Below are 144,179 nucleotides of genomic sequence, written 5' to 3' on the forward strand. Positions count from 1 at the left end.
CCTAGGGCAGAGACCCTGGATCCAGCAGGTAAGGGCTGAGAAAGGGCCGGGCCCGTCTCAAGCCCCGCTACTAGGTCCATCTGCGAACCCTAAGATGAAAGTCGACGCTGAGCCTCAGCAGCAGCGGGACCCGCACCCTGGGTAATGCGAACTGAACCGTCCTCCTCAAAGAACGATCGGCGGGAGTGGAGCGTCTTTATAGATAGACTCATACAATGCTCACAATCAGCCCCCTCGAGGACTGACTGGGCATGCTCCACTCCCAAACAAGCAGCACAAAGCTGATGCGTGTCCCCACCCATGATATAGCGAGGGCATGGAACAACACACCGTCTATAATCTTGCTTGCTCGCCATTTTATGATAGATATATGAATATATATTGGGCTTGACAGACAACAATAAATAGACAAGGACAGATGTACAGAGAGCGCTTGCTGAAGGTACAGAAGCAATCGCGGCGTGGTCTGATTTCAGGGCTGCTTTATAGTTTCCTGGTCTATGACGTCACCTGTGTCGTAGCGGGATTCCATTGGACTGATTTTACACGTGCTTCACGACGTAATCACGCACGTAATCACCGCGTCTCAAATGCAGCTCGAGTTCCCTTGAAAGGGAACCATCCACGTCATCAGAGTGCTTGGGTTGAATTCATGGCAGCTGCTGGAGAATTGAGTTGTGTATATTCCGCTATCGCGTGTGTTTTAGAAGATATAGACAGCACATTAATTTTAGAAGAGGAACAGAGAAACGCGATCAAGGCATTTGCCGATGGGAAAGATGTTTTTGCCGTCCTTCCAATACTCTAAAAAATAAGCTGTCATACGAACTTAATTAAATTAAGGAAAGCTTTTCCACGAAAATGAATTAGATTTTTCCAACAAAATCTAATCTGTTTGAAATTATTTGTTGTAATCTTGTTGTATGAACTTAAATTAATTTAGTCATTCCTGCTAGATAAAGTTTTGTCAGGTTGACCATATTTAATTTTTGCCCAGCCTAAAGTCGCCAACATTATAATTTTGGCTACTTTGACTCTACAGTTATTTCCAATTGTGAATGCCCACAGCCCTAAACTAAACACAGTCACCACTCTTCTGCATAATGGTAACCACAAAATTCTAAAACATTACAGAAAGTCTTCGAAGTTTCTAACATTACTGAATATTAAACATTAACATTAACTAACAACATCTTTCCATTTACAGAAAAACACATAAAATAACACTTTAATCCCTAAATTTACCCTCCTAATGCAGTCCCTTGCAAAGCATGCTGGGAACGTCTCAGGTTACGTATGTAACCCTGGTTCCCTGATAGGGAACGAGACGCTGCGTTTGAGACGCGATGGGAACGCTCTGCGTGATTACGTCGTGAAGCACGTGTAAAATCAGTCCAATGGAAGCCCGCTACGACATAGGTGACGTCATAGACCAGGAAACTATAAAGCAACCCTGAAATCAGACCGCGATAGCTTCTGAAAAACCTGAAGCAAGTCGATCAGGGCATGCAGGAAGTATGGCAGGCAAACGCAGCGTCTCGTTCCCTATCAGGGAACCAGGGTTACATACGTAACCTGAGACGTTCCCTTTCAAGGGAACTCGAGCTGCGTTTGAGACGCGGTGGGAACCCTATACCCACTACGCCATAATGACAAATGCCCGTTCTGGGTGAGGTCCTGCACACACTAAGAAGCAAGCAACCTCGCCCCAGGAGTGGAGAGGTCAAGGTCATAAAACCTGACAAATGTATGCGGAGAGGACCATCCTGCCGCATTACATACGTCAAGAAGGGAAACTCCCGAAATTAAGGCCATAGAGGCCGCCATACTCCGAGTGGAATGGGCCCGCACAGCCATAGGTGAAGGCTGTCCGGCCGCTTCATAAGCCAATGAAATAGCCTCGACTATCCATTTACTCATAACCTGCTTAGATGCAGGGCATCCTCTCTTGAGTGACCCAAAACAAACAAATAGTTGCTCAGATTTACGCCACAGGGCAGCTCTGTGAACATAGGCATCTAAAGCCCGGACTGGACATAACAGGTTAAGCTGTTCCTGGTCAGGGGTATTAAAGGGTGGAGGATAAAAGGCCTGCAGCACTATTGGGCCCCCAACATTCAGTGGGACCTTAGGAATATAACCCGGCCTGGGGTAGAGAAATGCCTTCACCATACCAGGTGCAAATTCCAGACATGAAGGAGCAACCGACAAAGCATGTAAATCACCAATTCTCTTGATAGATGAGATAGCAAGGAGAAATAAAGTCTTTAGAGTGAGGAACTTTTCAGAAACCTCCTCGATGGGCTCAAAGGGAGCTAAAGCCAGACCCTCGAGTACAATGGCCAAGTCCCAAGCCGGTGCTCTAGAGTGCAGTGCAGGTCTCAACCTCAATGTACCACGGAGAAAGCGAGTAATTAGAGGGTTTCTCCCAATAGAAGTACCCCCCAGAGGGGTGTGGTAGGCAGATATAGCCGCCACGTAAACCTTTAGGGTGGAAGGAGATAACCTGGCCGAGAAACGGTCTTGCAGAAAATCAAGAACTGAACCAACAGGGCAGTTAACAGGATCTAACTGACGTTCAACACACCACGTGGTGAAAAGTTTCCATTTTAGCGCATACAGCCTTCTCGTGGAAGGAGCTCTGGATTGAAGAATGGTTTCTACAACATCGGTCGAAAGACCGGTCTTTCTGAGCCTGGCCCCCTCAGAGGCCAGTCCTACAGTTTCGACAACTCCGGCCGAGGGTGAAATATCGTGCCCCCGGCCTGAGAAAGGAGGTCCACCCTGATTGGGATCTCCAAGGGGGAGCCGTCCAGAAGAGACACCAAGTCCGAGAACCAAACTCGGGTCGGCCAATAAGGGGCTACTAGTAGCAGACGAGCCCCTTCTCGGCGAACCCTCTCCAGAACCCCCGGAAGCAAAGATATCGGGGGAAAGGCGTACAGGTGCAGCCTCGGCCACACCTGCACCATAGCATCCAGACCGAGAGGAGCTGGGTGCGTTAGAGAGAACCACATGGGACAATGGGTTGAATCTGATGATGCGAAAAGGTCTACCTGAGCACGACCGAACTTTTCCCACAGGAACTCCACCACTTCTGGGTGAAGTCTCCGCTCCCCGGGCCTCAGCCCCTGTCTCGACAGAATATCTGCTCCCACATTCTGACGTCCCGGAATATATACCGCCTTGAGCGACAGTAACTTCCCCTGGGCCCATAGGAGGATCTGATGGGCCAATTTGCAAAGGTGACGTGACCTCAGACCCCCCTGATGGTTGATATAGGAGACCACCGAAGTGTTGTCTGTTTGGACCAACACGTGATGACCTCTCAGGTCTGGCAGGAAATATTTGAGTGCTCGAAATACCGCCATCAACTCTAAACGATTTATGTGCCAGGAACATTGATGGTCCTGCCACAGACCTTGCGGCGAGCGGCCACTCATGACCGCCCCCCATCCCGTGAGGGAAGCATCCGTCGAAAGCGTGACGCGTCGACAAGGAGCCCCCAACACTGGGCCCTGGGCGAGGAACCAAGGTTTCTTCCACAAGGCCAAGGCACGAAGGCATAGCCGCGTGACCTTGATCTTGCGGAACGGATTTCCCCTCGGAGAAAACCCCTTGGTCCTGAGCCACCACTGCAGGGGTCTCATGTACAGAAGGCCAAAAGTAATAACGTTGGACGCAGCTGCCATGAGACCCAACAGTCTCTGAAACTGTTTCACAGTGAGTGACTGGCCTAGTTTCACATTCTTTGCGGCTGTGAGAATCGCAGAAATACGAGCAGGAGACAGGCGAGCCTGCATTGTGGTCGAATCCCAAATTACACCTAGAAAAGTGGTCCTCTGAGCAGGGAGGAGCACACTCTTTTTGGTGTTTAGCCGCAACCCCAAACTCTTTATGTGGGACAGAACAGCATCTCGATGCTGAACTGCCACCTGCTCTGACTGAGCTAAAATCAACCAATCGTCGATGTAATTTAATAAGCGGATGCCCTGGAGTCTCAATGGAGCCAGGGCTGCATCCACGCATTTTGTAAAAGTGCGGGGAGATAAACCTAGGCCAAATGGAAGAACCCGATATTGGTATGCTTTGCCCCCGAAAGCGAACCTCAGGAACCTCCTGTGATGAGGATGGATAGATACATGGAAGTACGCGTCCTTCAAGTCTATTGTGACAAACCAGTCCTCGGACTGAACCTGTGATACAATCTGTTTGAGTGTAAGCATTCTGAACTTGAGTTTCTGAACCCTGCTGTTTAACTGGCGCAGGTCTAGAATAGGACGCAGCCCTCCATCCTTCTTTGGAACAATGAAAAAGGCTGTAAAACCCTGACTCTCTGCTGGGAGGAGAAACCCTTTCTATAGCTCGCTTTCGAAGAAGTGTCAGTACTTCTTGCTCCATTACCAGAGCCTGCTGTGAGTCCACCACCGTGGGGAGGACTCCTTGAAATCTGGGCGGACGAGAACCGAACTGAATTCTGTAACCCTTTTCTATTATGTGCAGGACCCATAGAGAAATATTTGGCAGAAGTTTCCATGCTGCCAGAAATTCCGATAAGGGAACCAGTCTCTCGAGACTGGCCTCTGGATTTGATTGATCAATCATTTCGGCGCCCTGAAGCGGCGAATCGGCAGGTAACAACCGAACTGACCGTTCTACAACCCTCCTCAGAGGATTGCACGGGGACGCTGACACCTCGGTGCCCTGAAGCGGCGAACCGGCAGGGAACAACCGAAGTGGCAGCGCTGCGGCTCTCCTCGGAGAGTCGCCCCCCGGAGGGTGCCAAGGAGGGACGGTTCCTCGGAACCGTTCCTCCCTGGAGGGGACCACCCTCAGAAGCCTGATAGCCTTGGCGTCAGGACTTCTTCTTAGCCCAAGCTCTCCTAGAGATAACAGTCCTCAGATCTTGTCTACCCCTAACAGGTCTGGGCTGCGAGCGCCACTCAGGAACCGTAGATTGAGGAGGTGCCCGAGCGGCGACGCTCTGTTTTTGTTGAACTCTGTGAGCGGAGCTCGTAGACGGATGAGGCTGCTCAGCCTTTATACTACGAGCAGCCTCGGGGACAATAGACCGGCGAGGAAGAAACCTCTGAAACGCAGCCGCTTGTTTCTTATTTTCTTGAAACCTATCGACGACACAATTTATAGCGTCGCCGAACAGACTTGTAGGTGACAGCGGTGCGTCCAGAAGAACAGATCTATCTTTATCTTTTATTTCTGATAAATTTAACCATAAATGGCGTTCCGTGGCCACCAAGCCTGCCATAGAGCGGCCCACAGACTTGGCCGTCTCCTTGGTGGCTCGGAGAGATAAATCTGTCGTGCGACGCAATTCTCGAATTGCGTCAGCACTAACTTCCTCACTATCGTCTATGTCCTTCAGCAGGTCAGCCTGGTACGCTTGGAGAATCGACATAGTGTGCAAACATGTTGCGACCTGACCTGCTGCCTGACCTGCTGCCGAATACGCTTTACCCACCAACAAAGATGTATTTTTTAATGGTTTGGTGGGTAACGTCGGGGCTTTCAGAGAAGAAGAAGACTCAGGGGAGAGATAGCTCGCTAGTGTGTCTTCAGCACGAGGCATAGTCAAATAACCATAATGATCAATCCCTTGAACTTTACTATAATTCTTAGTTTGTGGGTTATGCACTCTGAAAGACGCCGGTTTAATCCACGATCTCGAAGATCGGGAAAAAACGGGAGTTCCCGACGAGGAGGTCGTGATCTAGATGGTAAATAACGTTCATCTAAAAGACTCTTTCTAGATTCAACATCGAAATCATCGGCTGGCCACTCAATATTTAATTTAGTAACAGCACGAGATAAAACCTCCATAAGCTCCTCATCAGCAGGGGTATGAGCTGGCGAACACTCAATATCCCCCATACTACCGACATCCAGATCCTCAGAACTGGATAGCCGTAATATTGGTGCCTCAGCCTGGGAAGGAGAAGGCGCAGAGCGGGCTCCTTCCTGGGCAAAGACACCGAATTCAGTAGGTAAGGGCTGAGAAAGGGCGGGGCCCGTCTCAAACCCCGCTACTAGATCCATCTGTGAACCCCAAGATGAAATTCGACGCTGTGCCTCGGCAGCAGCGGGACCCGCACCTCGGGGAGCGCGAACCGAACCGTCCTCCTCAAAGAACGCCCGGCGAGAGCGGAGAGTTTTCATAGACAAACTCAAGCAATGCTCACAGTCAGCCCCCTCGAGGACTGACTGGGCATGCTCCACTCCCAAACAAGCAATACACATAGGATGTGTGTCCCCACCCGTGATATAACGAGGGCAGGGCACAACACAAGGTTTATAACTTTGCTTGCTCGCCATAGTGATATATATATATATATATATATATATATATATATATATATATATATATATATATATATAAGGGGCTTGACAGACAACAATAAATAGAAAAGGACAGATATACAGAGAGCGCTTGCTGAAGGTGCAGAAGCTATCGCGGTCTGATTTCAGGGTTGCTTTATAGTTTCCTGGTCTATGACGTCACCTATGTCGTAGCGGGCTTCCATTGGACTGATTTTACATGTGCTTCACGACGTAATCACGCAAAGTGTTCCCACCGCGTCTCAAACGCAGCTCGAGTTCCCTTGAAAGGGAACTACAGATCCACTGCCCAGTTAGTTGTCAACAAAAATGATTCATGTAGTTCTGTCACAAATGAATTAAGTAAACTTCAGTTTTAAATATATTAGGTTGATGAACACAATTAAATTAAGTTGTGACAAAATATTAAACAATTGTGTTACTCTTGCTTATTTTAATTAATTAAATTTAACAAGAGGCAAAATTACATTTTTTGAGTGAACGGGATTCGGAAAAAGTTTAATCTATCAACTTTAATCTATCTCTCAACATACGCAACTTACTCCGTTGCTCTGATTGGTTCTAGGTCTATCCAATTGAGTGCAGAGGCCTTTTATTTCCTGGTTCGGTTGACACACGCCCCATAATCACAGCCCAATGGACCAGTTTCAGACTCACATTCTGACTAGAATCTGAGTATGACGACGTCAAACTAGGTAGGGATATGTTTAGGGGAAAGAATATGGTTAGGATTAAATTTTCGAACAGGAATGTTGTTCCAGGGTCAACAAAATATGTTGACCTAAGAATGCGTCTTACTCTGCAAAATCAGGACATGACACTTTAGAATAATAGTCCATTAGAATAATTAATCCATGCATGAAGTAATACAGGTCAAATGAGTAGCACTATATTAACACGTCAGCTACTACTATTAACTTATATGAAAAATACGACCGATGGACCAACGACGAGGTTCAGGCTTTATTAAGCCTATATGCATAGGACGAAATCCAGCAGGAACAGCAAAGTCACTCGCAGTCCTATAGTCACTGGACTAATTTGACTAATCTTACTTTAGACCGTGATGGAAATGCAGACATCAACAGGTCTGAGGGAAATTAAATCCTGGAACAAATTGTTCCTGGTAATTTAGGTGGAAACGCAGCTTAGGTAGCTCTTAAGGAATGACCACGTTGAGAGTAAAAAAGACAGTTGTTCACATCTCAGACATGCTAATGTTGTGAATAGTAATTAATGGGTAATTCTTTATAATTTTTCATAGTTAGTTATTAGTTCTTAATAAGGCCAGTCTCGTTCAGTTATTATTGATTACCTAAGGAGTCCTAAATTTGCTTTTACTTAGTGATTAGTTTATCTTGTTAACTCCATTGCTGATTCGAATAGCAAACAACTCTTACTGCACACACCTCAACAGGAAAAAAATGGTGGTTAAAATAAAATGCTGCATGTAGTCAACCAATACAAATGCTGTGTGAACTCAACCAATTAGCATGTTCAGCGCTGGAGTCCATCCCCAAAAGTTCCTGAACTTTGAAAAAGTACTGCCTCGTGAGCAGGGACTTTCTGGGGGATTTTTACCGCAAACTTTATTTAGACAACACACATGGCTCTAGTCACTCTCATAGAACTACTAGTGGTCTGGACCGTCATTTTAAAGTGAAAAAAAAAAGTTTTAGTGACTAGGTAACACTCAAGTAATTAGTGGTGCATTTTATGACCGTGTTAAGAATAAAAAAGACAATCAAGAACTAGTGATCTGGGTCCATAGGTTCCTGACCGTTGACAGACCGTTATTCTAAAGTGTTGCCAGTTAGATTCTTAGAAATATTTTTAGGGATAACCATATTCCAGCTATTTTTTGATTAAGCTGAACAAGATTTTGCTTTCATCAAAGGTTTCAATCTGTCATGTAATGTGCTACAATATTTATGCTAGTCTGTTTCTGCTCTTCCTGGTGTCCATCCGCCCTCTCTCAGCTCTCAGGTAGATTAGTATTATACTCATTGGCATTACATTGATCATGAAAAATGGATCGTACTATCAAAGATTGCAAAGAGAGAGAGAGGAGGGGAGATGGGGGTGAGGGGGGAGGGGGTGACATCTAACCATCTCTTCCATCTTAAGTTAATATCATTGCACAATAAACCGCTTAGCTTGCACATTTGGAAATGGATGAAATAAAACCACTGACTAATATATATATATATATATATATGTGTGTGTGTGTGTGTGTGTGTGTGTGTGTGTGTGTGTGTGTGTGTGTGTGTGTGTGTGTGTGTGTGTGTGTGTGTGTGTGTGTGTGTGTGTGTGTGTGTGGCTCTTCAGTGTCTGTGTTGGAATGTGTTCACCTCACCGCTCTCTTTGTTGTCAGATGAAGATATGCATTCAATATTTTTTTTAATGATTTTGAAAAAAAAAGTTTCTTATGCTCATCAAGGCTACAAATAAAGATAAACAAAATTAATTAAAACATTAATATTGTGAAGTATTATTACAATTTAAAATAACTATTTTGTATTTTTAACATATTTTAAAATTACATTTATTTCTGTGATTGTAAAGCTGAATTTTCAGCAGGCATTACTCCGATATTCAGTCAGTGCTCATTCCGAAATCATTCAAATAGACTTATTGAGTGCTGAAGAAACATGTTATGCAAATATTTTTTCATTATACAATACATGAAACAGAAACCAATACTTTATGGCGATTTAGTAATAGCCATGAAAAGATGGAATGAAATACAATGAGCTGGATAGTTGTCTAAATTTAATGACCAGCTGACTGTACATACAGTAAGATCTTGTTTAGTATGTATAATACAAATAATCTAAGAACTGTTAAGGGCTTTGTACTGGAAGAGAGTGTTGTATTACTGTGGTATAATTCATACTAATGTCATTTCATACTACACAGACAAGGATTCTGGTAAATACTAACTGGGCTCTGGCTCATAAAGCCATCTAGCACTCAATTCTTGGCATTTGGTCAATACCTAATTTGATCAGCTGTGGCTGGTCTTGGGGATGTTGTGCTCCCTTTGTTCTTTGTTTGTCTGTGAGGAGACTTAGTTGACTCTAAGCTGACCCAACTTCCACAGAGGCAGAGATGTGAAATGGCTTGTGGTTGATTGTGCGCCCTCGTCTTATCATTAACAGCGCCTGAGCTCTTGAAATGGGGTAGGTACTGTGGTGAAGAGCCTCTGACCAGAACCCATTGATTTTCTACATACGGCACTAGCAAAAGAGGTTTTGCCTTCTATCTGATTCTCTGCAGGAGCACTAGCCTCGAAGTGCTTTCATATTTCTCTACTGCTGTATAATTCATCAGCTTGACATCCAGAGCTGAGTTGTTGATGTTAATGGCTGTTTAGTCAGAGGACTGACCACAGCTCTGAGCACTTGTGTTGTTCTCTTGCAAAGTTTGCAAAGTAACTTTTCCTCTAGCAGTATTTAATTTAAAAAAAATATCAGTAGTACACAAAAACTAAAAACTATATCCAAGTATACCCAGACCTATATCTAATACGGATGGATCTCTATTTATCGTGATAATATAAAACTCTCTTGATATTATATTATAGTAACATTTACAGAAGAATAAAATAAAGCATATTTTGTTAGTTTTTGAAACTTGGAATGGTTCAGTTTGAGCAGTTGTTTTATACCATCATCACTGACAGAGATCATTTCTCAGTACATTCAGCATCTAGCTCATATTAGCCATCTCAAACATATTCTCAAAACTATCATTTTCAATATTTTGATCGCTGACAGCTTCTTCACCAGATCCACCATCAAGTTACAGTGACACTAATATTTGTTTGCAATTAGTACTTTGCTGATGATACTCCCTATTCTTTGTTTTCTGCATTTGATGACTTTGAGTGAAACATCAGTTCATCATAGTGTATCAGACACTGATGAACAGACAGGTGAATTGCACTTATTCAGCCATCAAAGATAACAGTTTTGTTGTGCAGAAAAAAAATATACTTACACTTTTACACACCTCTGTTAACGATCCTATACAATTTGTACAAAACAAAAATAGTATATGGGAAAACAGGCATTATTTTATATGTATTTTTTTGTTACATTGTTTATAATGAATTGATTGAGGAATACTAATAAGGTTGATATCTAATTTTAAAAACTGAACGAGGAGGAGGGTAGTGGATGACGTCCCAGGTCACTAAAGACCCGTGGCATGCGTTACAGGGATATATGATTCTTTCCCCTTGTTGTTTATTACCCACCATCAATGTCTATCATCATTTGGTCATGTCCATCTAATTTTCATCAAGGTTGCTTTAATTAGAATTGTCAATGCATCAAACATATCTGCATTTCTGATGAATATGCATGAAAGTGCCTTGCGGACCAGTAATGTTATTTTGCCACTTTAAATCGTCATTCACTTTTGACCTCGATAATTGTCCAAGATCCAGCAAGAGTTACTGTGAACTTGCTATCACAAAGTAGAGTGTATATAAAAAAAAAAAAAACTAAAAAAAAAAAAAAAAAATATATATATATATATATATATATATATATATATATATATATATATATATATATTGCATAAATATGTTAAAAATATGAAGGAACTGTTTTATACAAACCAGGACACTTGAAGTGTTGCGGAGTCATATCCAAGGTCTCCCAAATGAAACCATGTCTGTGGGAGGATGGAGATGAACACAGAGAAAAAGCTGCTTCAGTCCAAGAAAGATGCAAACAGAGAGAGAATTATGGAATTTTTTCTTTTCATGTCTGGATCTGGAAATAAATAGAACAGCTGCCAAACACACAGCCCTTTTTAGAAATGTATACCGGATACATCAGAAGAAGCAGACAAACTTTAAGTTTAAGTTTTTTTTGGGATTAGAAGTAATGGTAGAAAAATGAAATAATATATGATTACAATTATATAATATTCGTGAAAATCATTATCTCAACTTATGAAATGAATAAAAAGTAAAGTTTGTCAAGTGCTTACTTAAAGACTTTAATCTTGACAAGTTTGGTCACAGAAACAAATCCTGTAATATAGGGTTAGGTTTTGGTTTAGGCTTATTTGCATGCAACTATTTATAATTTATTTTAGTTTTTAGTGTCCTTTTTTACATGTTATATGTAGTTACTATAGTGATAACAAATAAATCATGCATAATTACATGCAAATAATCCTAAACCTAAACCTAACCCTATAGTAAGTACATGTAGTTTATTAATATTACTCAGTGCTTAAATGTATAGATACATTGCAACAAGGTCACCTTAAAATAAAGTGTAACCCTTTTTTTTTGTTCTCACATTTTCTGATATTACATGCACTTTTGAAACTTTTACCATCAAGCACTAGCTTGGATCAGCACATGGCACAAAGACATTTGCTGTAGGATCAGAGAATAAATCCTCTGGCATATCAGAAGTTTGAAAGTTGTCAACAATATTAATACACGTGTCAGGGTGGTCATATGGCGCCTGTGTATTTCCACTGCTTCAGTGATCTGTGGGAGAGGCAGAGTAATGGCCTGTTCCAACTCGCTTGACTTCTATAAAGATGTCCTTTTAATGGGGACATATGCCATTTTCCAATTTATTACCTAGTCTGCATGGAAAATGCCAATGATGAATATAGAGAGAGTACATCTGAAGTCATACAGTATTACCCACTTAAATTAAATGATTTTTAATTGACCAGCCTGCTTCTCATGCATAGAACAGAAAATAGAGCAGAATTAAAACTTGAATGTGTGGACAGTGTTTTTTCTCTTCGTTTTGTCTTTACTTGTCTCTAACTTAGTTTCTAACCTACATTTATCATAAATGAAACTCAAACATGGCTTTCTAACAATTCAAGATTTTTACCGCATACTCTCTCTCTCTCTCTCTCTCTCTCTCTCTCTCTCTCTCTCTCTCTCTCTCTCTCTCTCTCTCTCTCTCTCTCTCTCTCTCTCTCTCTCTCTCTCTCTCTCTCTCTCTCTCTCTCTCTCTCTCTCTCTCTCTCTCTCTCTCTCTCTCCCTCCCTCCCTCCCTCCCTCCCTCCCTCCCTCCCTCCTTGGCTAATTCTAATTTGGCAGATGCTTTTTTTTTTTCCCCAGAGAAATATACAGCACACTACCAGTAAGATAGATCAAGAGATAGTGCACCTGGAACAGCCTGAGGTTCAGTGCCATGCTCAAGGGTGCAACAGTTAAAGCCACATATTATTTTATTCTTTTGATTCATTTTGATTTTAAAACTCGTGCACCAAAACATTGTTTATCTTTTCTGTATTTCATCAGTTTTGCCTGAACCTACTTAAGGACATTGTACAACTACAGCAACAATCTAATGTTAAGTTTGATGTTATAATTCTAACCTGGGGCATAAAAGTAAAATACTAATAAAAAATAAACCTAAAAAAAATAATCATTGCGTACAAGTAGGGGTACGTATCAGTTGAGATTGTGCACAGTAATCTTGTAGGGATTGTTTTGTTGTTTTTAGTTTCAGTGTAACAAATGACAAATCCACTCAAGCACAGTAATTGACAAGATCATGAGATTTTGTTATTTCATGAAAACAAAATGTAATAATATCAAATAGGTTAGAGGATAAATTCAAATCTTTCAAAAGGAACAAGAGAGATGGAAGCAGATTATGACTCATAAGCCTCCACTTTGTTGGAAAACACTGTGGGGGATAGATCTTTAAAATCTATCAGCATCTCTCATAAAAGGAATTCATTGTAGAAATTATTTTATGAGAATTCAATGAACAGCAATTATTTGCAAGTATCTGTTAAATTGCTTTAATTTATTAAAGCATTTATCAAATATAAATATTTTGTAATGTTAAAAATGTCCTGACTGTCACTTTTGATCAATTTAATGTATCCTTGATAAGTAAACATATTGAAGTATTCATCTCTCTCTCTCGCTCGCTTTAAAAAAAAAAAAAACCTTACCACAAATGTTTGAACGGTTTCATTGTTTCCACAAAAATTTTAAGCAGCAAAAACTATTTTCAACATTGATAAAAATAAGAAGAAATGTTTCTTGAGCTGAAAATTCAGCTTTGCCATCACAGGAATAAATTATTTTTTAAATGTATTAATACAGAAAACAATTATTACAATTAAATTAAATAATATTTCTGATTAATTCTATTTTTGATCAAATAAATACAGCCTTGATGAGAAATAAGACTTCTTTCAAAAGCATTAATATATTGTAATGTTCCCAAACTTTTGACTGGTACTGTAAAGTAAGGAAACTGGAGGTTCACTTACGAGAGATTCTCTCGTATTGCGTAAGTTTAGCTTACGCTACGGGAAAGATTCATCTTCTCGAGATATTGAAGCCAAAAAATTATCCTAAATTTTGTATTCATTGTCAACACAGTGCAGCAGCTAGCATACCTAGAGCAGGCCATCTCGCGTGCTCATTGGCTGCCCTGCTGGCAACTGCTGCAGCCTACCAGTGAGCCCAGCGTGACGTCACGCACAATGAAGGGCGCCCGCGCCTTCATAGCGTCACAGCCCGCCAGAATGGGCGTGGCTTAGCATATAAACATGTAGGCTGACTTCCCTGATTTTTCATCTCTTCAGCGAGCTCTTCGCATGGCTGGATCTGAGAGAATCCACCGCTGCCGTCGAACAGCGAACAGCCAGCTTAGGACGGCGAGCTACGATATCCGGCGACGTATCCTTTACCTTGCTAAAACCTAATCTAAAAGAGCAGCGAGTGTCTTTTTTAAGACGCCTCGCACTTCCGGGGCAGCGAGCTCTGTGAAGCGCTTCCGCTGTCGACCCTGCGGCTCGACTCGAAGCCTTCAACACCCCCCGCCCCTCCTCACCGACGCGCAGCAGCCGCTCACGAGCCTCACTGCCGTCGCATCTGAGGATGAGGCCAAGGGACACGTACGAGCATGCGGCTAGCTCTCTTTACGTTACAAGAGAGCTACCCCCGTCCCCGTTCGCGCGTCATGCAGAGCCCTCTCGAGCTCTCCTCATGACCCGGACGGGCATCATCTGTGTTATATGTAGGTCCCGTGCCCCCTACTCGTGCGCGCGCCCTCGTACAAACACTGTTCCAGTTCTGCTCGATCACAGAGCACCCAGCTAGCTCTCTTTACGTTACAAGAGAGCTACCCCGCCCTTGCGTCCCCGTTCGTGTCATGCAGCAGCAGAGCCCTCTCGAGCTATCTGCATGACCCGGACGGGCTTGCGCGCACGTCGAAATGTCTCGCCCTGTCAGTCCCCTTAGATAAGGCTACTGCAGCAGTGTATTTGGCAGCCAACGAGCCGGTAATGCAACCCACTCGCCTGCACACCCCAGAGAAATCTCAAGTGAGTAGCAGTATAATGTCAGGTTAAGAATTTAAGTTGCGTGCCCTCTCACGAGCGCTCACGCTTACTAACAGACACATCGCCTCCGAAAAGACGCGCGTGCCCCGCTGCGGCCGGACCGCCGTCAAAGTTTATTCCCTGTCAGTCCCCTTCAAAAAGGCTACTGAAGTGGTTCAATTAGCAGCCAACAAGCTGGTTTGTTTACCCTCTCGCCTGCACACAAACGCCGTTTTCACGGCGACCCAGAAAAATCTCAAAAAGAGTATAATGTCTGGTCCGGCTCATGCCGTCGGTATAAGTGTAGTGAAAGTGCCCACACCCCAGTGTTCACCCCTACACATAACCACTCCGAATCTCGCAGAGCACACTCTCATAAAGCGCAGAAAAGTCGCTCGAGTGTTGAATGTAAGAAATGTGTCCACAAGTCTGTGCCCACTGTCTGCCCGCTCTGTTACACGATCAAGAAAGCAGGTTATGAATGTAAGTCTCGTGCCTGCCAGAGTGCGTTCACGCTTGCTAACACAAACCTCCCCCCGGGCTCCGCCCGCGCGTTTAAGTGTTATCACAAAACGCAAGGCATTGATAAAACGCTCCCCATCCATTATGATCGGGGCGTCAAATACACTTGTAAGTCTAGTGCCCGCGCACACGCGCTCACGCTCACAGGAAGCTTCTCCGCCCGGAGCGCTGCTCGCGCGTCAAAAAGTGAAAAAAGAATGTTCCCCATCCCTTATGATTGGGACATCTCACATAAATCAGCCGTTTTCGGCTTTCAGCGAGCAGCCATTGCCCAGAACCGAGAGCGCGCGACGCGCTTTCGGCTCCGGGTCAGTTTCACAAAAGAAAGCAGGTTATGAATGTAAGTCTCGTGCCCGCCAGAGTGCGTTCACGCTTGCTAACACAAACCTCCCACGGGGCTCCGCCCGCGCGTTTAAGTGTTATCACAAAACGCAGGGCATTAATAAAACGCTCCCCATCCATTGCGATCCGGGCGTCAAATACACTTGTAAGTCTAGTGCCCGCGCTCACGCTTACAGGAAGCTTTTCCGCCCGGAGTGCTGCTCGCGCGTCAAAAAGTAAAAAAAAAAAAAAAGTTCCCCATCCCTTATGATTGGGACATCTCACATAAATCAGCCGGTCTCGGCTTTCAGCGAGCAGCCATTGCCCAGAACCGAGAGCGCGCGCGCCGCGCTTTCGGCTCCGGGTCAGTTTCACAAAAGAAAGTAGGTTATGAATGTAAGTCTCGTGCCCGCCAGAGTGCGTTCACGCTTACTAACACTAACCTCCCCCCGGGCTCCGCCTGGGCGTTTAAGTGTTATCACAAAACGCAGGGCATTAATAAAACGCTCCCCATCCATTATGATCGGGGCATCAAATACACTTGTAAGTCTCGTGCCCGCGCACACGCGCTCACACTTACAGGAAGCTTTTCGGCCCGGAGCGCTGCTCGCGCGTCAAAAGTGACAAAAGAATGTTCCCCATCCCTTATGATTGGGACATCTCACATAAATCAGCCGGTTTCAGCGAGCAGCCATTGCCCAGAACCGAGAGCGCGCGCGCCGCACTTTCGGCTCCGGTTCAGTTTCACAAGCCCGCAAATGGCGGCAATCTGAACCCGGAGGACATTCGCCCACTAGCGGCTCACATAGCTGCGTGGGAAACTATCCCAGGGATTTCAGAATGAGTGCTGAGCACAATAAAGCAGGGCTATACACTTAAATTCATTCGCTGTCCCCCGCGCTTTCAAGCCCGGACCGCGACGATCGTGAATGTGGAAGTAGCACACCTACTTCACGCAGAAATAGCAAAGCTGCTGTGCAAAGGGGCGATAGAAAAGGTGCCGCCTTCTCTGAGCGAGTCAGGCTTTTACAGCCGATATTTTTATCGTACCCAAGAAGGACGGAGCCTTCAGACCTATCCTAGATCTGAGACATTTGAACAAAGTGCTTGCGAAAAGGCCGTTCAAAATGCGTGCGACTAGGAAAATTCTCGCGCACGTTCGCCCGAGGGACTGGTTTATTTCTCTAGATCTGAAGGATGCCTATTTTCAGATTCAGATAATAACCTGTCACAGGCAATTGTTGAGATTCGCCTTCGACGGTCAGATATATCAATACACCATCCTGCCGTTCGGCCTGTTCCTAGCACCCCATACATTTACGAAGTGCATGGACGCGGCGCTCGCCCCCCTGAGAAGTTAGGGGCTGCGAATAATGAACTATCTGGACAATTGGCTGATATTGGCACAGTCAGAGACAGAACTGCTGTCTCACACAACAGTGCTTCCCAGTCACCTGGAAAGCTTGGGTCTCACGGTCAACTGGACCAAGAGCTCATTACTGCCCAGCCAGTCAATTTCCTTTTTAGGAATAGAACTGGACTCGGTGACCATGACGGCTCGTTTATCGACACAGTGCGCGCGCCGTGTTCGTCACCAAGCCGCATTTTTCTAGAAGGGCAGCTTTCTCCCTTTGAAAACATTTCAAAGGATGTTGAGCTCTATGGCATCAGCTTCAGTGGTGCTTTCAGCTGGGCCTACTACACATGAGCTGTTGGACAAGGGGAGGTCCCCATCAACGCTCAAAGTATACGTGGTGGTGGCAGCGTTCGCAGAATCGACGCACGGCCAGTCACTGGGAAGACATGAGTTGGTCATCCGCTTCCTTAGAGGAGCTAGAAGGATGAACCGGCCGCGCCACCCGTCGGTTCCTATGTGGGATTTTTCATTGGTCCTCGGGGCCCTGAAAGCCTTTCCATTTGAACCACTAGACACCGTGGGGTTGAAATATCTATCACTGAAAACCGTCTTTCTGACTGCACTGTCGTCAGTAAAACGTGTGGGGGACCTGCACACGCTGTCTGTTAGCGCGTCGTGTCTTGAGTTCAGGCCAAATGACTCTAAAGTCATCCTCAGACCTAGACATGGCTATGTTCCTAAAATGAAGGGCACTCCATTCAGAGCGCAAGTTATTTCGCTGTCAGCTCTGCCAGCATCTGACAGCGAAAGTGATGTGAATCTCCTTTGTCCTGTCAGGGCACTGATATTTTACATTACGCGCTCCGCCTCCTTCAGGCGTTCAGAACAGCTTTTTTGTTTCGTTTGGTGGGCGCACCAAGGGTCTCGCCTCCTCGAAACAGAGCCTGTCCAGATGGATAGTGGACGCTATAGCGCCCGCTTACGCGTCAAAAAGTCTGCAATGCCCTCTGGGCATCAGGGCTCATTCCACGAGAGGATTGGCCTCGTCGTTGGCATGGTCCAGTGGGATTTCTATCCATGACATATGTGTAGCGGCGGGCTGGAGCTCCCCGTCTACCTTTGTCAGGTTTTATAACCTAGAAGTTCCTGCCTTGCAGGCTAAACTGTTGTCAGTGTGAAGGAGAGGTGTATTCTGCCAAGATCATCCTGCGCAGATCACTCTCACGTGATTCTGCTCTTCTGGTTGAGCTGCACTAGTAGGGTATGTGCCATGTGCCTATACAGACCGACACGCCGCTCAGTATTCCCTATGTGTGCTTATGTACAAGTACAAACTTATTTTTCCACTTATGGGGTTCCCCTGAACGTTCGGGGTCTCATGGTGGATGCTTGGCGCGCACGGCGTTGACAAAGTGTTCCCGTAGTGTAAGCTAGACTTACGCAATACGAGAGCACCTCTCGTAAGAGAACGATACTCAGTTACTGACGTAACCTCGGTTCTCTCTAGAGAGGGAACGAGTATTGCATAACCGGCCGTGCTCGCGCCACGAGCGACTTCGCTTCAGTCGACAAAAAACCAGGGAAGTCAGCCTACAGCCCTATGTTTATACGCTAAGCCACGCCCATTCTGGCGGGCTGTGACGCTAAGAAGGCGCGGGCGCCCTTCATTGGGCGTGACATCACGCCGGGCACACTGGTAGGCTGCAGCAGTTGCCCGCAGGGCAGCCAATGAGCACGCGAGATGGCCTGCTCTAGGTATGCTAGCTGCTGCACTGCGCTGACAATGAATACAAAATTAAGGATCATTTTTTGGCTTCAATATCTCGAGAAGATTAATCTTTCCCGTAGCGTTAGCTAAACTTATGCAATACTCGTTCACTCTCTAGAGAGAACCGAGGTTACGTCAGTAACCGAGTATCGTTTGATCAAGTATGAAGTACAAAAGGGAATGAATGCATAAATTCTTAGCAAAATATTCCTAACCATAGTAAACACTTTATCTCATTTGTTTTCAATGTAGGGCTGTCAATTTAACATATTCATTTTATACAATGTATTATTTATAAAATAGATGTACCAAACCACACTTGACGCAGACAGGACAAAATGAGTGAGAAGCCGGTCACACAGGACGTGCTGTTTGTCTTAGGAAACAGCTAAATGGAGTGCAAATGAAAGAAACACCCAGACCTGAAGTTTTTAACTTGATGCAATCTCTTAAAAAACAAGCAGCTCATGGCATGAGAAGCTGAAAACACCATCAAAACTGGCCAAATAAGTCCTTCTAATGCATGTCTTCATAGACCAACTATTACAAAATAATAAAGATGTAAAATATATCCTGAACAGATTTATAAGGGACACGACTGACAAACTCAACTGCATAATGGATTACCGCTAGCTGTTGGCCAGTGATGGGTTTTCTAAATACAACAAACAACATTGACTTCTAAAGTCGCTTTTTTTTTTTTTTATGTCTATTCAATGCTTTGGTTGTCTGCAAAAAAATAAATAAAAATAAAATAATAATTTGCAGAAAAAATTGGTAGATGCGATTCATTTGATTTATAACCATCTCATGTAATCAATTTAGTTTCAATTATTAATCAACTGCCCTAGTTTTATGCTAAATGGGAGAATCATTTTAATGAAAACATAAAAGCAAGAAAGAGATCTGGTGTACAGGTCTCAGGACCGGTGACATACTTGGCTTAAGAAACGTTACACCCACAAGTATTTATAAAAATATATTTCACAAAGTAGGAAACAATTCATGGATATCTTAGATTACAATACAGAGATTAGCTAATTAAACATACAAGTGTATGAGCATTAAAGCACAGTAGAAAATATGATTTGCATGAAAGACTATTTTATATATACTGTCCGTCCAAGAGAATCGCATCGATACAAACAGAGTATGCACGCAGCTCCAGTGCCAGATCCCAATGTGCAATAGCTAACGTGCATAGACAAAACCTATCACTTCAAAGAAAAGCTAAGAGAATCAGCAATGACTCTATGTACATATTTTTTCTTTTTGCTCTAATATCATACAGTGCAGCACATTACGCATGTCTGTGTCTGTATTTCATACTCAGCGGTTTCTGACTTTTGATTTCAAAAATGGCAGGGGTCAAATATAAACATGAACTAGATGATTTCAGCTATTGTGCTTAGAATGATCACTGATATCACTGTATATAGTATGTGAATATACACATGCATACACACACACACACACACACACATATATATATATATATATATATATATATATATATATATATATATATATATACACACACACACACACACACACACAGTATCAATAAACTATTGAATTGTCTTTCCTGGTCAAGAACAAATCCTCTGTGGATTTCACAGTTCAGTGTAGTTAACGAATCTCACTATGTGTATTTCAGTACAGAAATTCAGTTCGGCTTTTAAAAAACAGTGATGCAGCAGAATGAAACAAAGCTGAAGAGGAAAAGCTGGAAACTTTAAATTAAAAAGTTAATAAAAATAACAATTTCACTTATAAATAAAATAAAATAAAAAATACAAATATACTCAAACCTGTAGCACAAAATAGACGACTGGCGATGAATATTTATATATTTATATAAAACATACACAAGAATGAAGAAACTGCTCAATGTCCCAAAAAACATTGGAATACGACTGTATTTAATGCTTGCTTTTGTAAAACGAAGGCCTCATTGTTCCCACAATTCTCTTGTTGTCCTCAACTCAAGTCTTACACACTCTAATCATCTTTGAGTGTGAATCACACTTAAAGCATATGGATACAAAGGGTTGTATAAAGCAAGCCTCAAGGCTTTTCCAGTTTACTCAAGAAATCTGGCCAAGTAGTATCAAAGGGTCGAATCTTATCTCAGCAGGCAGATCCTAAAGCCAGTGTGAAGTATTTTCATTGCGCTCGCATTTGTTAAATCACAAATACATTCATAAGTAATGTAGACAATATATTGCTATTTAGTTTACCTTCTTTTTAAAAGTTCCTTTTTCTGATTGGCTAAATGACGTCAAGAGATCTGTTGTCGCTGGGGAGCAGTGTCATGTTGAGGCCTCTGAGTCCTGTTTCTCCTGCCACAGTGGGCTACAGGGTGTCCAAATTGTCCTCTTTCCATCAAGTCTTTTCAAGCGACTACCAAGAATCAAAGTTCTGATACCTCTGGTGGTCACAGTGAACAACAAATACCCAAAATACTGCTAGACACTCAGTGACGTTAATCTAAACTCACACTCCACAAGAATCATTGACCTCCTACTATAGACACTGTTAAGTTCTGACGTTACGATGCACGCTGATGTGGTAGATGACTAATGCTATTAGGTCTCGCTAAGAAGTTTTTTTTTTAAAGCCCTACATAAGCCCCCCCCCCCCCCCCCCCCCTTTTTAACAGCAGTGTCTAACATCCCCGTAGCATAATACACAGGTTATGTTGATGAAAGCGAAAAGTCCGTAGTACTTGGAGGTCAAGTCTCTTTGTCACTCTCGCCCACGGAATAGAGCTCGCCCAGTCTTCTGAAGCGCGGCCCCCACTCTCTAAGGTAGTCATAGTTTTGGTCCGAGTCCGAAGAGGCCGTTTCGAGGGAACTCAGGGAGCCCGCAATAGAGCCCCTGCCCTCATAGCCGTAGATTTGAATGGAGTCATATGGTGGAGCCGTGGGATCGTTGTCTGCCTCGTGAAGCCGTACGTTGATGAATTCATCTACGTCTACTCCGTTCGGACCCGAGTGCTGACCTTGTCTGGGCATGAACTGTAGGTCAGGCTTGATGTCCTTCCTGGGCAGATAGCCGTTGATGCCATCTGGGTTTTGCAGGGTGGCAATGTCAAAGGCCTCCGTGTCCTCCTCCCCGCCTCCCTCGTCATCATAACGGATGATGTTCTCCCTCACGTCCTCGTCGTCTTTGATGATTAGAGGCTCGTTCTTGTGTCTCCTCAATGTCACAAACAAGACCACGATAACTGAAAGGGACAAGAACATCCACTTAGTGATCTCTACCTTTGCCTTGTGCAGTTATTATTTTACCAAGAGCTTCAGATTTTACGTGCAAACCACAAAGTGAATTTTTAAATTAAAAAATAAGTAAGGAATAAAAGAGGCAGCTGAAATGACCTACCGAGAAGTAGAATTATACAAGCTAGAATAGCAATCAGAGCTCCCATGCTGAGACCAATGGGTAGAACAAAAGCCTCGACGTTACACGACTGCACAATGCCTTCCCTGCTGCAGCCGCACACCCGGATAGTTAAAGTGTTCGTGCTGCTCATTGGAGGCTCTCCGTCGTCAGACACGATGATGGGCAGGAGGTACGTCTCCTGTTTTTGACGCCGAAAGGAATCGTGCTTGGCAAGAACGCTGATTGAGTTATCTAGGGAGAGATAAAGTTTGGCTGTGATGTATGAAATCAAAGACAATCCATGGAAGTAAATGGTAGGGAAATGACAGACTATTAAATTTACAAGACAAGGTCAATTCTAGAAATAAATAAACAGATGGATATAAATAGCTTAATATCTGCTGTCAACCTATTGCAAAGGCTAGGGGAGCAGTGAAAGTGTATCAGGAAGGCAGACAAAGAAACCGAGCAAAGTACTGGAGCCTGGGCTGGTGCTTCTTTTCTGAAGTTGTAACTTCATTATCTGCCCCCTCATACCTCAGCGCATATGTTGAAGCTCTCCAGTGTCTCAAGGAGCTCCTTCAGTTGATACTGTACAACATCTATGTAAAAGCCTTCAGTTTTTATTTCAAGAAAGAAAAGAAAATCAGCTACTGAGTGAAAGGTTTAGATAATAGCTCAGACGGATACAACACAATAACCAAGTTATGGAAAAAGCTTTATCATTTAATAGAGTCTTGGGAGCAACCAAGGCAATGTTAATGTATGTATTTATTTATTGCTTCTCATGAGGGTGAACAACTGGAAGTTCATCATTTAAAACTACAGAATGAAAGGACATCAAGTAACTCACTGGAACAAATATTGATAAACTGAACAGGGTCGGAATTTAATTTCCGCTCATAAACATGCTAATGAAAAATGTAAATATGGCTTTCTTTTTGTTTCCCTGAGATCACAAAGCAATTATCTGCAAATGCTGTGAGATGATTTATCAATGTAATTAAAGTTCCATATTTTTTTTTTGTCATTATTTGTGAAGAACATTGTCCTGAACTAATGTATTTTATTTCTCTATAGAATATTCACTGATATGCAGTCCTTCCTTATTAATTGCTATTATTATCTGACTATATTTTAACGTGCCTACGCAGTTATGGTCAAATTAAATCTTCTTAGGTTTAAGTAGATTCAAGCATTTCATACTAGTCAAATTTATAGCAAAATGAAGACTAATGTAATATTCTGACAGTATATGGGCACTATTAAGTTGTGCTCGAGTCTTCAATCTCTTTTTTCAGGGCACAATAACCTGAAGCACAAATTTTAAGGTCACGATAACTACTGGTAGTTCCCAGCTCACATCGGCCTCTCCATGTCACCATCCACTGCAATTACAGTTATCATCACAAACAAACCTCCTCAGCTCAGCTCCTGAGGTCTGCTTCAGACAACCTGCCTGGTGTGTGCAGGTGGGAACCATCAAAGACCGCATGTGTGCCTCTGTGATGAGCATATCTAGATCATTGCACACGATCTTTGAGACGAGACTTCAGGATGGATAATCATGCAATTAACTGCTACTGAAAAAAAAATTACCCATAATTGTATGGTAAGTTCCCTGTACACAGGGAAAATATGATTTATAATGTTATGACTAAAAGAGAATGTGACTTAATTCAAGTGTGTAAAGTCCAGACTTTACCTCAGAAGGTATGTAGAGCATAGCTAGAAAAATAAATGTAAATGTACAGTATCTAAAAACCTTATGTATGTACAGTATTTTTGGCAACAAGGAAGAGATATCGTGGGAAAAAATAGTGTCTATTTTTTTTTTATTTAAATTTCATTCTTCAAAATGTCTTCTTTTGTGTTCCACATAAAAAAGAAAGGCATACAGGTTTGGAATGACAGTGAGTGAGTAAATTATGACAATATTTTTATTTTTGAGTGAACTTTCCTTTTAAGGGACTCTAACAATACACAAAGTTGTGCTTTTTAATCATGAATCGAAAGTAACAACATATACTGTGATGAAAAGAAACAGGATACAGCACGAATTTGGACATGTTGTCAAATTGCTGCACAAGTTTTGATGCCAAGTGCGATCAAACACACATGCACACTCATACACTCACATTCGCGCACAGAAAAAGAGATGAGAAAGCGGCCTTAGTGCACCAGACGCCTCGGGCTGTGCATCAAAGCCTGGTGTCCTTACAGAGCTTTCTCCTGTCTCTGTGATGGAGTGGCCATCTTTAACCTGAACTCACTCAGGCTGACTCATAATACATGCTGCCTCTCAAGATATCACTGAGATTGTCACTAATGACATTCCGCCTGTCTGCTTCATCTTACAATTCTCAAGGTCTGTCTTTGTCTTAGTCCATTGTTCAACGCTTTTCCTATCATTGGTTTCATCTTTGTTTTTTTTTTCTTTTTTGCTTGTAACATTTATATTACAGTTGTTTTCTGTGGATTCCTTGTTCATTCTAATAACAGACATAACATATTTACTACAATTTATTATAATAAATTATAATTTTAACATTACAATGTCATATTTATTAAGCGTTACTTAAATTATTATTATTAATAATAATAATGTTTATTTCATATCAGTCTATTCTTAAAACGATGTTGTCTATATACATTGTATCATTGCACATAAATAAACAGCAGAATATATATATATATATATATATATATATATATATATATATATATATATATATATATATATATATATATATATATATATATATATTCTGCTGTTTATTTATGTGCAATGATACAATCATTGCACATAAATAAATGTGACCGGCCAAATATATATATATGTTAACATAAAATTATTGGCTTTGTATATTAATGTACGTATAATAAATCACAATTTCCATAACAAAATTGAAATAGAAAATGAGCCTAGTGCTAATAGCTGTGTTGTTCTTAAAATTCTTAAATTTCGATTTTAAACCCCTTTCCTTTGAAAAACAACCAGAAACCATAGTTTTAAGTATAAAATTGTTTAAAATTAATTTTTAAACTTTTTTTCTCGAGGTGTTTTTTGTACAATTGACTATATGTATAATAATAATAATAATAATAATAATAATAATAATAATAATAATAATAATAATAATAATAATAATAATAATAATAATAATAATTTGATTTCTTTACATTCACATTTATCTATGTCTATGTATTTATCTACATACACTATGGAGATCCACAGTATATTTTCTTTTGACACTCTTTCTTACTTTCATATTAACTCAAAACATGACTGTCCCTTGGAAGGCAAAGCTCTTTTGATGTAACGTCTGATCTGTCTGGTTCAAAAATATCACGTTTTCTCTTTTTGGTGAGCAGCCAAAACAACAGCTCCTTCAACGGTCAGCCATAAGACCACATGCCAAATGGAACTAGATCAATACAGTTCTCTCTTAAGTCTTCGAAAGCATAGTGCAATACTAGGTTGTGCCGTGAGAACAGCAGGAGCACAGTGTGAAAAGGAAGGTCGGATAGGTTATACAATAAAGAAAGAAAAAAATCAATGTATTTAGCAAACAAATTTAGAACCATCTGCTGCACAGCCTCAACTTTGAGTAAGTCACCCTACATCGAGTTGCATCGCCAAACCTCGGCTTGGATTCCGTTCATTTGCTTTCTTTCAAAATGCACTGGGGAGTACAAAATAGCTGATGTCCAGACAATTGTACATCTGCTAACTTTTGGGTACACTAATTCCACCAGATTTCCCCTTCAAACGCACGCCTCCGGACTGCACTTGACACACAATGTTTGCTCTTGCAGATGTCTCTCTCTCTGAGAAAAAAAAAAAAAAATTAATTGTGGCTTTTAAAGGAGTCTGGTAAAATTTAAATGTCAGTTTAAATCGCAGCTCAGCATGGAAACGGTCATTTAAAGAAACATTGCTCCTTGTCAGTCTGACCTCTCAGACCACCAATGCCCCCCCCCCCCCCCCTCATAATTATTATTATTTCCCCACCCCGCTCTCTTTCAAATCAAGTAAAGTCAAGTCACCTTTATTTATATAGCACTTTATACAATACAAATTATACACATATAATAAACACATAATAATAAACACTAAAATAATAGAATCAATGATGCAATATTCTCCAAAAATTAGACAAATATAAATCCACAAAGACAACAGTGTCATTATTCAGCTCAAGTCAGTTCAGTGTTAATTCTAACTCAGGCTCAATGGTAAAACATGCCTGTGGCGACATTTGTGAAAAAAAATGTGGCACATTCGCAAAACCTCAAAAGTGAAAAGTCCAGTGATTGGAATTTTATCCCAAACAGATGAACGAGATTATGTTGGTTAATGTACCTATCGTGGCAATTTGGGAATGAAATGTCCGTTGAGTGCAGTTAATGCTCCATTGCATTTAAAAAAAAATATTTGCCACCTTCACTAAATCTGACCAATAGCGTTAAAGGAAATGTGAGATAAAAAACACATTTGGTGAAACACCCATGCCATTTTACCCAGTGGTGGACAGTAACAAAGTTTTTGTAAATTTTTATTTAGGGATACTTTTACTTATACTTCATTACATTCCAAAGTATGATATTGTCCTTTTTACTCCACTAAATTTCATTAAAAAAACGGGGTAGGTTTTAGATCAAAACTAAAAATAACAATAAAATAACGCAAATTAATGGCCATACATCTTCCCTTCTACTATAGCAGTTTCAAATGATGAACACTTGTATGTTTGCAACGCGTGCTTCTTAAAATGCTAGTACATTTTGCCCTATGTGACGTCTGATTTTATAATTTATATTGATATTTCTCAACACAATGATGGGGATTTTCCTCAAATGTTTTAGTTTGAAACCATTTGTTCACCATTATGGTGATCAGTGTTCCATTTGGTTGGGCACTTGGAACTTAATTTATATTATTGTAATTATCTTTATTAATGATGCAGCAATTGCAACAATAAATCAGCTGTTTGGTTTCAAAGGAAAGGAAGTAATACATAGGTGACCTACAGCTTCTAACGAAATCAGTCTAGTCTATTTTTCATGTGAAAAAAGATAAACACATTGTGAAACTTTAATTGGGTTGATACAATCTCTCTATACTTCTGACAATATCATGTAATTGACCAATGTTGAGTCACACACAGACTTCAACATTCAGCATGCAAAACACAACAATTGTAACAATTACATTTTATTTATAATTATTTAGTTACTAGAACTCTCATGTAAGTGAACTATTACCAATCATTTGTCAGTACAACATATTATTCCTATTTCACTTTACTTTGTTTTTTTAACCCTTCGGAGTCTTGGGCTATTTTGGCCGTTTTTGAGTACTTTTATTTTTTTAAAATTTTGCAACATAAAAAAATGTTTACCATACCAATGTTTGGTATAATTTTTTTCAGCACAACATCACCTATATGATCAGACAATTAGTTTTTCACTTTGATGTACTCTATCAACATACTGGACCCAAAATCACACAAAAAACACAAAATCCGAATAGAAAAATTATAGCTTTTCTACTACAAAAAACACATACATGCTCAATGAAGCATTTTAAAAGGTTTAAAATGTAAACACAAGTTGTAAATGTCAACATATACAGGTACAATTCAGATATAATCAACCTATATACAAAAAAAATATGATTTACAAAAAAAAAGCGTGTGTAGCCATAGGCTTTTTTTCTTTCTTTTTAGCTCAGCCACTTTTTAAAAAATGTTGTGCACACAATTATTCAGAGAGCTATATTTAAGGCCTTGCATTCCCAGAGTATGAGGGTTCGCAAATAGTGCAAATACAACATAAAAAATTTAAAATTGAGATAAAATTAAACTATATGCAGCAAAAAGCAGGTGTGGCAATAGGCGTTTTTCTTTTCTTTTTTGCTTAGAAACTCTACAAAACAATTCATGTACAATTACACAGATATCTACATTACAGGGATTTCATTCCTTGAGTAAGAGGGGTTCCTCAATAGTACAAATATACCATACAATAGGTAAAATGAACATAAAATCAAATTATACATACAACTATTTGCAGCAAATATCAGGTGTTTTTTATTTTTATTTTTTATCTGTGCCTCTCCTCAAAACAGTTTAGCTAAATCTACTCCTAAACTACTCCTAAACTACCTAAACTATCTACACTACTCCTAAACTACTCTCAAAATCTACTCAAACTCTTCCAAAAACTAGCAATAATCTCTCTCTATATATATAACGTATATATGTCTATCTTTATCAACTCCGTAAATCCTCTGCCTTTCAATTTTGCGTCTTAGCTCAGTTGGCTCCTCCTCCATTCCCTAAAATGTGCAGCCTGAATAGCAGAGTCAGCAGATTCACAAATTTTTCTCCGTTTTGTTTTATGACAAAAACCGACGAAGTTATTAGAATAAATGCAACGCCTGTCGCATCCCATCTTGCGTTCTTTTACGAACGCGTCAGTATTTTTTTATATAAAGTTTAAATGATCATATCTCCGTTTTTACTTGGTCCATCAACACAAAACAAAAAGTAAAATAGAATTTCAAGCCAGCACTTTCGACAGAAGTGGACGGCAGCGCTCAACGTGACTTTGTTTTTATGCTTCGACGTCTTAAACTGGTCATGTAACTTGATCACGCCGGCGTGATCGGCGACCCCGAAGAGTTAAGGCAATCGGTTTGCATGCTTTTTTTAAGTCTAACTAATTAGATTGTACAGTGTACAGAAGACAACTGTGCCATTAGTTTGAGTTAGTTCAATATCGATATTTCACAATTCATCAATTACAGTCATATATTGTCTTACCTAAATTGTTTTTGATGGTGAAATTGGGATTGTTAAGCACCTCTAGGCGGTAGTGGAAAGTGTGTCCCTGGGAAGGATTGTCTTTGTCCACAGCGCTGATGGTCTGAATCACCTGTGGACACAGACACGCAGAGAGCGACCGGCCATCCATTACTCCACTTTTGACACACATTTGGGGCCAGACATTGACAGCAGACAACACAGATGAAAAATCAGTCTCATTCACTCATAAAAGTAGAGACCCTAAGCTTAGGGGCGCGGCTTTGGCAGCCCACTTTTCTGTGCCAAGTCCATCTATATATCTGCCACCCCGTTCAAGACAAGTTATTTTTCTTCATGATCAACAGCTCCCTGAAAAGCAGGACCCCGCCGTCATCATTCCGGTCATTCTTTTCCGCACATGGATGGAGAATGTTCTCACGGTGAGTGTGTTAGAAGGCGGAGGATGAGGAAGTACATACTAATACTGTTAGTTACAGACACTGCATGTCGGCTAGAGCGATGCAGGCTCTGACTGGCCCTGAATGGATCTGATTGTTTTCGTTTTCTGCAGTGGGAGAGAGTAGCTAAAAAGGGCCACCCAGGTGTCACTTACTTCTCTCTCTTAAATCAATAGGCTATAATTTACCGTGGCTGACCGTTATGTAGGAGCTTTTGAGAGGGAGGCTCTTACCTGTCCAGGTTTGCCATTCTCACAGAGAAAGGCTTCGTACTCGGTGGCGAACTCAGGGGCGTTGTCATTTATGTCCAGCACTTTGATTGCCACTATGGCTCTGGAAATCTGGCTGTGGTTTCCTAATACAAAAAGAGATAAGCTATTAAAGCAATGAAAACAGAAGTACAGTGGCCAAATATAGAAGGGAGCTATTGCAAATCCCAGGTAAATAAAATGACCCATTTACTGCATTTCCATTCTCTTTCTGCCTCACACCAATTTCTTTCTCTCTCTATCTCCCCCCCTCTCAGCCCCCCCCCCCCCCCCCCATCCTCTGGGTTGATGGGGAGACAGATGAGACGCATCATCCGTTTGAGCTTTAGACATTATCAAGTATGCAAAACAGGATTACGATGGAGAAAAAAAAACACATTCAAAGTGCTTTTGAAATCCCCTGTACAGGTGCATGTTTTATACATGAAGGTTAAAAAAATGAATATTAATAAAACGGTGGCAGATGAAGTCTAGAAGACAATAAAGGGCAATTTAATTAGATTAACTTTTCATTGGAATTATTCATTGGCAGTAATTTACAGTCCCTTTTGAGGACCCATGTAAATGATTGTATTTAATTAGGGTTGCAACCACTGACTTTTAAAGCAATTATCTATTCGTTTGGCTTTAGCACATGGCAATTCAGGGCATACTGCTGTAATGTGTGACACTTAGAACAGCACACAGCATTTGAAATGCATTTGAGCTGTCCATTAATTTCCCTCATTGATTGCCCTTTAAGAAAAAAAAATTGAGCCTAGAACAGACGTTTCAACATAATGCAATAGCGCAGACTCATATTCATAGCCATGCTGTGTGGATATTTCTGTTCAATTATGTTTCACCATGCAAAGGCATCAGCCAAAAAAAAAATCCAGATTTGTTGGTCATCGTGTTAAAACATCGAAAAAGACAAACATTTTTCAAACAGCCCTTAAATAATTCAGTTTATTCTACTCTTTGAGCTCTTAGACATCTTAAGTTAATTGTATATGACAACATCAGTATTTTTTTCCTCCTCCAGGGGAAATTTTTTGGCTCCTATATCCAAATAATGTAGCTGTACATGCCAATCAAATTGAATCTCGAGGTTTATGGATGGCTTGTGCAGTGTTTATTTCTGGTCCACAGCTTGTGTTTAATAAGTTCTTTATCCAGTCAACAGATGTTCTTTTATCTGTTATGTACAGCAAACAGCTCTGGCATGAGTAGAAATTACTCATTAGATGTCCATGAATTGACTGCTGTGCTGTTTAATTCAGTAAAATCTCAATATCTTCAGCTTTTGAGAGGGAACTTTTACACCTTAAAATCTGTTGATGGTAAATTAATACCTGAGGTGTTAGGAAAAGCTTTATTTTACATTGGCTCTTATGGTTCATTTAAAGTTAGAATCCAGGTTTTGGTCTTTTGATCTTAGTGCCTTTTGAGATGTTGAATATATACAAGCATGTGTTTCTCTATTGTAAATCTTATGACATAATAAAAAAAAGGTGTTAATTGTGATGTGAAATGTCTCTTTTCTCTTTGATGTGATGATCTCTTTGCACATTACTGTAATGATCTCTTTGATATTGTTATACAGGCATTCTGAAACACAAAACATTTATTGTTTCAATCAAGAAGATAAAAACAGGGAAAATTAACTTACGAACTTCAGCGGCTGTCACGGTGATATTGTGCCACATATCCGTCTCTCTATCCAGAGGTTTAGCTAATGTGATCTTCCCATCATCAACATTAATGTTAAATTGCCTCTCTAAATCTGTGTGTCTATCGATAAAATACCTGTAGAAGGAAAACAGAGAGAGAACAAAACAACATCTCTTAGTATATGAGGTAAAATGACCCCAATATTTTGGTAAAATCATTTAATTAAATATTAAAGTCAGGGGCAAACAAACCAATACAAATGCACACAAATGATGATATTAAAATACATTTTAGCATCATGTTTTTAAAATGTCATGAATATCACAAATCAATTTATTGTTTTCTGAAGATATGTCTTTTTGTCATGCTTACAAAAAAATAAATAAAAACAATTCTGAGATTTCACTCAGAAATGTATGGCATATTCACTGTCAACCCTGTTCATATGCACCTACAATTTACTAATCTCTGAATCATCTAGGGGATGTCTATTTGGGCATTTTCTCAAAAACAGACAACGTGGGGTATAACTGTCAAGAAAGCCCTAGTGGATGAAGAAAGGGTTGTAAAATAAATAAATAGAAATAATTCATTGGTCTGGATAGTGAACGTGAGGAAAATGTTCAGCCGTGGTAAAGATCCAGAGACTGAGGGTGAAAGTCCAGGAGGAGTGCTCTACTGCTGTGCAGGCAGCCAGACAGGATTCCCACCTGGGATCAGTCTCCAGGAGGCTGAGTGGATTTCAGTCAGGCTCTGACAGCTCCACGTACCACTGAGAGACAGACCCTGAAATGTTCTGCTAGGTGTCAATCAAACTGACAAAGTTGCTGTGGGGGATGGAGTGAAAAAAAAAATTTAAATCTGTAATTAATTCTTCCTTGGATTTTTTTTAGGGCATAAAGAAAAAAAATAAACATTTCTTCAGGGTTATCCTAAGTATGTAGCTCGGATTTTGATATGCTGCATGTACAATGTTTGTATCTCATTATTTTGTTACAATGTGAGACATCTAAAAAAAAAAAAAAAAAGTTTACAGTCCGATCAAAATGTCTTGTTTTTATTTTAGGAAATTAATTTATTCACTTAATTTATTTAAATTAGAATTGATTCGTTAAATATTTTTGTGTGTGTGTGTGTTGAGTAAAATCAGTTAAGACATTACTACATTAAGCTTTTATGTTATTTTACAGGATATACCCTAAGAGCCAAACCATATATTACATGTTCATATAATTAATTATAGCAAAAACAGCATTTAATTGCAAGTCACGCCACAAAATTATAACATAAAGTGCATGTTGTTGAATAGTATTGCTCAGGAGCTCTACTTCCTAATGTAATTATACTGTAACCTGAAGTGTGATCATTTTATGACATTACGCAAATGAAAATGGCAAAAGAGAGAAAGAATGATGAATGAAAAAAATGTGACTTTTTAATATATTTAAAATGGCATCACAAACTTTTTTACACACACACACACACACACACACACACACACACACACACACACACACACACACACACACACACACACACACACACACACACACACACACACACACACACACACACACACACACACACACACACACACACACACACACACACACACACACACACACACACACACACACACACTCTATCTCACACACTATCACACATATATATATATATATATATATATATATATATATATATATATATGTGTGTGTGTGTGTGTGTGTGTGTGTGTGTGTGTGTGTGTGTGTGTGTGTGTGTGTGTGTGTGTAAGTACACACAGTATATATACATATATATGTATATAAAATATATTCGTTTTTACAAAAAAAAAAAAAAAAATGTTCTCCAGTGCTTTTTAGTTATTATGTAGAGTAAAATAGTAATTACGGGGAGTTTGACAGAAGCACGATTTATTCTACTGTAAATGTTTTTCAGTAGGCTGCACTCTGTAAATGGGCAGTAACCAAATCAAATGAATCTGCTTCCTCTATACAAGTAAAGCGTACATCAATATAACACAATTGCCATCAAGAGCAGTCACACCATGTGCTAGCATATGCTAGATATCAGGTGCCACAACAAGATCTGGAGCCAGAGGGACTTCTGTCAGAGAAGGTTAAAATATCCCCACTGATTACACCCACACTTCTTTTGACAGATAGACAATATTTGTAACAATGCTAATTTGAACTTGGACACAGCTTGGCAAAATTCCATGCATGCCAGTTTCACAATAGCAAGATAAATCCTGTAAGGTTATAAAGAGAGAGAGAGAGAGAGAGAGAGAGAGAGAGAGAGAGAGAGAGAGAGAGAGAGAGAGAGAGAGAGAGAGAGAGAGAGAGAGAGAGAGAGAGAGAGAGAGAGAGAGAGAGAGAGAGAGAGAGAGAGAGAGAGAGAGAGAGAGAGAGAGAGAGAGAGAGAGAGAGAGAGAGAGAGAGAGATGGGGTAGGCATTGGTGGTCTGAGAGGTCAGACTGATGCGGAGAAATGTTTATTTAAATGACTGTTTCCATGCCGAGCTGCGATTTAAACTGACATTTTAATTTTACCAGAGTCCTTTAAAAGCCACAATTACAGTTATTTTATTTTTTCACCTTGATTGCTCATTTCACCTTGATTGCTTCTATTGATGTGACATCCACACTGATGTTCTTTGAGTTGAGGTACAGTATAGTTATGTCTCTATGAAATTTGCCATGGGCATATTTGGTAGATAAAGTCAGTCATCCTTTTTCATCTGGATTTATATTTACAAAGTGGCTTTTACCTTTTAAAATTAGTTTAACCCTTCTGGTCCACATTGTAAGACACGCAACTTTACCACTTTATGGTTCAAAATTCAGAAAAAAGTCAACAACAAAAATAATTTTATCACATTAGAAAAGATCTTTTAATGCTTAAGTGGACCTTGTCATGTAGAGCTTAACACAATCTACTCAATGGCCTCAGGATAGAAGTAATTCATCTTCCAAATAACACAAATGCATCAATACGAAAAGCCTGAATGTCAGACCAATGGGTGCACAAATGCGAATGACAGCTAGGAAAATGAATTCCAACCCAAGAAGGCAAAAAAAAAAAAAAAATTACAACCTTGGGAACAGCAAATGCAACAGATTTTCTTCCTAATAATGCAGTCTTAAACTCCTATCACTCGGCACAGATGTAAGTGCTGTAACGTTTAAATCACACGGAAATTAGTATATCTCATATTTTGAAGCCAAACAGCCAAAGAAAAGGACATGAACACTGGATTTTTTCGAATTAATAAATTAGGGCTGTACAATTCTGAAAAAAACCCCAGCCATTGTGATATTTTGTTTATTGCAATTTTAAATAAATAAATAAAATACTTGAATAGCTCTATTTGGAAAAATGAAAATCAATCTGGAATGTTTAGGATGATTTTGTAGAGAAGTACATTTTATTAAAAAAAGCAAAAATGAAAAATGTCTCATAAAGACTTTTTTTGGAGCAAACCATCCTTTTAGGGCTGAATGATTTGGGGGAAAATGGGTGTTCACACTTGGGTATATTAAATAATACTACTATTAATAATAATAATAATAATACTAATATTATCTCTCTACTTGAGTTACCGTAAACTATATTCCCACTTTATTTTTACCCATTCAATATGACTATACAATGTATAGATTTGTGTTGATCAGCATTTATTGTCAAATGAGTTGCTTGTATAAAGGAACACAGTGTGAACGAACACGTTTAACTTTGAAACAGGCTGCACACCTATTATTATTTTTGTAACAATTCATTTTGAGGGTCCACACTACATTCTATTAACCATAAGTAACTTTGCAACTACTGTACATGTGAACTAACTCTCATAAAGTATTAATAGACTGTCTGCTTAATTCTTAAGACTGTCTGCTAACTCTTTATTTTGATGCTCTCCAGGCAGACATTTTACTGACTATAAGCAAGTTCGCAACTGCATGTTACTACAACTTATTCTACTAACCTGAACCTTAAGACCTAACAATAGCTTAACAGTCTACTATAGTCTCTCTAAAGAGCATTAGTTGACATTTTGCAAAGTTACTTATAGTTTGTCTAAAGTGGACCATCAAAATAAAGTGTTACTTTAATCACAGCCTTTGTAATGTAATATTTACATTTCAATATATTGTTAAACCCTAGAATAAATATATCACACGCATGAGAACGTTCACTTGGTGTAAACGTCATTGGACCGTTGAAACCCAATCTCGGATTTCTCCCCAGCTCCCAGTTTCCCGTGTAATTACACAACCTGTAGCGTGTTGTCCCGGAAACATCGCAAGTCACTGGAGAATTAATGGAATGCTAGGTTGGACTGAGAGAAATTGGCTGTATAACCTGTACTGAAGGTGCCCTTGTAATTTTTCAAGAAAGAAGTCGCAGAACTAAAATACATCAGTTGGAGGAAGGGGATGAATCCTATTGTGTCATTGACCTATCTCTCTCCCCCCTTCTCTTTCTTTCACAGTATAACAAATTGTGTGGAGGTGAGAGCTCCATTTAGTCTGAATGCAAATGCACTTCTACAGGCAATTTCATCAGAAGCATTTAATGGCTGGTAGGATGCAACGGTGAAAAAGTACTTGGATATTAGATTGATGTAGAAGCTTGAGCTTGATCTTCTCATGGTTTAATGAAGAAGTTTTGGCCCTAATTTCGCCAAGGAGGACAACAGAGCACCAGAACTCTTTCGTCAAGGTCACATGGGCTAGAAATGATAGCCTTTACCTGACTTGACTGTGTGGGGCGTCCTGGTCTATGGCCACTACCGCTCCTATGACTGTGTTGACTGCAGCGTTTTCATGCACGTCGAAGAGATAATTTGACTTTGTGAATACAGGGGGTTCATCTGCGTCCTCAATAACGATTTTGATCGTGGCCTGGTCCATGTAGGGCCCACCCGTAATCGAATCAGCACGTATGTTGGTCGCCACCACTGTTAGGTTGTAGAAATGTTTTGACTCAAAGTCCAGAGGCTGGGAAACAGAGAGAAAGACAGATGTTTATTATTAATGGGCACAAAAAAACAACAAAGACAATCGGTTTCCTGGTTTTAGTGGACTCAGTTTGCTGGGCTTGCAGGTCTGTCTGTAATTGCACCGACCTGCACCTTGCAGTGGCTAAGATTTAAGCTGCTGCGAGCCCAATTGCAGGGTGTACAAAAAATAATATTTAGTAGCAATAACCACACTTTCACCTGGAGCGTGGGATGTGTTATTAATTTGTGGAGGAGACAGCATGTGTTTGGGATTTAAATGAGGCAGCAAATAAGGTTAATCTAATGGAAACACAAGGACTGCATTGCAAATTGTTAAGAAATCATAAAAAATACAATTTGTATGTTTGTGTTGTCTGAAAACAAAATTAATCCTTGCCCACAATACCATGACGTTAACATTGTTAATGTATTCTCCGGGGTAATTATCCAATGGTGAGACATTATTGAAGTAGCAGTTAAAATACAATTTGGGAATTATTCTTACTCCAGGATAAACATTTGTTATTTCAGTGTTTAAGGAAAGACCCAGTGTTCACCCCACCTTTGAAAACAAGCTACGACGAAGAGAACCTGACAAAGAGGACCATTTTATGGCCATTTTTTTCATCAAGTAAAAATATTTTTACTTTCTCCATGACAGTTTTTCTGAATCACATCTCTCTCTATCTCAGTTTAACTTGAATAAAGGGCTCAAAGTCCTCCCTTTGATCTTTTATTGACAAAAAAGTAAACTGGACCTGACCATTGGAGTACACATAAAAAAGATACAGGCTCTATGAATTAAGAGAAGTGGTAGAATGAAGAATTTGCTTATGTTGTCAAAAAAAGCCTCTGTCCCACAGGGGAGGTCAGGCGGACACTGGAGCCGGGCCGAGAGCAGGCCCAGCTGGGAGAAGAGAGCAGCTGGATTACCTCTATCAACACGCTTTGAAGTCAGTGCGGCTGACAGCAGGGCATGCGGAAGAGAACAGCCCATGTCTGCTGCAGTCCACATAAGCTTTTGAGAGGATTTTATTTCATTTTATTTTCACCCTTCCAATACTACTACCATCAAGCCAGAATGGAGTGGAAAACACAAGAGGCCAATAGAGTAAAAACAGTAATACTGTGAACTATTATTACAGGGAAAGCGGAGTTTTCAGCAGCCATCAGTCCAGTCAAAGAGTCACATTATTCTTCAGAAATCATTCTAATATGCTGATTTGCTGCTCAAGAAATATTTCTTATTGTCATCAATGTTTGAGAAAAGTTGTGCTGCTTAACATTTTTGTGGACCTTGGTGCAAATGTTTTTTTTTTTCAGGTTTATATAATCAATTAGAATGTTCAGAAGAAAAACATTTATTTGAAATATAAATATTTTGTAATTAATGTACAACATTATAACCATCTTTACTGTTACTTTTGAAAAAATGGATGCATCCTTAAATAATACAAGTATTTTTTTCTTCTAACAACTGTGGGTCTATGTGTCATGTTCCCTTAGTCTTGGTTGGACTTTTATGTTACTTCCTGTCCTCTGTGCCATGTTGAAGTCATTTGCAGTTTTCCGCTGTTTATTAGTCTCCCCTGGTGTGACTTGTTTACTTGTTAACTTGTTAAGTGTGTTTCCCCCTGTGTGTATATATAGCCCTTGTGTTTCTCTTGTGCTTGGTCAGACAAAGTTTTGAGGGATAAGCATTTCAAGACACCTTGACCTCTTCCTATTTGTCCTCTCTCTTAAAAGCATCTAAATAAAACAAAGGTTTCAGTGCTGATAAGTATATACTGTAAATAACCTAGAACTACATTTCTGTGTAGCATCTGGAACTCTGTCAAATCAGAAAATTGTTTAGGGCTGAGAATAACAGAGCACTTTCCGAGACTTTACAACCAGAGGTTTCCCTACGATGTAAAATTCAGAACAAGCTGCTGGCTGGCACCTTGCTTACTTTTGGAAAAGGTCAGTGCTGTTCAAGACTATTGAATCTTGGTGACACTTCATAGAGTTTTAAGTCTTAAATGTAAAAAAAAAGAGTAAATAAAGCAGCAACAGAAAGAAAGAAAGGCAGAAAGAAAACTCTGCTCTTTCACCAAGCAACATGCTAGAAATGTTACCATTTAATTGTAGTTGAGGTTTTTGAGGACGTGATTCAAGCGCAGCTTTGCATATTGGCAAGACTGAAACAAGCTCCTCTCATCTCAGACACTGCAAATCTGTTCCATCTAAAAATATCATGCCAACACCTCATTCTTTTGATAGTCATGCATGCCATTTGATTCTCTACAGTGAAATTGGCACTTTTACATCCCTCTGGATCTCCATTTTGGCACTCATTGTTCAGAAAGGTCTGATTATGACTATGGCTGTCACTTGACCTCCATCATTTGCAGATGATGCATTTCCGGCTTTCATGTGTCCATTGAACACATACTGAACAGCATTGTTGTGCGAATTTTTACCATGTACATTCAAGCCTATTTTAGAGCACCTAGCTGACTCTCAAAAAAAATCCCAGCATGGTTTAAGAGTGTGTGTGTTTACAGGGGCATTTAGAAGCATCAAAGATCAGCAGCGGGAGAAGTACAGCATCCCTCTCCACCACCATCACCACCACCACAAAATCCTAGGGGGGCAGAGAGAAGATGAAAGCGTGCATCCCTTTACAACAAAGCAGTATCTTGATTGTCTGAGCCTGTGGCATCTCACTCAAATCAATATGTTTAACCTTGCTACAAAGGCTCATGCCCATTCAATATTTAGCAGAAGTAAAACCAAATTATAATTGTTGGTGAGGGTTGCATCGACCGACCCACTGCGGAGGATATTTGGCGCACACTGGCTCAGCCCCAGCGCCTGGGGAAAACGTGTCTATGTGTCTGCGCACAGTGGCAGGTGCAAAAAAGTGAGGAAAAATAAGGGTTGTGTGCTTTACAAGCTTGTACGGCTCTCCTGAACTCCAGCACCGTCTGGAGGTATAGAGGTTAGCAGGGAGTCTGCTGTTGATTGTCTGTTTTTCTCATGCAATGCCATCCATCATGCTATTAGTAATGCAGACAACAGATTCCAGGCCAAGTGCTATGGGATGAGAAGACGAGGAAAAACAGGCATGCCATTACACATTCAGCTGTGAGAGACTTGGGACAAACCAAATTATTTTTTTATTCCTCACATTGTCTCCAGATTTTTTTCTTTCTTTTTTTTCATGATTCTAATATTAAATAGGCCATTACTATGTCTATATAGTTTTTTTTTTATTATTATTATCACACTTTAAGGTGATTATTATTATAACACTTTATTACTTTAAGGTGACCTTGCTACAATGTAATTACATTGTAACAAATAAGTGATGAGAAATATTAATTTAAAACATGTACTTATAGGGTTAAAGTTTAGGGTTAGTTACTAATGCATAATTTACTATTATTATGATAATACGTACGTGTAACATGCAACTATGTAACCTTAAACTTATGTGATACCTTTTAAATATTGGCTTTAAATCTTGCTTCTCAATGTGAAAGACAATCTAATTGCACACAAATGTTTTATGGAGAACTAGTTGAGGATGGTGTATCAAGCTGTTCAATAATGCAGATTATTTAAAGCACACTATTCGTTTAACTCTGGTATAATGCTACGTATTAATAGAGATCATGTCCAAGTCCTCCAGACTAATCCCAAATGACATTCTCATCATGTTGTTTACATATGCATAATATGCACAGCTTCAAACATGTAGTGACAAATTTATTATGTACATTTTCCCATATTTTCTGTCACATTGTTTTTGCTGCATTGTTGCTGCACAGTTGCACTGTAGATGTTCCTATAAGATAAAAGGACTTCATTGTCCTCTTATCCCCTGTGAAGGGTTCTTCATTTGCATACAATGGCCATTCCACATGCAAATATACACTGTTACACAAGGGCTGAGAATTGAGCATAGAAAGTCAAGGGGTTCAGAGTTGCAGTAGTTCTCAAACCTCAGAACACCTGGACTGCAGTTTTACTACCAATTTTAGGTGTAAAGGGACTTTAAGTGTGGATTTTCAGCGGTGTAAACCTAAAAGTATCTCTAATAAAATCTAGTTATTGCAGGAAAGAGATTATACAAATCAGCTGGGGTTGAACGCTTTAGGAATTTTTCACATATATTTTAGGTGTCCATTTTGGAAATATTTTAGTCCCTCGCACCTGTATGCCACTGTAACTCTTGCAGCAGTCTTCATTACTGTTACTCAGCCTGTATTATTAAGATTTGAGATGAATGGCAAGTTAAATACTATTTATTTACTATTTGATTGGATGATAGGCCACAGTTTGTTCTGTTGTATTTGTTGCTTTTTGGTTTTAGAACAATACTTGCTATAAATAAGAAGTTACTGCTTTTAACAACCAGACATTCACAGTACTTCCTCTTCCACACACAAACCACAATGACGGTGACTAACAACTATATAATTATAGAAAAAGACTCAACTTATCACCACATGTCACATAACTCATAGGGAACAACAAACACAACACCAGTCAGTAAAACTAATGTACCAAACCTTACAAAACATAAAACACTAAACACTGAGGCAGAAATTTACATAATTAATTAATTTGCATGATTAATTCTTTCTATTTGGAGGGTATGGCACAGTGTTTAAAATTACATTTAAAATGGCATGCCGTGTCAAATAGGTTTCCGACTCCTGCGATACACACTGAGAGGTTCTGTCTCTGCAATATTAGCAGCATTTGTCATAAATAATATGCCACTTTTCATATTTTTCACAATATGCAGCTCAGTGACAATTGTGTAACAGACAGTTAGTTTACAACTGTTAGAGAGTCCCTATGGCACATTAAGCCTACTTCTCTGGTCTTACCTTCTTGAGTCTGAGGATTCCCTCCTGAGTCTGAGCATCAGTGACAATCTCAAAGACATCCCTCTCATCTCCACCTATGATGGTGTAAGTTGATTTAGCATTTTCCCCGATGTCTCTGTCATTCGCTTTTACTCTTCCGCCAGGCTTCCCAATGCCAAGATCCTCAGGAATATTGAACTCATAAGAGCCTTTAGAGATGAGGTACAAGAAAGTAGAAGATCTGGTCTATCAGGTTACAAATAGCACTTAGAGAAACAATAAAACAACTAAAATGCTAGACAAAAAGAACTAAACATTTATGTTATATATATATATATATATATATATATATATATATATATATATATATATATATATATATATATATATATATAGTATACAGTAGATTCTACCATTCAATAGTTTGGGGTCGATAAGGTTTTGAAACGTGTTGAAATAAGTTTCTTGCACTCACCATGACAGCATTTATTTTGATCAAAAATATAGTAAAAACAGTAATGTTTTGAAATATTAAAATATACAATTATTATTATTTTTTTTAATTAGTGCTGTAAAACCGCTTAATATTTTATTTAAATTAAATATAAATTGATTATGTTCTGTGATCTTGTTTCCCCCTGTCTTTGTGATTTTGGTTTAGTCCTGTTAGTTTTTCCCGCTCCTCGTTTGTGTTCAGTTTCTTCACCTGTGTTCAGTTAATTATCCCATTAGTCCCAGTTCTTTTAAGCCTTGTGTTTTCCCTCGGTGTTTGTTGGTCGTCGTCAATGTATGGCTGTGTTTACCCTGAAGTCCTGGAGTTTATTTTGTTCTTGTATGTTCCTGAAGTAAATTTTGTAAATAAATCAACTACTTTGAAGTTCCTGCATCCTCGTCTTCAGCTACCTGCACGCAAACCTGACTACATATATATATATATATATATATATATATATATATATATATATATATATATAAATAAACTTTTATGTTAGATCGGGATTATTTGATTTGACAGCACTAATTTGAATATATTTAAAAATTTAATTATTCATGTAAAGGCAAAGCTGAATTTTATGTTAGATGTGATTGATCGATTTGACAGCACTATTTTTGATACATTTATAATGTAATTAATTCATGTAAAGGCAAAGCTGAATTTTCATCAGGCTTATTCTTGTCATATACTTCAAAAATCATTAATCATGTGCTGATTTTGGTGCTCAAGAAACATTTCTTATACTATCAATGTTGAAAACAATTGTGCTGCTTATTATTTTTTCTTTGATGAATGAAGGTTCAAAGAACAGCCATTTTTAGTAAGATGTAAAAGTCTTTACTGCCAGTTTGGATCAATGTAAAGCATCCTTGTTGTATAAAAATAGTAATTTCTTCAAAAAAAAATCTGCAAAATTTTGCACGGTAGTGTAGATGTAGTTTGTAAAAGATGGTCCCTCTTACCCTTTGCGAACTTTGGTGGGTTATCGTTGATATCGGTTAGAGTGACTGTCACAGTGGTGGTTCCTGACAACCCACCCATGTGACCTCCCATATCTTTTGCTTGAATGACAACAAGATACTCTTCCCTCATCTCACGATCCATCCCTGCCAGAGCCACCCTAATAATTGCTATAACAATCACAATAAATATATATGAATTTACATATATAATTAATTGATATTATAAAGAAGAATAGTATTACACAACACATCAAGAAAATATCTTATTCTTTTAGATATGAAAAAAAAAAAATAAGAATATGACACATCTTTATACTGAATAGGATCAAGATGAACAAGCCATTGTAGATTCTGAGGTGTGCCACCTGCCAAATCTGTTAGCTCTTCCCCTGTCCTTCACACCCCGACCAGCTTAGCGTGTGCCATGCATTTCTGTGCTGCTTTCATTTGGCATTGCAAATTAGCTTGTTTGTTTGCAGAGGACTTGTCTCAGCACCTGGAGTAATTTATATTCCGGCTGAATGTGAATTATGCTGTCTGTCTTTTATAATCTTTAATATTGTATGTACTATAATTGACTCAGCCCTAAAAAATTTAAAAAAAATCAAAAACAAAAAAAAAAATCCCCACAATCTACTCAATCAACAAAACCCACAGTATCATAAAATGAAAGCCCTCTGTATTAAATAAAAGATTGTCTCAGTTTATCATGTTAATAAATCTGAAATCTTCTAGACATATTTTTTCCCCATTTTTGTAGGTGTTTTGCCATTCATTCGCATGGCTTCATTGGTTGCATATTGAGATTTCTAACATTTAACACTATCCTTTCATCTTTACAGATGTGTCACCCCAATTCACACTGCGATCACGGTTTTTACCATTGTGGAGGAGATTCCCACAGCAATTTGCGAGTCTTATGATGTTACGGTGTGTTATGAGCTTAAATCCAGGGGAAACACTATGACTCTGATGAAGTCACTTGGGGAAGTGACACAATATCTTCAAAAATATTGATACTCATGACTGAGAATCTTTATAGACACTTAATTTTGTGTGAAGAAAGAGAAATGCTATAATAATAAGGAACTACATTAAAGAGATTGCAAATAACATGAGTAAAGAACTAAGGAAACAAAGGCATTTTATCGGAAGAAAGGTAAGTGGGATAAGTAGGGCCAGCTGCAGTTCCATTACACATGAATAATTCACGGAGCGGATGCATAGTCTTCTAGTCTTTTCATGCTGCACTTACATGTCTTTGTTTATTGTTCTGTCATGGAGACCAACAGACCACAATAATTTCAGTGAACTAAGGATGTGCATTTTTAGAAGTGAAGTGCTCTGACTGTCGATATGAATATGGAAATGCAGACCGCCCTGAGTGCTGTGTGTGCGCCACGTGCGGTGCAACACTGAATCTGATGCTCTCACACACACAAACGCACACTGCAATACTCATTCAATTGTCATCCTGATTTATCATTATCTATTCAAATGAATTCCTGATGATCACAGAAGCGAGGCGACACAAACATTAATTTCCATAGGTATTTGAAGGTTTACTTTCCTTTCCTTTATTTACATTTTTTTTTTCTTTTTGAAAGCCATTAACCAAGTAATAAATTGGCGCAGAATGTTTACTTATTTATCAAGTGTGTCTCATTTCCTACGAGTTGTTGGAAGTGTCAAATGGTTTCTAATGGTTGTTTTCCCTTTACCTCTTATTTTTCATTAACATTCATTAAAACATCTGGCTCACTTGAATAAGCCATCTGCATGTGTTCAGTAATCACACAAACCATGCACAAGGCTCCTCAATTTGGGCTTTTGCACCTTCTCTCGACCATTTGCATTCTTAGACAAAGCTGACAGTGAGTGATTGAAATGCAGGGGGTTATGAACCAAAAGAGGTGTTCTCATAAGAAAAAAAAATTATATTTAAAGTCTGTTCATTTATTATGCACATACAATTTGAACAGATACAGGACTTGTTTATTGTCTGTTGTTTTTCCAAATTACGAGCTGTTCATTTCCATCTCATTGCTTATTAATGTAATTTCACCATTATTTAATCATGTTGCTTACAGACACACTGTTAACAAGTCAGCTGAAAATGCAATTAGGGAAAAAACAAAGTCAAGGTTGAAAAGGAAGCAGAATGCAGATGGAATTCAAAGATAGCCCTGTCATTTAAATCAGAAGCTGCAAATTGCTCTGTGCGCTATTACAGAACAAAATCAGCATCTGCATGTGTCCTTCAGGTAAAATTATCTTGTTTATTTGGTCTTTCTCTAATATTTCTTTCATGTCTCCGATAATGATGATCATAATAACAATGATTATATAATAAATGATCTAACACCTAAAACTCGTCTTGGTAAACGAAGGGACCTTCATCGTATGGACATCCTGATTTTGCCAGATTTTTATCCTGATCACTGCCAGATTTTGAGTTAGACGTGTTCCTGGGTCAACATATTAACATTCCTGTCCAAAAATTCTATTCTAACCATATCCCTTCCTCTAAATCTAACCGTACCCATAAATTATCCCTAAAATCAGAGGGGAATGATAGGTGAAAAACACTGATGTACAGTAGAAGCACCTAACACTGGTTAGAAGCATAAACTGTAAACTGGTCCCTCAAATCTGAATGGTGATCCAGGAACATCTTCTACTTGGTGAAATCAGGTTCTGCGTCATCTTACACAGAGCTATTCATAGGCATAATAATCAGGATGTTGAATATTTTAATGATTCATGACCATCTAGTCATTGTGGGTCGACTTTTTGGATTTAATGTAGCTAACTTACCAGTGGATTGGTCGATGGAGAAATACGGTTGGCCTTCCAGAATGCTGTATACCAGTTTTGCACTGTTTCCATACACCGGATCATCCGCATCCGTTGCAGTTACTCTCGTTACTGATGTACCTGTGAAGTAAAAGAGAAAACAATCATCTTCAATAAACAAAAATAACTTGCAATGAACAAATAAATCAATTGTTTCCATTTACCGCACCACTGTGTCCACGCTCTGAACTTGTTTTCTTTGAGAACAAATATTTTATTCTCACCCTACCGATGTTTCAATAATACCTCTGGCCATGGTATAAGAGCTTCTCTGGAATAAACTCATAAAAGTGTGTTTTGTTGTTCAGATGAGCACAAGTGCTCGCTCATGCTGTGAGCACGAAAAAACGATGAAAAAACATCACAGCTTCAGGCCTTAACAAGATCAAAACGAAAGAAAGTCAGACAAACAAACAATCCAAGCTGCTCTCCTAACCTCTTCTTCATTAACCCATGGCTTGGATGAATTGAGAAGAAAGAGGAAAAATAGGAAGCCAAAAGAGAAAGACACACAAAAGAGAGTGCGAGAGATACTGAGACGCTAATGCTAAACAGCTCACTGACAGTGCAGATGGTGTGGTAATTGTTTGTAAAGCATGTTCCACAGCACATTGACAGCTTGGTAAGCATCTGACCAGAAAGCGTGCCTGTGCTACAACTGCAGGTACCTGGAGCTGTCAGAAGCAGCAGGAAAAACGTCCACTGTGAGGACTGCCATGTGCATAGCTTGATTCAGACCTAAGTGAAGGTGTATCTCCATGTCTCCCAGGAGCAACACAAGTGAAGCCCTTATGTATTTACTCCAGTGAGGAATATGATGTATTGCAACTTGTCTTTGAGAGAAAGCAGAAAAAAAAGAAGAAAAAAAAAGAAAGAAGCAAATCGTCCCCTTGGAATTATAAGGTTCTATCTGCGTTCTGAGCAGTTTTGAGATATTGAGCTTCAAAGTTTTTGCATTACACATAGGAAAATTTATATGGGGAACAAGTTTCTTTCAAACATGAAAATAACAGGGACCCTAAATGTATTCTAAATGTACAATATCAAAATCCTCTCAAATTTGTAAATGGGTTTTTTTGGAATGGGTCAAACGCAGATAGAACCTTCTAATTCTAAAAAAACACTTTTCGCTTAGAATTATAAGGTTCTATCTGCCAAAACATTATTTGAACATTAAATATAAAATTAATGTTGTAACAATGTCTCAACATGTGTTAGAAAGTAAAATTGTATCCTTTCTATGACATTTATTTCATATTTTTTAGCACTTCCATGTATTTAGGACATTTCAAATTAAGCAAGGTAGGTCTAAATATTTTGTCCAGTGCAGAATCTTAATTTTCGTTACCAATTTGGTGGGTAATTAAACACATTATTGCAGAAATTGTTACTTTAATCTTTCTTTTGTTTAGACAGAAAGCAGCTACTGTAATACATCTGAGCAGGACTTTATTCCAGCTAAAGTGGGCCAGGTGAAATGGCTTTCTCTCTAGACATCAGTATGGCTGAAATAACATGCTAACGTTTATTGTTGTAATTAAGACCCCATCAATGAAATTGTTAACTATTTGACCTTTAAGGCTTAAAATTGTAAAAATTAAGACATTTTAAGACTTTAAAAACTACAATAAAATCGACATGCTTCAGCAAATTAATTCATAAAGTTAAATAATCATTGAAAAATGATTCACTGACTATATGATCACAAAAAATGTCAGACTATTTTTTTAATCACACACACACACACACACACACTCTCTCTCACTCACACACACACAGTCACACACACACACACACACACACACACACACACACACACACACACACACACACACACACACACACACACACATACACACACACTTTCACACACACACCAACACACTTTCACACACACACCCACACACACACACACACACACACACACACACACACACACACACTCGCACACACACACACACACACACACACACACACACGCACACACACACACACACACACTCGCACACACACACACACACACACTCACACACACACACACACACACACAGACTCACACACACACACACACTTTCACACACTCACACACACACACACTTTCACACACTCGCGCACACACACACACTTGTATGTTAAATGTTTTTTTTTAAATATTCAATTTACTCACTGCATATTTGTATAATTCAGATAATAATAACTATAATAATAATAGTTATTAATAATAACCTCATTCATAATTAATAATAATAACCAATAGACTATAAAGAAAATGGCCAAATTGAAGCCACTTCATAACACTACACAATTTAGTGAATATTTAATTTACTGTAAATTTATAGCATTCTGCCTTTATGGGGTTTCTTTTTGTCTTCAAGGAAAAAGCCGGCGACATGACATATAAAGTTGATTCTGATTGGTCCTCTTCTGTGCATTCGAAGTGCTGATTGGCTCACGCAGATAGAACCTTATAGAGCCAAATTAGAGTTCGATTTTGTAGATAGAACCTTTTTGTTTTTTCAATAAAAAGTCCCACAATGTACACAACTTAAAAAAAACACATCACATAATGTAAATAAGTTGTCACAGAATAAGAATATGTGAATAACTCAATTTTGACAAAAATGTCAGATAGAACCTTATAATTCCAAGGGGACGAAATGTGAAAAAATAATAACTAGGGATGAAACGATTAGTAGTGGACCAATACGGATTGTTTGATGGCAGTTGCAGATACATTACTTTGATATCAGTGTGGCCGATGGTCGATCACATTACACTATTTTATTTAAAAATTGAAAATACCACATGGTGCAATGAGTTTTAAATTCATTTCACGTAATATTTACTAAATTAGAAGCCATTTAAAAAAAAAAAAAAAATAACTTGATAATAAAATTGTAAAATAACCTTAAAATAAACTGTAAGATAAAGAGATAGAAACTTTTTTCACAAGTAAATAAATTGTTAAAAACATGACAGAAAGGGAATTAAATATATTAATTATTAATCTAGAGTAATCTAGATAATTAATCTAGAGTAATCTAGTAAATCTATATGCACTGGGATCATGTTTTCTCAAATAAAGACACTAATTTTACATCCAATACACAGTTAAGATTACATGAATATGTCGGATCGGCAAACTAGTTCTAAATCAACTACAACTGGATTCGCTGAGGTTTGTAAGATTTGTGAAATATTTTTTTTAATAATTGTTTTTCAATGCAAATATACAAAAACTTATATGAGAAATATAGTGCTGCAATGATGATGTATTTTTGTAGGCCAACCCAGAAGTTAGCATCATCCAGGTACCCTTGACAAAAAACATATGATTTTTTCATTGGCTTTTGGATTATTGCAGAAAAAAGGTCTGTGAATAACAAAAGCTTACGATTCTACATTTTGTTCACCGTGATAACTGTGGACAACTGCGTTATGTCTAGCGGCACGCTTATGTTGTTGTTGTTCGTTTCAAATATTATGGACCATGGCATGCAGACTTTGGGACAAAAGGAGAACTAAAACGAGGATCAATATCAGTGTGGCGTTTTCGAGATGCCGAGAGCTTCACATTCGTGACAAACTTCAACTTGACAGAGATGCCGCTCTTACATGTACTTTATTAGACAGGTGAGCAAATTAAAATAAAACTAATCAATGTTATATAGCTCAACATGATGAAATGTCAGGATATGATCAGTTTGTAATTCTAATGTTGATCTAGCTACTGTTAGTCTCATACATAGAAACTAACACATAGAATAACATTATAACTTTCAACACACTCAAATGCAGTTTAGTGTGATAGTGTAGACCAAGTGAAACAGCGCTGCATTACCTCAAAAGTTTAATTCGTCTAATAAACTGACCTGTGTGAGAATTAATTCAGCACTTGCGGGTAGTTCGGTAGAATGAAATGTCATTATTCCTTTATATCCCCGGAACTTTTATGTGGCGCTGATATCTGTCTGTCATTAGCAATCGTGACCTGCTTCATACCACAGTCATGTTAAAAACATCAATGTATGAACTCATCCATAAATATTATTAGATCCATCAGCATGACGACAAGTTCCATAATTCCGCTTATGCGTCATAAACCTACGCCTTTGTTATTGTAAGAGGTTAACGACCCTTGGTGGCGAAAAAAAACCAACATATTGTAGCTTGAAGCATTTCTGAGTATTTCTCAATGACTGATGACTGTTACTTACATCCCTGAGTGTGTACAGTATGAAACATGATCAAGGAAATATGAGTGATTCAACCCACATGATATCTGTTACTAGTAATGCACTACTTCCTTCCACTCAGTAGAATCGTGACATAATGCACTGTGTTATCAAATGCTTTAATTACATTACCAATGAATATCAGTGTTTGTGTTCTCAGAATGCATGTGTATGTTGATGGCAATAGTCTCCTTATCTCAATCCCGAACGCCGCTAACAGTATATGATCTTTTTCTCCGTTTGGCCCTGGGGAGGTACTCTATGGCTCCCGTCGCGTAAAACAGCTGATTCATGTTTTGATAAAAGCAATCCGTTTATCTTTATCCAGGACTGGAATATTTCTCTTGTTTCTCAGTGTTTCCTCTCAAAGCTGCCTTAGAGGCAGAGAGATTAATAAAGACATTACTGTGACTTGTGGAGTGCTGAAAGCTGCCTGATACCACAGTTGTCTCTTCCTCTTGCTACTTTATACTGGACAGCCTTTTAAAAAAACTCAAAGTAGGAACATCAAGCACACCATCTGAACAGGTACTGTACGTACAGTCTTTAATCTGTTTTACTACTGCAGAGCGGCGGAGGCAGCCCACACTCTGTTTTTCTACGAATGGGAGGCCAACTGAAAACAATTTAATGGAATTTTGTAATGAATGTCTTTACTTTGTAATGCATATAACAGGATGAATGCTGCATTAATAAGTTTAAAGACCTCATTTTTTCTATGAAAGAGCAACGGTTACCACAATACAACTAAGGGCCAATATGCTAATTGACAAAGGTGTCTTTTCAGTATCTCTGCACCCCTAGAAAAAAATAACCACACATACAGCAAGTTTTTCACAGAATGCTGCGATGCAGCATATGAAAAAAGGCCTAAAAAGAGAAGACAACCATTCTAACACACACACATACACACACACACACACACACAAAAACAGTAGAGTCAGTGAGGCATGGAATAGCTCCTTTCCCCCTCTTGTGCAGAAGTGAAATTTGCCTCTCCTCCTCTAATAAAAAAGAATGAGGGATTAGAGGAGCCTTTCACTGGCTGAGCTCCAAATCAGTACAGATTAGCCTGTCCTTGCAATGTATTGCACCGCAAAGTCCAAGACTCGTGGGTATGGGTCAGTGACACCCTTGGGCAGTGGAAACTTGTGGAAACTTGATTTTGAGATGTTATCTGCAAAATCTAAAGTGAAAATGAGCGAGATTCTTTCTTTTAGTACACAACTTTATAAGGGTCCCTGACAAACCATACCAAGACTTGTAATCGCATTGACCCAGTCGGAGATAATAATTAGCTTGATGCAATTCTGCCGTACATTAATCTAAATATTATGACATTTCTTCCATTGCATTTGGGAAATCAAGGATGCTTCATTGCTTTTCCAGCCATGGGAGATGTTTGGGGATCTCAAACAGATCAGCCACAAAAATCGTATTTGTGTCTGGAGAAATGTCAACTGCATGCTTGAAACACTGCATCGGGGCATTGGACCTAATGAAAAAATAAAGGGAAACTGCTCTTTGTACTTACTGCATACATGGATGCCGTGAAAGAAAATCAATACCAAACCTCCTTATGAACTGGGCTTTGGGTGGGCGGTGGATAAAAACTGATGTGCTGTATTGTCAGCTGTACTATGGCAGAGTTTTGGGAGAGCAGAATCTTCTCTGTTAGATAGGTGTCCATGCATGAACTTCCCTACCCTGCATGACTGGGGTTTCATGTATATTCATGAAGTCACTGAGGAATATGGGGGAAGCATCACCCTGAGCAGGCCACCACATGTCCCCGGGCCAGGCCACTTCCAAGCTGTTTACATCTCACTGCTTTTGCTCCTATATAGCCCTGGGCCATGCTGTGCTTCTCTGTGGTTCTGTCTGCGGTGGCATCATTATCCGCTGGCATATCCACAGTAGTTTTAGCACGATCACACTCTGTGCCAACAGTTACCGAATGGTGTGAATCAATTCGAAGAAGGAAAATTATATTATACTTGTCAGGTCATTTCATTTTATTGAGTGAAGGTCTTTAAATGTTGTGGTCTCTACATGATATAGCTCAAAGCACACATATATCACTATATAGGCTTTAGCTTTTACTGAATTTTCAGAAAATGGTAACACTTTATTTTGATAGTCCACTTTAGACATTCTACTAAAAATAAGTAACTTTGCAGCTACATGTCAACTAACTGTCATTAGAGTATTAGTAGACTGTCTGCTTAATATCTGCTAACACTTTATTATGTTGGTCCCCCAACAGATATTCTACTGACTATAAGAAACTTAACAACTACAAGTCAACATGTTCTCCTAAACCGAACCCTAACACCTAACCATAACCTAACAGTCTACTGACAGTCTACTACAGCCTACCAATACTCTAATTACAGTTAGTTGACTTGTAGTTGAAAAGTTACTTATAGTTAGTAGAATGTCTAAAGTGACTATCGAAATAAAGTGTAACCCAGAAACTGATTGCAAAGTAATATTCCCTTTTTTGCAAGTGTTTGTCAAAACCAGCATATGGAAATTATTCAAATCACTGTTTATTGGAATTGTTCGACCAAATCATTTTAAATTCGGGCAACATTTACTCATCTTCATGTCGTTCCAAACCAATATGTCTTTCTTTCTTCTGTGGAACTCAAAATACTTTGATTGTATCGACCTTTTTTTCTAAAAATGTCTTTTTTATATCTTATGGTCTCTCTGAATACTCAATTCTAATAGGCCAGAAGGCGTGCATTAAAACCATTTATAGGGGCCATGAATTAAAAAATATATATATTTCCTTGATCTTAAGCCGGATGCACACTGTGCAATTTATAATAGTCCTTTACGATTGTTGCTTGTCAGACTGTACGAACATAATCATTGCTGTAAGCCATGTAACACTGTAGGATCTAAGTTGTCATTAATGTCAGACTGTACGATAGTCAAGACGTGCTAAAAACAGATGCACGCAAGAAAACTTGTTCGAAGTTTTACATCATCAATCAATGACACGTTCGGTGATGTGAACTGCATTACACGCGGGATTGAGATGGTGGCTACAAAGAAATATTTAAAGTTAATTTGGTCATGGCTTGTATTGAAAAACGAAGACAATTTGACGGTCGTTGTAGGAGAAGTCACACTGCAGGACTGTGAGTCAAATCTTCTGACACTGCCAGATTTTCATCGGAGGTAAAATGTTATCGCAACGGTCATTAATCGGCTGTCTGTGAATATGTCAAACTAACGATCAAAGACTTCAGATGATAGCCTAGGTTCAGAGGAATCTTTTAGGATTTGCAAAATGTATCTCAGACGGCCAAATCGTAGCCAAAAGTGTGCACCCGGCTAAAGACATTCTGCTGACTAAAAGTAACTTTGCAAATCCATGTCACCTAGCAATCATTAGAGTTTCTGAGAGTAGACACTAGAGTAGACTCTCTGCTTAATATCTGCTTACACTTTATTTTGATGCTCCCCCAAAATACATTCTGACTAGAAGTAACTTTGCAAGTACATGCCTTATTAACTTATTAAACTAACCCTAAACTTAACCATAACCAAACAGTCTAGTCTACCACAGTCTAAATACTATAGATAGAGTTAGTTGACATGTGGTGGCAAAGTTACTTTAGATAGCAGAATGTCTGAAGTGGACTATAAATAAAGTGTAAACCTAAAAGGCATTTACTATACATTCAGTTATCCATGAATTATTGACTTATTTATTGATTTATTTATTAACATTTATTATAGGATCAGCCCCATGAGATGAAACATCTCGTTTTCATGGGGGTTCTCAGGATCATGTCCAAACAATATAGAAAAGCAAAACAACAGAGTAGATAAAAAAATACAAGATACAAGAAAAACCTCAATGCACGCACTCACACTCATTCACACCATGCACCCCCTCACACCACACACACACACACACACACACACACACACACACACACACACACACACACACACACACACACACACACACACACACACACACACAGACACACACACACACACACACACACACACAAACACACAAGCTCTCACTATCCCCACTCTTCACAGATAGAGTTAAAGTAAATCAGTAAATCAGACTTATTTCTGCTTATTTGTCCTTCAAATGTTTGATAAGTTGTAAATAATAGCATGCCCTTATACATGTTCAGTAAAAGGGATATTTCACCCTAAAATGAGTGTATGGCATTAGAACAACACAAATGTGAGTAAATGATGACTTGATTTTCATTTTACAGTGAAATACTTCTTTAATTATAAATGATTTGTTAAAGCTTAAAAGACAATTCCGGCCAAAAATGAACCTAGGGCTAAATAACACATGGGAGCCGAGTCGACCGTTCTCTGGGATGCGTTTTCATGATAATCGAATGTACCCTGTTGGATCTTTAGTTTTAGTTTTACCACAGATGAGCTTATAACGCTAGTATATATGGTATAGAATAAGTACATATAAAAATCGCTAGTTAATACCACTAACAAGGCTCAAAATAGCCCCACACTAACACGGTAGCATAATTAGGGTCTCTACCTGCAAACCGAAGCATTGAGAAATTTGTAAGTGTACAGAGAGTTTAATAAGGAGATACTTTATAAAGACAGTACACTTCACGTATATAGGCAGGAACCGTCTTTGGAAAACAGTCTCGACCAGTCGAACCACGAACGCCGTGCTACGTGCTGGTCGATAGTAACTTTTCAGCTCATATAGCACGGCGTTCGTGGTTCGAATGGTCGAGACTGTTTTCCAAAGTCGACTCGGTACCCATGTGTTATTTACCCTAGGTTCATTTTTGGCCCGAATTGTCCTTTAACAAATGCATAGATAGTGGCTAAAATGTCTTTACTATGTTCAGTTAATCATTTAAAATAAAGTGTCACAGAATAAACAAAGCAAAACAATTCAATTTCATTAAAAAGTGTGTATTACTCAGTTGCTCTGAGACATTTTGCAGGATAATTTAAGTCATTTTAGAAGGAAGCCGTTCATTTGAGAGTTTTGTGTCAGAAAACAAAGCAAAATAATACCAGTCTGCTGCAATCTAGTTAACTAAAAATATTGCAACGATCTACTGGGACGTGACAAAATTTGGCAGATCCAGTGATTACTTCATCCTCAAACACTTGTTGTGTCAACTTGGTACCTTGTAAACATGACTTTGTTTCCAGGTGGGGGAGAGAAAAAGGAAGCAAAAACCAACAACACCTGTTTGTCTTTACCTCAGGAAATAAAGAAAAGTCAGCCAATCAGATTAGAGCTTGCCAGTTTTGTGTGCATCAGACAGTCAGTTAGAGGACCGTTGGAGGTCCATAGGCATGCTGTCTGAGGCTGATACTATCAGTGCAGTGACTGAATGTGATGTAGCTGGCAAGAGCCCACGTAGGTCTTAAGAGGATTCTTGTCTTTGACTTGAGGACTTGGAATGCGGTCACACACCTGCATCAGGACCTATGGCCAATATCTAGATTCCGACCAATAAACAGAATCTTAGACCTTTAAAAAAATTAATTGGCATATGTTTCATGTAGCAATTCCCATATCCACAGAAATTATTCACAGTTTCTATCATTTCAAAGCAATGTCAGGCAAAGAGATCTGGGATAATGAGTGGTTCTATGGCTTAAATGGGCTTGTTTAGGGTGTGCAGCTGAGCTAGGCAGGAAATGTGGCTGGAAAAATGGGTATCCCATCATGGTACCACTCAGCTTCCTGCTGAAAGCTATTTACTCATGTCATCTGCTGAATCTGTGGCATCTGGAATGGGATCACAATTGGAACTTTCAGAAAAAATTGCTTCTGAATGTGGCACCAAAAAGACTTGTATAACATCACATACTAAAAGGTATAGTACACTAAGCAATAATAACTTGCGTTTAAAACTACAAATTAATAATATAACATAATAATTATCCTTAAAACCTAAATAATTTGCAAACTAATAATGTTGCTATGCATGTTAAAAAATATATATATATAAAAAAAGAAAAGAAAAAAAAAAAATGTGAACTATTGGTACAATGTTGGGAACAGGTAAAAAAATGATACTATATCACAGAACAAACACAGCTCAAATCCTGCACTGACCACCAATCAGTATAAAGTACTAATATATACAGTAATAATAAAATATCCATTTCTGCGAGTACAAAATAAGCAATACTATTGTTAATTGTATTTGAAAAACAATAACAATGTGACTGTTATTATTGCTTTCCTTTATTTTTTTCAATTTAATGGCCCCCCCTGCCAGTGCCACCATCTGTAGAACATGGGGGACCAGTGTTAGTCTGGAGCCCTTTTAATTATTATTCAATTATTTTAATATACAATTTTAAAAGGACACAATTCTTGCAAAGATTATAAATAGCCAACGAGTCAGTTTGACTCGTGCAATACAATGTGAATGTTCAAATAACAGACCCATGCCAGCAGCTGGAATGATTGAGTCAAGTTGACCCCAGTGATACAGATATAGTCTTGAAGGCTCTCATCAAAGAGCCATCATTCTCCGCAAATTGCGGCCTAAACCAACCAGCAGGGATAATAGCTCAGGCTTGCTCAGGAACTGTGAATCACGGTACAGGAGGCAAGTCAAAATGTCCACTAGAGTCCGCTGAAACATGCTGGACTGAGGCCAATTTACGCTCATAACAGCAAAGCTTGTCTCGTTGTCGATACAGGGGGACATTTACCACAAATGCTAAAAGCTATCAGTAGGAGAAGGATATCAAGGTGTGTGCATCCCCGCCTGTCATATGGAAGGGTGTAATTTTCAGGCCGCCACTCATTCCTGCATGATTTACAGCTGGAGGTATAATTGAAAAGGGTATTTTCTCTGTGTTGTTTATCAAGGCACATGAATGTTGCTGAGAGGCTTAGTGAAGGAGACTATAAATAATAAAATAGTCTCATCTAGCACTCTATCCACCTGATCTGTTCTCCATAGCAGCTATTCATTCACATTCACACTCAAAACATTGGATTTTGTAAAGGGGAAAGTATTGGCACATCTGACTTACCCAAATCTTGCATTCTGTTTATAGTATGACAGGCTTTGCCAGCTAAAGGAATGACTAGTTGCTTTAAAAAGGCCAGCGAGGAAGACATGAGAGACTCTACTTACGGCTGTCAATGTTTTGAAATCTGATTCCTTCATGGAAAAAGAGGCCTCAGGCTGATGTAGTGTAAGTGACCATCACTTTGGTACAATTAATGGCCTTTGATGAGACAGCAAGACAACCAACACTTAACACAACATGCTACCAGCCTGGGGTGAGTTAATGTGGCAGCAGGGCGGCAAGGGTTGTAAAGTATGTGTTTGTGAAAGGCATTTGAGGCAGAAAAAAAAAAAAAAAGACTTGTGTAACATGGATGCTTGAATGCAGTCCTTGACAAGCTGTTTACAAGAACCACAGGAACAAAACAATTAAGAGTGTCCTTTGCTTGCTGCTGATGACTTTGACATATGCAGCCATTTTGAAGTGCCATGTCATTGATTCATTTTAATTAGTTCTAAGGAAATGTGTGCGGGATTTGTGGAGGATGCTGTCAAGTAATTTCTAGACAAATTGCTATACTTCACATTTTTAATTGTCCCCTAGATAGAACAAAATAAAACAGAACAGAGTACGTTATAAGTTACGATGAGAGGGAGAGTAAGTCAAGAGGACATGGTGAAGGTGGACATTTTTTCTCACATTCCAAGCGCTGTTTGTAAGAACAAGTCAAATAAAAATAAAGTTGATCTAGTTGCATTGGAAATATATAACAAGTCAGACATGAGACCTGTCAGAACGGTGGCATGTGCTGTCAAACCAGAAAAATACCGCCAGAGAAGATTTGCCTGGAGTTCTGCTCTCTTCTGTTTCATTCTCACTTAGAAAAAAAAGCAAATGACAGAAAGGCAAGTAAACAAGTCATATACTAAAAAATAGCTACATGAAAAAATATTTCTAAGCGCCAAATGCCTTTATACACTTTAACCACATATATGATATTGCTGCTCGGTGTAAATTAAAAAAAAATCCTGAAAATATTTCCAACATTGATAATAATAAGAAATATTTTTTGAGCACAATATCAGAATGACTTCTGAAGGATCATGTGAGACTAAATACTGAAGTAATGGCTCCTATATCAGCTCTGCATTAAAAAAAGAATAAATCACATTTTAAAAATGTATTAACATAGAAAACACTAAATTGTAATAGTATTTCACAATATTGCTGTTTTTGTCACAGGTAGTTGCATGAAGGTACACGAAGATGATGAGTAAAATTTCAACACAAAGTTTAAAGGGTAACTAAACACTAAATCAACTTTTTTTAGTTAATGATCTGTAAGAATGGAGCTTCATAAATGCTGTTCATTGATTCAAGTACATTTTTTGACATTTGGATTTAAAGTGTTTTAATTCTACAATATATAGTGTAAACATGTTTGAGTGCTGCCCTCTTCAGGTTGAACGGTGGCTACTGCAGTTTAATTTTCCTATTGGAAGTTGTGGCACCCTCTGATGTCAGAGGGTACCAACTAACCACGCCCTTGCCTACAGAGATATGTATCTCAGGTGCACGCACCCCTCCGCTGGGCTCTGCCCACTTTTCCAGCATTTTTCAAATATTGCCAGTGGGTGGAGTCAGGCTCGGACCAGGGGTTTAGTTACCCTTTAATGACGATAATACAAAGAATAAAAAGAAAGGAAGGGCAACACACACTAAATGTAACATAGACCGAAGAGAGAATGAATGAACTTATAAAGCAAACACAAATGAGGATAGTTAGGACACAGCAGAAGCCAATGAACACAAATGAGAAGGGGGGAAACTGAACAAAGGAACACATGATTAGAATTGAAAACAAACTAAAAGTCCATGATGATGACTCTAACATAACATAATGGTTACAGTTGTACTTTATGTTTGATAAAATAAATGCACCCTAACATAACCCAAACTTTTAATGGCCTGCAGTCTCGTGCCTATGACCGAATCACAGCCGTGCTGATATATAGAGCCATATTGTTATCCTACCTTTGTGATATTGCGCACGCACGCACGCACGCACGCACGCACGCACGCACGCACGCACGCACGCACGCACGCACGCACGCACGCACGCACACACACACACACACACACACACACACACACACACACACACACACACACACACACACACACACACACACACACACACACACACACACACAGTGCTCAGATGCTTCAATCAATATCAGCATTGTTTGCCCCCTTGGTAAATATGATCAAAGATGGCTGTAAAAAATAAATCTCCATTGTTTATTCTTTTGATTATTTTTTTTTTAAATGCAAAACACTAACCTTTTATTGAAGTAAAATAATTGAAAGTGGGGGGAAAATCACATTATGAAATATTTTTTTTTCTCCAAAACACATTGGGAACAATTATTTGCCCCCTTTTATTAAGTACTTTTTGCAATCTCCTTTTTCCAAGATAACAGCTCCGAGTCTTCTCCTATAATGCCTGCTGAGTTTGGAGAACACCCGACAAGAGATCAGAGACCATTCCTCCATACAGAATCTCTCCAGATCCTTCAGATTCCCATATCCATGTTGGCGCTTCTTCTCTTCAGTTCAGCCCACTCATTTTCTTTAGGGTTCAGGTCAGGGACTAATAATGGCCATTGCAGATGCTTGGTTTAGTGCTCAGTGACCCATTTTTGTTTTGATTTTGATCTTTGTTTTTGGATCACTGTCCTGTTGGTAGATCCAAACATGGCCCATTACAATATTTCTAGAACAGGCTGTCAGATTTTGATTTTTTATCTGTTGGTATTTGATCGAATCTGTGATGCCATGTTTCTGAACAAGATGTCCAGGACATTTGGCAGAAAATTAGGCCCACTGCATTAAATATACAGCAGAGTACACATGTGGTCCATTTTTTACCCCTGTATGAACCAAACCCATATAAAGTGTTCGCTGGCAAAAAGCTTTTTTTTTTTTTGTTCATTGGCATGGCATATGACATTGCCACATTCCAAATAAATAAAATAAAATTATTATACTATAAAATATTAAATTATTAATAAATATTAATAATTACACACACATACACACACATCCGAAAACCAGTCCGTATCTGGTGTGACCATTTGCCTCACGCAGTGCAACACATCTGCCATTCCAATGTGGTCGAAGGGAATATTTCTGGCCCTCTAGTTGGCTTGACGTACTGGGTGTATTACAGCTCAGTTTTTGGCTGTGTCTAGACTGAGATAAGTATTGAAGCACTCAGGAGAATAAATGACACATTGAAGTGATTGTGATCATCACAAAGCATGCCCGCCAAGTCTGCACCCCCTCACCAGAAAAAGTGAAAAGAGGAAAGGATAGGCGATAAACAGCAGCACTGAGCAGGTGGAAGAGTGTATGTGTCTCTGTGTGTGTGGTGTAAAGGTGAGGCAATGAGCTAACGGAGTGTCTGACTTCCTGTAAGCATGATGGGACCATCAAAGTTGACATATAACTATCATGGTGTTCGCAGAGCAGTCAGACAGGGATGAAAAGCATCAAGGTCAAAGGAGTTGGGGGGACGTGGGAGTGGACGGAGGCATTGATCTCCCTGCCATAGTAACGGCACCTAACATAGCACCTCTGACATGACAATTGCATACGATATGGATGCAGTGATGGCTTCGGCTACACCCTGACTGGTAGTATGAGGGAAAAGGGAATCTCACAAACCAAACCTTTGGCCTCAGACAAAATGGCCTGGTTGAGAAGGGTTAACACACTTGCTGAGAGCTTCTCAAAGGTAAGACCAAACCCAGCGAACGTGACTGGTGAGTAAATGTTTCAGTCAGCCATAGGAAGCGCTCCTGGTGCCTTCTGACAAGCAATCCATCAAAGGGAACACACATACTCTCATATAAACCAGCATATACACCTGCACACGCATATACCTGCAGGGATTTGTTAAAATAAATGATGGATAAAAAGAAAGGAAAAACATAGAAAATGAATGGGTTTTCTTAAATATCTGATTAAGTGTGCCATTTAAAAAGGGTTCTCTTCGCCATAGGTGCTTCCAATTAGCCAGAAGACCTGAGTAGACACCGTAGCTCTTGTAAGAGCCAAACATAAGTGATGTCAAAGATGGATGGATTGCAATAAAAATCTGAATTGTGACAATCAACAAACCTGAATGATGCAACAGGTTTAACCACAAGAACCTGTTTTTAAATGTTTGGATTGTAGCTATTTGAGACAGGAGGGGGGAGATGACAGCGTTTTTCATAAGTAGAGGAGATGTTCAGTGGAGCACAGGCCTGCTTTAATGGGCCAGTCCCCTGTGAGAACCACAAAGACTTAATGCAGTAGAGATTTACCGTTTGATCTCTCCATCTTAGCTGTTTCTTTTTCAAATGACCTTGCGGTGCACACTTTTATGCCTAGCCTTTTATTCTGAGCCATGATTGGATGCTCCTCTAAGCTTAGATCTGCGCTGTGTGATGGATGCATTTCCCTCACATTTATATCCCTCCAACCCAGACAGCCACCAATGAATCTTCTGTGGTGCGACCCCAGTAAGAAGACCTTTCATGGAGACCTTTCCTCAAACACCTTTTTTTCCTCACACATCATCCCGGTTAGCCCGAGCAACACAAATGCGTTTGAGCTCTGGTTGTCCTTCGCTTGAAAAGCCTATGTGTAATGGCACAATGAGAGATCTTGATCACATGCTTCTCTGTGGTTGTGCAATTACTCTGAATACTGCTGCTCATCAGAATATACACCAATAAAATGACTATAAAGAGCAAATAAAAAAAAACATTGCCCACAGGATGCAATCAGCGCTTTTAATTTGGGAGGGCAATGCTCAATGCCTATGGGGAGTACATACTGCTGCTATGCCATTGCTTAATAACGTTTATAAAGAGAGAGAGAGAGAGAGAGAGAGAGAGAGAGAGAGAGAGAGAGAGAGAGAGAGAGAGAGAGAGAGAGAGAGAGACTGAAATCCTGAGGCAGACTGTGGATTTATCGCTGTACTAGGGAGATGATGGAAATTAAGAGAAAAACACAGAGAAAAGTAGAAATAGGAGCACAATGAAATAAGGTCCTAGGGTGAGGAGTGAAAAAGAAAGCCTTGACGCAACATTAAATATCCACACTGTGTCTCTTGCATAATTAATAGACGAAGGAGATTTTGAACAGAGGGCCGTCTGTGAGAAAGCGGCCAGGCGTCATATCAGATATAAATAAGCAGTGCCACCGGCAAGAGTGTAGATTAGAACACTCAAGCATTCACCAAAATCTCAGCTGTCCTCTACCGAATGCTGCTCATGTAGTCTGGTAGTCAAGGTAGTCTGGTCTAAAGAGGTACAGAAATCCATAGACAAATTTCAAATCTATCTAACTATTTGTTAAAACACAGAGCTATTTATACCGGATCTGACAAAGAGTTATACAGTGTAACCTGATGTGGTTATCTCAGTCATATTAAATGCATACAGTATGTAAACATATTAAATGCTTGTGTTCAAGGAAACACACAAACTCACACGTTGCATATTCATAAATGCTGATCATTTCAGAATGAGAGTAGTAAATATTTCTGCTGACCACTGCCTCCAAATACAATCAAAATTCACTTTTATTCACTTTTGGTTTGACAACCAATGTGTGAGAACAACCAACCTATAATGGTAAAAATCCACTAACTAAATCAAAAGCAGTCTCTTCAAACGAGCTGATTCAGGCCCCGCCCACAGCCAGTGATGATCTTCTCTATTAGCATAGACATAGGGTGCTTCTCATTTCTTATTTGTACATCCTCGTTTCCTTTCCTCGCTTCCTTTCCTCGCGTCTCAGCTCCACCCCCTGTCCCTCTACCCTCCACCCAGGGAAGGCTGCAAGGAAAGAAAATGAGAATAGAGGAATCGAATGAAAGTTTTTTTATTGGAATTGGAATACTTGATCACTCGAGTGTCACTTCACAGCGTCATCAGCAGCGCTCAAAGGATCTGCCCCTATGTTGTTAAAGTTTGGTTATTTAAGAAATTCATAATAAATAATAATACAGCAAGATACCCCGTTCAAATATGTGAGATGTGTGGTTTATATAAACTGCAACGGTAAAGTATAAATTAAAATTATTGTGACCGATGTAAAGGGGGAGGATAATTTAAACTTGTGTCACGTTTAGTCGATAAAACAGTTCCGCAAAGGATTCACCTGTGTATCCACACTTTTAACTCCTCTGGAACCCCTCACTCCTCGATCCTCGCTGCCTCATGGTGCAATTAGAGAATTGAGATGTTCTTCGAGATGGCTGAACTCGATCGGTTTCCGGGTCATAGGATGGAGGACTGAGGAACAAGGAATGAGGAGGGATATTGAGAAGCACCCACAGCCCTGAGTGAGAGCACAGTGTCCGCCATTTCTTATCCTCGCTGTAGCAGCTGGTGTTGTACAATGTCTGCACCAAAGAGGCATTACAGGTGTTGTGTTTTGAGATGTACCAATACAGATAAGAGTCTCCATAGACTCCTGCCATTCGAGTCACTGAGTACATTTTGGTTAAATTTCATTTTCAAAAGGAAATGTCCCAAAGAAAACCGCTAAAATCTCATAAGTTTGGCACCACCCTTACGAAAAAGAAGTATACTTCATTTTATGAAGTACACTTAAGTAATGTTCAAGTATATTGTCAAGTATACTTTATGTAGTAAGTATACTAATATCAATGTGTACTTGTAGTAAACTTTTAAGTCTACTATTTAAATACTGCTTGGGACTAAATTGGCCCACTTTTAGTATATAAAAGTATACGTTTAAGTGTACGGTAAGTGTAACCGTAGTAAACATTAAGTACATAACTAGATTTCTCATTTGTAATGTATCTGTACTAAAAGTGAACTTATAAGTATACTAGTAGTTTACTATTTAATACAAGTAGTACATTTTTTAGTTTATGAAAGTACACATGTGTACACACTACTAGTTTAGTTGTTTACTGCAAGTATACTTCTAAGTTTTATTCAAGTGAACAACATTATACTTATAGTTTACTATTTATATACTATTTTTGCACTTGCTGTATACTACTAGTACTATGTTCAAATGTAGATATTATTTTTTATACTTGAAAAATACCTTTAACTGTACTTTAACTAATTTTAAAAACATTTTAGTAGCTTCATGCATCCTTTTTTATCAACACTTGAATGTCGGTAAGTTTCATAAAGAAAGGCAACATTTTGAACAAAAAAGTTGAGAAAATCACATTTTTGTCAAAGACTACACCTTGATCAGATTCAGAACGATGATCAAAACACAAATGGAGTAGATCGAGTCCAACAACCCCAAAGCTTCACAGTCGTTTTCTCTTCATGGGTTACGCTTCATTTCATTTGGTAACATTAAGCAGTTTTGATTTACACGCTGTTTGATGATTATTTTACAATTGAGTGAGGAATCTTCTATCACTTGTCTCGGCTGCTTCTCCTGTGTTTTGATCCGGAGATTCTGTACTAGAAGATGTGTCATAGCGCTCCCTACCGGATAACTGTGAAAACATGGATAACTGGAAAATTCAGTCAATGGTGAGGAAAGAGTGAAGTAGAATTAAAGTAAATTACTATGTACACTACCAGTGGACTAGCCTACACAAAAATTCTGATATGCAGAATTAGAAACATATCTGTTTTATATCAATATTCAAATCAATATTATCAAACAATGTAAGTTTCAAAAGTCTTTATATGAAAAAACTATGTAAAAAAAAAAGTATATTTAATAGGCTACTTGATGAAAAGAGTTAACGCAACTACAAACCAAGTATACTTTGAATACTTAATTACACTTTTAAGTATATCTCGATCAAATAATTTAGTTCAAGTACAGGCCAAATATACTTGGACTTTTCTCTCAGTATAAGTCAAGTACACTGAAGTGTATTTTTAAGTATATTTCTGAGAAGTAAATAAAGTACATTTTTGAGAAATATATAAAATGTAGACTGAAAGTATACTTTCTTATTTTTAGTTTAAAAGAAGCATACTAATAGAACACTTGAAAAAACATCTTTATTCGTAAGGGTAATCCTTTTGTACCATACTGCTTCACAAACAATGGTTCTTTTCAACATATGGATTTTCAAAAAGGTTGATTCTGAAAGATGGGTCAATAGCAACTATTTGTGCGCAAACTTCAGACCAAGACAAAGTATCACATGTCATTTGTTGTGCTTCCAAATTGCCTTTCTAAAAGAGCTTGTTGGCACTCTGTACGGCTAATGTTGCTTAAGCTACCATTATCTCTGCCTGTTTTCACTGATGCTGCCCTAACGTGCTATCAGAATTATTAGAAACAAATTTCCTAGTTAAAAAATGCAAATGAACGCCCTTTGAAGTCGCCCACTTGAATGCGACAAGCTACTGACAGTTTCTGACATTTTCAGTGCGTGAGATTATCCTGTATTGTTGTTGCCTGTATGCCGGAACATGAGCACTTGAAGCAATGGCGTCATCTTTTTTGCTCACCCTGAAAAAGTGGCAATTTTAACTTGTAATCCACCTTATTTTTAAGATCTGGCAAGCCCATTTTTACATTTTAAAATAACATTTTAAAATTTGAAGAAAATACAAAACATAGTGAGGTCTCATGAATGTGGATCCAGCATATTTCTTAAGACATGCCATGAATGTGTTTGCACTACTCAGTCAAATATTTCATTGTATAGTTCAAGCGATTTAATAGCTGAATAGAAGCTACTGCAAATATGTTAAGCTTCAACAGTTTTTGAAGGTTCTTGGCTGCATTTCATGGCTTTTGTTCCGAGATAATTTCCAATCTGCGGTAAATCAGGTCAATTAGGGCTACTGAAACTGCAACGAGTACTCCATCTCATTTTGGAGCATTGAAAAATGGTGTGTATCTATCATTCAGCTCACATTTAGGATGAGTAAGATAGCTCTTGAGTGATGTGAGGTTAGCTTCACCTCCATGCTTTCCCTTATCATGAGAGACAGATAATGTCAGTGTCCACCTCAGTGCTGATTACACTGTCATATGGCATCAGTGTCATTCTCTAAGCCAACACAATACCCCCCTTGGCCCATTAGTGGTGGCCTGGGCTATTTATGGCCTCTCCTCATCGCCCAACTGCGAAAACATTCTCTCCTCGCTTTTTCATCACCTGCTGTCTATTTCTACCCCTACTTCTTTTCTGCTGTTCTCCTCTGTGAAAGGGATAACTTTTGAAAAGCATACTGTATAAAAAAAAAAAAAAAAAAACGTTTCTTGTCTATTATTCTTTTGAGTTCTGACATGATCATACAATTTTGCTTTTATGCTAAGCACAATGAGTGGCATAATTTACTGTGCATGTGTGGGTTTTCGAAAATACATTCTGAGGTATTATGCTTAGCTCTAGAACAAGAATACTGCACTGGTTTTAGTCTAAGCAATCCTTAATGGGTAGAATGTTAGATACTAATAGCTCACTTTAAACCTTAAAAAAAAACATGTACACCATATTTTGTCTTAGTGTTAAATTAATAATATACATGTAAAAATGTAAATGATAGCAGAAATTACAGTGAATATGTATGCTTCAAAAATGGAAAGACATATACAGGTACTGTAGATGAAGTTAGCTTTCATAAAGACCTGTTATTTGTCAGAATAACCAGGACAAAAAAAAAAAAATAGTACAAAAAGAGAGTTGATAGAAATGAATTTAACTGTCTATTGTGCTTTCATCTATTTTCATGAGCAGTCGAACATGACTGCAGTAGGATAAGGGGCAGAGTCAGTGGAGTGGAGTAGGATCATTTTGTAAGCTCTTTTTTCATGATTCACATTTTATGTATGGCGCTGATGTCCAGGCAGCGAGAGAGGTGGTTTCAAAGAAATTGTGCAGAAACCAGTACTACAGTAGCACATTTACGGGAAGAATTGCTTACATCTTCTTCACCAAGGCCATTTCAACTGAAAATCCAATTCACTCACACCTGTTGGTGAATTATGTGGATTTATAAGTCAGATATATAAATATAATAATAACTGACAAGAAAGCCAGGCTTTATGCAAAAAGAAGTCCAGCCCCGTTTTAACAGCAACAGCTTGTTTCTGAATATCCTATGAAACGAGAGGAAAAGATGTGAGATCTTTTCACAGAGAAAGGATCATTATAACAGAATATATCCTATCATATGATATAGATAGTGTATGTATTGTTATGATTCTTTCTCTGTGAAAATATCTAACTTATTTAACTACGTTACTATATATATATATATATATATATATATATATATATATATATATATAGTTATATAAGTATATATTATATATTATATAAATACATTTTACATTTTGTCCCCATAATGTAGGGTTTACCAGCCACACACACACACACACACACACACACACACACACACACACACACACACACACACACACACACACACACACACACACACAAACTTTCTGAGTAGAAGTAGTACACATTTCTGCTGACCACTACCTAGTGGTCTTTTCTGAAGATGGCTGGACGTGGTTTGGCTGCAGTGGGTTAACTCACTGACCCTTAAAACCCAGCTGAGGCCATGGGCAAACCTCAGCGTGGAGTCTGACCAGATGTGCTTCCGCAGCGGCCCAGCTGCACACCATGTTAAAGGCCCAACACCCCCTACTTCCTCCTCCATCTGCCACCGCCACAAACCACATTACATGCTCAAGTATGAAACCGTAAACTGTTAGAAACTACCAGAGAAATATCCCAGCTAACAAAAATGTGTTATGACAACGTTTTGCTAATGTTCGAATTGAGCTATGCAAATGTTTCTGACATTTCTTAATGTTCTCTGAACGTTCAAAACATCCAGTTTTTTAAATGTTTTAACCCTTTCACACGTACGATCACACCGGTGTGATCAGTCTTGGCTGGTCCCTGGAGCGTACGATCACACCGGTGTGATTAGAACGGTCAGTGCATCACGTGATCAACTGCTAAATTCAAACGTGCTTTCGCGCGTTGACTGGTGCTGAGCCAGAAAAGGACGCACTCAGTGCTGTCATATATCACAACTATTTAGTGTTTTCAACCACATAATGTTTATTTTAGGTTTCAGAAACTTAAATACACATAAGTACTAGCAAAACAATGATTTTGAGTTTGTAAAATACACACTGATGTCTATGGAAGCGGCAATAATAATCCTTTCCATTATAATAAGACAACACTTTTATTCATATCAGATACACGTTGTGTAAGTAGCTTTACATTTTACCCTATTCTTCTCTCAGTTCACCGGCCACTCACTTTCATGTATTTCGTGAGAAATGACAATCGAAATATCAGTGTTTCATGCTTTAGCTAATACATTTGTGTATATTTTTAATAAAAAAGGAAAAATTACATAAAAGCAGATCATCATTCATTCAGCGCTGTGTTGTGCATGACAAGCAATGACGCGTCACCATGGAAACATTAAAGTGACAAGTTCTAAATAACGGTCTCCTTGAAAAACTCACGCTGGGGGGTCAGTTAGAATATTTTAAACTTACGTGTGAAAGGGTTAAAAAGGTTTTGTTTTGTTTTTTGTGTTTTTTTGTTATGCTTGCTTGACGTGTGAGAACCAATGAGGTTCATTCTCGTGTTTTACGCAGGATGTTTGAGCTTCCGCAAGAGGTTTGTTACGTGTCAAGCATGTTTGGTTGAGCTTCTATTTATGTTTGCTGATCAATATATATATGTGAATAAAAGCCCCAATTAAATCTGTTCATCATATAAAGCGATTGTGTCTCTTCAGAAAATCTGATTTGGATTAAACCACTCAATTCATATGGATTAGTTTTTCTATGGCACTAAGCGCCATACTGGTAGTTGTGGAGCTGTCAATGGAGAGTACAGAACTGACAAAATAAATAAATGAAAAATAAATGAGTATGAATGAAACTGACTTTATAATACGTTAAAAATATAAGAAATATATATATATTTTTAGAAGTGTAGAGTAGTTTGTTCTCTCTCAGTGAATGCATAAGATTTTCTGAAAAAAATAAAGAAATAACAAATTATTATCATAACAATATAATATTTCAGAATAAAACCTTTAACTTCTACACTTAACCTCTGTAGCATAAGTGCTATGTGCAAACATGTTTTTTTTTTTTTTTTTTTTTTACGTGCAGCCCTGCCTTTACCATATATGTCATAATGAGCTTAGCAACAAATATAGTCTGCATCTGTCATGGCTTATTCAACAGAACATAACATATATGAAATTTGGCCAAGCAATCATGTATTTTCATGGTCTTGACAGGAATTATGTCATTAGAGATACTGTCAGCAAAATAGAATAATTAGAAGCTGGTAATTACTGTACAAAAACCTACATACTGCCTTTGGCTCTGACAATTTCATGTGAAAGCAGTCTCTAGTATTTGGCGTGATACTGAATGTAAAGCATGTACCTCGGTATAATTAGATCACAACTCAAGCTGCCCTAGAGTGTTAAAGAGCTACAAAAGGGGATGACTTTATCTGCAGAATGCTTAAACTATCAAAGCAGGGCAAACTTAGATGCACTATTACTAAAATAAGCCCTTGACATGTTGCCCTGCACATTTCTTATATACAACGTATTTTAGAAAACAACAACAAGGCTCAACTAATGCTATACAGCTATATTTCTTGGAGAGATTTAAGCATATCAAGAAACTTTTGAGCCAGACATAATATCTGCTTTCTCCTGGGCTGGCAGCTGAGGAAGTCTGCTCTGAAGGCAGTAATTTGTCAGATGCAGGGGTGAATGTAATTCAAAATGTAAATGTTTAAACCATGAGCTTCATCCATTAAAAGCTGTAGTTTCAAGTACTGAACAAGAGTTGAGCATTAAAGGAATAGTCCAGGTTTAATACAAGTAAGGCCTAATCCACAGCACTTACCACATACATGAAGAAGCAAAAAACAGTTACAGTGAGGTACTAAAAATAGAAATGAATGAGGATAATCTGTAATCGTTAAAATATTTACCGTTTTAGTATAGCCACATAGCCACAAGATGTAAAAATGTGCATTAACATGATTTTAGTGTCAGAAAAAAATCACTTACCAACCTGTTTGGTCTAAAGTTATATGCAATTTTACAACTTCACTGACAACATAACCATAAAACACAGATAATGGCAATTTACAGCTTAAATAATAGACAACTTGTAGCAGTAATGTTTTAAAATTATAAACCTTTCATTTCTGCATTCTGCTCACTTTTATCTTCACTTTAAGTTCCTAAGTGAGTATTTATTATTAATCAGATGACATGTTTATTAGGGAATCATTTTGAAAAAAAAAAAAAAAAACAGAAAAAAAACACTTTTGACATAACCATGCACAGGAATACACACCTGTAAAATAAACCCATTAAAATATATTCAACATTTTTTTTAGCGTATTTAAGGCAGTGTGCAGACTGTAAATGTACATGGTCTGATAACTTAAAATGTGTGAGCAGTATGCTGGAAATGTGTTATATATTTCCATAAATATGCCTCAGAAAATAGCTTCCAAATCATTGTCAAAAATCCCCCTGACAAGACCTTATTTATTTTTTACCTGCCAGGAATATGGCGTGCATAATCAGAAATGTTATTAGAAGAACAGACCCCTCGCCTGTTAGCCCTGTTACCGGAGCCCGTAATAACTCTGAAAATGCAAATGAACTCTGGGTAATCCATTAACGTCACTTCAATTTTATATCAGCACTCCAATTTAGGAGATCCTGACACATTCCTGCGCACTGTGTCTCCGTACATGGGTTCATTTTGCCAGGAAAGACCGGGCACACAGCAAGCAGGGCGGAGGAGCCATGTGCCATCTGTCTATTCCCGACTTTATTACCCGACTCCATAATGAAGCCCCGTCACCGACGCCTCACACACAATCGACTTTCAGATGACAAAAACAACTTTCCCGGCTTTATTTTTCCTTGTAGCAATTATTGTCATTCACACCTTCTTTCGTGGAAGGGAGGCGGTATGGACGACTCAACGTTAATTACCCCAATAGTCACTTCAAGTAGACTTGCTAATTTCAACAATGTAACAATCCTCTTGTCAGCAGCAGAAGGCAGGGAGCTTTGTAATGCCAGCATATGGTTTGAAAACTTGAAGGGGGGATTCGCCTGCTTGTACTGGCCTTAGAGTCAAAGACCCTATTAGTGAAAAAACAGACTCCGTAATCCATGATTTGTCCAATCTGTGCGAATGAGTTATCATTGCCCATTGTGGACAGACCAACATCAGCGAGTAATAGTATTAAATTATTCAAAGATAAATTGAAAAATTAGATAATTTCTGAGATATACATACAATATTCTAGAGGGAAAACTTGCATCCATGACCTTTCATGAAATGTTTATAGTTGAGAAGGTGAATGATTTGTGTCGCCTCACATGGCCTTTCGACTCATTTATTCTTTGGTCTCTCGAAGCTTTGATGATCTAAAGATCTTGGAGATTGCTGATGACATTACGCAAAGTACAGTAATATCTGAGCAGTATTTGCATTATATTATGTGTATTATATTGCATTATTTTACTTATACATACTACCCAACTAAAAACAATCATTAGTTTGAGCGATGACTTCACACTACCATTGGTTTCTCTTTCTCTTTAAGTGGGTTTATTTTCATTATAAATACACTGTAACTAACTAGTGTTGTCACAACACTGGAATTTTTTAACTACAATAATAGTACCTTGAAAAATATAAATATTCAATACTATTATATATATAATTAGTATTATATAGTAATATATTCAATACCCGATAACACATGGGCAAGATTATTTACTTTTGACCACACTCAAAGTAGACTCATCACCCAGTAACTCTGTGTAAAAAAAATTTGGAAATGATGTGAATGAGAAAATAAAAGAGACTTGTCAACTCACAGAGAGAGCGAGAAAGCAGCTGGTAACTGAGTATCGATACTGTGGAAAAGGAGCAGTGTTGGGTTTAATTTTTTACAGGTAACGCAATTTACGTAATCAGTTAACTTTTTTCATGTAACTAATGTAATGCATTACTGACCCCTTTCCTGTCCCTATGTTGAGATAAATTGTGAGTAAGTGCAGAGGCGTTGTGTGCACACTGCACAGTGTGAACATGATGGTTAATGTTGTTCTTGACTAAATGTTAGCATGCATTTACTTATCTCACTTGCACAAAAAGATTCAGTATTCATCAAAATGAATAAAAACAGTGAAATGCAACTTATTATCATTAAATATGTTAAATTACACAAATATACTTTATATATTTTATCTCATTTTATAATCAATGTCTTTGCTGCTGATCTTTCATTATCCAATTTAACCATACTAACAAGTGTGTGTTTCTTTTTACTGCTGAAATAAGAGAGTTGAACTTTCTTCTCCTGTGTCCAATTCTTCTGCGGTCCAGCACAGCTGAAAGGCTAATCTGAGCTGAGCCCTTTACTGAACAGACACAAATTTGCAGAACTGTTGTGTTTTTGTTATTAAAAACAAACAAGCAAGACCGGCCCAGGTGAGAAAAATGTATGCAAAAGTAATGTAACATTACTTTCAATAAAAAGTTAGTAAGTATTGCAAATGCAATTAGTTGCTTTTTTAGTGAGTAACGCAATATTGTAAAGAATTGCTTTTAAAAGGAATTTTCCCCAACACTGAAAATAAGTATTGAAAATTGAAAGCAAATATTCTGAATTTAAATGTATAGAAATATCAACATTTTGAAAAGACTAACTGACACACAGTTTTAGCCAAATACTTTAATATTGAGTTTAACTTTCCCCACCAGCGTTTTTTTTTTAAGTTGGCAGGCAGTTTTTTTTGTTTTTTGTTTTTTACAATTTTTCATTACCCCAGAATATTTTGCTGTATGAATATCTGAACATGCAATATATCAAAAGAAAGAACAGGCCCTCCTCTTAAAAAAAGTTTTCTTCTAGCTTAATGCTTTCTTTTTTATCAATACTTCAATGTGGGTAGTTTCATTTAAAAAAAGGCAATTTTGAGCAAAAAGCTGAGAAAATCACATTTTTTGTCAAAGGCTGCATCCAGATCGGATTCAGAACGATGATCAAAACATAGATGGAGTCGATCAAGACCATCAACACCCTCAAATGTTGCACAGTCCTATACCTCGTCCTGAGTCGACATTTAATTCAGTAACATTTAGCAGTTTTTATTTATATGCTGTTTAATGTTGATGACCGCGTTATTTTACATATGCATCTGGTTACATGTGCTATCGCTTGTTTCTGCTTCTTCTTCACATGTCTTTTGATCAGGAGATTCAGTACTCTTTCAGAAGGTGCCTAATAGCGCCCCCTATAACATATCTTCTGAACTCCAGGAACCCAAACAAACCTCACAACTTCTTCACAAAACTTATTGTCAGACCTTTATTAGAAAACAAATCATTCTACATCAGGGTGAGAAGTAAACTTCTGTGATTTGTGTACATGAGACAGGAAATAAAAGAGGCTTCCTCATTTGTCTGTTTGTTGTTTTTCTCTCCCAGCCAAAGAGCTTTTGATTCTCTCTCTGAGTGTCTCCCACAACATAAATACTTTATAAGACCAAAACAAGGCATCGAGAATGCCTTTCAAGCAAACAAGAGAACATCAGCTAATGTTTAATTGATCAGCAGTGACAAAAGGATAGAACAATCGTATAAGAATTAAACTTGAGGCATCTTTTGCAGTATTCCCCTTCCTGCCCTCCTCCATCATCACTGTGCTTTTCACCCTCACCGTCTGCTATATCCCACACTTCACTGTCAAATCCCTCAGAAAACTACACAGAGGATTTCAATTGAGTGCATTAGTCTGAAAGCAGAACAGAGAGAAAGACTCTCACCTATAGCTCCAATTCTTTATGCTCTAAGTGCTCAGAAAATATGACAGAACAAACGCAGAGGAGAAAATGCTCATATGAAGAAGTCAAGGTTTTAAAGGAAACAAGGAAGCCCAGTGTTACACATGACTGGGTTATAATGTACCTGAAGAAGAGCGATATTCCCCCAACTGCTTTCTACACTTCAAAATAAAGCATTGGGCCGGGAGTTAAAAAACACTTGAAGCACAGTGCAGCTTTAATTCTGTTTTACATTGATCATTTTATTAATGGCACTTCCTGTAACTCCATGTACTCTCATCTATAATCTATATTAATGCACATAGTTACATATACAGTGTTGCATTACATTACTTCATGTTGTGTATAAATCATAAACAGCAAAAACAAAACAAGTCATGAGTTTAGATTCTTTATACAGCCATATCTTTGTGCAAGAGTCGAAAAACACACAACAACCAACTCTGTATACTTTCCTGAGAAAATGGGATTTCTCAGCATGACACAACACGGCTTTCAGAATGTCATAGGGGTTATAACGAATCCCTTAAGTGGCACTATTATGAGATTCCTTTCACCACCTTACTCATACTCAATAATCCATCTCAAGGTCAGGCACGGGATAGTACGGAGAAAGCTCACGCAGGCTTTGTCAACAGAGTATGAGCTCTATTTAAAACTAGTCTTAAGGAGACATTCATTAGAATGCATTGACACAAATGCGTGAGAACTTACAGTATGAATACATTACAGTATGTAGCTTGAAAAACAAAAAGCTTTTTTTATGGTGAAACTGGACAATCTCAGTTCTGGACCCCATTATGCTTAAATGCTGAACTTTGTTCACTAGTTTGTAAGGTTACAATATGACTGGACACCAGCATACACATATATTGTTGTATCAATCTTCAGACACAGTTATGAGAAATTCCTGTCACCTCCTGTTACTTTTTGTCTATTCTTAGATCATGGCATCTTTATTCCTGTTACTTTTATATTTTGTCAGAGCTTTTGTCTGCTTCATTTCACTGTGAGATAAAGGGCCTCGTGTCATTGTTCAGCTGAGACAACTGGAGATGATGAAAGGAGATCACTCACCCACTTGGGACATCTCTGGCACTGAACCTTTGTAAGGCCCCTCAATGAACTGTGGGGGGTTGTCATTGATGTCTTGCACTTTGATGATGAACTCTGACGGTGGTTCCAGTGGATGGTCAGAGTCTCTGTCGACGACCTGCGCCGTGAGCGTGTACTCGGCCTTCTCCTCCCGGTCTAGCCTTTTCATGGCGTGAATGTCCCCCGTCCTCTCGTTTATGGCAAAGATGGTGCCCGCCCCTTCCCCTGCCAGCACATACTTGATGTTCTTATTCCCCACGTCCAAATCCGTATGGAGCTGAAAAGAGAAACAAAGGAGGAGGTTTGAGGCTACTTCCAGATGTAGCTAATACCACTCGAGCAGGACCAGATCAATGCCTGTAATCAATTGCATAAAAGAATTAAAGCCCACCGCCAAGTGCAAAGCTGCATAGTCTCTTCGAGATTCTAGTGCTTTACTGTGACGGGTGAATTGTTCAAAAAAAGTAAATGGTAAAAGGACAGGCTAAGTCCTGGATTTCCAGGTAATGCTTGGGTTGTGTATCCCATCTGTCTGTCATTCACTTCTTCATACATCGCTAGTAGAGAGTGGAGGTCAAAGTGTTCTGCTCACACCTGCCTCAGGACCCTGTTACCAACTTGAAACCAGTCATCAGGTCACAGTTCCAGAACGAGAAGGCAATTGGGCTGTGCAAAAAAAAAAAGAAAAAAAAAAAGGAGGAGGGGTTGGGATTGACGGACAAATACCTGCCAAGCAAAAAGGAAAGACGCTTAAAAAGATATTATCTCACTTTTAGCTTTAGCTCACTTTATTTATTTAAATAAATAAATAAATAAATAAATTGTTGTTTGTTGTATTTTTTCTTTACAATGCATTCATTGGGCATTTTAATTTTATTTTAATTATATATTACACTATATAAATCATGTATCAGTGGAAGGTTGGTACAAGCTAGAACAATTGAATCGCTGATCATCTACTGATCATCTACAGTTCACAAATCTTATTTGTTTATGTTATGTACCATGATCAATTCAGAAATCATATTTTTCCTTTAAAAAAAATCCTAATAAGCAGTTCCCTTTCAGGAACTCGAGCTGCGTGAAACGCTGTGGGAACGCCCCTGCGTGAGTGCGAAATGAAGCACGTATTAAATCAGTCCAATGACGAGACGTAACGTCATAGGCGGGTGACGTCATCGACCAGGAAACTATATAAGCACCCCAAACACAAGCGCATCAGCTTCTGAGTCTTCAGCAAGCACTCTGTGTATGAAAAAGTCTGTGTCTCAAGTGTTTTTGTCCTTAGAAATTAGTAGGCAGGAGTTTTTCACACACATATATATATATATATATATAAACTATAAAAAAGAGACTATATATATATCATGGCGACCGAACAGCAGTTCAGAAAGTGTGTTCATCCCTGCCCACATTATATTACGGGAGGGGACACACACAATCTGTGTGTTGTTTGTTTGGGAGTGCTGCATGCCCAGTCAGCTCTCGAGGGAGCTGATTGTGAGCATTGCGAGCGTTTATCTATAAAAACGCTCCACTCCCGCCGAGCCCTCTTCGAGGAGAGTGGTTTGTGCGCGCTCCCCGCGGTTCAGGTCCCGCTGCTGCCGAGGAACAGCGAAGGCTTCAATCGTGGGGATCGCAAATGGATCTATCAGCGGGGATTGAGACGGGCTCTGCCTTATCTCAGCCCTTACCTGGTAGATCCAGTGCCTCAGATCCGGGTTTGGAAGCACGCGCTGCGGTTTCTTCCGCCCGGGCTGAGGCATAATCACTTCAATTATCCAGTTCTGAGGATCTGGATGCTGAAAGTATTGATACAGCAGAGACTGGGGACTCGTCACTTCAGTCTCCTGCTAGTGAATAGTTTATGGAGGTGCTCACTCGTGCTGTAGAAAAATTAAGCATCGAGTGGCCAGCTGGTAGACAGGAATCTCGTTCAATGAGAAAACTAGATGAAAGATTTCTGCCCTCTCGTGCTGCACCTCCACGCCGGTGTCTTCCGTTTTTTCCTGACCTCGCCACCTCATGGAAGAGACCAGTGTCATCCAGAATATTTTGCCAGCAAACATTTGTTTATTCTAATATTTCTGGGGCGAAAGAGTATGGTTATGGGGCGATGCCTAAGGCTGAAGAAACGATAGCGAGTCATCTATCTCCAGATACGGCATCGTCTTTTAAGACACCGGCATTGCCCACCAAGCCATTAAGGAACACCTCGGCTTTAGTGGGCAAAGATTAGTCGGCGGCAGGTCAAGCGGCAGCGTGTTTACACACTATGTCAATATTACAAGCTTATCAAGCAGACCTATTAAAAGATGTGAGTGAGGGGGATGAAATTAGCACTGATGTAATTCGAGAATTACGTCAGGCAGCACATCTATCTCTCCGTGCCACCAAAGAGACGGCCAAATCAATGGGCCGTTCTATGGCAGCCCTGGTGGCAACAGAGAGACACTTATGGTTGAACCTATCCAAGATGAAAGAAAAAGAAAGTCTTTTCTCCTGGACGCCCCGCTTTCATCTGCTGGCCTCTTCGGTGACTCAGTAAATTCGGTCATCAAGAGGTTTCAGGAAGAGAAAAAGCAGGCGGCCCCGGCCGTTGAGTAGCTCCTCACACAGGGCGCAACATAAACAGAGTGTCGCGTCTCGTGCTCCTCCTCAGCAAAACTGGGACGAGACGCAGCGCTCTCAGACGGGGTCGTCTAGGGGCAGGGCTGATCTGAGGACAGTTATTGTTGCCAAGAAGGCCTCGTCAAAGAAAAAGTCCTGTCGCCAAAAGCGTCAGGATGCTGAGGGTGGTCCCCACCGAGAGGGGAAGGTGTTCGCCGCATTACACGGCGCCCGTTCTCTCTCGGTGCCCTCAGGGGCCCGTTCTGCCAACCCCGCCTGCGTGCCGGGGCGTAGACGGTCCCAGCGAGCGCTTTCCCGAGGGACGCTCGCCCACTCAGAGGAGTGGTCTAGAGCGGTCATACCAGTTGTTCCCTGCCGGTGTGCCGTTACAGGGCACTGTGTCTGCCACTCAAAATATTCCAGAGGCCGGTCTCGAGAGACTGGTACCCTTAGTAGAATTTTTGGCAGGGTGGAAAAGCCTTCCAAATGTATCTCAATGGGTCCTGCAGACTATCGAGAAGGGGTACGTGATTCAGTTTAGATCACGCCCGCCTCGCTTCAGAGCCCGCCTCGCTTCTCGCCCATATCAAAAATTTGGGGTTGAGGCTCAACGCCAAGAAGACTGTGCTTTCTCCAGTACAGAGGACCACTTTTCTGGGCGTGGTTTGGGATTTGACGACGATGCAGGCACGTCTGTCTCCTGCTCGTATAGCTTCGATTCTCTTAGCCGCCAAACAGGCAAAGCTAGGCCAGTCACTTACTGTAAAAGAATATCAGAGAATTCTGGGTCTGATGGCAGCAGCGTCCAACGTTATACCTTGCGTCCTGCTGTACATGAGACCGCTGCAGTGGTGGCTCAGGGCCAAGGGGTTCTCCCCGACGGGAAACCCGCTCCGCATGATCAGGGTCACGCGACGGTGTCTTCGCGCCCTGGCTATGTGTAAAAAACCTTGGTTCCTGTCCCAAGGGCCTGTGTTGGGGGCTCCGTGTCATCGTGTAACACTAACGACGGATGCCTCTCTCACAGGCTGGGGGGCGATCATGAGTGGTCGCCCAGCTCAGGGTCTGTGGCAGGACCATCATCTTCAATGGCATATAAATTGTCTAGAAATGCTGGCAGTGTTTCAGGCTCTGAAACGCTTCCTCCCAGACCTCAGAGGTCATCATGTTCTTGTCCGGTCAGACAACACATTGGTGGTCTCTCACATAAACCATCAGGGGGGTCTGCGTTCGCGCCCGTTATACAAGCTGGCTCACCAGATCATTCTATGGTCCCAGGGGAAGCTTCTTTCATGAAGGGCGATTTACATCCCGGGGTATTTAAATCAGGGGGCAGACATCCTGTCGAGACAGGGGCCGAGGCCCGGGGAGTGGAGACTCCATCCCGAGGTGGTGGAGCTCTTGTGGATACATTTCGGTCGTGCCGAGGTAGACATATTTGCATCCAGGGAAACATCACACTGCCCACTGTGGTTTTCCCTAAGTCATCCAGCCCCTCTGGGGTTGGACGCGATGGTACAGGAGTGGCCGAGGTCACGCCTGTACGCATTTCCCCCGATTGCTCTGCTCCCAGGAGTTCTGGAAAGGGTTCCCCGGGACGGGGTCAGTCTACTGTTGGTAGCCCTGTACTGGCCGGCCCAAGTTTGGTTTGCGGACCTTATTTCTCTCCTCGACGGCTCTCCTCTGGAGATTCCGATCAGGAGGGACCTTCTCTCTCAGGCGAGTGGGTTGATCCTTCACCCCCGCCCAGAACTATGGAGGTTGTGGGCTTGGCCTCTGAGGCGGCCCAGCTCATAGAATCTGGTCTCTCGACTGAGGTCGTGGAGACCATCCTCCACTCCATAGCTCTGGCCACTAGGAAATTATATGCCTTGAGGTGGAAGATGTTCACCTCTTGGTGTGGGGAACACCAATTGGACCCAATAAACTGTTCGGTGGGTGCAGTCCTTGAATTTCTTCAGGAGCGTTTCTCCACAGGGTTATCCCACTCCACACTGAAGGTGTACGTGGCGGCCTTATCTGCTTACCATGTCCCTTTAAGTGGAGCATCTCTCGTTTCCTTCGTGGCACTCTGAGGCTGAGGACAGCAGTTCACACGAGGGTGCCAACTTGGGACCTTGCGGTTGTTCTAGAAGGTATCTCTCTAGCACCGTTCGAGCCCATTGAAGAAGTTTCGGAGAAATTCGTTATTCTAAAAACTATCTTTCCTCTTGCTATCTCTTCATTAAAGAGAATAAGAGATATTCAAGCTCTATCGGTCTCTCCCTCGTGCTTGGAATTTTCACCCGGCATGGTTAAGGCTTTCCTCCTCCCTCCTCCCTCCTCCTCCCTGTTGTCAGGCCTATTGTACTGCAGGCTTTCTGTCCTCCTCCCTTTTTGACGTCGGACCAAGAGAAACTAAATCTGCTCTGCCCAGTTAGAGCTCTAGATGCTTACGTCCACAGAGCTGCCCTGTGGAGAAAATGTGAACAATTGTTTGTTTGTTTTGGACCCCCTAGGAAGGGCTGTCCTGCATCTAAGCAGAGGTTGAGCAAGTGGGTGGTCCAGGCGATCTCACTTGCCTACGAGTCTGCCGGGCAGCCTTCTCCTTTGGCTGTCCGGGCTCATTCAACCAGGAGTATGGCTGCTTCTAAGGCTATTTTTTAGGGGTATCAATTCAGGATGTTTGTGATGCGGCAGGCTGGTCCTCACCGCACACATTCGTAAAGTTTTACCGTCTTGACTTCAGCTCCACTCTAGGGGCGCAGATGCTTTCGTCCGAATGTGCGCCTTGACTACACACGACGGACACTTGCTCGTATGGCGACGTTGGTATTAGCGTTCCCACAGCGTTTTCACGCAGCTTGAGTTCCTGAAAGGGAATATCTCTGGTTACGTATGTAACCTTAGTTCCCTGAAGGGAACGAGACGCTGCGTGTCTGTGCCATACTGCCAGCATGCCCGTGAGCACTTGCTTCAGTCTTATCAGAAGCTGATGCGCTTGTGTTTTGGGGTGCTTATATAGTTTCCTGGTCGATGACGTCACCCGCCTATGACGTTCCGTCTCACCATTGGACTGATTTCATGCGTGCTTCATGACGCACTCACGCAGGGGCGTTCCCACAGCGTTTTCACGCAGCGTCTCGTTCCCTTCAGGGAACTAAGGTTACATACGTAACCAGAGACGTTATTTTAAATTGTACACTGTACAAAATATGATTTAGCAGGATGAGTCATTTTATTAACTTGAGTGAACTAAACAAGAATACTCTCTAAATGTGTTGCTAACAAAAGTTATTTTGTTGACCCTACCTAGATTATCATGTATATGTTCAAAACATTACCAAATGTTGTCACAACTGTTCAAATAGTTATCTGAACAAACTATTTTACATTGATCAATACTGTGCCAGTTCCCAGCATGCATTGCAGCTTGAAAAAAAAGTGGTAACTATTATTTAAAAATGATCATTGCTCTGCATTTACTGGTTTAATGTATGCTGCTTTTGTGGTCTCTGTTATTTTCCTGTCATATTTTTCAGAGTTCATGTTTGAGATTTATATATGTGTATATGTGTACCTTATTGCAACTTTTATATGCAATACATTTGCCTAGCAGGGTGTCACAGTTGTGTTCTGTTTAGTTTGACATTATCAGTTCATCTGTATCACCTGTGTTTAGTTAATCATCATCATCATCTGTATCACATGTGTTCTGTTTATCAATGTCATCTGTGTTTTTAAGTTCCGTCTGTTCAGTCAGTCTTTGTCCGATCTACATTGTAGTAAGTGTGTGTGAACCTTCTGCCCGTCTTTGATGTACCTGTATGATTTATATTGTGAGAAAGTTTGCATTGGAACTTTTGATTCTTCGTCTTCTGCACCACACCGTGACACAGGGTAAAATGTTTTTCCTTAGTTTTAAGAGGCAAATAATATTCATATCTTAGAGTTAGCATTGCAAACAAACATGGAGATGAAAGAACAATTGTTGTAGCCCCTTGCATTGTAAAATGCTTTAGTCTTTAGCTGCCTTGACAAGAATATTTAAATTTAAAGGACTGCCTGTTACTCATCGGATGATTTTTTTTTTAAATGACTTTAATTGGAGCAAATTAGTTGAGGTAACTTAAGTTGACTGTGATTGGTTGCCTTATTTTTTTCAAGTTAGATCACTTTTTTTGACAGTGTAATACTATTTCACAATAGTGTTGTTTTTCTGTATTTTTGATAAAATAACAGCAACCTTGATGAGCATCTTCTTTCAAACTTTTGAATAGCCTTCAAATTATCTTATTTTACATTCCACAAATAATAATTAAAATATATTTTTGTTCAGAATGACATGTGTGAGTAAATAATGAGAGAATTTTCAGTTTGGGTGAACCATCGCCTTAACATGATATATATTGAATATAGATGAGTTATATATAGCCTGGTGCGAGGTGGAAGTACACTTGAGAATGCAGTAACAATGACAGTGTGAGCTTTGAAATGCAGACTTCAAGAAAAAACTGAAAAAAAAAACTATAGCTTTATGCATACACTATGTTGTCTCAGGGGTGCCGTTTCCAGACACTGACAAAGCACACACACTTAAATTGTCACACCTTGCACTTTTGTTCTCCTAATTGTCCTATCATTTCACATGAAATATCTATCTCATTAACACATCAGCTTCACAACAGTCTTCATTCTAAAAAAAACCTAAATGAGCCCAAATTAATGATGTGCATTTTCTGATGTGAAACTTTTTTTTCTTTCCAGTGATTTTCACTTGATGCATTCAATAAAATGAACGATAATACATATTAGTATGGATTTCCGCAATTAACAAAATGTCACAGTTGCAAAACTTCACTTCCTCTATTTGTTCAACCCCCATGCCCTATGTACTGTATGCATACACATTTGCAAGCTTGTGCTCACAGCAGTACCATTCTGACGAGTGATCGCTTAATCTCAATGTGCAAACAATCGACAAAGTACGGCTGCGGAGGGGAGGCAGTCTGTTATTATCCGGGTTGCCAAGGCAACACCAGTTTGCTAACATCTGACGACATCCATTTTTTCCATCAAATCTTTTAACACACATGGTCTGGTAATGTTTTTTTTTTTTTTTTTTAATAGTTCTGTTTAAATACTCCTATACAAATGAAGAAAAATCATTCCATTAAAGCTAAAAAGGTGAAAGAAGGTGAAAGAAAACAACATACCAATGTTATGTTAAACTCATGACAGAAAACTTTGAGTTTGACACTGAAAAATATGTAGCTAAAGAATAACAGCAAAAGTGGGATATGTAAAATCCTGGGCCATCTTAAATCTGCCAGCACACTTGTGTGGATTAGCATTCAGAGCTGCTCGACTGGAGCCGAAGAGAAACAACGGTTGGTTTTACACCCGTCTCTCTCTGTACCACTGCCGTGGAGTACAGCTTTTATTGTCAGTTCGGGAGAAAATATGTCAGTGGCTGTTGGAGATGAACCTTTATTGTAGCCTGAGGAACAATCAGCGGCTCCGTAATGAGGACCCCTCAATCCCCCTACGCCTACCGGCTGCACACTAAAGTGGAGCGTTAAGCCGGACATAGCAAATTAATGATTTTGCCTCTTGTCAGGGCAATTGGCAGAGATGACGTGAGTGGAGAAGAAAAGATTCACATCACCTACAGAGATGTGGTGTCACTCAGCTTTAAAAAATGTCAGCGGAGCCCCAACCCAAGGACCATCTCAACAGTCAATTAGGCATGGTTTAAGTATAGGGCTCTGCTTCGTGCACAAACTATGCACCATAGTTTGTGCATAGTGCCAACTGAGAGGGGTTTGTGGAGATCATGCAAGAGTTGCAAGAGTAAATCCGCATAATGGATTTAGTAAGTAATGCCATCTATATTTTAACAGCCACTAATGACATTAAATTACTTCTGCTCATTATCAGCATCGCTATAATTCATGTCAATGCTATATAGGCAATATGTAATGCAACACGACTTTCCTACTATATTATATTTTAATTTTGTCTAGATGACGTTACAGCCCTTGTGTTTGGCACGTGGTGCTCATGTGGTAGATGTAGGTTCAAATCTAGTTGTGTGTCGCGTCCAATACTAATTTCCCTCTTCCCCTTATTATTTCTCAACTCTACTTTCACCATCTGCTATGCAATTTAACAAAAACTACGAATAACGGCAAGAATATATCATTCAACAACACAATACTTTATTTATTAATTATGTTTTTATAAGTTTTTTTTTTCTTAAAGTGTATTTCATGTTATCAATCATTCAAAACCTGCTAATATAACTCTTTATTTAGCATTATTTATGCATAAGCATGAATGTAAGACTTGTTTCTCCTTCTCATATATAATTCATTCTGTTTCAGACATTGAAAATGGGCAGTATGGAAAAAGGTAAGTGTAGATATACAAAATGAATGGATGAATGACACCTAAATCTGAAAACAAAGACTTTCCTTAAGAAAAAGAATGCATGCTGCCTGATTAGCCTATTCTTAAATTCTTGCATTACCCACTAAGAATTGTTTTATCAAAAGAGATGTCACCTTTACTCTCCCAATAAAAACCTGTTTCACGTTTAATAGGTTCCAACAAAATGCGCAATTGAAACAGTTATATATGCAATTAAATGAGTGTATATAATATATATATTTTTTTCATACTGGATGCATTAAATAAAACAAGACTCCTACCTTCAGAGAAAATTAAAAATCTGCCCTGATGCAAAACAATGAGAGTAAGCATGCATGCTTGACTAATGAATACCACACGGTGCCTTGAATGGAGTGGCTTTCTCCGTAACCTACCTAGGTACATGATTACCCTTCCTGTGCTCCTGATTTATTCCTACTGTGCTGAGAAGGAACCAAAGAGAGAATTTTTTATTGCCAGGCAAAGCAAATGTAATCAAATCAAAAACAGATAGATTTGCATGAAGAAGATCCAGCAACAGCTCAAGATACAAGACTCTGTAAGGAGCTTTATTTGTGTCCTGATAATAGACATTGAGATTCTAATTTCATTTTTCAGTGTAGTCTGTTCTTTCCCCCACTTAATTTACTGATTGGCTGAATGGACCGTGGATTGCTACAGGATGTGATTCCCAATTCTCCTGTTAAAACATGCACTGATTTCACACAAGTAACACCATCACAAGCAACACGTCAGGTCTGGCCTGGGACGACTCCTGTTTAAGACTGGCTGTGACTCTGAACTTCTGGTGTGCTAAAAACTGATCTGATATTCAAAGATCTGCCAACCACTAACATTGGCACAACAACAACAACAACTAATAATAATAATAATTATTATTATTATTATTATTATTATGATTATTATTATTATTATTATAAAAGTGTGTTTAAACAGGAGAATTGGTAATATACTGTACATTGTGTAGACATCCACAGTCCATAAATCAGTAAATAAGTAAATAAATCAAGGAAAAACTGACTAAATTGAAATATGAAATTAAATTGTCAACTATATAACTAATTCTTTAGTAGTACTGGAATGTAATTTTCAGGTGGGTGTGATAAGATTAAAGGTGCATTATGTTATTTCTCAAAGTCGTTGCTGAAAATTGTTGATATTTGAAATTATCCAAACAAACACATCCCCAATGAAACACTTTTCATTGCTCTGCCTCCAATCCTAACCGCCCTGCTCCGAGTCGGACTTGAACCCTGATCGCTGGCATGCGAGGCTTGTGCACTAACAAGGACGATAAACAGTAAACAACGCATTATCTAGCATTCATCAGCCAGCACAACTCTCTCTAGCTGGCCTCTGTTACACACACAATGCAAGAGTGGATGACTATTTATTGTAGCAGAAGTGCAACAAAACAATTATTCATAAAAAAAGCAAAAATGATGAAGGGAGCACAAAAAATATACATACACAAGAGTAAATACAAACAAGAGTTTGTTGTTAGTTGCCAACAGCACAGCAACTCCAGACAAACAATGACACTCAAACCCAGTGTTACTCACGCATGGAGCGAAATCAAAGCAACCTCCGTCAGGCCTTCCCGCTTCACTCTCTCCAGCACTAGGAGGCTTTTCTAATATTATCACGGGTCCTAAAGCTCTTTCCTGATCACAACCCTTCATTTTGGGCTGATTTGAGCTTTTCTCTTTTGAAATGCTCTCAGCCATCTCTCTTTCTACAGTCTTTCTTCAAATCTCTCTCTTGCTCGTTCTCTGTTCTCCACTGTCACACGCCCCCTAATGCTAATTGGCTACACGTTTGTTGTTGTGTCTGGTTGTGTCGGTCCGACCACTTTCAAACAGCGTTTTTTTCAAATATTGCCTACCCCACCTTTAACAGCAGAGATAATAATAATAATAATAATAATAATAATAATAATAATTATTATTATTATTATTATTATTATTATTATTATTATTATTATATTTGTATTTATACACTATTGTACGAATGTTTGATTTTAAATTTATGTAAGAAATTAATAATTTTATTTAGCAAGGACACCATCAAAATGACGGTAAATACAATGTTACAAAAGCTTTGGTCACACTTTAGTTTAGGGTCCAATTCTCAGAATTAACTAGATGCTTAGCATTAGCATGCATATTACTAGGATATTGGCTGTTTATTATTACTTATAAAGCACATATTAATGCCTTATTATGCATGACCATATTCTACATGTACATCTCCGATCCTATCCAATTCCTAACTTACAAACTATTAATAAGCAGTAATTAGATGTTTATTGAGGCAAAATTCATAGTTAATTATTAGTTAATAGTGAGAATTGGACTCTAATCTAAAGTGCGACCACAGTTTTCTATTAAAAAAAGCTGTCCTTTTGAACTTTCTATTCATTAAAAACAAAAAGAAAAAAAAAATATGACAGTTTTCATTAAATATTAAGCAGCACAACTGCTTTCAAGTTCGTTGATGATAATAAATGTTTCTTGAGCAGCAAATCAGCATATTAGAATGACTTCTGAAGGATCATATGACACCGAAGACTGGAGTAATGATGCTGAAAATTCAGCTTTGTCGAATAAATTACATTGTAAGATATATTCAAATAGAAAACAGTAATTTTATTTAGTAATATTTTTATCAAATTGTATTTTTTGATTAAACAAATGCAGCCTTAGTGGCATGTCATTTTCAGGCCAGTGTGATGCTTACCATGTCATGTTCATTTTTATTTTCCAGCATTTCCCTAAGGCCATGAAGTTACTACAGAGTCATTAGACATGCAAATAAATCATCCATCTCTCATTGGCAGAGACCAATGGACTGATAGGAGTTGCAATTATCATGCTCTTTTCTTTAAAGTGTCTATTGGATGTCCCTACAAAAGGCTTCAGGGACAGAGGGGGGTTCAGTGCTCAGGCAGCACTATCTATGCTCGCTGTCTGTTCTAATGTAGAATTACAGAGAACTCTATTTTAACATGTCACATCATGGCAGAGTAGATGTGGCAACAAGCAGTTCCTTTGTCTCACAGACTGAAGACTGCATGCAAACCGAATATGTGTGCGCCTGTTGTGTGCGTGTGCACACATGCGTATGTACGACTAAGTCTTGAGTTTAGAAACCAGCAGGCAAGAGGCAAGGGGTAGTTTCATACACAGGAGTACAAAGGGTGAGCATCCTTTCTTGTTTTCCCCTTAAGGTGTAGTGTACATTTCATGAAAGCCATACTAAATGATGAAAGCATCTTACAAATTTCACAGGTCCCAAAACATCATTGTTTTGCTGCTCTGTTTTAGCACCTGTATTTCTAGAATCTCTTTTTTGGTGTGTGCCGAGGGCAAAATTGAGCAGTTTACCCAGCATATAAATTCCCACAGCAGATATTTATTTTACTTTCATCTTCTATCTTTGGGAAGACAAATATAGAGGTAATCTCTATCTTTTGAATTAGTTTTGAACCCATCGTCACTGTGAAAAACAGCCTGAAGAATATACTAAATCCAAGCAGAAATTACAAGATTGTTTAACATATACTTCAATTGTGAAAAGAAACCATTACTAAATGTCACAAATTCAGATTCCTGGAAGTTCAGCTGGACCTCTTGACAAAATAAAGTGCTTGTTGATGGAGAGAAGACAACAAAAACATAAAAATGGACCCTTCAAAATGAACACGGCCAAATTACACATCCATTTTTGTTCTCTGTCTGAAATGCCCACTGGTAGTGTCAACAGAGATTTCATGCTGCACTGCAGGCACATCAGCTGACAGCAGCTTTCCCCCTTACCTGCAATTTACATCAGAGTGCATGCATAGTGAGATTAGCGGTACTGGTGAATGGACTGGTATGACTGAAAACTCTAACAATGTGTCATCTACTCACCATTGTGAAGAGCAATCACTGCCTTCCTGCTTTTAGGCCCAGCACCATAAAGTCAGGCTGACCATTTACAGGATAAAAAATAATTACATAAAAAAATAATTAATAAATAAAAACAGTGGGGTGGATTCGAGTCTTTGTTGTTTTTAAGCTATATAGAAATTCATGAAAAAAAAATCCTGTTTTGAATTTCACTGTAAGTAAAATAATTTAAAATTTCTCTTCAATGGCTTTTCTTAGATTGGATGAACTATCAGCATAGTTGTGCAGCATTCAACATTGAATATAGAACGTCCTTTCAATTCCAACTTGATTCCTAAATTGGAAATGAATTTTAATGGAGGTAGCAAACAGGATGCCGAATAAAAAACTTCCTTATATTGAAATCTAAATTATGTCAAATTTCAAAGTAACAGTATATAAATAAATTTAATTTAATAAAACTGTTATGTTTAACTAGAAAAGCAAAGTAAGCTAAGACTAACTTTGAATGTTGGCTTGACAAAGCCTTGTTAAGCAATAAAGCTTTAGTTACAGACAGAACAATAAAATGATAGAACGGAACAATGATAGATAGAACAGACAGACAGACAGATCTATTACAGGCAAGTATGTTTGGGCAGGTTGGAGCTAAACTGTGCAGGACATTGGCCCTCCAGGAACAGGATTGGAAACCCCTTCTCTTATTAAAGGGACTAACAGCAGAGGCCACTCAAACACATGGGGCCCTTCCTGCCAATGCAGGCCAACTGGAAGGACCTGCTCTTACAGGTCCCAATAACAATTTAGTCACAACATGAGAAAAAATGATTCCATCCACCGAACCAGGGCACTAATCCGTTGACCTGAGTAACAGAAAAGCAAATAAGAAAGTGAGAATGAGAGAGTAATAGCCAAAAAACCTTCCATGGTATTGATCTACTATCAGGCTATGAAAAGATGCAAATGTCACGAGAGGACTTTTCTCGCTCCCCATCTCTCATAATATGTCCTCGCTCTCACTAAGAAAGATAATGTACCCAAGGGATGATGCAGATCTGTTTTCACTTATTTTACTTCTTTTTTTTTTCATCTCTGTTCTCTGCCAGATTGGAAAAATCATATCATGTGTTTTTCCACACATATTTAATTACAGAAAAACAGGACTTCAGCGAATTCCCCTCTGTACACGTTCACTTTGATTCTGTCACTCACACTGTGATGCTTTTGATTAGTGTCACTGTAACCTAGCACACTTACATCTACAGTCACCAAGCCTTATTAAAATAGCTTACAAAAGCTCTGATAGCAACACCCCTTCTTGAAAAATGGGTCACTAAATAGACTTCAAACCACCTAGCCATTGGAGTGGTCTCAAACCTATAATCTTCGTCCAGCAACACAAGGAAAAGAAAAAAAAAAACTGGTGACATGTATTGAAGCAAAATGGCTATCTTGGAACATCTGACTGAAAAACGAGGACAATCAAAAAAAAAAAAGAATTAATTCTCGCATGGACTGTCATCTTGCAGTAAGATTAGTATTAATGGACTTCGGCATAGATTTGATTTGTACTTTCGTGAAGCGTGTTCAGGCATTTAATATTATTAAACGTATCATTTGCTTGAATAGAAATTAAGAAAAAAATAGTGAGCAAAATTGCAAGGGCAAATGTTAGAATACATTATCCTTTCAGAGAAGTATTAGGGGATAATCTTGGACATCTATGAAGCATAAACAGGTCACTTGTAATGACATGCACAGCAGTTCAGCTGTGTTTTGCATGAGTACAAGTGAATCTGCCTAGACTACACGCACATACAGCCAATAGCGTTAATTATCTACAAGCATCTCCTCATAGATTTAAACCAGAACTCTCAATGTGGCTAAAACACAAAATGTTGGAAGCACCCCTTTGAGCATAGCAAGTTTATCCATTTACTTAAGTTCCAGAATTTATTTCTCCACCCATATGCAGTCTTGATCTACTACTCGGACCTTTAGCATACAAATTCAATCTCATGGAGTTAGTCATTTAGTGGGGGCCAGCCCGGGCAGGCAGTAAATGTGATGATCCCAGATGGCCCGCCCCCACCACACGTAAATCAGCGAGGGAGCCGTGAAGGGAAGTCACAGGCAGAGTCTGTCTTCACTGTCTAAAAAGATTGGGAAGACACTATGTAGCAAGTCATCCGTCTGTTGTGACACTGACGCCGTAAAATTTGTCCTCAGGCAAGGATTCGGAATGCACAACCAGCTTTTTTCCACTTTTTTGGGGGAGGGGGTTAACTTTTCCCTTATCTTTAATCCGCCACACACTTAGTGATGTACAGACAATGTAAAATCTATGGAGTGGAAGGTGTCGACTCTGGGCTGTCAGTATAGTCATTCATGGGATGTCATGCAAAGAAAAAAAATACATGGAGTAAGTGCAAGTGCAAGTAAGGGTCTGTAGGATATGAGCTCGAATTGGGTATCAACTTACAGGATTTTTCTTTTATAATTTGCCAATCCAGGCTTTATGGAAAAAAAAGTGTGATGTCTATCTGTGATTTATATCTGAGTGCAATGGGAGGGACTTATTTTTTTCCATCAGGAACTGATTGGATTGCTGGATAGATGTCGTTTTCAAAATGCTGTGATCTCATATGCAATAATGCAGTAGTCAACATTTGAAGTGGATCAAAACCTTTCATCAAAGTTATACATGAATTTTGAACAACACCCATTCTTGTCTTAGGACAACTTTTTTGATCCACTTCAAATGTGTTGACTACTGTACACAAAAGACAAAAATGGTCAATTAGGATTTCAGGGTGTCTTTAAAATGAACGGTTCTGTGGTTTAGTACAACACACACACACACACACACACACACACACACACACACACACACACACACACACACACACACACACACACACACAAACACAAAAAAAAAAAAAAAAAAAAAAACTAATGTAAAACGTAGGGGAAAGGACGGTCTGGTAATGCATAAACCTGATGCCAAACCATTGAGATATATCAGTCCGGGAGCTAATAGAAAAGGGACTTGAGTCCGTTCAAAATGCACTCTAACAAATTGCATTTTGAAGTTGCGAGCCAGTTTGTGAGAGAAATGAGGTGAAGGAGCAAAAATTTCAATACTGTATGCTATTAATAATGCAAAAGATCAATAATGCATTTAAAAATGCTGCCTAAAATAGTATGATAAGCATATCACAAGTGTTTCTGCTCAATATAAGCTTTGAAACAAACAAACACACACACACACACACACACAAAAGGCAAATATGGGGGGGGGGGGGGGGGGGGGGATTCCTCAAGATTCCTCTTGCATGGAGAATTCCAGATTCACAAATTTAACAAAAGACATCAAATCAAAGTTTTCCACCATTTTGCTCTTGTGGGGGCATCTGTTTTTTTTTTTTTTTTGTATATCCCCCTTTGAGCCTGGAACTTTAAAAAACACCTTGAAATTAATCTGGCAACAAAACACAGCTTTATTGTAAGAAAATTAAAATATTCCTCCTTTGTTAGGATGAAAGAAGAAGAAAAAAAGACTGTTCCATTTATAAGCAGTCATATATTATACTGTTTACAAATCACTTTAATGCTTACGGTGAAATCTCAGTGCTCCCATAAATTTTTAAAGTCCATCTCTCTGCCTCGCAGTCGTAGACCAGCCAATACTTTTCAATTTGAGAAAAAAGAATCACTGAGGTAAAAAGCCGCTGCTCAAGACGATTACATCTATTCTACCTCATTACTTGCCTTTTGGGAGACAGAGGAGGGCAGAGAGGCAGACTGCTATCTGTTTACATTTACTGTACAAGATACCGGAATTATAATTGTGTTCTTCTTTCAGCGTGTGGCTCTGTTTAAAGGTCCTGTGGTCCCAAGGAGATGAAGAAAAATGAAATCCCTTCAAGGGACTGTACTGCACAGGCAAAAATGCTGCAACAACTTTTATTTATTTTTCATCTCTTTCTTCCTCACTTATTTTCTTTTCTACATTTGGGGGATGCTCCAACTCAGAGAGAGAGGGGGGGGGGAGAGAGAGAGAGAGAGAGAGAGAGAGAGAGAGAGAGAGAGAGAGAGAGAGAGAGAGAGAGAGAGAGAGAGAGAGAGAGAGAGAGAGAGAGAGAGAGAGAGAGAGAGAGAGAGAGAGAGAGAGAGAGAGAGAGAGAGAGAGAGAGAGAGAGAGAGAGAGAGAGAGAGAGAGAGAGAGAGAGAGAGAGAGAGAGAGAGAGAGAGAGAGAGAGAGAGAGAGAGAGAGAGAGAGAGAGAGAGAGAGAGAGAGAGGACAGAGGTCTACAGGACATAGTCATAGAATGATAGTAACAGTTCCCTCATTATGAAAATTCTGACATCATTTACTTACCCTGCTGTATGACTTCCTTTCTTTCATGAAATACTTTAGGAGTTATTTATAGCAGAATCTGCTCTTTTCCTGATCCTTGGAAAGGCATGAGGGTGAGTAAATGCTGACATTACTTTAACTTTGGGTGAACAATACATTTAAATGGCTTTTTATTTTCCCATTCAAAGCAAAATGTTATGCCCACACCAATTTGTATTCCCTTTCTTTGTTGCTCTCCATTTATGGTTTGGGCATGATGATAAACATGGTTTCCTAGTCCAGGATGGGTAAAGAATGTAATACGATACAGTAGTGGCCAAAATGATGTCCGGCCAAGGAAAATGTACATCTTATATATATATATGAAGAATCACTGTATAGACTAAAATATAACTCAAAACACCCTGCGTATTATGTTATAATAATACGGCTGTTCTCCAAAGACTAATTCCAAATAGCATTCTTGATATATCTGTACCACAGTACAGAGGCATTCATTTGAACATTTTTTAACATGGCATGTTTCTATCCAACGCATGGATGAGAGCACAGACATAAAGTTGTAGGGCAATAAACCGCCTGCTGCCTTTTCATTTAGTACAAGCCTACATGTTTACAATACATCTGCTGGTTTATTATTCGCACATGTGCAGCAGAAGATGCATCATCATATGGGTCTGCTTCAGTTTGTCTTTTCCATGAGTAATTATGGGGTTTGTGTATATCTATAAGCCAATCTGATATATTGTTTAACAAGGACTCTCAACTAATATACAATGTTTGTTTAACAGGATCTCACAGCTTGGTTTATATGGCAATCAATATGAAACTGACTACCTCCTGTCTTTTTTAAAGATATAATAATTCAAAATAAGGATTGATGAGTACAAATATTGAATAATCAATAAATGTCTGATAAGTTATCTGCGGTGCATGTGACGCACAAGATTATTCATCTTCCACCCACTTTCATCTCTCAATCTCCATCATTCCGCTCGGCCTGAAATTGAATGTGAGTTTACCCAGTAAACACGATTATATGGTTTATGCTAAACCTACGCCATTAGCATACCAGAGGCGAGAGAACATGTCCAGGCATGTATGACATGGTCTTATCCCTCACAGCCCTTGTCCAATTATGGATTAATCAGAACACATCAAAAGTGGTCCTGTGTGTACCTCATGTGATCTTTTCGGCGATTCTACTCCATCAACAACTAATTGCTTTGGCTGTAATTTCCTTCAAAAGAGGCCAAATCCAAGTAGAAAGATATATGAATACCCAAAAGGTATTACTGTATATATAAGGTTCATTTGCATTCGCAATTAAGCAGGGCTAGTGGAAAAACAATACAAGCAGCGTTATGAGTGAGGGATAATTTTACACAGCTACTTGCCACATAAGTAAATAATTAGACATGAAATATTGATCGGATTTTATAAGCTCTTTAAACGCAAAGCTTAAGCGGAAAAAAACTGTTGCTAGCAAGTGGCAAGTTAAAACTAGACGGACATTTCAGGGATACAGTACTGTCAAACCACTTATTACACAGCCTTTCGCCACATAAATAATTATGGGGATATGATATATTGATTTGAGATGAAACTGTTTTAAAATCTTGTTTTAACAATGCTGTTTGTTATCTTATAATCCATTACAGTGTACAAAACAATAGTTTCAAAATGGCAGCAGCTGTGTTTGTATGAAACAAGAGAGAGCGAGTCCGCCATACCGGATAACATAGGCCTAATTAAACAACTGTACAAAATAATATTTTTAATATTTTATTAGCTCATGAAACACAAAACTTCCACGAGGAAAAATGTTCCTAGCAAAAAACAAACAAACAAAAAAACAACGTTACTAGCAATCCTATAGTGCCGACTTCAGTGACAGATGCCTTGATGAGCCTGTGTTATTAGTTTTTAGTTGTTGTTAGTGGGGAATATCATCCCATCGGATGGTGGGATTGACCAATCTGAATCAAATATCCCACAGAGCTGTGAAATAAGTAGGGTTGCAAAGGGGCGGAAAATATCCGGTAAATTTTCAGAAATTTTCCATGGGAACTTAACCAGGGAATTTGGATGTATTCCAAGTTGGAAACTTAACAGGAATTTATGGAAATGTATGAGAATTTATGGGAATGATTTGGAAATTTGTGGAAATTTATATAAACAGTATCATATACAAAACATAAATATAAACATTTTGTTGTTAGGTTTTTTTTGTAATTTTTTGCATATTGATATATTTTCCAATTAATTACTTCTAATTTAGTATGTAAAATGTATTTTCATAGCAGCAATTGTTATACACGTGTTATTTATTTCAGTGTCACTTGATCCTTCAGAAATCATTCTAATATTCTGATTTGACACTCAGTTATATTCAATGTTGGAAACAGTTGTGCTGCTAAATAGTTTGGCTGGTTTATTGGTTGCTGTTGCATCAGCGTCCAATGAGCTGCGGATCAACATTCTAACAAATAACGGGGTGTTGCTGGTAGCAGTATGCAGCGCACTTTCAGAAACTCTCCACCTCCCCAGAAACTCTCCACCTCCCCAGCTCCACCTGTATAGATTTGCTACAGGTGTTAAACCGTGTATGTTACATGTGCAGCAGCAGCAGTATGTCTTACATGCTCACAGCAATGTCTGTGAATGTATTGGCAGTAGCAATTCTTGGTACTTGCTCTGCAGCAGGAGCAGCAGAGCAGATCTATTCCACCAAGACCAAACTATATTAACATTGCCATATCCATTGCAATGCCAATCTCTATTACCATACCAATCTCCAGAGCAATCCCTTCTCTTTTGCAAACTCCCAGTTTATTTCAATTAACTCCCATTAATTCCCAATTATTCCTGTTAATTCCCATGAAAATTTTCCAACCATGAAAATTCCTGGAATTTTGAAACCCTAGTAATAAGGAAAGTGATGTGTGCGGTAGATCCGAGGATGTGTGGTGCTTGCGGTGGGATGGGGAGGTGGTTCAATTTTTGATATTATCTGTAAGTGGTTCCGTATATGCGGGCTCACATTAGCTCAGCATGAACTTTGCGCTGCTCCATTAGTCTTCCCCAGATAATGCTACACTTCTCAGTCCCGTTTACTTAACATGCTGGATCCGGCCTCCTCGATTTGCACTAATCAACTGATAAGGCGAAAGCCCTTTCACCAATCCCTGGAGGGTGAAAACTGAACTCCTAATGGTCATTAGTAGTAATTATGTTCCCTAACAGACACATCCAGCTCAGCCCCTCTCACACGTAAGTAGTTAGTTTCCATCGGCATCCTCCCTCTTTGGGTCCAGATTGAACTCCTGCACACAGGATGTGTCCTTATCACCAAGCACTGATATCACTCACACATGTGATAAAATAAAAGATAGTTTTCCATTATAAAGTGTTGCCATATATACTATATTGAGAGGCAGTAAACCAATATGACTATTTCTCTCTCTCTCTCTCTCTCTCTCTCTCTCTCTCTCTCTCTCTCTCTCTCTCTCTCTCTCTCTCTCTCTCTCTCTCTCTCTCTCTCTCTCTCTCTCTCTCTCTCTCTCTCTCTCTCTCTCTCTCTCTCTCTCTCTCTCTCTCTCTGCCCTCCCTCAGTTTGTTCAGATCAAACCACATTGTGACCTATTCCCCAGAGTCTGACCTATAGAGTGTGATCTGTATTGACAAGGACAAACTCCTGGCAAGAGATCCCAAAAAATCCAATAACATGTGTACAGGCCCTTCCAACAGCCTGAGCATCACTACTGTAATCTCCTTTTCCTCCTCGTCATTTCTCCATCATAAAGTGTTACTTTTTTTTTTTTTTTAAGTATGATTATCATTTCTCCTTGCTCAAAAAAAGCAAGGAGTCCCTAAGAGGACCCAGGGGGGAGTGAGTTTTTTGGCCCTGCAGCGATGTAGCCAATTGTCAGGAAACTAATAAAGAGGCCAGGAGTGAAGGAACGCAGTAATTATCAAGTATGCAATATCAGCACGGTATTTATGAAAACACTACGCGTTAACAAAAGAACAAGGTCACGTAAACGGGCGGGTCGTCTCTGAGATAGATCTCTGGCCAGCAGGCACGGCACGTTCACAACCGACTGATAAGCAAAACTTACATTCCCATTTAACTGCAGTCCGCGGTCAAGGTTTGGAAGAAAAACAACACTCCGCAATGCCTTCTTGAACTGGAGAAACATGCTCTGGAACGTTTATAAAAGTATCTGAGAGGCACAGATAAATGGTCTGAAACATGGCAATGTGAGATTGCATCGATCCGCAGGAGCGCAATTGGCTAGCCTGGTCATCCCCTTTGACTAAGTGTTCTTAGTTTCAGGATTTGTGAAAATATTGAGCCATACAGCTAGCCGAGCATGAGAAAGACTACCTGACATGTTGTTTTCAGCTTCCTCCACGTAGATAAAAATACACAGCGGCAGCACAACAGTGACCTTGCATTTGTAATGTGAGCACCTGTAATGTTTGGCATGACATCACAGATGTGTTATTGGCCAAGCATTTCCAGCGCACAGTCTGTCTCCACTTATGTGTTCATGTTCCTATGTGATTGCACGTCAGGCTTTACATATGTGTTTGTGTTTGCCTGAGAGCATGCTATAATAAAAAAGGAAAGGCAGTCAAAGAACATGAGAATTTAAACATTTGCACTCTGAACACATGAATTTCCTGTAGCAAGGACATACAACAGATACCCAATATCATTTTGAAAATGCCGATAGCTCTCTAACACAGAGGAAATCATAGACCATCTGGAGAAATTGCACAATGTGTCTCAACGCCATACTATGTGTGTGTTCTTTCAGAAAACTGTTTTTGTTACATGTTGTAACCAATCATTTTGGCAACTCAATAGAAAATGTGATTCTTGGAAAGTCCTAAATAACAGTAATCATAGCTTTTGACATATCTGTTTTTTGACATTAGTGTAGGAGGTGAGAGAGAGAGAGAGAGAGAGAGAGAGAGAGAGAGAGAGAGAGAGAGAGAGAGAGAGAGAGAGAGAGAGAGAGAGAGAGAGAGAGAGAGAGAGAGAGAGAGAGAGAGAGAGAGAGAGAGACCACACTTCCTTTTAGGGATTTTAACCGATGACCGTTTGACCGATGGTTGACCGTATCAACGTTAACCGATCAAAGTTGTCGATAGTTGGTAAAAAAAAAAAAGTGATCTCTAAATTAGGCTATTATAGACAGTGGACTAAAAGCTACTTTTAAAAGCTACTTTCTTCACTAACAAAACAACAACCATTAGCAGTCAGTTCTCTCCTCCACACACACAGGAACCTAGTCCAACCTCTCCCACAGCCAATAACCTTCTCTCCTCCTTCTCTCCTCTAACCGAGGAAGAAGTATCTAAACTTCTCCTCTCCAGTCATCCTACCATCTGCCCTCTAGACCCCATCCCCTCACACCTTCTTCAAGCCATCTCTCCCACACTTCTACCAGCACTCACACACATCATCAACTCATCCCTCCATACTGGCATTTTTCCTACAGCATTTAAGCAGGCTCGGGTAACCCCACTGCTTAAAAAACCAACTTTAAACACATAACTTCTAGAGAATTACAGACCTGTCTCTCTCCTACCTTTCATTGCAAAAACACTTGAAAGAGTTGCTTTCAACCAAGTATCATCTTTCCTGTCTCTGAATAACCAGCTGGATGTTAACCAATCTGGCTTCAAGAAAGGGCATTCGACCGAGACCGCATTACTTTCAGTCACAGAAGCCCTGCGGATCGCCAAAGCTGCTTCCAAATCATCAGTTCTCATTCTCCTAGACCTGTCTGCTGCCTTCGACACTGTGAATCATCAGATCCTTCTGTCCACCCTCTCATCACTGGGCATCACTGGATCTTCCCTCCACTGGTTTGAGTCCTATCTCACAGGTAGGTCATTCAGGGTCGCATGGAGAGGCGAGGTATCCAAAGTACATCGACTGACCACAGGGGTTCCCCAGGGGTCAGTCCTTGGACCCCTCCTCTTCTCCATTTACACCACATCACTGGGACCCATCATACAGGCACATGGTTTCTCTTACCATTGCTATGCTGATGACACCCAGCTCTACCTCTCATTTCAACCAGACGATCCCACAGTAGCTGCACGTATCTCTAGCTGTCTGGCGGACATCTCGGCATGGATGAAGGAACATCACCTGCAGCTCAATCTGGCAAAGACTGAGCTTCTCGTTCTCCCTGCCAATCCGTCTCTACAGCACGACTTCACTATCCAGTTAGACTCATCCTCAATCACCCCATCAAGGTCAGTCAGAAATCTTGGAGTAATCTTTGATGACCAGCTAACCTTCACAGACCACATTTCAAAGACAGCTCGATCATGCAGGTTTGCAATGCACAACATCAGGAAGATCAGGCCTTTCCTAACTGAGCATGCAACACAACTTCTTGTACAGGCCCTGGTTATTTCTAGGCTTGATTACTGCAATGCTCTTCTAGCTGGTCTTCCATCATGTGCAACTAAACCCTTACAATTGATCCAGAATGCTGCTGCTCGTCTTGTATTCAACGAGCCCAAAAGGGCCCACGTCACTCCGCTGTTCATCTCCCTGCATTGGCTACCACTCGCTGCTCGAATCAAGTTCAAGGCGCTGACACTTGCTTACAGAATGTCCACCGGCTCAGCTCCCTCCTACTTTCACTCGCTCCTACGGGTCTACATCCCTACCAGAAGCCTACGATCGGCCAAGGAGCGACGGCTCGTGGTGCCTTCACAGCGAGGCACAAAATCACTGTCCAGAACATTCTCATTCACGGTTCCATGCTGGTGGAATGACCTACCCACCCTCGTCCGTAATGCAGAATCCCTGACAGCATTCAAAAGACAACTGAAAACTCATCTCTTCCGTGAGCACTTAACATAAAAAAAAAAAAAAAAAACCTTTCTCTTGAAATCTTCGCTTGTCTGGTTTATGCTACTCCGAGCAATGTTTGAACTTTGTATTCTGAGCACTTCTTGCATTGTTTTTGCCTCTCCACGATGACTTGCTTGGTTTAATCCTCAAATGTAAGTCGCTTTGGATAAAAGCGTCTGCTAAATGACTAAATGTAAATGTAAATGTACTACAGTTAGCCATCTCATTCTAAGATATTTTTGTGTGAAGTGAACAAATCTCTGACACTAAATTTTTCATAACTCGCCTGTTTGTACTTAATTAAACAATAAAAACATTTGGTGCGAGGTCACAGCGTTTGGGTTCGCACGCTCACAGGGTTTGCGAAAAGCAAAGGCCACAGACTAAAACACTCGAGGTTAGAGCCATCGCAGACGACAGGATGGAGCGTGCAAAGAAAAGTAGTGTGTGGGACCATTTCACCAAAAAGAATGACACATGTAAGTTGCTAGGCTTAGATTTGGAAATACATTACATCTACATTTCAGTGGTAACAGATAAGGTGATTATGATCATCATCTTTCTTTATTATTGTTAGCACTACCTCAAACTAAAGCGGCGTCTCTTCGGAGCTGTCCTTTTCTTAAATGAGCAGCGGCAATGTTTCAAATGAGCTTCGCTAGAATAACGCCTTTATTTTCAACGCGATCACCTTGTACCCAAACCATTTTGAAACTAAGGAGCCATTTGTCCTCCGATTACATACAAGCTCCTCGGCGCCGCGTTTGCTGGACTCATGTCATGTTTCGCGCTGTAGGGGATTTAAAAAAAATGACGTGAGTGGAAGGGCGGTGCCGGGGCAGTGTGTGTGTGTGAGCGGGAGGCAGAGCGGCAGAGTTGCGAAATTGCAGGCGCGGCTCGAAATGGCTGTTATTTCAAATAGCGTAGCATATTTTAAACTAATCGGTTAACCGGTTTCAACCGGCTAATGAGGCTCGGTGGTCGGTCAAGAAAATGTTTAGTTTTCGCCATCCCTACTCCCTTTATACATCTTAAGCAGCACAAGCTAATGAACTTTAAAGGTACAATATGTATTTTGCCACTAAGGGACGCTAACATCTTCAAAACAATAACAAAGGCGCAGATTGATGACTTAGTGAATGAGCGTGGAATCATGGAACTTTTCGTCATGCCGATGGATCTTATAATGTTTATGGGGAAATAAAGTCCCTAAAACAGATCTGTAGTATGAAGCAGGGCACGATTGCTAATGAGAGACAGATATCAGTGCCACACGCTAGTCCCGGGGATATAAAGGAATGAGGACATTTAATTCTACGAACTACCCGCAAGTGCCGAAACACTTCATATAGGTCAGTTTATTTGACAAATTAAAATTGTTAGGTACCCAGCGCTGTTTCACTTGGTCTACACTATCATACTAAACTGCATTTGAGTGTGTTGAAAGTTATAATGTTATTCTATTTGTTAGTTTGTTTGTCTGTATGAGACTAGGGGTAAATTAGATCAACATTAGAATATCAAACTGATCATATTCTAGCATTAAATCATGTTGAACTATATAACATTGATTCGTTTTATTATTTATATCTGCTCACCTGTCTAAAGCCCTATTTGCACGGAATAAGTATTACCAGGTGACCTCTAGTCATTTGTAATAATTGCGGAGTTTGTCTGAGATCTTAATCCCGTACGAATCGGCCATGTCTGTAATTTGTAAAGTAAAAATTCCCCCGCAAATTACCTACCATATTTCGCCGAACACCGAGGTCCTGTGATAATATTAGTCCCATGCGAATCGGCATCTCTGTGATTTGGTCGGATCGTATATCATTTTTCAAGGTTTTTGTTTCATGTGCGCCTTTATGTCCATCTTTTGCAAAGAATGGAGGCTTTGTTGGAGTGTTTTGATAGTATTTTGGGTGCTGGGTCATATCGCTATACACAACTACACAATTTGCAGAAAGTGAAAGCTGAAAATCATCAGAAGAGAAAAAACAAAAATAATGATTAGATGGAGATGAATAACATGTATAGCAGCATGCGGTAAGGCACTTTTTTATATTTATGTCATAATATATCATACAGCTAGACCTATAACGAAAAGACATTTCCAAGCAATAGCCTATTGACGTCATATACGGGAGATAAGTCAGTAAATTTGAGTAAAATCACAGGCTTCGGTTATCCCGTGCGAATGTGCCACATGAAATTCAGATGTGGGGGGTTAATTTCTAAATCACACAAGCTCCCCAGATAGTATTAATCCCGTGCGAAAAGGGCTTAATAAAGCACATAGAAGAGTGGCATCTCTGTCAAGACTAAGTTTGTCGGGAAGCTCTCGACATCTCAAAAACGCCACGCCAATATTTATCCTCGTTTTATTTATCCTTTTGTCCCAAAGTCTGCTTTCCATGATCTGGGGTTTGAACGAAACAACAACAGTGTGCCACTAGAGATTACGCAGTTGTCCACATCTGTTGCCATAGTTACTATGGCAGTACAAGAGGAAACCAGGAATAACGCAGATATAACGTCATTGAGAGGCAACAAGTGACAAGGGACGGGCACTATTTAAAGTTGTGAATTTCTCTGAATTTACAAATTCTTGGAAACATTTAGGATAATGTAAGTACGCAATTGAACAAAATATATAACACTGTGCAAGTGTTTTTTGTATATTTTAATACAAAAATCTTATATATTGTACCTTTAAGACAAAAACCGATACATGTGGAGTGGTGTGTCTCCAATCCTTTTCTCTGTCTCTATAGCATGCAAGTGTAAGCTCACATCTGCATGAATGGCACAACAGAGGTCCTTGTTCTGTTCATCACACTACAATACTCCTCACACACATACATACAACGACACAGGCAACTGACCCAGTACAAAGAAAGTCATCTTTCTTTGAGTGTAATTCCAGAGGCCGGCCTATACAAGCCTGATAGCCATTAAGGATTCATGATTCATCTGGATCTCATATTATAACGGCTTGAATTTTTCATGCAACCCCTCAATGCCAAGAAGAGGAAAAGAGGAATTGAAGTTAGATGAAGTGTTGTCTGCAAAACCCACCCAGCACATTAACATGTTAAAACCTTTTACTATTGCAACAGGACCTGTGACGAGATTTGCTTCGTTTTGTTGGATTTAATCAGTATTTTTTTAGGATGGCTGGACTAGAATGGATCATGTTTGGACATTGTCGGGATGGAGATGTGAGAAAAGTCATTTGAGACTGATATGAGTGTGAAGGAGCGCGTGTATGTGTGCATAATGGCATATGGCCTGATTATATGCAGCGTTATGAGACTATTTTATTGTCAAAGGGATGGTCCGACCAAAAAAATTACATTTTTCATCATTTACTCATCCTCATGTTGATACAAACCTGCATGCATTTAACAATTTCCGTAGAACCCAACCAAGAGCCCCCCATTGCCCACCACAATAGCTACCTGGCCCGAGTTTTGATTTCAAAACATTTATGGGCCTAGTTTCTTTAAATGAATTAAATAATTAAAATAACTAGAATAAAAAAATAAAATAAAAATAAATAATAAAAAAAAAAAAAAAAAAAACATTTCTTTAAGAGCTACATGTTCTTCAGCGTTCCCACTCTTCTTTGACGATTAATTTATATGACTATTCCAGTCACTCATGATTTGGTAGATATTAACAATAACAATTTTTACAAATATTTTACTCATTTTTTTTATTATTATAGAGCTTTGCATAAATAGTAAATGATAAAAATGCACATGGCATTTTAAGATTTTAAGTAACCATTATCTTACTTGAAATAAGAAATTTTAAATGTTGTTTTTCTGTGGTGTTTTTAATATTATATAAGACTAGCCATGTGGTAATTTATAAGTCAATATTGCTGAGTATTTTCTCCTTACAACTGCAGTGAACCAATGACAGTCTTAAAATCTGTACAGTCTCTACGTCACAAATACTGTATGTTGTAACCAATCATGTCAACATGCGGGCGGGCTTTAGCACATCATTACTGTGCTGCGATGCAGGAGGGTCTCAAGAGAAGCTAGGTTATCCCTGAATATTTTTCTGTTGATATGAAAAATCATGTAGGCTACATTCAGCAACATAGCGGGTGAATTATGTATATGATGATGTATATTATGATGTTATGATGAACTATATGCTTTTCTCCACTGACATTCAAAGTTGTTCAAAGCGTTTCTAAGGATGTTGATTTTTAGAAAGCAGCTGTCTGACTGAGATGGCAAATGGGAACATGGTTTGTGTAACATTATTAGCTGTTTGATAAAGTAGTCAAAACTAAAGCAAAAGGCTAATCATATTAATTTGTTATGTGTCCAACGTTGTAAAGTGCGATACATGAAACATATTACCATTCTGAAACATCGAATTGATGACCCTGTATAATTCACTATTCTACTTCTTCTGAATCAGTTTCTATATGTCTGAATTAAACAAGTATTTTCCACTTGCCATTTTGCAGCATTTTCTACAGTAAAGTTAAGTGACTGGATCTCTGAGCTCGTGTCATTGAGTGTAGGGGGAGCTCATTTGCATTTTCATGAATCCACGTATGATAATAAAAATTAAAAATAAACATTTCCTGTTCGTGTTGATAGAAGATGAGTCTTAAGGAATAAAATGATTGACTACAGGGGGACTTTAAGTCATCTTGAGGCCCACTTGGAAGTTTGCTAAGGCCCCCTATGGTCCTGGACCCCTGGTTGATCTACATGCTGTACAATCTGCATAAAATCAGAAAAATATACTGTGTTTACACAGAGTTTTTAATGCAGCACGAAGGAGGCTTAATTTACACAGAATCACAATGGCGTGGAACAATATATCACATGCTGCTTATTGATTCACATGTACAAGCACGTCACACAAGGTCTTTGCTTACTTTCTGGGTTATTTTCCAGCTCTCTCCAGCTGTATCATTAAACAAAAACAGTTAATTTTCAATAAAGGTCAGTGCCACACTTCACTGGCTCCCAGACAATCGCGAAGGTGTGTCACTGAGACAACCGGGGGCAATCGATTCTCCATGGTTACTTTTTGTTCTTCTCAAAATGGCTGGAAAGCAGTAACTGACATCAACAACAGGATGTCCGACAATGCCAGAATGCACCGGAAGAAGGGGTTTACTTCCTCTTTTGTTGTTATTTTGGAGCTCAGGCAGGCGGCAGTGAATGGTGGCTGTTTATAAAGATCTCAAAATAGGCCTCTCCTCCCACCCGCTCCCATTGTCTATGCCTCGCCTGCCCATGTTTGCTCCCAGTTAACCATGCGGCCAACTACATATCAAAAAGCACAATAGCGACATCCATTCTCAAGAAGATTACTCTATCTTCCCAGTTTGGCTCCTAAGCTTTTCATGGGATGAGGGAGCCTGGGATAAGCCCTTCTGCCTGCAGTTCCCCTGACGCAGGGTGCCGTCTGCAGAAGTGAGCTGCTCAGCCCTGCCAAGCATCCACTGACTCACTGGATGACAACTTAGCAGCCCACAATGACTATACCAGTGAGCAATTAGAAGGTTTAAATAATTATAATCAAGTGTTAAAGTAATCAGGATTGAATAATTGCAATCCAAAAATGATGGAGAAATTAGCCTAGCTGCCAGAGCTTAAACTAAACCACGTGCTCTCAGCCAGAGTGCAGCAACTTCGGTTTTGTTCTGGTCAGATATAATCCACCAGAACTGAGTGGAAAAAACTTAATGAAAAAGCCTCATAAAATTTAGTCATTATTTAAGTGTTATTCGTTAATTAGTCTATTTTATTCTGACAGATATTACATATAATTTTAGTTATAAAATTGAAAATAACATTTTAGCAGGCAATAATGTTCTGTAACAGATGAAGCATGGCATTTAATTAACATTTAAATGATAGCCTATATAAAATATACTGAAGATACAAAGTGTTGCTAAAATTAAAACATTAAGTGTACAATATAAAATTTAAATGGATATTTTTAAGATAAACTGATCAAAAGTGACAATAAAAATCTATAATGTTATAAAACATTTATATTTCAAATAAATGCTGTTAATTTGAAGATTCTATACATCAAAAGCATCCTGAACAAAATGTATCACAGTTTCTACAAAAAATATCAAGAAGCAACATTGAACATTAATAACATAAATAACATTTTTCAACATTGAAAACACTGATTTCTTGAACAGCAAATCAGCATAATTATTAGAATTATATCCGAACAATGATCATGTGGCACTGAAGACTGGATTGAAAATTCAGCTTTGCAATCATAGGAATTTGTATATTGAAATTTAAAAAAAGTTGTATTAAAGAGTTAAAAATAATCACAATATCATTGATTTAATGTTTTCATTAGCTTTGGTAAACACAAGAGACTTTCAAAAATATGTAAAAAATGTACCGACACCAAAACTTTTGAATGGCAGTGTTAAGTTGCCAGTGATTGATAAGAAGGAATCATGCAACCATGTGTTTATGACATTCTGACTAGAATTTGCTTTCTAGAAGTCTCCTTCTAGATGTGAGTTATAAGATGTGTTCTGCTTCATTCAGTTCATTCCATCAAATATGCCATTAATTAAAATCATTATCACCTTGTTGCCTTTCCCCCCTTGTTTGTAATCAAAGATGAGACACCAACAAACATATTAGCAATTTCATTGAACAGATTAACACTGACTCTTGTGTGTCACTAATGGCGACCAAAACTCTGCTATGCAGTATAGCAATACACACATTCAAAATGCTCATTCCAGCAATGACTTAAAATAAATAAATAAGAAGAACAAACTAAAAAATAATCACTCATGATACCTTCAGTAAGTTTGAATAGCGAGTTGACCACAGTAAACACAGTGTGATACAGAGGTTCTCACAGCGCTGAGTGAAAGGGCCATATAACACGCTTTAGCAGTGAAAGATTGAGCCCAGGCGACACAGTAAAGGTTAACTACTTAATTCCAGTGATTAGTCCACGCAGAGTTCAAGGCGCTCTGCCAAAAGCCTTCATTTAGCAGCTACATGCACCACCTCCACGTTCTCTCAACAGCCAAAACCCAGAGACTGCTGGCAAACAAAGGTAACATCAGGTATGTGAAGTACCTAGGTTGGTATAGGCCGTCTCCACCATCCTGTTCAAGGCCAGATCACGATCAGTGTCTCATAACTCCTCTAAAGGAGGCTATAATACTTCACCCAAGATGTTTTGTTCATACTTGAGCATGCATAAATTTAATCAAACAGCAGAAACGAGATAGAATCCACCACAGCCTCTTAGGTTAAAGCAAGGCATCAAAAAGCATGTGACTATCTGGCCCACAGAGAAAGACGGTTATAAAAGGTTTGTCGATGTATGGATTTTCTTCCTCGCCTGTAAGAATCGAGGTGGGCGGCCTTTGTACAGATGATATCTTTTCACTTAATGACCAGAGATGAGCAGAAAAGATGGCTGTGGATATTCAGTACTACGCACTGCCATTACCTGACAGCGTGAATGAAATTGTCTCCGTATACAGTTGGTTGAGTCTGGATTTTTTCCGCCCGTGTAATCTCACTCTTCCTCATTGGCGTGACTATAAGACCGCGCTTGCTCCAGCCTCTTCCACGCAGCAGGGGGGGAAAAAACGGTTTACACAGCATTCATTGTGGGTTCCCACAACGTCCCGAGGAGGACAGATGAGGACGGCATGCAGATTCCTCATCCCAAGCCCTGGTGTCACTTAGGAGGAGGATTCAGAGCAGAGGGACAAAGTGTGCCTGTTTGTTTGTGTTCTTGTTACCACCGAGGGATGTGGGATTTACACCTCAAACAACTCTCGCCGCGACCAGACCCTATAAGTCACTGCAAAGGTGCTCTGGTGTTGTCACATCTCTGCCACACTGGCTCATTACACCTCCTGGAGCTGTATATCATATGTTCTGTGTGTGTGTGTGTGTGTGTGTGTGTGTGTGTGTGTGTGTGTGAGAGAGAGAGAGAGAGAGAGAGAGAGAGAGAGAGAGAGAGAGAGAGAGAGAGAGAGAGAGAGAGAGAGAGAGAGAGAGAGAGAGAGAGAGAGAGAGCAGAGATCCTGTGAAGGCTATTAAGACATGGCAATCGGAGAGAGAAATAAAATGCCAGCAGTTATTTATTTAAATGCTGGTCAGTATACATAATTAATGATTCAAGAGCACCTGCTGAAAGGCAGATGGAAAAGGCCTTTTGTCTGTAATTGCGATTGTACAGTGACCTCTGTGTTGTAATGGAAATATGCTAGAGAAATGCTCTTCTGTCAAGTTAAAACTCTTCGCACACATGTAGCAATCACACACACATACATATATATATATTTGCAGACCTTATAAATGGTTATTAATAACAACAAGGAGCTATAGACAAGCTGCCGGGCTGGTCCGAGAGGTGTTAATGTGATCCCACAGCTCAGCTGGACGCTGTGCAGGGTCCTGTTGTTTCATTACAGTACTGTGGAGAGAGAGAGAGAGAGAGAGAGAGAGAGAGAGAGAGAGAGAGAGAGAGAGAGAGAGAGAGAGAGAGAGAGAGAGAGAGAGAGAGAGAGAGAGAGAGAGAGAGAGAGAGAGAGAGAGAGAGAGAGAGAGAGAGAGAGAGAGAGAGAGAGAGAGAGAGAGAGAGAGAGAGAGAGAGAGAGAGAGAGAGAGAGAGAGAGAGAGAGAGACTTTGCCAACACAGGAATGAAATGTACTAAAATAGAAAACTGTTATTTTAAATTGTAATAATATTTCATTCTATTTAAGTTGTTTATTAGGATCATATAAATCATTGGTGAGCATAAGCAATGTAAGAAAAACGTAAAATAAAGAAATAAAAAAAAACCTGTTCATTCGATAATTTCAATATTATATGACACTAAAAGTACTGTAAACATTTGTACTTCTAAAGTTATAGTTCCCATGCTGTCAAAATGCTATTATTTACATTTCATTGTCAATGAAATGTCTATACCTGTGATTACTAATGAGATCAGGTTGGCATTACCTGTCCTTCATCAGCCCTATCCATAAAAGTGGTAAAAAGTTCAAAAAGGAAGACAGTCCATTCATCTCTCCTTCTACATTACCAATGACACAATCCCAATCACAGGTCAGATCAAGAGCTTCAGATGGATGCAGTGGCCAGTGGTGATGATGAGGATCTCATTACTTCGGTTACTGATAAGTCCACTAATACCCTCGTTAGTGCCCACTCGCCGGGCCTTCAATCACATGCAACTACTCGATATCCATTACAACCTGCGCTGCCTCCTTCCTAACCTGAGCAAATGCAGATTAACGCACAAGACTGTCTCAGATCAGACTGTGTGTTGCCAGGGGTACATCGTGAGGGGATCAGAAGGTGGACCTTGATCTGCTAAAAATCCCCTCGTCTGATAGCAGCAAGGAACAAAGTTGTGTGATGCACCATAAGTATGTGATGGAATGGAAGGACCGGCTCATACTTCACAGCTGTATGCTGGACCCACTATTTATTATCTTGTAACATATATAATCACTTGGACCAAACATTAAAGAGAGAAGCTAAAGACCAATTTTCAGGTCAATACAAATACTGACACATCACATCTTAAACGGATAGCTCACACAAAAATGAAAATGGTGTCATAATTGACTCACCCTCATGTCGTTCCAAACCCTTATGCCTTTCTTTCTTCTGAGAAACATGGAAGAACACAATTTAGAGACATTTCCATGCAATGAAAGTCAATGGTTTTTCAAATATCTTCTTTTGTGTTCTGCAGCACAAAATAAAATAAAAAATCATGCAGGTTTGGAAAGACATTGACAGTTTTAATTTTTGGGGTGAACAATACATTCAATAATAAAAAAGGCAAGAGCCAAAAAGGAGTTAACAGATTGAGTTAGTCAGACTTATGAATAGCTATCTATAACCACCACATAATAAATAATAAATATTGTATAGTAATTTTGAATATACACAAATTTTCCAAATGCTTGTCAAATACGTCACATCTGTACATCAATCCATAATATGTAGTTTCAAGTGTGAATGTTTTTTTAATTGTTTCATTTTAATTGCCTCACGCAAAACTTAAAGCCACAAACAAGCAAATCCATGATTATTTCATCTTTTATCCAAGCACTCACTATATTTGTATGCATTTGTTTCCAAAATAACTGATTAAAATGCACACACACATACACACACACACACACACACACACACACACACACACACACACACACACACACACACACACACACACACACACACACACACACACACACACACACACACACACACACACACACACACACACACACACACACACACACACCTCTGTGACCTTGCTCTCACAAGTTGTGTAAAATCATCCAATCAGGATATCATTTACTTGATAAAGTGCTTTCCAGATTTGTATTCAACATGCATCAGATGGAAAATGTCTGTGGGTGGTTCGTAGGCATACAGTCTGAGGCTAGGTGACTGGTAAACAGGTTCAGTTACCTGAAAGTGAGACGCTGTAGCATTTTTCAGAGCACCAGAAACACGGAGCAAAACAGCTGAGAGTTAGAGCTGTAACTCTCCAGAGTGGATCAGTGGGAGGAATATAGATAATTCATGAGGTGTCAAGAAGGTTGAACAGGGCAAGTACTGTTCTGTGGTCTAACTTGCACCACTCAGTACAGACTGTGACCAGGAGCGAATGAACCAGAGAACTGCTCATTGTGTGCATATATTACGATTGTAGCATAATAAAAGGTCGTACTTGTTGTGATCAACCATAGCTTCATCAAGAAATCTTCTGAAACAATCATTGAGATATTGTTTTCCACAGAGATTATCTCTCCTTGAAAATAAAGGAGTAGAACAGTTGGGACAGTTTCAGTGGATTCCCAGCAATGTGTCATGTTAGCAAAAAAACAAAGTGGCAGTTAACAGCAAACCCCATCACAGGCAGCACAGAGAACATGAATCGATTGTCCGTTTCAGGGATTCACTGCACCTTACATTCAAACTGTCACAATATTTTTATTTTCTCCATAGCTATAGGGCACACTTAAAAATGCCACAAAAGCATTTTCAGAAACCAGCATTTCTACAGTGTCCCTCGACTGTGAAACGGCTATTTTTTTTGGAATTAGGGAAGTGTAGCTTTAACGCGGACCGACATTAGATTTATATCCCTTCTCAGCTCCAGTCATTGTGCTCAGTGAAACTAATCCACTCTGGCTTTCATTACAAAATGACAGAGCACTACTAATTAATATTTGATAGCAAAGTTATTCATATTTAATATTGTAATGTAATTAATAATAACATAATGAATATTTCAGGGTTAAGTTGTAGGCTTGCATTTAATGAAGCGTTAGAGAATAATACTGTGCTCACACGCTTATTTACATGGATGCATTATTGCATAATTTGTGTTGAATGGAGGAAATGAGAGATACTAATATGGGTTTAAACTCAAAATGGAGTCATGTCTTCATGTAGGCCAATTCTGTGCTGGTAAATGTCCCTTTAATTTCCTCCCCTCCCCCTTAAAAAAAAATGTTCCAAAAGCATAGAATGAGCAGTTATTCTGGCTTTAATGCTGAAATCAGCTTCACAGTACACTGGACATCAGCATAAAGAAGACATGTGTCAAATCAACATTGCTTGAGCAAAACACAATTTCTTGATATATCTTTCTATAATAAAAGTAACAGGGAAAGTCTAAAGTCTGGCTGATGGCTTTCCAGTTCACGCACACTATCTATCAAGTGTTGTCATTCCCTCCTTTAAAGCAAACAAATGTCCACAGACACATTTTCTTTTGTGAATAAAGAATCAATGCAATTCTCTTGTATTCATTTCCAGTGATCTTGTTATTTAGCTCGGATTGCTAAATCCGAATCGCATATTATCCAGTCTCTTTATGCTACAAACACACATAATCCCATCACTGATAAGAGCACATCATGGTAAGACAAGACATCACACAGCAGTGCTATTCATTTTTGTAGAGTACATCTGCACTCCAAAGAAAATAATGACGTCCATTGTGATTAGCCTTCAAAACACGCTGCAGCTAGAAGAGGGGGAACAAAGCCATGTGTGAGATAGCATCTAAATGATATATGCTGTAATAAAACTGACAATACTTTAAGTAAACAGATCCATGTCGCTCTTTGTTGGGCAAAGAATACAATTTGTTCTTTTCTGCCCATCACTGTTATGAGTGTTTATATAAAAATGTCCTGAATTCAAATGTAATATAACTACTACTCAGTTAGAAATCCCATGTACAATCCATATATTAAGCATATAATGGATTTATAGCTAAATAATACAGTGGTAATTTTGTTTTAAGTCCGAAATCATTTATTTGTGGTAAAAGCTTATGAATGCAAAACTCATAACAAAATTATTTGTGAGAACATATCATACAGGAGACTGGGGCTAGTTGTCACACTGGGATGCAGTGTTATTCCTCAGTAAGGTTTTGACTCAATAGTCCAATTACGCAAAAATAGATAACAGATAATTTTTGCAAATTTTATCCTACAAACCAAAATTCATGCAAATAAATGTGTTTTAAAAGTGACAAATATTAGAAATTATTTTTGATGGCCAAAAACATTATATTTTAGATGTATTACATTTGAACAGTTTTTGATTCATTTGACTAAAAAGTCTGTTTAATGGAAGGTTGTTAAAACTTACCCTGTGTAGTGTACTAATGTGTATTGTGCAAGGTGTAGAATAATTAGACTAGGTACACTTACTTTTACACAAGCTTTTATTCAGCAAGGGGTATTATATTGATCAAAAGTGACAGACTAGTTACAAAAAATGTCTACTGCAGTTGCAAATAAATGCTGTTTTCTATATATCAAACAATTATTTTAGAAATATTGACCACGGTTTCTGAAACATTAATTTCTTGAGCAGCAAATCAGCATATTAATATGATCTCTTGAGGTTCTTGCGACATTGAAGAATAGAGTAATGGCTGCTGAAAATTCAGCTTTGCAATCAGAGGAATAAGTATAAAAATGTTATTATACTTATTGTAATAATCTTTCACAACATTACTGTTTTTACTGTATTGTTTTCACTAAATAAAGGCAGACTTAGAAGACGTCTTTCAAAAACATGTTAAAAATGTTACCGACCACAAATTTTGAACGGTAGTGTAAATGTCTACACAGAAATTGACTTTCAAACAAACCGTTAGAATTACTATTAGAGTAAAGAGTATGACAACTAGCCCTGGATTCGCCTATAATTCCACAACCACCTAGTCTTGTTAAAGGAGTTTGCCGTGTGTTTGACGCACCTTTAAGAACCAGGTGACGGTGAGCTGCATTTCCAGCCCAGTGAGTCAGACCACTGAGACCATGTGAAACAGTGAGAAGCGTGTTGTCATCTACCGTAGCTAACTCTTCCTCTCCCTCTCTCTCTCCCTCCCTCTACTGTCCCTCTTAGCCCTGCCATGCCCACTTCTACACGTATGCTAATCGTCTCCTCCGACTGGCAGCTGGTGCTCAAGGGGAGTTCGGGCACTGACAAGACAGGAGCCGGGTGTATAATTAAACATCACACCGACACGTAATAAAAGCTAAAGGATGAAATGAGTGTAATCGCGGCCTGAGGTTCCTCGGTAATCAGCCCACAACCACATGCCTGGCAGAGATGGCAGGAAAAGAGAAAAAAAAAACATGCTGATTCGAATGACCCATTTGAATCACACACCTCCCACTCTTTATTTGATTCATTTTTTAATTAGAGAGACAGAGTGAGGGAGGATTGCAGATCTTAGGTGATGGAATGAGGCGGTGAGAGAGAGGAGCAGCGTTCAATCTCTTCTAACAGCATGGCTTCCTATCTCGCTGCAACATGGAACTTATCTGAGCTCTGCAAGCCATTCTCTTGAGCACTTAACCTTGTGATTTGTAAAAAAAATACAATAAAAAAATAAATAAACAGCAATAAAAATGAAGCTAAATCAATACTGGCCCAACCAATGAAGCAGAGTAGAGTCTGCATTTCCATGCATTGTCCTCCTAAAGACAATCATTCTGCTCACCGGCACAAATACAGTATTTCATGACCTTAAAAACAGCACAACACATTAGAGAAGAGGAGAACGGCACATCACCGTTTGAGCGCTCCCAGCTGTCTCCATCACACACAGAGAGCCCTATAGCATTGTGAATGTGTCAGTCTGAAAGCATCATATTCATTTGGCCTTATACCTTGGAGATCATCACGGGGGGTCCATTTGTTGTGTTTGTTTATGCATTTCTGCTGATCAAAAGCTACGGCAGAATCCAACAAAGGCTGCTTAATTGCAGCTCTTGAAAAATTGATGCTGCTCTTAAGGACTTTTTTGTGTCACGCCGATTTTGGGAAAACACAGGTGTAAAGGCCACATGAGAGCGTATGTTTTATTCACATGCCTGAGTGACAAGAGGGGGGGGGGGGGGGGGGGGGGGAGCAGAAACAGTAGATAATTCAACCGAAAGGCCTTAATTAGCTGAGGTCCTGCCAAATTTTGGACACACAAAGGAGGTTATTTTCCACCCCACTGATGGTGGAGATGGTGTTCATTTGGTACAGTGAAGCTAATGCAACCTTACAAAAAACTTTTTTTTAATTAAAAGTTGTTTTAATTAGAAAAATAAATAAATAATAACCACACATAAATATAACAATACATATAAAATAACCTTTCATAGTTATTAGTTGTTAATAGAAAAATCTCTTAAGACAACCTTTTTATTATATATATATATCAACTAATTACTATGGAAGGTCAAATCAGCCTTATAAAAGTTAGTTGTCAATGAAAGGTAGTAATATGAAAGATTCATCTAGTTTGAAGAAAAAACTAAATTATATTTTGAGGAACGAGCATTGTCTTGTTGGCTACGGTAATGTGCTATTGGACAAGCATAGTGCCAGGTTGGGCTCCCGAGGTTCACGCTTGCAGTGATCTGTGAACAAGCTGCTTTGGCCTGCTCATACTACAGTCCTCTCAGGACCCAGAGCTCTCTGCACAGGTCCGGTGCCAGGTCACTCTCCTATCCCCTAATTATCTCCATTGCAACTCACCTCTCTGCATACACACATATGCATGCAGCACGTTGTACATTACATCTGTAAAATTATATTTGGGGCAATCCTTCATACCATATGTGTTGCAGAACTTTCTAAGACTCTGTGAAATACAACACCATGCATAAATTAGCATCCAGAGCTGTATTTTCCTATTTGAACTGTAAAAGATGGAAAGTGTGCGAGAGTCAGCAATGCCAACCTTGCCCTCTTCTTCACAGAAATGATTGCTCCTTCACAAAATGTCAAATGAAAAGGCATTGAGGCAGCAGAATTAATGTTTCCACATGATAAGTAAGCTTAATATTCAGCCGACAATTAGACTACTCACCCTGCCAACCAGAATTGGATCGGGTCCAGAGAACTCCTCCAACACAAACATTTGATTCCAAACCCATCCTCTTTTGGCACGACTGAGGATTCTTTGTCCTTCGCTTGGCCGGTTTCGCAGGATCATGGCTGATGCCGTTTGTAAACTTTGTGACTGATTGTTTAACGAGGCCATGGAAGAGTACGGCACACAAGTAATCCAGACTAGCAGGAGAGAAGTCCATAGATCTCGCTGCATCTCCTCTCCGCGTTTTAGCATTTTTGTAATTTTAATTTTGCCTTTTTTTTTCTTTTGCTTCCCCTCCAAAATTCAGGGGTTGACCAGCTGACAGACAGCTGAATGGTTACTCTTTTGTTCTACGTATTCCCCAGGTTGAGTTCATGTTGTGAGGAGGGTCACGGATGTACTCTGGTCTGTCTCCAGAACACAGAGAAGGAAGGCGCGCTGCAAAATGTGACATCCATTAGTTGGTTCATCAATGTAAGAGATCTAGAGGGGAAAGACAAATGCAGACTTACAGGAAGTGCATGTAAATAAAACTGACAAGCTTGAGGAGTGAAGTCTTAAGGTCAGTTTGATATGACATCAGAATGCCAAATAAACAAGTCAGAGCACATCTGTCTTCTATAGGAGTATATACAGTAGTACAGCGCAAACATTTTTACACTCTAAACTATTGGAAACGTATAGGCACTATAAAATCAAGCCAATAAATGTTTCAGATTGCAATGCTTGTTATGTGAAAACTGTCATCCTACAGTTATTTTGAAGAAAAAAAAAGAAAATAATTTGCAGCATAACGTATAAATGCAGTAAACTTGAAAATCACAGGGTAGATAAGAAAAACAGTATCTCGTCATGCTCATGAGCTGCTTTCATTTCCCAAAACCAATTGCTTTCAATGCCCTTGACATATTATCACAATACGGTATAATTTAGAGTTTGCAGAATGATAAAAAAACATGATTTATATATCTGAAAACATAACATACATGATATAACTATTTTTAACGATTTACTCTGCAATGCTTATAAGAAGAGAGTCTGTACTTACACTATGTATTTCGGTTTTTTTTTGCAATTTGTTCATGCACTTGATTTCAATTCAAATACAAAGCGCATGTCCTTTTTTTTCTTGGTTGCCCATACAACAATCATAATCTGCATTTCACTAAACCGGATTATTTAGCTGAATGGTTTAAAGCAGCACCCTCCGGAGAACTCTGTTATCTATTATTTAATATGTTCCCATGAATCAATAGGTAGCAGTAAGAAGGTTAAGAGAAATTCAGTCTTTTAATCTTTTTAATGCAGTACACAGCAGACAAGTACATTTTTGTTTTCTGAAAGAGTTGTGCGCACAATTAATTAAAATAATTGCCCTGTTAGTTAGTAAGCAAGCCACACATTTGAAACATGCACCGCATAGTCTTCCTTCCACAGTGTAACTTCAGCGAGCAGTAAAGCTTTATTGCACTCTAACACCATATAGAGACTCGGCGAATACTTACAGACGATGCTTAAATAACTGGCGATTTCAGCACCACCGTGAGTGGACAGCTCCTCACACACAAAAAAAAGTCGCTTACTATATTTATGGTCGCTTTCTGCCTCTTTCAAATGAGTAAGAGAAGCATGATTTCGATACTTAAAAGCAGAAAATGATACTCTAGAAGCAGTAGAGAACTGCCCAACATACATGGCACGACGAGTTGACCAAGTTGATTAACCAAGACGTTCGCAGACCACGTTCTTCGTAAAGTGAACACAATTAATTCGATGCACGACACTCCTGAACGATGCAAAACAAATGATGGACAACGGGTGCTTTTGGTCTGGTCTGCAGGCTGTCAATCTGTCTCGCTTTCGGATCAATTACTGTAGCGCAAACAGCATCAAACGAAACATCCAATATTTCAGACGAGCAAAAATGAACGCGCATTCCGCCAAACGACATATACTGTGTAAAACCTCTCCTCCGTCTCTTAATAAGTATTTAATACTTACTGTATATCATCCGGACGTCCGTTCCATGTCATTCACAGGGGACAGAACATATCAGAGAAGGAAAAGAAAAAAAGACGTGACTTGTTTCGCAATATTGCTGATACTTGTCTTTTTTGTCAATTATCTGTCAAATGGATATAGTCAAGAAAATAATAAGGAGAATAAGTTGACAGACGCGGTTGGGAACAATTAGGATCCGTATAGTTTAGTAGCTTGGCGTTGACAGGGTGTCGGTGAGCTCCGGCAAGCCCGCTCGCTGAGTGGAGGAGTGAGGAGAGATGGACGAGAGGTGTTTGGTGGGAAGAGCCTCCCCTTTGTCGCGCTCATTGGGCTGATAAAGAGGCAGGTCCTCAGCCCTGGCAATGAATGCACGCGCCCTACCTTGGGAATACTGAACTTTAATGTCAGTGCGTTGGTGTTTTTCTCTACCTTTATCAAACGCTTTCGGCTAACAAAGCATACGTGTGACGCGTCTCGACACTTGTGCGACGGTCCTCTTTTTTCCGTCTCATTCCGGCTCGTGCATGGAATCCAAAGACATTTTACATAACTAGTCTAAGCATCTCAGCGCCACAACTAATATTGGCCAGGTGAGCAAATAAAAAAGAAATCCACTTTGAAGTTATTTTCGCATTGTACAATCATTTTAAATAGGCTGTATGCCACATTCTTAACCCTCTGGGGTCCTATGTGTTTTTGGGGTCCTGGAGGTGTTCTGACATGCTCTAACATTTGTGCTTTTTTCAGTTATTTATAAACATGTTAATGGCAAAGGTGTAAATTCACTCTATATAGCACAAACAGGGCTACCATAATATGTTAGCAAGATGTATGTACATGTTTGCATTTTTGAGAGAATATTGTTTATGCATGGTTATTGAAAAAACTAAAACTTAAAGTCTCTGAAATAAGGCCACAAAACACATACTAAATATGTGTCCACAAGACTTTTGACTAATGGATGTTCTCGCCTAGGATTTTTGCTTCAAAATGATCTGAAAATCATCCTTCCAAATCATTCACATAAAACAATACATTGATTTGTAAATTCAAATGTTTTCGTAATTGCATATTTTTTTAATGTGATGCAAATATTGCATTACGCAACGCTAATTGTAATTCGGCGCCACTGCAGTCAATTATAGGCCTAGCTATTATACTTCTTTATAACACTAAAACAAACAATGTTTTTTTATTTCTTCTAAGACACGTTTATAAAATATACTTAAATGTCCTAATTAAACTAAGCCCTAATCCTGGCTTAATCTACACCTTGTCTGTGAAACCAGGCCTGCATGAAAATTAGCCAATACATTCTTATCATTGTTTTCCAAAAGTCTAGATTGAGATCTTTCATTTTAGAATGTGTAAGACTTTGAAAGATTCACTCTGGCAATGCAGAATTAAATTCAAAGCTTTTTTTGGCACAGATCATGTATCAGAGTATCAAATTGATCTCTAAAGGAATATACCTAGAAATGAGTCGACTAATCTAAAACAAAAGACTCCAGATTTTGGCATTAGGCACCAAATCTGACGATTTCATGTAGAAACATACAACTAAACAGCTAAATGTTCTGATCACACTGGATAAATAAACAATTACCAGCTTTTTAGTATCTTCACATGAGACCCTGAATTGATGCGAAGAGGATCTGTTAAATATCAACTCCTAATGAACTGAATCCATTATTTGCAAACATTCAGCCCACTTTACTCTTAGAGCAAATGCATTGAAATGAACCCACCATCTCCTCCACTCAGCATTCATTAGTGCACACGCTATCTTGACACGTGTCTTGTCCACATGAATTGAAGACTCTTCAGGTAGAGATACAGACAAAGCTCCGCTTCAACTGGCTCCCTCTAGTGGCTAAACATCAAGCAGACATCAGGAGTTTTCTGGACTGTGATCAGTTAAACCTCAGAGATTAAACCTTGCAGATACAGATGTTCAATACATTCTTAGCATCACTGTAAGATATTGAGACATCTGTATTAAAAACAATATTAATAATAAATACATATAAATAATTCCACCCATCATACAACACCTGCAAGTCACAGCAGCCTTCATTTATTCCTCACTCTGACATGGATCACAATGAGCACCACAATATCACCATTATCAATCACAATCCAAACAATGTAATGTATATCCCTGGTTTTTCTTTACTAATATTATAGTTTACTTGTGGTTGTCACCTCACAAAATGATCATGGGTATGAAGCTGCTCACATTTGCATCCTGCTCGACATCGTATTTAACTCTATTGCAGATTTGCTGTGCAGTTTGTCAAGCTGCTCTCCAGTGGTTCTTTCTCTCTGTCATTGATTAATTCCACTGACACAGCCTTTACCGGTGATCAAAATATCAGACGTCTTCTGAAAAAGGCAAAGTAAGTGAAGGGGAAACGGTCTTTACAGCCCAAGCTTCCTCAATCGATCATTGGTTACTACATTGTCAGTGGAATTAATCACAGGCCTGGTGCGCCGTGAACTGCTGGCACCCTTCTCCACACACCTCAGCCCTGTCATTTGCAAATGGCGACAACAGCCTCTGCAAACAAACAGGAAAACAAGCCGTGATTTATTCATTTGTCTCTAAATTTACATCAAATCATTTAGAGAGGCAGTTACTTGGGGATTTTCCCAGCTGTTTCACATAGATGTGAGGCTATGTCTAAAACAATTGTCTTTCTTACTGAAGACTTGTGCCTGCCATGTATTCTAATCTCTTGTGATTCATAAATCATAGTGTTGGCATGTCTCACTATTTTGTACCCTCATGCTTCTTCCAATATGGCATGTTGGAAGCAATGTATAGTACTCTTCAAAGATGCTAAAAATCCATGCAAAGATTATAAATAAATCATATCTGAGATTGAACTGTGAAATGTCTGATGGCTATGTTCAAGCATGTGCAGTATTTAATGACGTGCAGTTGTGCAACTTTTAACTTTACCACAGCTCTGCTAGTAAATGAGCATCACCGTTGGACTCTCCATTCAAAACACAATCCTACAAGACAAGAAGATAATGGACTGTGTTTATCGATTTCACCTCAACCAAAGCAAGAAAGAGACACAATTCTTTAAAGAGCAGTCTCAACTGTATAATAACGGTTTCAGGTGGATAACTCTCCATCCCTGCAAAGTGAGTGTTCATTCAGTGTAATAGAATCTCTATGACACAAATAACAAATAAAGTTACGCGGTCTGGCACTAAAAAAGAACCTACTGCAACCTCTTTCTATATCTCCATTCTAACTTATTTAAGGGGATGAGTAAAACTATATTTGAATTTCCTAAAATAAATGCAAGCGCTTGCAAAGCAGCAAAAGATCAATATTTGATCAATATTTGAAAAACAAAAACAGTTGGTCGGACAGACACAACAACAAACAAGCAGCCAATCAGAATTAGAGGGCGTGTGACAGTGGAGGAGAGAGAACGAGCAAGAGGGAGATTTGAAGAAAGACTGTAGAAAGAGAGATGGTTGAGAGACATTACAAAAGAGAAAAGCTCATAAGCATGTCACTGGAAAATGAAGGGTTATGATCAGGAAAGAGCTTTAGGACCTGCATTAATATTAGAAAAGCTTTCCAGCGCTGCAGAGAGCGAAGCGGGAAGGCCTGAAAATAGACGTCATTGTTTGTCTGGAGTTGCTGTGCTGTTGGCAACTAACAACAAACTCTTGTTTATATTTACTCTTCTGTACTATATGTTCATTTATTGTCCTTCCTTGTCGTTGATTCACTTCTGCTACGATGAATAGGCATCCACTTTTGCATTGCGTGAGGCCAGCTAGTGAGAGTTGTGCAGGCCCGTGAATGCTAGATAATGCACTGTTTACTGTTTATCGTCCTTGTTAGTGCACCAGCCTCGCATGCCAGCGATCAGGGTTTGAGTCCGACTCGGAGAAGGGCGGTTAGGATTTGGAGGGTGAGCTTTGGAGGCGGAGCAATGAAGAGAGGAGTGTGCTTGTTTGGGCTGATTTCAAATATCAACAATATTCAGCAACGACTTTGAGAAATAACAGACTGCACCATACGCATATGCAAATTTTACAGTGATCACTTAGAACATGCAAAATTGCTCATTATGTCACCTGCGATGTTAAGATCCTCGATTGGTCAAGTGTCCTTTACCTATACAAATTTGTAGGTCAGCTCACACCAAACAAAACTTCTCCATGTGCTTATGTTTCTGACCTCTCACATTCAAATCAGAAAAGTCATGTATGACGTAGACTCAGCCCCAGACATCACACCCTCGGAACGCTGGCTGAACATCTGATGCATATGGCACACACAATTAGAAACACCTCATCAGATTGGTTGAATTCTACAGGATTTCCAGGCGACGTGCGTGTCGCATTCTATAACGGTCTGCCTGGAAACGAAGATGTCATGACCAAACCCTGTTATGGAAGAAGAAAGTGTGTTTATGTAGTGGACAATTTTGATTTTCATTAGTCTCATTAGATATTACAGACCTAGTAATGATGAGTGGACAGGAGATATTATTGTGTATTGTGAACGTGCAGAGTGAAACACCCTAGGAACAGCTGAGCAAGACCTTTGGTCCTAGAGGTCAGGATGAAGCTACATTCAATGTTCCTATTGCCAGTTAGTGACAACGAGAAGAATATGCAACAGTGTATTCCTTATTTGGCAACCTGCCTCAAAAAAGACAGGTTGTGCATGTAACCTTGGAAATGTTATAAAAGCTGTTCAGCTCTTCCAGGTGTTGTCTCACTCATGCCACAGTGTAACTTCTGTGTGGTGACTGAGTCCTTCTTGCAAGAATTGATTCTGTGCGGTGACTGAGTCCTTCTTGCAAGAATTGATTCAGTGCGTGTCTAACGCAGTGATGATGGTTTGATTATTAATTTTTGCCACAACAGTTTACAACTGTGACAATGAGCACTTATCAGGATAAAATAACTGCTGGATTTAAGTTCACAGCATACTCTTTAAAATACAGCATATACTCTTTAAAATTCAACAAAGAGTTTTACACTGCAGTCTGTTATTGTAGGGACATCGACATTATATTTTCTTGCCCCTAAACATGATTCTAAACAAAAAAAGCGGTGATTAGTGGTTCTCTTACGAGAGTATCTCTCGTACTGCGTAGTATCTTACGCTATGGGGAAAACATCTTTTCCACGAGATATTGAAGCCAAACATTATCCTTAATTGTGAATCAATGTAAAACGTGTTGCGACAGCATGCAGACATAGGCAAGTCGGCTCGCGTGCCTATTGGCTGACCTGTGGCAACAGGCAACTGCTACGCTTTCCGGCGTTTATATCCTTTTACTCTGCTGGGAGTGTGTGTTCGCTGTCGCGACTCACACTCTCTCTCTTTATCTAAAAGAGCAGCGTCTTTTTAAAGATGCTTCATTCCTGTGGCTCATGCTTCAATCGAGTCGCTCACTGACGGACAACGGCTGCCACGCGCCGCCACCTCCGCCATTATGACGACGAGATAGCTGCATCTATAGAGCTGCTCTATCCTGGCCTCGGACAGTGAGGATTGGGGCGAGCTCTGTGGACCTCCCCCCTTCTGCCCGCGAGTCGTCAGGGAAACGGCCAGTATCAAAACCGCGGCTAGCTTTCTTTACATTATAAGAAAGCTACCCCGCCCCCCGTGGGCGTGCGTCACCGGCAAAATGAGGAAAGAGTGTGTTTTAGTCCCGCCGAGGCCGGACCATTCTCCATTTCTCAAACATTTCTCAGCTCCAGTTAGTTTGACCAGCTGAAAATGTCAATATTGCAGCAATGAGCCTGTTGTATAACACGCACGCCTGCAGACAAACGCCGACACACACAAAACTGTGATGACGCTCTCTTATCTGCTCGACGCCCCCCCCTGGGCGTGCGTCACCGGCGAAATGAGGAAAGAGTGTGTTTTAGTGCAGCCGAGGCCGGACCAATCTCCATTTCTCAAACATTTCTCAGCTCCTCTTAGTTTGAGCGGCTGAAAATGTCAATATTGCAGCAATGAGCCTGTTGTATAACACGCACGCCTGCAAACAAACGGCGACACAGACAGAACTGTGATGATGCTCTCTTATCTGCTTGAGCTAATTTAAGCTTATGTCGTTTCCCCAGTGGCGAAACCCAAAGCCTTCGCACGAGAGACCCGTGTTCGATCCTAGGTCTCGCAGCAGATACAATTTTGTCTCGCCGCAGCCAGACTTCCACCGAAACTTTTCGCTCGTTCAGTTCCAGGAAATGCGACTGTTTCAGTGTATTTTGCAGTAAACAAGCCGGTACCATGGCCCGCTTGCTTGCACACAAATGCTGTTTCCACGGCGACCCAGAAAAATCATATAAGCAGTGTATTTTCTGGTATTCCAGCCACAGCTGATGGTGTTATGAGTGTAATAAAAATGCCCACAGCCCAGTGTTCATTTCTACACACAAACACAGCCCGCCACAGTGCAGGGCTCGCACAAATGAGATCGACTCATGTCATTGTGCATTAAATGTAGTGAATGTGCCCACAACCCAGTGCCCACAAACACTACACACTGCATGTACCACGGTTTCTGTAAAACGAAACCCACACACATAGCTCAGAGTCTTCCTAACCTCCTAGGAAAACGACGGTGTTTAAGTCTCGCTCGTTCAGTTCCAAACAATGTGACTGCTCCAGTGTATTTCGCAGTAAACAAGCCGGTACCACAGCCCGCTTGCCTGCACACAAACGCCATTTTTACGGCGACCCAGATAAATGCCAAAAAGAGTGTATTTTCTGGTATTCCGGCCACGGCCGATGGTGTTATTAGTGTTGTAAGAATGCCCACGTCTCATTGCCCATTCCCACACACAGACAAAGCCCGCCACAGTACAGGGCTAGCACGAATAAAATCGACTTGTTGATTGTGCATTAAATGTAGTGAATTGTCACGAGGTGACGAAATGGAGATGTAACTAAACAGTCTGCGGACGGATGTTTCCACCCGGAGTGATTTCAACCGAACACCAAGCCAGCCTCGGATTTGTCGCTACCATAGTAACAACAGCCGCTGATGGCAGAGTAACAACAGGTGCGGCGGATTAAGCGGCCGTCTGATGATTGGGACACGCAGCCTTGAGAACCGGATAAAAACAAAGTTTTGAGAGACGGAGGGAGAGCAGTACGGGGCAGCAGCACGGTGCGAGCAGACGGGGAACGTGAGCGCGGCAGCGTACAGCAGGGGTGGGGGGGTTGCAGTGTTGGGTTATTGTTGTCCCTTTTTCTGGTTCCTGTTAAGATGGGCTGAGATATTTCCGTGGGACGAATCGTCCGGCTGGTGAGATCGATCTGCGGAAAGGGATCTGCTACAAAGAATTGAAGGCGAAGAACAGAGAGGCAGAGGCGAAGTTTTATACCAAGTATCATCGAGACTACTCACTGGGGTGAAGATAAGTACCAACCTTCTATTGGCTGTATTGAATGTGATTCTCACATGAAGATATCGTATATGAGGAGGAGTGACATAGGAAAAAAAAAGGAGTCCAGAAGTCTGAATGAGAAGACAGCTGTTGTGATGTATGAGTGATGTCGCTAAATTCTTCCGTCTTACCGCCCCTACTGTTCAGAGCGAGGAGTTGGTCCGCGACCTTAAATTTCACAGAGTGGATGATAGTGGCGTGTGTTAATGCTGTGTCCCACTGTGTGTGGTTGAAGTGAAGTTATTGCATGCTTACTGTACAGAATTCTGTCACGTGCCCATCGGTCTTGCCTTGTGTTATAGTCCGGAGTTTTCTGAGGAAGAGATTAAGTGACAATGGGTTTTAAGCCTGCTGTATTCTGATTCAATATTGATGCTGTTCTGGGGAACGGAGGAAATCCAGTTACCTGCTGTTCTGAGTGTGTTCCATCTGAAGCCCGCTGCATTTAGTCTCATCCTTGCTGTTGGGGAAAACGGAGAAAACTCGGGTATCTGTTGTTCTGAGTGCTGTATATCCAAAGCCTGTTGTATTCTGATTTGTCATTGAGGCTATCCTGGAGAACGGAGGGAATCCAGTTGTCTGCTGTCCTGAGTGTTTCCTATCTGACGCCCGCTGCATTCTGTTTCATCATCGCTGTCGTGGAGAACGGAGGAAGCCCAGGTATTTGTTGTCCTGAGTGTTGCACATCTAAAGCCTGGTGTATTCTGATTCATCATTGCAGTTGTGGAGAACGGAGGAAACCCAGGTATCTGTTGTTCTGAGTGGTATACAGCCGTAAGCCTTCTGCACCCGACGAATTGGGAAAGACCAAACGTACGTGGAGTACCTACTTGCTGTCCAGTTGACGCCCCTCCACAGCCGTAAGCCTTTGGCACCTGAGAGACTGAGAAGAGCCAACCGTGCTGAGAGTACTTACCTGCTGTCCAGTCGACGCCCCTTCACAGCCGCAAGCCTTCCGCATCCGACGTATTGGGAAGGAACCAACCGTACGTGGAGTACCTACTTGCTGTCCAGTCGACGCCCCCTTCACAGCCTTAAGTCTTCTGCACCTGAGAGACTGAGAAGAGTTCACCGTACTGAGAATAAGCCTTTGGCACCTGAGAGACTGAGAAGAGTTCACCGTACGGAGAGTAAGCCTTTGGCACCTGAGAGACTGAGAAGAGTCAACCGTACTGAGAGTAAGCCTTTGGCACCTGAGAGACTGAGAAGAGTCAACCGTACTGAGAGTAAGCCTTTGGCACCTGAGAGACTGAGAAGAGTCAACCGTACTGAGAGTAAGCCTTTGGCACCTGAGAGACTGAGAAGAGTTCACCGTACGGAGAGTAAGCCTTTGGCTCCTGAGAGACTGAGAAGAGTCAACCGTATTGAGAGTAAGCCTTTGGCACCTGAGAGACTAAGAAGAGCCAACCGTGCTTAGAGTACTTACCTGTTGGCCAGTCAATGCCCCTTCAGCCTTCAAGGTATGCGCCGCCGTTGAGGAGTGGCATTCCCCTGCGGCCCGTTGGATCTTGAGGAAGAAGAAGTTTTAAATTAGGATTTACAAATTCTTTTAAGTCAATAAAATCTGTTCAATTTTTACCTCGTTGGTCTGCTTGGTTTCTGGACTGCTCCTCAGTGGTACTGGCTAAAGGGAGGGGGTAGACTGAGTCGGCCCTCCCGACCTGTGACAGAATGTGCCCACGACACAGTGCCCACAAACACTTCACGATGCATGTCCCACGGTTTCTGTAAAAACGAAACCAGCACACATTCAGTCAGCTCAGGCCGACGGTGTTCTCAGTGCAGTGAGTGTGCCCGCTGTCCCGCGCCTACATTCCCTCACAGACATGCTAGACCCCACGGAGTTCATCCCGCTCGCCTTCTCTCCACAAACTGTCATAGAGAAGTCGAGCGCGGTCAGGCTGCCCGCTGTGATCAGCGCGCCCCCCGCCTCATACACAGTGTTTATTCTCAGCACACTGGAGCTCTCCGGCCGCCGCTATGCCGAAGCTAGAGCCCAGATTTTATACTACCTCTAGCTATTCACGCAGATGCGTGGCCAAAGCTTCCCGGGGTATCAGAATGGGTGTTGAACACTATAAAAAGCGTCTATTCGCTACAGTTCGCTCAACGTCCCCGCTGTTTCACGGCGCGAGTCGAAACCATGGTAAACAAGTCAAGTCAAGTCAAGTCATCCTCATTTATATAGCGCTATTAACAATGTAGATTGATTCAAAGCAGCTTTACAGAGATAAACATATGATTTAAGGTAACAGAGATTAATTGGTTTAGTTTTATAGTGGTTCTTGAAAAATGTTTTTTCCAGCTAAAGTTAGTTTTGATTGATTCACTTCCGTCTAAATGATAGTTTGTTATTAAATTAGGGGCCGCTGAGACGACACCGTTCTCTCTAAACAGAAAAGGTGGCACTTCAGCACTGCATTGTCATCGGGTCCAGGCGAAAGTCCTTCTCCAGATCTGGAAACGGCCTGGATCCGGCAGGCTGCGGGAAAACCTCAGGATAAACAAAGACACTAAAATTAGCGTGGATGCCAAACAACGAAGTATCTCATTTACTTCGAGCTGAAATAGCGAAACTACTGAGCAAAGGGGCCATATAACCTTTATCTCAGGCTCAGAGCGAAGAGGGGCTATACAGCAGACATTGTCTGGTACCGAAAAAAGACAGGGTCTCAGACCCATTCTAGATCTGCGAGAGTTGAACAGAGTGCTTGTGAAGCGCCAGTTCAGAATGCTGACAACCAGGAAAATCCTCACGCAAGTTCGCCAGGAAGACTGGTTTATGTCAATAGATCTGAAAGAAGCCTATTTCCAAATACAAATAGCGTCACGTCACAGGCGATTCTTGAGATTCGCCTTTGAGGGCCAGGCATATCAATACACAGTCCTACCGTTGGTCTATCCCTAGCACCCCGTACATTTACGAAGTTCATCTCGAGAATCTGGGTCTCACAGTCAATTGGGCGAAGAGTTCGCTGTTTGTTATTTTCTGGGAACAGTGCTGGACTCACTGTCTATGACAGCACGTCTGTCGCCGGAGCGCGGACTGGACATTCAGCGTGGCGCGTGGCTCTATAGTCCCGCTCCTAAGGTTTCAGAAAATGCTGGGCCTCATGGCCTCAGCATCTTTGGTACTTCAGGTGGGCCTGCTTCGAATGCGCCCACTGCAGTTATGGCTGAAAGCGCTAGTTACACCCCCCGGGCATGGACCTCTGGTCTGTTTCGCCTCAGGGTCGGCATGAAATGCTTTTCGGCTCTGGAACCTTGGAAAATAGCCGACTGGTATCAGTCAGGCGTGTGTCTGGGGACTCCCTCGAGTGTGACGGTGGTGTCCACGGATGCCTCCACCTCGGGATGGGGAGCGCTGCTCGAGGGCAGCCGTTCTTTGGGAGCAGGGATGCGCTGGCCCACGTATGGCTCCGCTGCCCCCTCTATGCTTTTACCCCCGTCTTGCTCCTGCCTCAAGTGTTGGAACGAATCAGGGAAAATGGATGCCCAGTGCTGCTCGTGGCTCTGCTCTGGACGAACCAGATTTGGTTCCCAGTCCTGATGCGGCTGACCAGCACTGCCCCGTGTCCTATACCAGTGAGGAGAGACCTCCTCTCTCAGGCAAAGGGCTCGATTTGGCATCCTCGCCCGGATTTATGGTCCCTACATGCATGGGCCATCAACGGGTACCCGCTAACCTCCCGGAGGGAGTGTTAAACACAATCACGCGGGCTAGAGCACCGTCTACTAGACGGCTCTATTCCTCGACATGGTCTGTGTTCTCTGCCTGGTGTCAAGCTCAGGGCTTTTCCTTCCTTCAGGAGCTGCTGGATAAGAGCAGAACCCCATCCACGCTCAAAGTATACGTGGCGGCCATAGCGGCGTTTGCAAAACCGACGTCTGGCCAGTCACTGGGGAAAAACGACCTGATCGTGCGATTCCTCAGGGGAGCTCGGAGGCTGAATCCTCCCAGACCCCCCTCAGTCCCTGTGTGGGACCTTTCTACTGTTTTGGAAGCCATGAAAGGTGTCCCATTCGAGCCAATCAATTTGTCATACATGAAACATCTATTTTTCAAAACGGTGTTTCTTACAGCTCTGGCTTCAGTAAAGCGCATAGGGGACTTACAAGCGCTTTCAGCAAGCACGTCATGTAGGGGGTTTGGGCCTAATGACTCAAAAGTCACACTCAAACCAAGGCACGGGTACGTGCCCAAAACCCTCAACACACCGTTCAGGGCCCAGGTTATTTCCCTGTGCGCCCTCCCAGTTCACGATGAGGAGGAGGATTCGAGTCTCCTTTGCCCTGTCAGGGCACTGAGAGCGTATGTGTCCCGCTCGTCTGTCTTCAGACAGACCGAGCAGCTCTTCGTTTTTTTTTTTTGCGGACGCTCCAAGGGATTGGCCGCATCAAAACAGAGCCTATCCAGATGGATAGTCGATTCCATAGCGCTGGCTTACACTTCTAAGGGCGTGCAGTGTCCTTTGGGTGTCAGAGCGCACTCCACGAGAGGCGTGGTCTCGTCATGGGCGTGGTCTAGCGGGATTTCCTTGCAAGATATCTGTATGGCGGCAGGCTGGGCCTCGCCGTCTACATTTATAAGGTTTTATTAACCTAGAGGTTCCCGCCTTACAGGCCAAGCTGCTGTCAGTCTAGAATTCAGTACTATCTGCCCCGCTGCGCCGGCGCAGAATGCTGAGTTTTGCTTGTGCATCGCTCACTGATCGATAGAACACTATATGAGTCCCAGGCTACTGCCCTTGGGACTTTGGTGTCGGATACCAGTACCCACGGTGTGTTGCATTGTGTTCCCCATAGCGTAAGATATTACGCAGTACGAGAGATACTCTTGTAAGAGAACGTACTTGGTTACTAACGTAACCTCGGTTCCAGTAGCACCTCAATACAGTACATGAGATCCACGGAGAGGAGTCGGATCAAGATCCAAGGGGTGGAGATGGGTAGGATTAGGGTTGGGTTTAGGGATTAGGGGTGTGTTTACGGATCAGGGGGCGGAGTTGGCTAGGTTTAGGTGTATGTAAGGTGGGAGGAGTTGGATCTGGATCCGACTCCTCCCCGTGGATTTCATGTTCCGTAGTGAGAACCATCTCCTCGGTTCTCTCTAGAGAGGGAACGAGTACTGCGTATCTTGCCGTGCATACAACAGCTCTGGTTCGCTTCAGCGATGAAAACCAGTTTGTATCAGCCTGTCAAGCTGTTTTTATAGGCCATGCCACGCCTATTCTGACGGGACGTGACGTAAATGGGCGTGAAGCGCCCCCATTGGGTATCACGTCTCTCTCGATAGGCTGCTGCTGTTGCCACAGGTCAGCCAATAGGCACGCAAGCCGCCTTGCCTATGTCTGCATGCTTTCGCAACGCGTTTTACATTGATTCAAAATAAAGGATAATTTTTGGCTTCAATATCTCGTGGAAAAGAGGTTTTCCCCATAGCGTAAGATATTACGCAGAACTCGTTCCCTCTCTAGAGAGAACCGAGGTTACGTCAGTAACCGAGTACGTTTTTCATGTCAGTCAGACGGCCTCTTAGCGGTCCTTAGCCAATGAAAGCTGCTATGGAGCCCAATATTATGAACCCCTTCTGCAGTCAGTCTGAAGGTCTGGCTACGTGAGACTAGGGCTGGGAATCGATTCCAAAAAGAATCGATTCCGAGGCGTTGGCGATTGAGAGTCAATTCCAACCTTTGGAATCGATTCCATCATGGGGATTTTTTTTTTTTTAACACAAACGTGGCCTGTAGCCGATTTTTTTTGTCAACACAATCACATCACCTGTAAAGAAATAAAGTTCAGACTAAATAAGTGGATCCAGTCGTGACACAGAGTATGGTTTAGGGTAGGATGATTATTTCAGCATTGTGTAGGCAATCAGCGCAATGACTGATCCAATGAAATCTTTAGAATCGGTTGCTGGGCAGGGTTTGATCTTAGTCGTTGTAGGACAAGAAGAATAAATCTGATTTATAAAAAAAAGTTTATATGTGTAAAGGCCCTAAAAAAAAGTTGTGTAGTGTGCATGAGTCTGTTCCTGAACAAAATGCTTTAAGAATTTAACAGGAATTTTAGCTGTAGTTTTATGATACTGGATGAAATATATGTACCACAAATAAATACAATCCTATCTATCAACATACATAAGTGTATGCATTCGTGTGTGTGTGTGTGTGTGTGTGTGTGTGTGTGTGTGTGTGTGTGTGTGTGTGTGTGTGTAGGTAGGTATGTAAATAGAATCTACCACATATATGTATATGGTGAACATATTCCTAATCTTTACACTGTGTCTACTGTCTACACCTGACACAGGAAGCACGACATGACAAATCCCCGATACTGTAATTGCCTCGTTCTATTTATGAATCAGAATCAGAATCAGAATCAGAAAGAGCTTTATTGCCAAGTGTGCTTGCACACACAAGGAATTTGTTTTGGTACTGAGGCTTCCAGTGGACATATACAAATACGACATGAAACATAATACTACAAATTATAAGAATAAAAAATAAAAATATAAATATATGAGAATAAAACTATCACAGTTGGGTTTAGTCAGAATAGACATTTTCAGATTTACAGATTATGAACCTATTTACAGTGTTTTGAATATTATAAATAAATAAATCTACATATAAGTATCACCTGAGTTGTGGGATATTGACCAAGCAGCACTCACAATACATCTAATAGGAAGGACAGATGGATTTGCAATGGTCACGTTGTCACGTCCGGTGTAGAAAGTTTCTCGTTGTGTGGCACGGTAAGACGAAAGAATGTTAGACACGGTGTTGGTATTAAAAAAAAAATTAAAAAAAAACAGTGAGGAATCGATTCTTGAAATAAATTAATTTTAAAAAAACGGAATCGAACAGCCCTACATGAGACTACGTATGACCATACCATTTATAACATGTTCAACATTTATAATCTAAGTTAATAGGTAGTTTTCAAACCTACTCTATAATTACTTAAGTTTTTTTTTTTTTTTTTACAAAAAATAGATAGCACACTAAAATGACATTATCTACAAACAAGCTTGAATGCAGTCAGTATTTTAAGTAGTTTTGGCTCAACACAAATAAATATTGCATTGCAATGCATTGCAAGTACTGTGGTCACTTACATATTCACAGTCATAAAAGTCCCACAATATGTTGACTGTTTTCTCCATGTTATTTTGGAAAATCTAATCATACAGCCATCAAGTGTACACTCATAACATCTGTTCACCAGAATTCCAAAGGTCGCTCACCAATGCAGCAAAGGAATTAAATAGTCAAAGTTCACTCCAAATGCATGAATAATGATTTACAAATTTCTGACAAGACTTCCCACCATCGCTTCCCCATCTTTCTGTGCTGACACACAAACACACACACATGCTTCCATTCATGGCCTTGGGGGCCTGTGATGTGTAAACAGTTTCCAGCATAGGTTTAGTGCCATGATTAGCATATTAACACTCCTAAAAGTCAAATTTTAATTGGTAGCAAATTAAAGTTAATTGGTTTTTACGTTGACGATTTTAAAGCTCTGCAGATAATTAAGTGCAGTGCTCAGAATTTTGATATGTTGACATTTTTAGAATGAACAACCTGGATTCTAAACGAACAACACTACTAAGATCTTAATCACGCAAATTGAAAAACACACCATTGATTATCATGGGTTTCATATTGGCCCTCCTATTAATAACACTTAACTTATTTATTTATTTATTTACATCCACTTACATTTACTGAAATTATTCCCCACTTGCATTTACCCAAATTGTCCTCCAATAATTCCAAAACGTTCCAAAAAAAGCACACAAATGGACCCGTGTCAAATAGGTGGGGATACCAGGTACAATCGTGCATTTTGCACATGATAATATCTTAGCAGTGAACTTTTTTCACAAAGAAGGTATGATGTGAACAGAATTAGTATGAGCATCTGGTGGGCCACAAGCCTCACTCAAATTTAGCCATGAGCCAAGTGATCATTCTTTGGCACAGAGATTCATAAACTGTCATGCGGCTGAATGAAGCGCTCCTCGGAGCAAAGCTGCTCCGTCTACCTGTCTTAATAAGTTGTACAAGTTGATTAGAATAGGATACAGTAGCAGATCTCACATCATGAGAGGAAGCAACTGGACATGGAAAACCATTTAAAATGATCCAATTTGAGCTGGGCTTCTAAAAGTAGGCTCTGATGATTGCCATAAATAACATTTATGTCACGAGGTGGCGTGATAATGGCACAAGTTACCTTTAATAGCGCTCATTAAGACTGACACCTTCTCCATTTGGGAGGAGATGAGAGGAGACTCATTATGATCACTCCGCATGCACAACTCAGACTCTAAAGAGTGTGTGTGTGTGTGTGTGTGTGTGTGTGTGTGTGTGTGTGTGTGTGTGTGTGTGTGTGTGTGTGTGTGTGTGTGTGTGTGTGTGTGTGTGTGTGTGTGTTTGTTTGGGCAAGTATTGCAAGACAACTAACAAGACGATTGCAGAAGCATGTGGTAAAACAAAGGAATAAACTTGAAATGATGACTTAAGTTTATGGATTGTCTATAGCAAAGAGATTAGCAGAGACTATTTTTAGATCAGACATTCATTGATGTGTGTGTCATTAAAAATGGCAAGCTTTATGAAATATGCACTTCGCCTCATATTACATTAGAATGTTTTAAATAACCGAAGTCAATCAATAAATTGTATCATTATAAAAAAAACAACATGATTTTAACAACAATAACCTTTTACCAGCTGCACTGACAAAAAAAATGCACTGTGGACCTTTCTAATATTAAACCAGAATTTAAAAATATAATGATCTCTGTATGTGATCATAAACATTAATATTAACACAACACATTACAATAAGGTTCAATAATATATAATCTAATGTGAATTTATACAACTTAAAAAGTTTATGAATAAATTAATATTAACGAGGGATAAATAAACAAAAATAAGTGAAATAGTGTTCATTGATTCATAATGCATTAACTAATGTTAAAATTAATCTTAATTTAAAGTGTTAGCATATTTATTTACATACATTCTAGGGATTAATAGTATGTCATATGGATATAATACTTATATGGAGACATGAATTTGAATTATATTGCAAGTGCAAAAGCCCTGGCACTTAGTTTATTTTAGTAACATTTTTATCAAATGTCATTGTTCGGCTGAAGCCACAAACACGTCAAGCTGACGTGCTCAAAGACAGTTTTTCATCTGACAGTGTAAACAGTGTTGTCGCCTCCTGCTCATTTTTTTTTTCTTTTGGAAGTTTTATTTTTGACAGAAACAGACTATGAGCTGTTGTTTTGTAACAGAGACTGAAGTGGATCTTTATCTGTGCTGAATATAAACATATTTAAATCAACTCTGCTGGACATCTCAGCCATTTATAAGCATTCCAAAAAAAAACAAAAAAAACATGAGACATGCTCTGTAGGACTGCAGATTTGCAGAGAACAAACGACTACCACGGAAACACTGCAGTGCCACCATTTTGAACATCTAATCCTCTATGACAGTCACCCTGAGAATATTACCCTGTGAACCCCCCACACTGAGGATTCAGCCATGTGCGGAGATTGCTTGCTGTGCTTACACAAAGCTTTAAGCAGGACTTGTCTGTGCAGATGGGGATTCTTGAGGCTCCTCACATGTTCAGTGATAAAAAAAGTCCACAGTGGGATTCCTATCTCCTAATTAATAAGTGGTTTATGTGGTCTACACCCAATAAGATTGGTACAAAATACGTTAGAACAGCTCCTTCTAACATTGCAACCAAGGATCTTGGGACGCCTCTGGGAATGCACCACTGCACCAAAAGCGTTTTGTTCTAGAAATTTAATTGCACAGTCTACAGACTTGTTCCTATGAGCATTACAACATAATGACTCAGTTTGAACATGAAATTAAAAGGAAATAACTTTTCTATGAGCTGAGATAATCTTAACGGAACAATATTATTGTCAAGCAAGTCCTGCTCAGCTTTAAAGTCCATTGCAATTGTTTGGTGATTAAAACTCCCATTGGTTTACATTGTCAGACACATCCAGATACTCCAGATATATTCAGTGCCACCATCCATAGGGAGATTCCATAAACCTTTTCTCTGAAGGAAAGAGTAGGCCGTTCTGCAGAGACAACCAATTCCCTTTATACTCTACGTGGGATGAACATTCAGAAGTCTGATTTCTATTTATGACATACAATTTCTGTTGGTTTGCATGCACATATTTCTCTCATATTTCAATCCATTTGCAGATTTCAAAAGGACCATTCATGTGTATCCTAAATTCAGCAGTCAGACGAAAACAGTTTATATGTGCATTGCATACATTCTGAACACAATTTCAGCTCAAACAAATAACAACATTACTGTTACCATAACAACTATCTTGTCTGTCTGCCTATACGTTTGTTAAGAATGAAAATGTCTTAAAAAGGTGAGAATTAGAATTGGCATATTTTCTCCCTTTTAACTAAACATCTCTGAATGAATGCAAAATTTGTGGCAAAAAATCCTGCAGGAATGCATATGTTTGGAAAGGGATGTTTTAGAATGGCACACGTTTGGTCATGTGCCATAAGGTTGTATGCAAGAAAATAGTACAGTAAGTAAGAAAACCAAGAACAATACAACAAATACATTAAGAGCTTCTCTTACTAATGGATGTGGCATTTGGTTTATAATGTGCCTTTGAAATGATTTATTTATTCTCCAAAGAAACACATTGTAATATGCTAGGTTTTTCTGAGTCTGATGGTGAAAGTCATTAGGAAACCAGTCTAGATTATTAGGCTACATGAAAACAGTTATTGTGTTAATTCACTCCTTCATTTTATAAGGATAAGTATAAAGTAATAATTAGCATGTGCTAAACATCAAAATGTACTTGTTTCTATCAACCTCAGCATCAGCCTCAATTACATAATACAATGGTAAGTGTATATGCTGTGAATTATCACTAGACAAAGTGAGAGAGCAAGGTGATGAGGGAGAGAGAGAGAGAGAGAGAGAGAGAGAGAGAGAGAGAGAGAGAGAGAGAGAGAGAGAGAGAGAGAGAGAGAGAGAGAGAGAGAGAGAGAGAGAGAGAGAGAGACAGACAGACAGATACGCAGAAAGGGGATGAGAGAGGAAAATAAAGCACTGGGACAAACAAATGTGAGTTATTGATTTATTGGGGGGAATAGTATTTGTGACAGGTGCAAGATTGATCAAATGGAAGGTTATCCTTACTCACAAAAGCAAGCTGTTTGCCAATATCCATCAGTGCAGATTCAAAATGCCTGCAACAACCCTTGACATTCAAACACAGTGCAACAATTTGTGTAAAAGGCCACATAACCAGATGAGAGGCTGATGCTAAAATAAGGGAAAGTTCAATTTATGTCAGAGGCATGTGAAACTACTAGTCAGATTAGCCCATAGTTATATAGCATGCCCATCACTGTTATTCCTTCTAAATTTGCTCATAGTTAGTAAAGTCCCCCGAAGGGAGAAATTCCATTCATGTCCTTGAAAAAGGCTTAAATCAATGTACAAGTTAATGAATCTTGTTCAGCTGATAGTTTGTATCTCTGATAGTAGAATGCATCTCAGTGTGGGATTTTAAATGCCCAAATATCAGTTTATTTAGTACATAAAAATGTTTTGCTGAGGTTTAAGGTGGAGATTTTCTGCATTATATTCATCATTGTTCAAGTTGCAAATACTAAATCGTGAAAAACGTCTTTGGTTACGTATGTAACCCTCGTTCCCTGAGTAGGGAACGGAGACGTTACGTCGGATGACGACGAATGGGGTTTCGCTTAGAAAGCCTATCAACTTCGAGTATTACAAAACGAGCCAATGGCAAAGAAATGCCATGGGTCTGCGGAATTTGCATGGCGTAACTCCGCCCCACCTCGTGGGTATAAAAGGAGGAAGCCGGCAACATGCAGATATGTTTGTTCGCTGAGGAGCCAAGACTGAGCTCAGGCGATCCCCGCGGTACAGCGGAAAGTGGCAGGAAGACGTAACGTCTCCGTTCCCTACTCAGGGAACGAGGGTTACATACGTAACCAAAGACGTTCCCTTTCGGTGTCACTCCGAGTTTCGTCGGATGACGACGAATGGGGTTACCAGTCTAATCACGCCACCTTCTCAGCTGTCTTCCAGTGCTCTGCGTAACTCAAGATCCCGTCGTAGACTGGACGAAGGACTCCATTTATACAGGAATACCAAGGTACACTGGGAAGCATATCCCAAGCTAGGGGAAGTATGCAATTAATGCCAACCCAGAGGGGGGGGACCCATATACACATATGACCCGAAGGAAACATATGGAGAACACAGGGGTATCCAGCCGCAGGTGAAATATTTCAACCCCAGGGGTGGCAAGGTGGCTTGCCAAGGGAAAGACACATGCTCAGAGAGGCATACAGTGGAAATACACATGTGGGGGTCGCTCAGGGGAGGGACCATGCACACGGGAGGCACCTAGCCGACGCGCAGGCAATAGACACTGGCGCCAACGTCAGGAGTGCTGGAGGAACTCAGGGCATTCGGGAAAGCTCACCTGAGGAGAATATCGCACGTATCCAGTCCGTGGAGTGGAATGGCGAGCAAGCGAAGACACCTGAGCGGGTCGAGTACTAGCTGGTTGAAGCGAGTACATGAGAGGACACTGGCTCCACTCGGAGATTGCAGAATCTGGCGAATGTGTTAGGTGTCTCCCAGCCTGCAGCTCTGCAGATGTCTGTTAGTGAGGCGCCATGCGCTAGAGCCCAAGAGGACGCCACACTCCGGGTGGAGTGGGCAGTCACACCAAGGGGGCACGGTCGACCTTGCTGCTGGTATGCCAAAGCAATGGTGTCCACTATCCAGTGAGACAACCTTTGCTTGGAGAGAGCCTTTCCCTTCAGCTTCCCACCATAAAAGACAAAGAGCTGGTCTGATGTCCTGAAACACTGCGTCCTGTCGACATAGGCGCAGAGAGCGCGTACTGGACAGAGCAGTGCCAAGTCTGGGTCTGCCTCCTCCGGGGGCAGCGCTTGCAGGTTCACCACCTGGTCCCGGAAGGGAGTGGTAGGAACCTTGGGCACATATCCAGGCCGGGGTCTCAGGATCACGTGAGAGTAAGCCGGCCCGAGTTCCAGGCACGCTTCATCAACGGAGAATGCGTGCAGGTCCCCTACCCTCTTGATGGAGGCCAGTGCAACCAGGAGCGCTGTCTTCATAGACAGGAATTTAAGCTCGACTGATTGCAGGGGCTCAAATGGAGCACTCTTCAGGGCAGTTAGAACCACTGAGAGGTCCCAAGAGGGAACGAGAGGAGGGCGAGGTGGATTTAGTCTCCTCGCTCCTCTCAGGAACCTGATGACCAGGTCGTGCTTCCCCACCGACTTACCTTCGATGAGGTCATGGTGTGCGGCAATAGCGGCAACATAGACCTTCAGGGTGGAGGGAGACAGCCTTCGCTCCATTCCCTGTTGAAGGAAGGAAAGCACAACGTTGATCGAGCATCTCCGGGGGTCTTCTCGGTGAGAAGAGCACCAGCTGACGAAGAGGTTCCACTTCAACGCATAGACGTATCTCGTGGACGACGCCCTAGCGGAAGTGATGGTAGCCACCACCGCTGGTGGTAGGGCACTCAAACCTGCCTCGTCCCGTCGAGGAGCCACACGTGGAGGTTCCAGAGATCGGGACGAGGGTGCCATAGGGTGCCCCGTCCCTGAGAAAGAAGGTTCTTCCTCAGAGGGATCGGCCAGGGAGGTGCTGTTGCGAGGAGTGCTAGTTCGGGGAACCAGGTCCGGTTGGGCCAGTAAGGGGCAACCTGGATGACCTGCTCCTCGTCCTCCCTGACCTTGCGCAAGGACTGCGCAAGAAGGCTCACTGGGGGAAACGCATACTTGCGGCCCTGCGGCCAGCTGTGCGCCAGAGCATCCGTGCCGAGCGTGCCCTCGGTCAGGGAATAAAACTGGGCGCAAAAGGGTCGAGTCGTGGGAGGCAAATAGGTCTATCTGTGTGTCCCCGAACTGGTCCCAAATCAGCTGAACCAACTGGGGATGGAGTCGCCATTCTCCAGGGAGTGGCTGAAGCCGTGAGAGCTCGTCGGCAGCACAGTTCAGCGCTCCGGGAATGAAAATGGCTCGAAGCGACCTCAGATGCTTCTGACTCCATAGGAGGAGGTGGCGGGCGAGTTGTGACATACGGCGGGAGCGTAGACCACGTTGATGGTTGATGTACGCTACAGTGGCGGTATTGTCTGAACGGACTAGGACTAGTACGTGTTGACCCCTGAGCAACGCCCGGAAGCGGTGCAGGGCAAGGCGTACTGCCAACAACTCGAGGCAAATTGACATGCCATAGCCGCTGGGGTCCTGTCCAGGAGCCCGCAGCAGCATGTCCATTGAACATGGCGCCCCAGCCCGTGGTGGAGGCATCTGTTGAGATAACTACATGCCGGGAAGCTCGTTCCAGGGGGACACCCGCCCTGAGAAAACTGAGGTTCGACCACGGGGTGAAGAACTGACGGCAGGTCGGAGTAACTGGTACTCAGAGCGTGCCGTGTTGCCATGCCCACCTCGGGACTCGGTCGCGAAGCCAAAGCTGAAGCAGTCTCATATGAAGCAATCCGAGCGGCGTGACCGCGGCTGCAGATGCCATATGCCCCAGGAGCCTCTGAAAGAGTTTCAGTGGAACCGCACTCCTGCCCTCGAATTGTCTCAGGCAAGTCAGCCGTGACTGCGCGCGCTCGCTCGTAAGCTGCGCGGACATGGCGCCCGAGTCGATGTCCATACCGAGAAAAGAGATCCTCTGCATGGGGCAAAGTTTGCTCTTCTCCCAGTTGACCCGAAGGCCCAGACGAGCTAGGAGCCGAAGCACTAGGTCCCTGTGTTCGCAAACCTGATCTCGAGAGTGAGCTAGGATCAGCCAGTCGTCGATATAACTCAGGATGCGAACCCCGTGTTCCCGAAGGGGAACAAGGGCAGCCTCAACGACCTTCGTGAAGATGCGAGGACACAGGGCTAGCCCGAAAGGGAGAACCGCGTACTGGTATGCCTGCCCCTCGAAAGCAAACCGAAGGAACGGTCTGTGTCGAGGAAGAATGGAGACATGAAAGTAGGCGTCCTTCAGGTCGATCGCTGCAAACCAATCCTAGGACCGTATGCATTCGAAAACGCGTTTGGCGATGAGCATCTTGAACGGCATCCTGTGAAGGGAGCGGTTCAGCACGGGAAAGTCCAGGATTGGCCGTAACCCACCGGTTTTCTTGGGGACAATGAAGTAGGGGCTGTAGAAGCCGGACCTCATCTCGGTTGGAGGGACAGTCTCGATTGCACCCTTTGCCAGCAGGGTGGCAATCTCTGCTCTCATGATGGGGGCATTGCCACAGACCAAAGTGGAGTGGACTCCCCTGAAGCGGGGAGGAGACCGTGCGAACTGAATCGCATAGCCGAACCTGACGGTCCGCGCGATCCAGCGGGACAGACGGGGAAGCTCTAGCCAGGCTCCCAGGAACTGAACCAGCGGGATCATGCGAACCACAGGCGTCCCCCCGGAGGGGCAGCGAAGCGGAGTAACTGGCCCAGACGTGGACGGCATAGCGGCCCGGTGTGGGGGCACAGTTAGCAACCGCGCCCTGGCAGAGGGGGCCAGGGGAGGACCAGGCTGGTCGTCCCGCGGGGGCCTGCTCTGCCAGGGGTCGGGCGACAGAGGGGGACAGGAGCGAAGCGGTCCGTGGACGGCACACCGTGTCAACCGCCTCTGGGACAGAGGGGGGCGAGGAGAGCACGGCTTGTGGGCGGCGCTCTGTGTCGCCCGAGAACTCTGTGAGCTCAGGGAAGAGGGGATTGTTTCTGTTTTTAACCACATTAGGGTGCTGCCCACCCGTGGGCAGCTCAAGTCCGATGCTCGCGGCTGCCCGGGAAAGCATGGCCGTCATCTCCGGATCAGACTCGAGCACAGCCGTATGCACACCGGAAGGTGGCAGCTGTGACGAGCCCTCACTTCCAGAAGACTCAAACCCGCCTAGTGATGCTGCAACAGACATGGCATCTTCCTCTGTAGCTTCAACTGAAACATGCGGGCCCCCAGAGGGTAGACCCGCGGGAATCAGCAGTTCGCTAGCGGGCACCGTCGTTGAAGAGGGGGGCTGGGGTCGCAGACACATAGTCGGCGCCTTGTTCCAGACCGTAACCCTCAGGTCACCCTGGCCACCAGCCACAGAGCGGGGGGTGGATGAGGGGACTCTCACTCTTGCGAGTTCAGGGAGTCTCGACCGTAATGACGCGATGGTCATGTTCCCACAGAGAGAACATGAGTCATCCACGAGCGCTGCTCTAGCATGATCAATGACCAAACATACTATGCAACGCTCGTGCCCATCAGAGTCCGATACCAATCTGCCGCAACCAGAAGTACACGGGCGAGACATCTTTAAAAAGACCTGCCACGTGTAAGCTCTTTTAGAGAGAGAAAACTCAAGTGTTGAAGCACCCGGGGAGAAACGCACCGACTGGCATACCACTGCAACAGATCAGCAGGAAGCACGCTCTCGCCGTAGATCGCCGTCACACCAACACTCAAGGTACTCGTTTGTGAATCTGACAATTCAGAGATGGCTTGTGGAGAGAAGAATACACTTGGATCCGAAGCGAAAACATATCTGCATGTTGCCGGCTTTCTCCTTTTATACCCACGAGGTGGGGTGGAGTTACGCCATGCAAATTCCGCAGCCCCTTGGCATTTCTTTGCCATTGGCTCGTTTTGTAATACTCGAAGTTGATAGGCTTTCTAAGCGAAACCCCATTCGTCGTCATCCGACGTAACTCGGAGTGACAACGAAAGGGAACTGCACTGCATGTTTTGTCACCGTTCAACCCTTCAAAGCCTTTAGATTTATTATTTTAGCAGATGCCTTTATCCAAAGCAACAAACAAATGTGTAACGCAATACAAGCATTTCACCCCGAATAGACTAATAATAAAATAACTAGAATAACAAAATTGAAAAATAAAGAATGTGTGACAAAGCATGCAGAACTGTTTTCAGTTTCTTGAAGATTATGAACTTTTAAGGTAAGTTCTACCACTGAAAGAAAATAAAGAGGAAAAGGAATAGGAGAAAACTCTCCTTCCCATCAGCCTCAGTAAGTGTAGTGTACACATTCTGTGGCCATACAGAAGCACCAATACTATGAAATTGATGCAGGCAGCTACTAGAATCCAGTGGAGAAAGACAAAGAGAGTTGTGACTCTACCCCTACAGACACTATGTGGTTGTCAGACTGAAATGACAGGTAGGTCAACATGTCATCAGCCTATAGGTGGAAAATCAGTGTCTGAATGGTTGGACTGAGTGAGGTTGGATAAATTGAGAGAAGAAAGCCAACCGCTAAAGTGGTTAGAAGTTTTCAGGCCAGTAGATCATTTGGCTTGTTTGCTTTGACTTAATTTGTTACACATGTGAGTAAACTGTACTCTTATTGGTCAGAGTTCCCATCAAAATGGATTGACAAATTCGCTCCGTGAGCTACATTTAATTATATTTAAAATACAAATGTTGTATATATATATATATATATATATATATATATATATAAGATAAAGAGATGCTCTCTGGTTATAAACTGCGATAATTAATGTGCTCACTCATAGAATCAGACACTGCTGTTTTTTTATATAACACATTTACCGTTATCAATTATGATGACGCTAGGTCCGTTCGGTCGTATTACTTTCTCACCTTATCCTAACTGCCCCTGAGTTCATTTTTAATCAGGCCGAATCCCCCTTATTCAGGTGATTTCAAAACAATTGTTTTGGTGTCGATCAGAGCACAATTGCTGTATTCATATATGCCTGAATTAAATTAACTAAGGGAGAAAACGGACCAAGTTCTGAAACAAACGGTCAAGTATCAAGGCTCAACCTCTGAGGTAGGTCTCAAACCAAGTGCGGTTCCTGTGATGTATCCAAGAGTAGATAGGGTCATACACTGATGTACTGCTCAGAGGGCAGACAGGTCCAGCTGAGTGTGGACAGATGATTTGGGAGCACTTCTCTCCACTCAAAGGGTTTTTCACCAAGAGCTGGTCTCTACAAAACGGGCAATTTTGAGTCTAGATTGTTTGTCATCCAGCAGGTTGTTCAAAGAAAGAAAACGAGAGACCTTACTAACAATAATTTGTTCAAGTGTTTTTGTTTTGCCAAGAACAGGAGGAGTTGGTTTGTAATCTTCCACTAGTTTTTTAGCAGTAAGGTTAGCCGAGCCTGCTTAAATGTGATGGGAAATATACCAGTGTCAAGAGATGTGTTGAAGATTTGTGCGATTACTTAGAGGACGGTTGCCTTTTAGAAGTGGATTTGGGGTTGAAGAAAAGCAGTTGTTTGTGGAGTTTGTGAATGTGTGAAAAGTGGCTGCTGTTTGTTACAAATGTATCACATTAAAAATCCTCAACATTCAGTGAGGTGGTGATGATGATGGAGCGCAGAGAAAAGAATTGGATCTCTTGAACAGGTAGCGGGATTTCAAAGTCACATTGATCTTGTCATAGTGCGGCGTTGGCAGTGGCAAAGTTGGCAAAAACTGATACATACTCAAATCAACAGCATCTTTGGAATTGCTCCCTTTACATTTAACTGCCCTGGGCTTGGACTGATTCTTCAAGGTGATCCTTTCCAACAATTATGCAATTCCTCACCTTCTCCATCTGCTCGATGATTTCTTAATCATTTCACTTCACGAAGCCATCCCCGCGGCTCACCTCGTCATGGTGCAAAAAGTCTTCGCCGAGCTAGGGATTCCGTTAGCTCAGGAAAAAAAAAAACAACGGGGCCAAACACATCCATAGAATTTCTGGGCATCAATCTGGACTCAGTTAATTTCCAGGCTTCACTGCCAAAGGAAAAAAATAGATCGAATCATTTTAATCGCCGCCAATCTTACAAACTGCCCAAATTGTTCCAAACGCGACCTCCTCTCGCTGCTTGGCCACTTAAACTATGCCATGCGCATTATCCCGCAAGGCCGCCCTTTCATCGCACATCTCCTCGCCCTCTCGTCATCCGCTGGAAGACCAAATTATCCTATCTTGCGAGTGCAAAAATGAGCTAAAATTATGGATCACTTTTCTTAACCAGTGGAACGCCTTAATTTTTTTTACGACGACTTAATCTCTCTCCCCCTCGATATCAAACTGTTCAGACGCAGCTCCCTCATTCGGCTTCGGAGGTTATTACCAAGGTCACTGGTTCGCGTCCCTCCCTGGTCTTCAGCCTCTTCGGCCCTTTTCGAGCTCTACCCGATCGTCGTCGCAGCTTCCCTATGGGGGAAAGAGTGGTCATCCAAAAGCATTCAAGTTCATTGGGACAACGAAGCTACCGTACAATGCATTAACAAAGGTCGTTCTCGCTCACCTGCATTAATGCCACTCCTCAGACACCTCATCTGGATCTCCGCCTGTGATCAGTTCATAATTCACCCAGAACTCTCCAATCATATTACACCGCGTGGAAATCTTTCAAATCATTTCACCTCTTGCACAATCTGCCGTTTCCCGAATTCTCTCTTCTAACCGTTACTTCATTCATATCTCACCTCATTCAAGTTAAAGGTCTCCAAGCCAGATCCATAAAAAGCTATCTAAGCGACATTCAATTCTTTCACAAATTAGTTTATGGTAGGCCCGCCCCCGCCATTAATAACTTCCAAACGTCCCTTCTCATTAAAGGAATTCAGAGAACTCATCCCACTCGCCCGGATACCAGACAACCCATTACAATTGACATACTCGCCAAATGTATTTCATCACTCGGTCTCGGATACCACTCCACCAACACGGCGCGCACACTAGAAGTAATGTTCATCCTCACATCTAATTTCAATTCAAATATTCACCCTGCCATTTCAGATTTACAGATCGTAGATAACGAAACTATATCTTTTTTCATCAAACAAAGCAAAAAAGATCGAGCTAAAAAAGGTCACTTTGTTTACATTTTCAATCTGCCGACTCCCATTCAACCAGTTCCATTCTCTGCTAAATTACCTTCAGTATAAACGTTCTGCACTCAAATCTCCTCTCGATCCACTCTTCACAGACGACTCCAATCATCCAGCCTCGAGATTCTGGTTCCAAAAACATCTCAAAGCAGTCCTCATCAAATCCGGCATTTCAGCAAACAAATTTTCAAGCCATTCCTTTGGCATCGGCGCAGCGACCACAGCCGCTCAAAAAGGTCTTTCCCAACAACAAATTCAAACCCTCGGTCGCTCGTCATCCGAAACGCACACCAAGCCCTTACTAATTAAATAGTTAATTCCCATCACCTGTTGCGCTCCTTTCATTGCCACTCTCACCGCAGCCACGCCCGCTACGTAAGTATATCCAAATATAGCATACTTTTACAATCGCAGGCTCCCCCGTTCGTAC

General features: G+C 40.3%; 1 protein-coding gene across 1 annotated transcript; it reads right to left on the reverse strand.

Moving 5' to 3' along the window:
• Positions 1 to 20,200: 20,200 nt before the first annotated feature.
• Positions 20,201 to 116,560, reverse strand: cdh8 (cadherin 8). Its single transcript, XM_077229268.1, has 12 exons — positions 116,300 to 116,560; positions 114,293 to 114,781; positions 74,670 to 74,964; positions 45,377 to 45,496; positions 42,560 to 42,727; positions 41,123 to 41,310; positions 35,990 to 36,237; positions 31,237 to 31,373; positions 29,550 to 29,671; positions 28,877 to 28,988; positions 22,047 to 22,298; positions 20,201 to 21,891 (listed from the first exon to the last, which is right to left on the reverse strand). Exons 2-12 carry the CDS (start codon positions 114,548 to 114,550, stop codon positions 21,398 to 21,400), a joined length of 2,394 nt encoding a protein of 797 aa, XP_077085383.1. The 5' UTR covers positions 114,551 to 114,781; positions 116,300 to 116,560; the 3' UTR covers positions 20,201 to 21,397.
• Between the last annotated feature and the right edge of the window lie 27,619 nt (positions 116,561 to 144,179).

Source organism: Siphateles boraxobius, unplaced genomic scaffold (genome assembly GCF_051911475.1).
Source record: "Siphateles boraxobius isolate OS27281-9 unplaced genomic scaffold, OSU_SipBor_1 130, whole genome shotgun sequence".
In the NCBI taxonomy this organism is placed as follows: Eukaryota; Metazoa; Chordata; class Actinopteri; order Cypriniformes; family Leuciscidae; genus Siphateles; species Siphateles boraxobius.

Excerpts from the sequence above, each read along its gene's own strand:
- cdh8 (XM_077229268.1), bottom strand. The coding sequence starts at position 114,550 with ATGCTAAAACGCGGAGAGGAGATGCAGCGAGATCTATGGACTTCTCTC. Across the intron at positions 41,311-42,559 it reads CCCACCAAAGTTCGCAAAGG|GCTCTTATGAGTTCAATATT; the intron begins GTAAGAGGGACC and ends TCATCTCTAAAG. Across the intron at positions 36,238-41,122 it reads GAATCCTCAGACTCAAGAAG|CCTCTGGACTTTGAGTCAAA; the intron begins GTAAGACCAGAG and ends TCTGTTTCCCAG.